The sequence below is a fragment of the Kogia breviceps genome, chromosome 15 (assembly GCF_026419965.1).
Source record: "Kogia breviceps isolate mKogBre1 chromosome 15, mKogBre1 haplotype 1, whole genome shotgun sequence".
In the NCBI taxonomy this organism is placed as follows: Eukaryota; Metazoa; Chordata; class Mammalia; order Artiodactyla; family Physeteridae; genus Kogia; species Kogia breviceps.
Window position 1 is genome coordinate 89,439,950 of NC_081324.1, and position 123,743 is coordinate 89,563,692.

Consider the following 123,743-nt stretch of genomic DNA (forward strand, 5'->3'; position numbering starts at 1 on the left):
GCTTTGCACTGACTTTGAGAGGCTGCTAACGGGACAGTTCTAACAGGGTGGGTGCACATGGCAAAGCCACCTTCCTGGGGGCACCCTGCAGCCACAGCTGGCCGGGCAGGGCTTTGCGCAGGGGGAGGAGGGTGACCTGCAGGGGAGAAATCTCCCTGTTGGTGCGGGTTTCTCTCTATCCCTGGAACGCCGGTATTTTGCCCTGACATTTTAGGTGTGAACCTTTTTTTTTGCGATACGTGGGACTCTCACTGTTGTGGCCTCTCTCGTTGCGGAGCACAGGCTCTGGACGCGCAGGCTCAGCGGCCATGGCTCGCGGGCCCAGCCGCTCCGCGGCATGTGGGATCTTCCCGGACCGGGGCATGAACCCGTGTCCCCTGCATCAGCAGGCGGACTTTCAACCACTGCGCCACCAGGGACGCCCAGGTGTGAACCTTTTTAAAAATCCTCTTGCCTGGGCCCCACCAAGTCCATTTATCACTTCTCCCGTTTCTCTTTTCTTGAACCGTGTGACAGCCTCTCGGAGCGGCTCACACCTCTCCTCCCTCACGACCTTCTGTTTGTGGGGTCAGTGTGCCAGATGTTGAACGCTGCAGTTGTTGGGGTCAGGCTACTAGTGGGCCACACACAGCGACCAGCCCTTGGCCAGTGGAGAGCTCTGTACTGTGTGCTCCTGTAACCCGTGCTGGGCAGACTGGCCAGCTAGTCCCCTTCAAGGCACAGGGAGAAACGCCTCTGCTGACAGCAGCATCCGTGGGCCCAGGAGCAGGGCAACACCCCAGGGAAGGGTCTCTGTTGCCCCCAGGTCGCAGGCAACGAGGGAGCAGGGTTCCATCCCACCATAGCACCCTGGAGGTCCCAGGACTCTGTAGCCCTCACTCCCCACCTTCCCCCCCACCCCAGTGCCTGGCAACCATTAATCTGCTTTCCAGCTCTATGGATTTGCCTGCTCTGCACATTCCATATAAATGGATTCCTACAACAGGTGGTCTCCAGGGACTCACTTCTTTCAATGAGCAAAATGTTTTCAAGCTTCACTCACATTGTAACGTAGAAGGTCCTTCATTTTTTTCATTGCAGAATCATTCTGTTGTATGGCTATACCACATACTATTTATCAGTTGATAGACATTTGGGCTCTTTCCAATTTTAGCCATCATGAATAATGCTGCTGCGAACACTTATGTACAAGTTTCCGTGTGGACACGTTTTCGTGTCCTCTGGGTGTTCCACCTAGAAGTGGATTGTTGGGTCCTGTGATAACTCTAGGTTTAACCTTTTGAGAGACTGCCAGACAGTTTTCCAAAGCGGCTGCACCACTGTTCATTCCCACTGGATATAAAAAGTATCTGATTTTTCCACATCCTCACCAACACTTGTTATTATCTTCTTTTTGATTACAGTCATCCTGGTGGGTGTGAAATGGTCTCTCACTGTGGTTTTGATTTGCATTTCCCTACTAATGGATGCCATTGAGTATAATTTCATATATTATCTGGCCATTTGTGTATCTTCTGTGGAAAATTTCCTATTCAGATCCTTTGCTCCTTTTTCAAATTGGTTATTTATCATTTTATTATTGAGTTGTAAGAGTTTGTGAGGTACAAGTTCCTTATCATATATGTGATTTGCAAGTATTTTCGCCCATTCTATGGGTTGTCTTTTTACTTTCTTGATGGTGTCCTTTGAAGCACAAAATTTTTTAATTTTGGTGAAGTTCAATTTATTTATTTATTTTCTCTATTTGCTTATACTTATGTTATCATTTATAAGAATCCATTGCCAAACCTAAGTCCACAAATATTTACACCTATGTTTTCTTCTAAGAGTGTTATGGTTTTAGCTTTTACATTTAGGCCTTTAATGCATCTTGAGTTAATTTTCGTATATGGCGTGAGGTAGGGGGTCCAAGTTAATTCTTTTGCATATGGATATACAGTTGTCCCAGCACCATTTGTCAGAAGACTACTCTTTCCCCACCCAATGAATTATTTTGGTATCATTGTCAAAATCAATTTATTTTATTCTGTTTTACATATTTATATTTTCTTTCTTTGTTCTCAAGTCAGTTCCATAAATCTACATTTCTATCCTTTATGCCAGTAAGTACAAGTGAATTGTTGGGTCCTATGGTGACTGTTTTGATTACTGTAGCTTTGTAGTAAGGTCTGAATTTGGGAAGTGTGAGTCCTCCAACTTCACTCTGCTTTTTCAAGATTGTTTTGGCTACTCTGGATCCCTTGCATTTTTATATGAATTTTAGGATCAGCTTACTCATTTCTGCAAAGAAGCCATCTGGGATTTTAATAGAGATTGTGCTAAAGTTGTAGATAAATTCAGGAAGAATTGCTATTTTAACATCATTAAGCCTTTCAATCCATGAACATGGACTGTCTTCCAACTTACTTAGATTTTCTTTAATTAAAAAAAAAGTTTTATAGGTTTCAGATAAGGTGGGCACTAGTCCTGTTAAATTTATTCCTAAGTATTTTATTCTTTTGAATACTATTGTAATGGAACTCTTTTCTTTTCTTTTTATTTATTTATTTATTTATTTATTTATTTATTTATTTATTTGTGGCTGTCAGGTCTTAGTTGCAGTGCAGGGGGCTTAGTTGCCCCGAGGCATGTGGGATCTTAGTTCCCTGACCAGGGATCGAACCCACATCCCTTGCATTGGAAGGCAGATTCTTAACCACTGGACCACCAGGGAAGTTCCTGAACTGTTTTCTTCATTTTCAGATTGTTCATTGTAAGTGTTGTAAATATAACTGATTTTTATGTATTTGTTTGTTTGTTTGTTTCTGGCCACACCGTGTGGCTTGCAGGATCTTAGTTCCCCGACCAAGGTTTGAACCCAGCCCCCCTGCAGTAGAAGCGCAGAGTCCTAACCACTGGACCCTCAGGGAATTCCCTATATATTTTTTACTGAACCAAACTTGGGTCTTCTCGCCTGCAAGCAGTAAAGCCAACCCACTTACTCTGGGTTGTGATGAAGGAAAATGCAGCATTTATTGCAGGTACCAAGCAAGGAGTCCAGGGAACTAGTACTTAAAAGACCTGAACTCCCCGAAGTCTTTCAGGGAAAGGTTTTCAAAGACAGCGTGAGGGAGGGAGGTTGTGGGGTGTGTGATCAGCTCGTGGACATTCTTCTGATTGGTTGGTGGTGAGATAATTGGGAGTCAACATCATCAACCTTCAGGTTCCAGCCAGCCTGGGGTCTACATGCTTGTAGGCAGCATACAGTTAACTTCTTCCACCTGGCGGGGGTCTCAGTATCTGCAAAACAGCTCAAGGACACGGCTCAGCATAGTTATCTACAGCCCTTGAGGAAGAACTAAAGGCCCTTGACTTTAATGGCTAAAATATTGTTATTTTGTCTTGTTTGACTGTTTTCTTTTCTTTCTGCATTTTCTCACTTCTCTGATTAAATCTGTTCTTTGGAACTGGGGGAAGGCCTAGGAGGCTAAAGTTTTTCTACAGACAAGAGGCAGGCAGAGGACAGGGGAGGGTCTGTCCCGGGAAGGCCCCACAGGGTCCTGCTCGGTTACATATAGATCTTACATCTTGCAACCTTGCTGAACTTGCTTATTAGTTCTAATAGGTTTTAGTGGATTCCTTAGGATTTTTCTATTTTTATTTTAATTTTGTCCCCATTTTCTTGCTATTTGCCCTGGCTGGAACCTCCAGGACAATGTTGAATAGAGGCAACAAGGGAGGACAACCCCTTCTTATTCCTGATCTTAGGGAGAAGCATTCATTCTTTTCACCATTAAGAATGATATCAGCTGTGGGTGTTTTGTAGATACTTTTTTATCAGGTTGAGAAATTTCCTTTCTAGTCCTAGTTTGTTAAGTGTTGTTATCATGAAGAAATGTTTTGGATTTTGTCAAATGCTTTTTCTGCATCTACTGAGATGATCATGTGGTTTTTGTCCTTTATTTTATTGATATGGTATATGATATAATTAATTTTTGGATATTAAATTAACAGTTGGTTTGCTTTTTTTTTGAGAATTTTTGCATCTATATTTTAAGGAATTAGTCTGTTCTTGTGATGTCTTCCTTCCCCGCCCCCCAACAGAGCAATACTAGCTTCATAGAATAAGTTGAGATGTGTTCCCTCCTTTTCTAAATTTTACAAGTTAACATTTAAGGAAGTTAACATTTAACACCAATCCTGGAAGTTCTAGCCTGAAAAATCAGACAAGAAAAATAAGTAAAAGGCATCCAAATCAGAAAAGAAAGAAAGTCTCTGTTTGCAGATGACAGGATTTTATATACAGAAAATCCCAAAGAATCCACAAGAAAACTACTACAACTAATAAATGAGTTCAGCAAAGTTGCAGGGTGGAAGCTCAACCCACAAAAAATCAGTTGTGCTTCTACATACCATCAATGAACAATCAGAAAATGAAATTCAGATAATAATTCTCTCTACAATAGCATCCAAAACAAACAAACAAAAAAACCATAGGAATAGATTTAACCAAGGAAGTGAAAGAGTTGTATAATAAAAATGACAAAGCATTGTTTAAAGAAATTAAAGAAGATGTAAATAAATGTAATGACACCCCATGTTCATGTATTAGAAGACTTACTATTGCTAAGATGGCTATGCTACCCAATGCAAACTGCAGATTCAATGCAATCCCTATCAAGATTCCAATGGCCTTTTCTGCAGAAATGGTACAGATGCTGCTTAAATCCATATGGAATTGCAAGGGGCACTGAATAACCAAAACAATATTGAAAAAGAACAAAGTTGGAGGACTCATTTTCCAATTTCAAATTTTTCTATAAAGCTATAGTTATCAAAACAGTGTGGTGCTGGCATAAGGATAATACAGATAGGACAATGGAATAGAATAGAAAACCCAGAAATAAACTCTGTGTCTATGGCCAATTGATTTTCAACACAGGTGCCAGACCCTCAGTGGGTAAAGAATAGTTTCTTTAACAAATGGTGCAGGGACAACTGGACATCCACGTGCAAAAGAATGAAGTTGGAGCCCTACCTCACACCATATGCAAAGATTAACTCAAAATGGATCAACAATCTAAATATAACAGCTAAAATCGTAAAACTCTTAGAAGAAAACAGGGGTAAATTTTCATGACCTTGGATTTGGCAATGGATTTTAGAAAGGACACCAGAAGCAGAAACAACAAAAGAAAACAGATAAATTGGACTTCACCAAAATAAAAGACTTTTGTGCATCAAAGGTCATTATCAATAAAGTGAAAAGACAACCTACAATGGGACAAAATGTTTGAAAATCATATATCTGATAAGGGTCTACTATCCAGAATACATAAAGAATTCTTACAACTGAACAACAAAATTTTTTAACCCAATTAAAAAATGGGCAAGGTGGGACTTCCCTGGTGATCCAGGGGTTAAGAATCTGCCTTCCAATGTGGGGGACATGGGTTCAATCCCTGGTCTGGGAACTAAGATCCCACATGCCACAGGGCAACTAAGCCTGCATGCTCTAGGGCCCACATGCCACAACTAGAGAGCCTGTGTGCTGCAACTACTGAGCCTGCGCTTTAACTAGAGAGGAGCCTGCAGGCCACAACTAGAGAGAAGCCCATGTGCTGCAACAAAGGGCCTGGGTGCCGCAACGAAAGATCCTGCAACTAAGGTCCGATGCAGCCAAATAAATAAATATATTTTTTTTAAATTGGCAAGGGACTTGAATAGACATTAATCCAAATAAATTATATAATTTCACCCACTAGGATGGCCATAAGTGAGTGGAAAATTACAAATGTTGAAAAAGATGTATAGAAACTGGAATCCTTGTATATTGCTAACTGGAATGTAAAATGGTTCAGCTGCTTGGGAGACATTTTGATGGTTCTTCAAAAAGTTAAACACAAAATTACCATATGACCCAGAAATTCCACTCCTAGGCATATACACCAAAGAATTGAAAATAGTTGTTCAAATACTTGTACCCGGATGTTCATAGCAGCACTAGTTACAATAGCCAAAATATAAAAGCTCAAATGAAAAAAAAAAAAAAGCTCAAATGTCTATCAGTGGATGAACAGATAAATTGTGGAATATCCATACATGCAATATTGTCCTGCCATACAAGGGAGTGGAATACTGACACATGCTACAACCCAGATGGACCTTGAAAACATTATGCTAAGTGAAAGAAGTCAGACACAAAAAGACAAATATTCTACGATTCCATTATTTGAAATATCCAAAATAAGTAACTCCATAGAGAGAAGGTAGATTGGTGGTTGCCGGTATGTGCAAGGAGCAGGGGACAGGAAGTTCTTGATGGGCATGGGGTTTTATCTGGTGATGATTAGAATGTTTTGGAAGTAGATGATGGTGGTTGCACAATATTGTGAATGTACTAAACTTCAATGAATTGTTCATTAAAATGGCAAATTAAATGCTATGTGAATTTCACCTCAAAAATGTGTAAAACATTTATCACTTTGTGAAATAGTACGATGTCTGGGATTTGGTCCAAAATAATGAGGTGGGGTTAGAGGTACAAAAAGTAAAAACAAAAACATGTTTCCTCCGAGTTGTATAGGAAACAAAACAAAACAGAAACGGAAATGGGTAGAAGCCTAGAGTGCGGAAATCCAGGTGAGAAACGCGGCGGGGCGCTTGGTGGCGAGGTGGGCGGGGGGCGGGGCTAAAACCCAACAGCCCTGACATGTATCTGTAGACAAAAGCCAAGAGGACTGTTAGGGCAAAGAAAGGGATCCAGATTTTTGTCTGAACCTTGGAGGCAGGGGTGCTTTTGCCGAGCTGCGGGGAACCGCGGATTGCGGTTGCAAATCGAGGATTGCTCTTGGGAAATCATATCCTTGTGCACCTTAAACTTACACAACTTCACGCGTCGGTTGCATCCCAACAAAATTGGGTAAATATACATATATATTGGGCTTCCCTGGTGGCGCAGTGGTTGAGTCCGCCTGCCGATGCAGGGGACATGGGTTCGTGCCCCGGTCCGGGAAGATCCCACATGCTGAGGAGCGGTGGGGCCCGTGAGCCATGGCCGCTGAGCCTGTGCGTCCGGAGCCTGTGCTCTGCAACGGGAGAGGCCGCAACAGTGAGAGGCCCGCGTACCGGAAACAAACAAAAAAAACACACAAATATACATATATATGTTTTGAAACGATTGCTTTTCGGGTTTAGTGCGCGCTGCGCATCAGACACCGGCGGAGACGCAGAGGAGGCGGGCGGTGCTCTGCCGCGTCTTCCCCCCGCGTCTTAAGTGTCCTCCCGAGGGACGCGAGGGCCTGCACTGTCTTCACGCCCTCCCTGAGCGGGCTGGGGGCGACGGCTGCCGCGACCCCGACTCTGACCGGTCGGGGCCCCACCTGTCGACACCTGCCAGGTGCGCTGCGTGTCTCCGCCCGGCGCCCCCGGGGCTCGGGGACCGATCTGGGGCGGGGCGGGGCGAGGCGGGACAGGGCGGGCAGCGCGAGGCCACGCCCGGGAGGCGGCCACGCCGGCGCCCCCAAGCCCGCTTCCCAGTCCCAGCAGCTCGGGGCCATGGCGGCCGCCGAGCCCAAGCCCCCCGCGGGGATGGCCGCGGCCCGACGCCTGGCCCGGGGCTGCTGGTCCGCGTTCTGGGACTACGAGACGCCCAAGGTGATCGTGGTGAAGAACCGGCGCCTGGGCGTCGTGTACCGCGCGGTGCAGCTGCTCATTCTGCTGTACTTCGTGTGGTGGGTGCGCACGGGAGACCCGGCAGCAGGGCGTGTCCAGCGGGGTCCGCGGGGGAGGGGAGGGCGCCGCTGGGACGTCCCAGGTTGGAGGGGCCGCTCTGGGCAGGGGGCGAGGAGAACGCCGGCGGCGCCGGGCTGGCCCCTCGGGCGCCGCGGAGCCTACCCGGCCGGCCCCCGAGAGGCGGTGACGCAGCCTCGATCCCGCCGGAGTCGAGCTGACGCGGCAGGCGAGGGGTCCCGGGCCTGCCCCGGGGTCGCCTCCAGAGCCGGCCCTGCCCGTCCGCACAGGTACGTGTTCATCGTGCAGAAGAGCTACCAGGACAGAGAGACGGGCCCCGAGAGCTCCGTCATCACCAAGGTCAAGGGCATCACCTCGTCCGAGCACAAAGTGTGGGACGTGGAGGAGTACGTGAAACCCCCCGAGGTGCGCCACCCGGGCCCCGCCCCGCACCCCGAGCACCCCGAGGGTGGGACCCAGTGGCGGCTGAGCTGCCCGGCGCCGGCCGACCGTCCCTTCTTTCTGAGCCCAGGGGGGCAGCGTGTTCAGCATCATCACCAGGATCGAGGTCACCCCCTTCCAGACCCTCGGAACCTGCGCCGAGGTGAGGCCGGGTAGAGAGCAGAGCCGGGTCGGGAGGGAGGGGCCCTGCCTGGTCCGCTGCGTCTGGGGGTAAAGGGTGTCAGCCCCCTGACCAAGCAGCCTCCTCCCTAGAGTAAGAGGGTCAGAAACGCCACCTGCGACTCGGACGAGGACTGCGTGGCTGGGCACCTGGACATGCTGGGAAACGGTCAGTGTGTGTCAACTGGGGGTGGGGGCGGGCCGCACCCCTGAGCGCGCATCTGCCACCTGAGCGCGCGTCTGCCCACAGGCCTGCGGACCGGGCGCTGCGTGCCTTATTACCACGGGTCCTCCAAGACCTGCGAGGTGTACGGCTGGTGCCCGGTGGAAGACGGGGCCTCAGTCAGGTGTGCACGCCCGCTGTCCCCACCCACCTGGGGCCAAGGTCCCTTCTCCTCACTGACCGAAGTCGGGGTGTGTGGGGGCGGAGAAGGAAGGGATGGACAGCGCAGCGGGGGAGCCTGGGGCACGGGGGGAAGGGGAGACTAAACACACCTAGTCTGTACCTCCTCAGCCAGTTTCTCGGTAAGATGGCCCCGAATTTCACCATCCTCATCAAGAACAGCATCCACTACCCCAAATTCCAGTTCTCCAAGTAAGAGCCATTAGCGTGTGGGCTGGAGTGGGAGTTGCCTCTTGGAATGTGTTGTTTGGGGGTGCATGGCTTTTGCTCCCTCCCCATCTGATGCCACTAGGCCTTGTCTTCAGGGGCAACATCGAGAACCGGAAGGATGGCTACCTGAAACACTGCACATTCCATGAGGTCTCTGACCTCTACTGCCCCATTTTCAAGCTGGGCTACATCGTGGAGCAGGCAGGGGAAAACTTCACGCAGCTGGCACACGCGGTGAGGGCACCAGGGAGAGTGGGTAGGACAGCTGTCCGTCCAGGTGCTGGCTCCCATCTGCACACCAAGGGTCTCATTACAGCCGAATCCGTCTGCAGTCTTGGCCAGCCCTGGCCCTGCTCGGGCAAAGGAAAGAGAAACACGATCGGCTGACCCACCTGGGCGTGCATGGCTCCTGCTAAATTATTGACTCCTGGCATCCCCTCGTGCCTCGGAAGCAGGGCACTCAACTAGCCCCCTTCCCCAGCTCTCTGCCCTGGGTGCCTCATAGTATGCACCCCACACGTAGCCTCAGCAGGACCCTGGGGCTGTTGAAGGTCCTCTCTGTGAGCCCACCCTGACCCCGTGTCTGTGCCCACTTCTCGACAGGGTGGTGTAATTGGGGTCATTATCAACTGGGACTGTGACCTGGACCTGTCGGCATCAAGCTGCAACCCCAAATACTCCTTCCGGAGGCTCGACCCCAAGCATGTCCCAGCCTCATCTGGCTACAACTTCAGGTACCTAGGCCTTGGGACGCTGGGTCCTCGTCTGCCCTAGCCGTGGAGGTCCAAGAGTCAACAGGGCAGGTGCCCAAAGGTTCAAGGGTGCCAGTGGTCGGCGGAGTCTTGGAGCTGTGCCCCATTTGGGCAACAGGTGCACCCACTGTCATGCTCCTCAGGGTCAGGTGGCCAGGGCTCCTGCACCCGGGTCATTCCATCCCAGGTTCTGACGTGCTTCCGGGTCATTCCGCCCTAGGTTCGCCAAGTATTACAGAGTAAACGGTAGCACCACCCGCACGCTCATCAAAGCCTATGGGATCCGAATTGATGTCATCGTGCACGGACAGGTAAACCAGCCCACCTTGCCTACCTGGGATTTGGGCTGGCCCAGCCTCAATCTCTCCTACCACACCCCACCTTCCCTTGAGCCCCACTCTCGACCAGCTCAGGCAGCCTCTTTGCCTCCAGGCAGGGAAGTTCAGCCTGATTCCCACCATCATTAACCTGGCCACAGCGCTGACCTCCATCGGGGTGGTAAGAGATGCACGCTAGGGTCATGGGGAGGGGGCGGGGGGGTACGGGGGATGGGTGCCAGGCTCTTACACGTTGGTCTTGCTGGCCTCAGGGCTCCTTCCTGTGCGACTGGATCTTGCTAACATTCATGAACAAAAACAAGGTCTACAGCCATAAGAAATTTGACAAGGTGTGTACTCCAGGGCCTTCCTCAGGCAGTTGGCCTGTGACCCTGGCCCTTGTTTTGGGCCAGGCCCCTCCCCCACCCTATCCCTGCTCCACAGACCCAGGCCAGGATGGCCAACCGCAGGGTGAGGGGCAGAGCCAGGCCTGGGCTGTCCCACCCCCACGGCCTTGCCCCACCTCTGCCTCGTCTGAGCAGATGGTGGATGCTCCCAAGCGGGGTGCAGGACCAGGGCTTGGCGCCTCTGAGCCTTCCCAACAGGACTGCGCCCTCACAGATGCCCGAGGTTTGGCCCAGCTCTGAGCCCACTCCCACCTCCTGTCGTGCTGCACTAAAGACCTGGGCCGGTTGGGGGCCCCTGAAGTCTGTGGCCCTGGGAGCGCCCCCAGCTCCCCAGGGCAGCATGGCTGGGACCTTGGACCTGGGCCCTGCCCACACACCTCAACACTGCGTCTCAGCAAAACCAGCAGCCAAAGGGCCCCCATGCAACCAGGCAGTGGGATGACATGAAGGGGACGGCACCTGCTCCCGGCCTGCCCATCTTGTCCCCCAACTGCCCAGGAGCCTGTAGGGGGCAGGTCCCCACCTCCACCTTCCCCCTAGCTGTTCTCCTCCCAGGCTCTTTGCTCCTCCCCACCCACCCACCCACCCACCCACCTTTACCCAGACCCTTTGCTCACCTCATAGCCAGGAAATCACACATCCAGAGTCCAATAAACCTGTGACCAGAACCTCCTGGCCTCGTCTTTGGGGAAAAGCACGTTCAGGCTCTTAAGACAAACATGCAATGGCAGGTCTTTGCGCACGGGGTCTCTTTTGGTGTGCCTGGCCCTCCGTATCGCCCCTCTAGCCAGCCTGGGTGCAGAGTGTGTGGACACGTCTGCTGCCCCCACATCCAGCCAGGCTACAATCATGTCTGACCTGGGGGCCAGTGGAGGTGGGGGACACAACAGGCTGAGAGCGCACAAGGACTCCTAGACTCATCCCAGCATGTCTTTCGGGCAGTGCATTTACCAGCTTCCTGCAGGGCTCATCCCGGGCCCCAAACCTCAAAATATAGGAAAAGGCTCATCCCAGACCCCAAACCTCTCAAGGAGGAAGAAAGCCAGGAGGGAGGCAATAAGAGTTATTATACCCAAGGACAACAAAAGCTTAGGCTGACACCAAAATGCCCGCCCAGGCCCTGAGGCTCTATTTCAAATGGGGATTGGGGTGGAGGAAGGAATTCGGTGCTGGGGAACAGGGGTGGACAAGGCAGGACGAGGTTGGAGAAGTGTGGGAAGCCGGCACTAGCTGGATCAGGCCTACGGGTAATCTGGTTACGGCCCTGGATGCTACAGTGGTCATTCCACTTAGCAGCTCTGCCTAGCCAGGCCCTGCTCTGAGGACACCAGGACCTGATTGGACGGCGGTTTCCCCAGCAACGGCTATGATGGTGCACAGACCTGAGGAGGCATAGTCCCTCCCACAGATCCTTTCACCTATGACCCCGTCACTCCCAAAGTCAAAGCTGGCCTCCCCACCTGCCAACGAGGCCAGCACCACTCACTGGAGCCACAAACTCTTGAGAAGCCCCCACCCAGCACCCCTGCAGATTCTCCTATGCTCGTCAGCTCCCTGGGTCACTCAAATGCCTGTGACATCCTGACTGTCTGACTCACAGACATCCAGCTCTAGTTTTAGAGAAACCAGCTTTTCCAGTTGGAGCTGGGCTGCAGCTCAAGAACCAGGGCCAGGGGCTCAGGTTTCCCATCCCCAAGCATGAGAGTGACCCTGGGACCTCCACCGCCCCAGATGCCCCCAGCCCCTAAGCTGGCATCCGCAGGTGCCCCTGGCCCCACTGCAGGGAGCACAGTGGGGGGGGGCGGTGAGGCACGCAGCCCCACCTCCTCGCTCTACGTGCTCCCCTGGGACTTCTCCGGCTCTGCTTCCAGGAAGCACGGTTAGCCCTCCTCCTCCCCAACTCAGCCCTAATTTGATTTGATCTCCATCTGGGGGCTGACGGGCTCCTTCCCCTTCCAAGCTGAGTCAGGTTTCTTGCAGTCACTGGGCCTGGATGCGCCTGGTGGGCAGTACCCAGGGGCCAACAGACCCAGACAGACAGACGTCAGTTACTTAGTCTTCTTTCCTTCCTTCCAGAGACCCAGGCGCAGTGCACAAACATACACAGTGAAAATTGTAGGAAATGTCAAAGTGTAAAATTAAAACGAAAATCCAAAGTGTAAGTTGAGATAATGAGGACAATTTTAAACCAGGCTCCAGAGCCAACAGTGGGGCCCCCACTGCCCACCCATTTGGGGTTTCTGACTTTATGATTCACTTTTAACATGTTTGTGTCCTCGCCAATTTGGCCGGTTTTCTTTTGCTTCCAGTTGCATTTAGTTAGAAATGAGGTGCATGGAGTTGGTCTTATGTTCTGGGGCTGCTGGCAGAACGGAGGGAGAACTCATGCTCAGCAAAGGGATCCCCAGTCTGGCCCATTCTCCTCTTTCAGCCCCACCCGGGAGGAGAAAACAGCACGGCCCACACCTCTGTGCGGCAACAGGGCCCTGAACAAGCTGGTGGTGAGTGTCGCATTTTAAAGGGGGCACAGCCCAAGGACCCTCTCTGCCTTGGGGTCACAAGTCTTGTACTGATCCCTGAGGCTGAGAAGCAAGAACAGAACTGCCTCAATCCCGATAAAATTGCTGTTGCCCTTTTCTCCATCCTCTCCCAACCACTCCTCAGACCTGAAGGAAAGAACCTAGTCTTGCATGTGAAGAAATACTTTTCTAAAATCCAGGTGCTAACATATGATGTCAAAGTCTGCGATAATGGTGCGCCTCCTCCCTCCCCGGGGTCCCCAGGCCTCCTGCTGCAGTGGTCCCCTCACAGCACACGCAGATTCAGAGGCAGAAGGGCCAGGTCCCGCTGCGGCTGAGCCCCAGCCTGAGACCCTCCCCTTCCTTAGCCTTCCCGCCCCCAGCCCAGTCTCGCTGCTGCCGACGAGGTGACTACGCCATGATACAGACAACTCCGGCAAAGCCTGCTCTGACCTGGCATCTCCACAGACAGAGGGGCCCAAGCCCCAGAACTCAGTGTGTGAGAGATGCCCAGGTCACCATGGGTTCAGCCAGGGTCCCCTGGATGCGGCCCACATGCCGCTGGCGTGGACTGTAGGACAGCACCTCTCCCAGAAGCAAGGGACTGGAGAGCTGGGGCTGCAGACTCCCACTCAGGTGTCCCTCACCCTGCGTCTGGCTTCCAGCCACGCTCAGGGGCTCGGCTCAAACAGAAGACCTCCAAGGGCACCTCAGGGCAGCAGAGGAGTAGGCAGGAAGGGCTGGGGCTGAAGGGAGGGCCGTGCAGCAGCAGAGGGGTGTTCATCCAGCAAGAAAGCAGCCCTGGGACCCCTCACTGGAGACGCTTCTTGGGCCTAGAGAGAGCTGCCCTGACCGAGCCTAGGGGCCCCAGAGAACCTGGAGGTGGAGCCACTTCTTGCTCTGGCTGGTTCACGCTTCTTCTGGGCTGCATGACCTGCTCCCTGAAAGCTCCCTGAGGATCGTCGTCCTGGGTGCCCGTCTTGGATGTGGGTAGTCAGAGCAGACAATGGGGATGCTGCCCAGCTTGCTAATGGCCCAGCTGGGGGTTCTGCTGCAGCAGCCACTCCAGGGTCTCCATGAGGTACGACATGCCATAGTGCTGGGCAATATTCCGGAAGATTCTGATCTGCTCCATGAAGACCTACAAGAATGACCAGTCACAGTGAGAACTAGTCCCAGTGGAGGCACAGGGATGCAAGGCCAAGACCCAGAAAGGGCCAAAGGCCGAGGGGCAGCAGAGCTGGCTGTCCACGGGAGGCCCCACCTTGGTGTGGACGGTGAGGGAGAAGGCCCCGGCACAGCTACAGTACATGGCCATGTTGGTCTCCTTCACACCCCGGCACTTCAGGCACATCTGCAATGAGAAGCAGCCCCAGTCAGGAGCCTCCCCGGCCCAGACCAGGGCTGGCCAGTCGCTTGGCACCTGACAGGCTTCCCTCCCCCATGACCTTCACCTCAATTCTGAATAAAATCTGAGACTTGACAATGGGCTTTATCCAAATATCCCAACTGCTTCCCAACACCCTCCCTGTGGACACCCTACCCTTGACTCTGAGTCTGGGGCTCTCCCATCCATCACACCAGGCACCAGCTGTTCCCTGCCTGGACCCCAACACCTTCCTCGGGTCTTTGCTGAGATGTTCCCTCTTGGTGAGACCACTCCTCCATCTAATACTGAAAGCTCCCCTCTTTCGCTCACACACTGCCTGTTGGTTCTCTTTACTCTCACCATCACTTAGTTGTCCTGCTTACTGTCTATCTTCCTCCCACCAGAATAAAAAAGGTCCATGAAGCCAGCACTTGGCCCCTGTAGGTGCCCAACAGATGCTGTAGAAATGAATGAGTCACCTGGGCTCATGGACAAGGCCTGACCCAAGAGGTGGTTACCTTGGAGGACCAGGTAACAACGTTGAGACCTGTGTACACCTCTAGTTTCCCGTGGGTGTGAACTGCTTATCAACAAACCCTCCACCAACTGGAGGGGCAGTCGGGCTGGGTGCAGAAAAGCCCCAGCACCAGGCCCCGCTGCTCACCAGGTCCTGCAGGGTGAAGGCCATCAGTTTCTTCTGCAGGGCTTCCACCAGGGCCATCTCAATGACTGACGAGTCGTAGGCTACCTGACAGTTGGAGCAGAGCCACTGAGGCAGCACAGACCCATCCTAGGCAGAGGAGGAAAGGGACCAGGTCACCTTCCTCAGCCCCAGTATTGAGAAGGGATGGAAAGAGCAGAGCTCGTGGTGAGAACCGTGGCACTGCTCGCTCACAGCTCCAGGGCACACTCACATCACCACTGCCATCACTTACGTAAGTACCAGGACAAGGTTCTGGCACGTGGCAGCTGAGTGGCTTGCAAAAGGGTGTTTGTTTCTAATTCACATCAAAGCTAGCTGGGGGCTCAGTAGGTGTAACCCAGTAAACGTGGAGACTGGGGTCACTTGAGAGGGGGTCCTGCAGGACCCCCTGATGCCTGGATATTATGACGTTACCAGCAAGGGGCCTGACGGAGCTGGCCCACCTGAGAGAAGGAGGGGTCTTTGCACAGGTCCAGGTCCCGGCAGAAGTTACAGCTGCGGCAGATGACCTCAGGGAGCACGTAGGAGCGACAGGGGTCTCGGAACTGGGCCTCCTCCGAGAACTCGCCGACATCTACCAGGCGAAGCAGGTCTCGGTTTAGCTTGTTCACCTGGTTTGTGATGTTCGTGTCCAGAGACAGGACCTGCAGAGAACAGAGCCCACGTCAGGGACAGCTCCTGGGGCCTCCCTGCTGCTGTTTGGACCAGAAAACCCCACAGCCAACTCTCTAAGCTACTGTTTCTCAGCATCATCTCAACTCTTCCAGCCTCCTGTACATCAGTGACCCCCCCAACTCGGGCCATAAGAGTGGAGTGGAGGCCCTGCCCCCAGGCCCTGTGGTCTCTGTCAACTCCGGGGAACTCTGGGACGCACCGAAGCATGCTCTACGTGTTCTCCTTACTGGTTCCCTCTTCCTCAACGACAGGCAGTCCTAAGTCTACCAGAGCTCTACAGTCTCACTGCAAAGGGGTTGACTTCAACCTTCCACAGTGGAGGGGCTCCCAGGCCAGCCGAGAAACGCCTCTGCGGCACACGTGTGTGTCAGTGCCCGCAGTGCTGGCACTGGAAGTCGCTCCTGCAGAGCCACAGGAGACTTGTTCACCCCCCATCTGTAAACAAGAGAAGACAGCACTGGCATGTTTCACTGGCCTCTCCCAGCCCTACAACTCCTGTCCTAGCACAATGCCAAGAGCACAGAACCAAACACCACTTAGAAGACTTCTCTGGGAGGAGCATTTATGGTCGATCTGAAACAAAGTGGGTGGATTTGCAAGCACATTTATAATGAGGACCGACAACCTACTGGGCAGTATTGTTTAAAATATATACATTATACATGTCTTTTACACAGGGAGAACACTGGATGTAATTAAGAGACAGAAAAAAATGAAAGTGAATTTACCAAAACATTAAGGAAGAAGTAATGCTGATTCTACACAGTATCTGCCAGAAAACACAAGAGGTAGAACACTCCTAACTCATCTTGTGAGGCCAGTATCACCCTGATACCAACACCAGACAACAGTACAAGACAACTACAGTAAAAAACTGTCAGGCACACAGACTCAAATATCCTCAACAAAATACTGGCAAATTGAACCCACTGGTATCACGACCAAGTGGGATCTACCCCAGGAATGCAAGGCTGGATCAACATTTGAAAATCAGTGTTAATTCACCATATCAAGACTAATGAATAAAAACCAATACGATCATCTCAACTGACGCAGAAAAAGCCCTTAGCAAAATTCAACATCCATTCATGATTAAACTCTCAGGATGGGACTTCCCTGGTGGTGCAGGGGGCACAGGTTCGATCTCTGGTCAGGGAACTAGATCCCGCATGCCGCAACTAAAGATCCCGCATGCAGCAATGAAGATCCGGCGTGCTGCAACTAAGACCCGGCACAGCCAAATTAAAAAAAAAAAAAAAAATCAGTGCCATTACAATAGCACCCAAACCATAAAAACCTGAGGTGCAAATATATGCACTATTTTTATGCTGAAAGCTCCAAAAACACTGATGAAAGAAGTCAAAGACAACTTAAATAAATGGAAAGATATAGTGGTTCATGGATTGGAAGCCTCAACATTAAGATATCAATTCTCCCTAAATTAATCCATAGACTCCAAACAACTCCAATTAACAATCCAAGAGGATTTTTTTTTGGTAGAAATTGGTATGCTGATTTGAAATTTATAAGGAAAGGCAAAGGAACTAAAATAGTCAAAATAATTTTGAAAAAGAAGAATAAAGTTAAAGCATTCACACTACCTGGTTTCAAGACTTACTGATAAAGTTACAGAATTTAGACAGTGTGATACTGAAGAACAGATAGATATTCAGATTGATGGAGACCCAGAAACAGACCCACATACATATATATGGCCAGTTAAGTTTTGAAAAAAGCACAAACATATTTAAATGGAGAAAGGCTAATTTTTTCAACAAATAATGCTGGAATAACTGGGTATGTTTATGCAAAATATGAACCTCAATTTATAACATACACATTGCACAAAAATTAACTCAAAATGAATCACAGACTAAATATAAAACCTAAAACTATAAAACTTCTAGAAGAAAACATAAGAGAAAAACTTTGTGACCTTGGTTAAAGCAAAGATTTCTCAGATATGACACCAAAAGCTCAACCCTTAAAAAGTGACAAATTAGATAAAAGTTAAGATCCTCTGCTCATTGAAAAATGGAATTTTGAAAAGGCAAGCCAAATTCTGGGAGGAAATATTTGGAAATCACAGATCTGATAAAGGACTTATATATGGAATATATGAAGAACTCTCAAAACTCAACAATAAGAATAACAACCCTGGCTGACTTTGCTGTACACCTGAAACTAACAGCGTTGTAAATCAACTATACTCCAATAAGAATTATTTTTAAAAGAAACAATTTTTAATACTGGGCAAAAGATCTGGACATTTCACCAAAAACACATGGAGAGCAAACAAGCACATGAATAAAATCTCCACATCATTACCATTAGGGAAATGCAAGTTAAAACCCTAATGATACACCACTACACACCAATGTGGACAGATAAAATCTTGAAAACCAACACCACCAAGTTCTAGCGGGTTGTGGAGCAGCTGGACTATAGCTATACACGCCGTTGAGGGTGCAAAATGGGGCCACTTTAGGAACAAGCATGACGTGACCCAGCCAGTCCCCTGCTATGTTTCTACCAAGAGAAATGAAACTTATGTTCACCCAAAACCTTCTCTATGAGAAGGTTTACAGCAGCTTTACTAACAGTCACCAAAAACGTGAAAACAACCTGAATGTCCTTCAACCAGGGAACTGCGGTTCTCTCACACAACAAGGGAGCAAGACTCAGCGATGGAAGGGAACAAAGCTCTGAGACAAGCAATGACATGGAGGAGCCCCAGGTGCATTTTGCTGTCTGAAGGAAGTAAGACCTAAAAGGCTACATAACCAACCATTCCACTCGTGTGACATTCTGGAAGAGGTCACAATGCAGGGACAGAAGACAGATCGGCGGTTCCAGGGTTGCAGGCGAGAGGAGTTGAGCCCAAGGGGAAGCATGGGGGAGCTCTCCGGGGTGGTGACCATTTTGTACCTGGCCGCTGATGGCCAGCCCTATCCATCTGTGAAAACTCGAACGACCGCACTGCACGGAGAGTGACTTTTACTGCATGCAACTTTCAAAAAGTAAATAAACATAGGGACAGACAGATCAGAGCATGCCAGGGGTGGGGGACTCTGGTTCTGTATCCTGAATGCGTGATTGGGTACCTCACAGAATGCACACTAAAATGGTGAATTTTCCTGTATGTAAATTATACTTGTTGTTTTAAATATGTATTTATTTCTTTACTTGGCTGCGCCAGGTCTTATTTACAGCACGCGGGATCTTTGTTGCTGCATGTGGGATCTTTAGTTGTGGCACGTGGGATCTAGTTTCCTGACCAGGTACTGAATCCGGGCCCCCTGCACTGGGAGGGCAGAGTCTTAGCCACTGGACCACCAGGGAAGTCTCTGTAAATTATACTTTAATAAAACTTAAAAATTCTGAAGTCTACCAAGGAATTAAAATGGTACACTAAACCATTTCTTCACCATAATCAGAAGTCATTTGATCACTGTGAAACTGTATTTGCTGGGAGGTAACTTAATGGACAGTAAAATGCTCCGTAAGGGATGACGCTGGCTGGGTCCTCATCTGGTAATATTATGCCATCATTTGATGCAGCCTGCCTTTCCCAGAAAGGCATTTAGCATCCGAGCAAGCTCTCCTCTTAGGTTCCACAGCAGCCCAGACGTTTTGGGAGCCCTGTCCTGTTCCTACTCTGGCCCACCAGCCCCACGTGATCCATGAGCACCTGCTGTTCCACTACTCACCTTTCACCAGCACCACCAGGTCATCCCTCCCCAGGGTCTCTGCATCCCCTCTGCCCACGGCCAGACCCTCTTAGCCCCAGTGGTCTCATTCTCAGCCTCAGGCCCCATCAGAGGGCCTTCCTCACCTGCCCCGCCCCTAAGCCCACCTCTCAGCGCCTGTGCTCTCTGAGCTCACCTGTCCCTCACTGACTTGTGCCCCCTCAGTGGAGTGAGGACAGAGGTCTTTCCCACAGTGGCTGCATGGAGTGGGTGTAGTGGGTGTTTCTGGAAGAAAGGAGTGACCTGCACACATGTCAATGGGAGTGTCCTCACCTTGCACACATATTTGATGAACTCCAGAGCAGGGTTATTGAGAAGCAGGTGAGAACCGGGGAGGACAGGAAACATTTCTGAGAGCTCAGTCGAGTTCCGAGAGCCTGTGACTTTCTTCTGAATCTTCTGTGTGATGGTGAAGAAGTTCTGGGTGAGTTCGTTTGCCACATAATCTTGTGAGAAGGTGATCATTCCTGGGAAGAGAAGCGACACGATGCCTGCTCCCTATTTTGCACAGAGATAGGGACACCGAGGGAAGGACCCCTGAGGAGCACACAGTGGTGGCCTCCCGTGGCAAGGGTGCTCACCGGGAAGGGCTCCGGCCTCGCCCTGGGCCTCCTGGGAGAGCTGGCTGGCCCCCCTCCTCCTCACGGGGGTGCTGCCCGGGGCGCTGCGCCTCAGCTCCTCCTTCATGCTGTGGTACACGGCCACGATGTACGCTGCAGAGAGAGGGCAGGCTCAGGCCACAGGCCCCGGGAGTTGGCACTGCCGCCAACACCCCAGAACCCGGGGGCACCCTGGGGCTAGTCACGCTGCCGGCCAGACTGGCTGAAATGTCATTATTAGTGATGATTCTATTCGCTGCACTAAGATGAGCCAAAGTCAATCAGAGAAATGGGCACAAGCAGGGCACTAGCTGACGCTCAAGCTCAGGCCACACATGTCAACCTTCACACTGGATGGTGAGACAGAGGGCTCGCCTCGACCCCCAGGCACAGCATACTTCTCCAAAGGCTCCACCAGGCCCACACATTCCATAAGAGAACTTAAGAAAGCGAAGGGCTCAAAGACAAGTTGACAAAATATAAATATAAAATAACCACAACTGAACTACCTCTGTCGCTATGTATGTGGGTGCACCTATATCTACGTCTATGCGTCTGCTGACAATTTAATTTATGATTTAATTTATGATGCACTTCATCAACTGTTCTAATGATTAGCTCTGAATTATAACGGGTGTTTAATCTACACACTTCGTTTACACATCAAGCTAAATAACTTGATTTGTAACACTAAACCTTTTTTTTTTAATTTTATTTTTGTTGGAGTATAGTTGATTTAAAATGTTGTGTTACTAACACTAAACCTTTAGACCCAGATGAAATATAGGAGTTTCTTACACCATAAGTTGAACCTCAAGGACCAGCCGGTGGGGCAGTCGATTCAGGAAGTGTCTAAACTTTTCTACTTGGGGTTTACCTTGATCACTACATGTACACGCGCACAAACCTCGGGGGCAGGGCCACGAAGCCTTCGTGACGCCCCAGGGAGGGCAGCCTTCCTCACGGTGAGGTTCTGTGAGGGGCCGAGGGTCTCCTCTCTGCCTCTCACAGTGCTGTGCAGCCAGGGAGCCCCTCAGGGGCCCCCGACTCTGGGCGTGCTCCCACCAGGGCCACGTTACTCCCACTGCGTGGCTCAGATGCTACGGCGCGTGTGGACGACTCACCTGAAACGATCATGAGGAAGTAGCTCTGGCAGGAGGCTGCCTGCGGCAGGAACTGCAGGATGTTCCAGTTGTTTTCCAGCAGGTCCTCGACATCCAGCTCCTGTGCACCTCCCTCCTCAGGCTCCTCCTCAGGCTCCTCCCCCTCTGCTCTGCCCTCTTCGGGGGAGTCTTGCTGGGATACAGAGACAACCCCGGTCACGTCTGCGCACAGCAGCACCGCCCGGTGGGTGCCCTGTTCGCCCCTGGGCCCAGGTGAGATTCCTACAGGATGGCTTTAAGAATAACGTCATTTATGGAACGTGCCTGGTGCACAGAAGCACTCAGTACACGGCTGACTGCTACTCTCGTTTGCTCTTTCAGAGGATTCACTTTAAAATTATTCAACTCCCACCTCCCAGGAAGGGAAGAATGTTCAACATCTGAACTCCAACGGCCACCATCCTTCAAAGCAGCCGCCACCACTGCCTTCCCTTGATTCGTCTACATGGCCTGCACTTCCTTCTCTCGCATTGTGGTCTCAGTGGACCTCCCAACCCCAGCACCAAGGGCGGACTCTGTTTCCTATCTGCTCTCAGCAGCACGGCTCCTTCCTTCTGGGGCCACTCTCCCTTTGATGCCTGAGGCCCCATCCCCCAGTTCCCCTACCCACTGGCAGGTTCCTCCATGGGGACCTGCCCTGGGGGGACTCAGACCTCTCAACTCGCGCTCACCCCCAGGTGTTCTCACCAGCCCCAGCTGCCAGGCTCAGCAGCTGGGATGACCCCAAGTTCCCACCCCCAGCACCTCCCCAGACGCCCCTGCCACCCCCTGACCTCTGCATCTCCACCTTGTGCACGTCAAGCAAACGTCAGGCTCAGCAAACACCACATGCCACAGCCAAGCACAGCTCCCCTCTCCCCACACTCGCTCTCCTGCCCCATCCATCGGGGTTCACACACCCAAGCACAGGCCCACCCAAAATCTACTCGCCCAGACATTGCCCCTGTGCCCCCGGGCATCACCCCATATTCATTCCGCTGGCCCGCTGACTCCACCTGCAATGCCCACCGGAGTCCTTCTCCCTGACTCCACCCTGCCCTGCATCCTCCCCTGGGCTGACACTAACCAGGCTCCACTCAGACTTTGACCTCCTGCGGTGCTGTCCACTCAGGATCCAAGTGGAAGTCAGGCCCTGACTACTCCCCCACTCAGAATCTCCCCATCACTAAAAGCCAAGTGTCCATCGCAGCCCTCAGGCCCAAGTGGCCTGGCCCTGGCCAGCTCTCTGCCCACACCTGTGACCACTATCTCTGCCTGTCCCGTAACTCACGGCAGCCTCACACTGCGGTTCCGTCACCCCCTCAGAGGACTCCTTGACCTCCCCATCCAAATTGGCCCCTCCCCCGTGTCTCACTCTCTATCTCGACCCTGCTTTTTGTTTACTCTGAGCCCTCACCATTGCTGACACTGGCGTCTACATCTACTTGTTTGCTTGTTCGTGATCTTTGCCCTCACAGACTCCGTGAGAGTAAAGGACTACATGACCGGGGCCTAGAACCGTGCCTGGCACTCGGCCTGTGACCCCCAAGTGTGCACTGAAGGGACCAATGTGGACCCCTAAAGTTGCTTCAGATTCCAACCTCTGCTCTCTAAGGCTGGTTACCTCTTACCTGTCCACAGTGAATACTAGATGGAACATTTCCTTTGATTCCACCATAGTTAGAGGGATCCATCCAGAGAAGAAATTCCCAGCATCGAGAGAAAGAAATTGTCAAAGAATGGAAGATCTCTTTAGAATGGATGCTAAAAAAAACAAAACAGAAATTGCTTAAATGAAATCAATAGTTTTCCCCTTTTTCCCCACTTTCCTTATCTGTTTAACCCTCTACTTACTTAAAAATGGATATAAACTAGATTCACATTTTATCATCCCTCAAACTTTCTAGGGAAAATGATAAACATAATACTAAGGAGACGTCTGCATCTAGCCAGGAGGGGAAACAGGGACCAGTGTTGAGGTGATGAGGCGAGAGCGGCACAGAGGGAACCCCGCATTCAGCAGAGCACGGATCATGCGCAAGTGTGAGAAAACCACACCAGGCCTGGAGCGCTTGCTTCCCACCGCTGTCAGAACCTCGTAACTCAGAGGCACGTGCAGCTGCGCTCACAAAGTCTTGCTTCAACAGTGGGAATGATGAGCCCTAGACTAAACACTGCTCTGGCTCTGCCTATACATCTCAAAAAATGCCCCAAAGGATCAAACTGCTTCCAAGTAACATAACATAAAGCTCAAGAATATTTACAGGAATGCAAAAGTACCCAACGGACAAGCCAAGATTCTTAATGTCTGGCATCCCATCCTATATCACCAGGTGTACAAAGCAGCAGAGAAACACAACACATAATAAGGAGATGACTCTATGAACTGAAAACAAATCAGAGCTGACAGAGACGTACTAACGAGCAGAACAGGAATTAAAACTGTTATTAGGGGCTTCCCTGGTGGTGCAGTGGTTAAGAATCCGCCTGCCAATTTAGGGGACAAGGGTTCAAGCCCTGGTCCGGGAAGTTCCCACATGCCGCGCAGCAACGAAGCCTGTGCGCCACAACTACTAAGCCTGCGCTCTAGAACCCGCAAGCCACAACTACTGAGCCCACGTGCCACAACTACTGAAGCCCGCGTGCCTAGAGCCCGTGCTCCACAAGAGAAGCCACCGCAATGAGAAGCCCATGCACCACAATGACAAGCAGCCCCTGCTCGCCGCAACTAGAGAAAGCACGCACACAGCAAGGAAGACCCAACGCAGCCAAAAAAAATAATAAAATAATTAATTAAAACAAAAACGAAACAAAAAACCCTGTTATTAGAACAGTATTGCATGTGTTAAAATAAACCAGAAGGGGCTTCCCTGGTGGGGCAGTGGTTAAGAGTCCGCCTGCCAATGCAGGGGACACAGGATCGTGCCCCGGTCGCCTGGCGCCTGTGCTCCGCAGTAAAAAAAAAAAATAAATAAATAAACCAGAGGGAAGACTGAACACATTAAGTAGACTCTAGAGACGCATAAGACCCAAACCAAGCTTCTAGAGACGAAAACTGTCAGTGTGAAAAATATACTAGATGGGATTAATGGCTGATTAAACACTGCAGAAGATCAGTGAATTTACAGACATAACAACAGAAATTATCCAAAAAGAAACACAAAGAGGAAAAAAAAAGACTTTCAAAAAAGATCCATCTGCAATTCTATGCCCAGCAAAAACATGCTTCAAAAACGAAGGTGAGGGCTTCCCTGGCGGCACAGTGGTTGGAAGTCCGCCTGCCGACGCAGGGGACACGGGTTCGTGCCCCGGTCTGGGAGGATCCCACATGCCGCGGAGCGGCTGGGCCCGTGAGCCATGGCCGCTGAGCCTGCACGTCCGGAGCCTGTGCTCCGCAACAGGAGAGGCCCGCATACCGCAAAAAAAAAAAAAAAAAAAAAAAAAAAAAAAAAAAAAACCCACAAAGGTGAAATAAAGGCTTTTTCAGATACCCAAAGGCAGAAAGCATTCATTACCAACAGAGCCATGCTACGAGACATGTTAAGGCTGCCAGCAGCAGGTGAATGGATCAGATAAGACACAGATGAACGAAGGTACAGGAATGCTGACACCTGTTGGTGATATACTCCACGTAGGCAAGGGCATCTTCCACCCGCCGCTTCTTGGTGCACAGGATGATGCGGTTGAAGTTGGCATAGACGACTGATGACCCCAGGCGCTTGAACTCAGCAATGAGCCTGCAGACCAAGTTCAGAATCAACGGTCAAGACACCAGAGAAGACCAGAAGACACTGTGAGAAAAAAGCTGATCGTCCTGAAGCAGAAAACATACTTTGAACCCAGAAGCAACAAAGAACAAAGAGGTCTGCATTGCAAAACCCTACCGTAAACAGAACCAAAGACAAAGACTGAGGAAAAAGTGTGCAACTCACATCACAAAAAAGTGGCTAATTTTTATCTAAAAAGAACTCATACAAATTAATGAGAGAAAAAAAACCCCAAATCTACAGAAAAATGGGCAAAGGATATGAAAAGGAAGTCCAATTTCATTCATAATAAGGACCGCATATTAAGGGTATACCAAGAGAGCATTTTATCCCATCTGGTTGGCAATAATACCCCCCGTGGCAACGTGGCTTGGAGTGGGGACATACATTCCCAATCGTCGCTAATAGCACAATCAACTGTACGACCTTTACAGGGAGCTCTCTGACAATATTGATCAAATTGGTGTTCACTCATCTAGATTTATCTGATAATATCGATCAGACCTGCAACAGCATTACTTCCTGGAGACTATTCTACAGATATGTTTGCGTGACCTCATCATGTACAAGGCCACTCCATGGCTGGTCACTGTGACAGCAAAAGTTGTGGAAGCAGCCTAAATGTCCATTAGTGTGGTACATCCACACACAGCTCTCTAAGATCTACTGTTACCGAAGGCAAGCGAGGTGCAGAACAGTAAGCACAGTGTACAATGACTCATGAAAAAGCAACAAAGACTATGCATCGCACAGCATGTCTCTGGAAGCTGCAATGGCAGCTAAGCTCTTCCTGGGACCCATCTGATTGCTATGGTTCAAGTGGGCTCTTGATCCCAGAGGTGCTGACCGCCATCTTTCTGGTTTGGGGACTGAGGGATCAGCACAGCCCAGAGAAGGCCACGGGCGGCACTCACTGCAAGAAGAGCTTCTTCATCATGCTGTGCAGCGTGCGGTGCAGGGTGGGGTCGTGAAGCAGCGAGGACGGGGACCGGAGCCAGCGGTAGAAGTGCATCACCTGGTTGTCGGCGTAGATATTGCGGTACTGCGTGATCTCCTTCACCCAGCCCACCACCATGCTCTTCAGGATCCTGCAGGAGGGGTTCAGAGGGCGCCCCCCTGTTGCTGGCACCAGCTCTTCCCTGTTTTGCTGTCATCTTTGCCCCCTCCCTTCTCACTGTTCAGATCCATTCCACGGCCCTCCGTGACTCATCTGCACCCCTCAACACCACCACACTCAACACAACCTTTCAAGTTTTCCCTACAGCCGGGACAGAGCTGAGAAGACGGGGGTGCCCTTCAAGAAGGCACCTCACCTGCTGGGAGAAGCAGGAGCAGACTCACCACAGAGACCTACAGGGCCCTTCCTCCCTTGGGCCAGTCACGGGCCTAATGATCTGCTTCGCCACGACTGCCCTGGCTGTCGCCGCAGGTGGCTGGAAGGCATGCCCTCCCCGTGGCAGCTCTGCTGCCGCCACCTCTCAGGACATAGCTGCCGCTTCTCTGCCCAGCAGCCCTTGGCCCTGGCCACACCACATGCCTTCTGGCCCCCGAGCCTCTCTTCCACCAGCCCCCGGCCTGCAGCCCGCTCCCTCCGGTCTGCCCGCCTTCTGTGAGAAGGCAGCAGGAGTGCCAGCTGGCACTCCTGAGTGCCAAGTTCTTGAGTCCCAAGACTTGCTCCTGAGCACCAACCCTTCCCCTCAACTGCAATACGCCTGCAAGCACAGGGCCTCGGTTTCCTCATCTCTACAGCGGGCCACAGGCATATCACCTGGTGGGCTGTGGAGAGCACATGTGTTCCCTGCCTGTGTCAGCACTGCAATCCGCACCCCCTTCTGTGTGGCTTAACCCACTGTGCATGTCCTGCTGTGCATCCCGCAGCAGATGCTCGAAACACACCCGCACCCCAAGTAAACTGGTGATTTCCGGCAGGCACGCCTCTGGCCACAGGAAGGGGCCAGCACGCAGCACCGGGACCGCCAACCCGTACCTGGAGGGCATCAGAAAGGCCCACGGACAGAGGCAGAGCCTGGCCCTAGGCTGGCTTCTGGCAGGGCGGAGGGAGCCCCAGTGACACTGTCTCAACTCTTAGTTCCGAAACAAGGACAGAAGATAAAAGGATTTCTACTGCTCCGTCTAGAACCCGAACTGTTGTTCAGCCTTCGGAGAGGAGAGGGCACAAGAAGGACAAAAGGTCAGGTGATGCTCTCAGGGTTGCAAGCCTCTGGGTACCTGAAGGTGCTGGAGCACAGGGCCGTCTCATCGTAGCTGGCCAGGGCGCTCGCAGCCTGATTGCCCGTGATCATGTCCTCCAGGGAGGCCTGCTGGATCACATCGAAGCTGATGCCCATGCTGTTGGCCCCCTCCATGTCATTGACGTGGTGAGACTGCAGGATGGTGTTGACAGCCAGGTTCTGAATGTCCAGCTCCACGCACACTGCACACAGACACCACCGCTGGTACACTGACCCCTCCTGGGTGCGGAGCCCAACCCCAGCAAGTACTATCTCAGAAAAATCCCTGCCGCTGCTGTTGGGGGCGGCCAACTGCAGAGCACACACCCGCAGAGTCCTGCAGGCTCGGCTCCCCGGCTCCCGGCCCAACAGGGCTGAGCGTTCCCACCAGCACAGAACGGCAACAAGCGGCAGGGACGGCAGCCCAGGCCCCCGAGTGCCTCACCCACCCACCTGTGGAGTAACAGCCTGAACTGTTGATCTCCACAGGGGCTTGGTCATCGAACTCCATGACGAGGCGGTTGTCATCAGCCTCCTTCCCGCCCAGGTCAGGGCGCGATGTGGAAGACAGCCAGAGCAGGTGGTTGTGGCGCTGGAGATGGCGGGCAAAGAAGAGGTCGGAGCCAAAGGTAGAGATGTCCTCTGGCAGATTCCCAACGGGGATGTGGAAGTACCTGCAGGGGCACGGGGTCAGCCAGGCCCAGGAGGGGACAACGACCGGGCAAGTGGGGAAGGCCGACTTGCCACCAGAGACCCGTGAGGCCAGCGACAACCAAGGTGGCCAGAGACACCCCTCCACTCGGCTCACCTGCTCATCTCGAAGGCCTGCGACAGACAAGTGTCCAGGTTGAGGTAGTGCCGGATCATGCGCCGGGCTCCGTGGCGCTGCCAGTCCAGGACCCCGTAGCTGACCTTATCAGCCACACGGACAGGCACGAGCGGGAATTCCTCCAAGACGGGAACTTCGCCAGCCAGCCTCTTCAGCTCCCAGTTGGACTGAACAGCGACGAGTGTGGGCCCACGGCGCTCCTCCTGGGTGCAGGGAGGGAAACAGCTAGGTGGACCCGGTCTGGGGGAGGGAGGGAGGGAGGGGACTCCCACGGCGTGGGACCCCGATGGCACGCACTTTGTAGGCCAGCAGGAAGCGCTGGATGGCTCTGCAGATGGTCTTCAAGTCTGTTTCAGCCCGAACTTCAAAAGTGTGTTTGCTGGGGGGCAGGAGCTCAGGGCCCACTTTCTCCAGCAGGAGGCTGTGCTCGGCTGAGTACAGGGCACTGAGGCTGGGCATCTGGTTGCTTCGCACCTAGACAAACAAGGGCTGGGTCGGCGCCTCTCCCCACAGGGAAGGAAGTGGGCAGCCCTGAGTGGACATGGGTGGCCGGGCTACCTCTGCCGATCCACTTCTAATTCCTGGGCGAAGGCTTTTGGAAACAAGGCAGCAGTGGGGGCAGGGGTGCGAGACTTTCGTGCCCAGGGATATGCTCCTCCCCCAGCGAGGCTCGCCCACAGGCTGGCCCGGAACTCACGGTATCCAACACAAACACAGACGCCTTGCGCTGTGCGGGCACGAAGACGCCGAAGAGAGCTTTGTGGCCCTGCGCGTGGTGATACAGGTAGATGTGGCGGATGCTCCCTGCAGGAGGACATGCCCTGTCACCCTGAGATGAGCGGGAGGCGGGCCAAGCAAGGGCAGCTGGCACATGCCATACCTGGTTCCAGGTAGCTGAACTGGGCCAGAGAGCGCATCTCCAGGTGCTCAAGAGCAAAGGTTTCTGCTTCCCAGCCTGAGTGATACCTCACCAACTGTTTATTGACCACACACACACAGCCCAGCTGCACCAGGGCCCGAAACAATAACGGAACCTGGAAGGAGGGCAGACAGGGTGGTGTGAGGGCTGATGGGGGAGGGCACAGGCCCCCGGTCATCTTCGGCAGACACACTGCTGAAATTCACTGTGTCCGTGGAGTCCACAGCCGATGCTGCTAGTCTGTCCATGCCTCTGTGGGGTTTGTTTCCCTCTATTCCATCCGGATAGATCCTTGCACAGTTCAGCTGGGAAAACAGGTACCTGAGTCTCGTACACACCCTCGATGTCCGGCGCCGCCAGCTCAGTGTTGATCTCGTTGATGTGCTCTTGGTACATGTCCTCTGGCACCGAGTACTCATAGAGATTGTAGACCACGTTGGAGCGAGGAAGGACCCGATTCACCTGGTGACACAATATGGCGATGACCTCACCACACGACTGAGCTAAGTGGTAATGTGTGCTACAATGCACAGGCAAACACATGTGCACACACTCTTACAGACATGCATCGTTTAAACAGGCCTAGAACCTCTGGTGCCCACAACCATGGAGTAAACCCCTACAGCCCATCTCTCCCAATGAGTAAAATGAAAAGGTCTGGGCATAACTTCAAGAAGCTGCCTGAAGCTTCTAAAAAGCAGATAAGCTCCCAGACTGTGAGGGGCAGGTGTTCCCACTTTATATTCCTCTTTTCTCTCCTGGGTTTAACCTTAAGGGTGCAGGAAGCAAAAACCACGAGAGAAGCCATGTTTTCTTGGACAGAAGACTAGGAAAGGAGTTGCAGCCAGAGAGTGTGGGAATCCTGGCGAGGAGGGAGCAGAAGAGGGGTGCCCAAAGGGAAAAATATCTTACAAGGAAGGATGTTCTCCTACAAACTTACATCGTATCACATCCAAGAAAGCTACAGAATTCCAGATCATCTGTTCTCTGCTGCCCAACACCCCCCCCCATCCTCTTTCTAGATTCATTCTCTGAATCTTCTGGTTGGAATCAAGTTTCACCTTCTCCAGAAGCCTCCTCTGTCTAGCTGCCAGTTACCAATACTCGAATCTCATCTCCTCAACTAGACATCAACCTGTTAATCGGTTCCTAGCACCCAACCAAGAAACGTGCTCATTTGCTCAGTGAATGAGCTCTGGGTGGAGCTAACTGGGAGCTCGGCCTCTGAAGACACCACAGCTGAGAGAAGCACCACCTGCTGTAGGATTCCATGTATGTGAAATGTCCACAAGAGGCTAATCTAGAGGTAGAATGTGGACCAGCGCTTACTGAGGGCTGGGAGAGGGGAGAGACTGCTAAGGGGCCCAGGGTTTCTTTGGGGGTGATGAAAACGTTCTAAGATTGACTGCGGAGATGGTTGCATAACTCTGTGAATACACTAAAAGCCGATGAATCGTACACTTTAGATGAGTGAACTGTATGGCATATGAATTAGACCCCAATAAAGCTGTTAACATCAGAAGAGCCTATGGAGACAGAGCCTACAGCCTCTGACTAATGTCCACCCAGTCCTTTCCCTACGACATGGACGTCAGATGCAAGAGGACGGCACAGCAAGGACAACGACGCCCACAGCTTCCATCACTGAGCATCCACTTGGCGCTTCGCAGCATCATTTCAATTAATTTTTACAGCATCCCAAGAAGGTTCTCAGGAGATGGAGGCTCCAGAACACCTCGCTCAAGGTCACAAAGCTCACTAGGTCTTTACGTGGCCTCCTCCATAGTGGAGACAACCTCAGAGGCTGAGCAGACAGCTGACCTCAGTGACCAGCAACACCAGCTGCCCCCCATACCTTCCGATAGGAAGGGCCCTCCTCCGCTTTGGCCACTCGCTGGTTCACGTAGAATACCCGGGGAATGTTCAGCTTGATGCAGTACAGGTCACTGCTGATGACAGCCCACAGCCTGAACAAGCCAGCCTGGCTGGTCTCGCTGATCTGAAAGGAAACACAGGTGTCTCACCGTGTCACAGAAGGCACTCAATACCTGTGGACGGGCCATCTCCCAGGTGGCCTCCAGCACCAGGCCCCATCACAGAGGCACAAGGTAAAGCCCTGCCCTTCCTGCTCCAGACCAGGTCCCCAGGATCGTGAGCCGTCCAGATACCCCTTCCTTCCCATAAGCCATGCTCATGCCCTCAGGGGTGTCCCGCCCTCCCACTGATAGCTGTCCGCACTTGCACGATCTGCCACGGAAGGTCCAGAATGCTGCGAGCAGTTCTTCGAAAGAAGCCGCCCAGACCTGTGGAGGGCCCCTCTCGGATGGTCCCAGGCCTCGGTGCACCTTCTGACCCCTCCAGACGCCGCCTCTTCTTGTGAGCAAGGCGCTGTCGAGCTTGTAGCTGCCACTTCTTCTTGTGGAACTGGAGCCAGACCAGCCACTCTTCCTGGGATAGGTCAAGAAGAGACGGGAAATACAGCTGAGCACGAGTGAAACAGAAATGCCCTTCCACAGCAACTAACTCTCGCAGCCCCCAAGCGCTCTGTAAGAACTGGGTACATCTTGTCAATTTGCTCAGGGGTCAGGCCCCAGTTCAGGCCCAGACCCTGCAGGGAGACAGCTTGTCACAGGTCAGGCCTGACCAGCATCCCTGCTTCCTCCCCGAGGATTCTTGCCTGGGTGGTTCCAAGCCTGGGAGGCTGCCCCAAGATCTCCTGCCAGGGCACCATCAGCTCCAGGTCCTGAGACTCCTCCTGGCTCTCCCAGCGGCTACGCCTCCTCTTGGTAGCAACGGGCACTGCCGAGCTGAGTGGCTTCACAAGGCCGAAGTCCTCCATGTCGGGGGAGCCAAGGCTCTGGGCACCTTCTGAAGCTTGTGCCACGCCCACCTGCAAAGATCCAAAGGAACCTTAGAACAGCTCTCTCTAGAAATCCACCATAAGTGCACCTCTGAACAAGGTAAAATACTTGTATGCAAACATATTCATTTACAGACTAATCTATTTTTTAACTTTTAAGAGTGAAAAGGTCAGACAGAAAATGTCACTCAGGCACCACCATTATGAACTGAATGTTTACATTTTTCTGTGCTTGCTTCAGAACTCTCTCCTCTTCATAAGAAATAAACTACTGCAAAGAATAGGTAAAGGTCCCCTGTTTCTCCCTCCCAGCCCCAAGCACAGTGCCTACCACTCCCCACACATTTTGAACTTTTACCCCGTACCTATAAACCCATATACCGTTACTTTAAGCTGCAGTTTAATATGAACAGAGACACATGGTACACATTCTACTCCAACTTGTTTTACTCAATAACATATTTTTGAAATTGATCCCTATTGATACATGTAGACATTGTCCATTCATTCTAACTGTAGGATATTCCATTATGCAAATAAACCAGCTTACCTATCCATGACATTCTAAAATGAAGAATGGTTAATTTCTACTCTTTCAGAACTAGAAACTGGGCTCGTCAACAACCGTCCTTCCACATGCTGCCTGAAGACCTTGTATTCACACTCCCACCAGAAATACAGAGAAGCTCCTATCTCCCCACGTGTGCTAATAGTGGGTGTCACCATACTCATTTTTTGGTGTGACGTGGTATCTAAATATTTCATTTTTCATTTACCTGACAGTGCGGTTGACCCTGAGGCAGTCAGTCTTCTAAAATGGCCCTGAGGACCCCACCTCCAGCTGTTCATGCCCCTGTATGACTCCCTCCTGAGTGTGGGCTGGACCCAGTGACCTGCCTCTAATGAACAGATTACAACGAAAGTGACAGGATGTCATTCTGAGATTACATTATAAAATACAGTGACCTCTGAACTGCTGGCACTCTCTCTGGCTCTTATCCATTGCTTGCTCTGAAGTCAGCTGCCAGGCTGTGAGCTGCCCTCTGGAGAGGTCCATGAAGCAAGGAAATGAGGACAGCTCCACTAGTGAATCCTGCCACCAGCTACCAGAGTGAAGCACCTCCTTCCCCAGTAGCTGGGGAAGCCTTCAGATGAGACCACAGTCCCGATGACACCTGACTGCAGTCTGTGGAAGACCCTGAGACAGGGGACCTTGATAAGCTGTCCCCAGATTCCAGAACCACAGGCCACAGAAAGTGCAAAATAACGTACCTGTGGGACTTCCCTGGTGGCGCAGTGGTTAAGAATCCACCTGCAAATGCAGAGGACACAGGTTCGATTCCTGGTCCAGGAAGATCACACATGCTGCAGGGCAACTAAGCCCATGCGCCTCAACTACTGAGCCTGAGTTCTAGAGCCCGCGCGCCGCAGCTACTGAGCCCGCGCGCTGCAACCACTACTAAAACCTACGTACTCTGGGGCCTGCATGCCGCAACAAGAGAAGCCACTGCAATGAGAAGCCTGCACACTGCAATGAAGAGTAGCCCTCGCTTGACGCAACTAGAAAAAGCCCGTACGCAACAACGAAGAACCAGCGCAGCCAAAAAAAATCCCCAGAAACCAAAACACCTGTGTTATTTAAGCTGTTAGCTTCTCGGATTACTTGCTACATAGCAACAGAAAAATATACACATGCTTATGGACCATTACTAACTTTTGTACATTCCGAATATCTTCTTCGAATTATGACTTGTCTCTTTATGGTGACTTCTGTGCTATAAAAGTGTGTTTTTACTTTTTATTATAAAAATTACAAAAGTAATGAATACCCATGCTCTTATAACTCAGATTCAATAAATACCAACGTTCTGCCATTCTTGTTTCAAACAACAGAAAATTTACATTTTAATTAATTGAATTTATCTGTCTTTCCCTTTGTGATGTTTTTTATGCATGCCTTAAGAAGCTCTTTCTACCTCAGCATCATAAAGATAGCCTCCTGTGTTTTTTTCTAAACGTTTTCTTTTTCAATTTAGATCTGTATTTAAAATTTGTTTTCATACTCAGTGTGAGATAGCTACTTACTTCTTGAAATATGAAAGAACATTTCCCTCAGCATCATTTACTGAATAAGCACTCCGTTCTCCTTAATAATGTATAACGCTACCTCTGTGATAGACCAAGGTCCCATACGTATTTGGATCTGTTTCTAGGGTCCCTATTAGTGCTACTGCTGTATGGTCTTGCCTTAATAAGACTTTCTTGTGTGTCCTGTTACATACTAAGACAAGCTTCCTCTTGTTAATCTTCAAAATTGTTTTTGTTTTTCTTATACTTGTTCTTCATATGAATTTTAGGATTAGACTTTCAAGTTACATCAAAAAACTTTTTGCAGGACCTCCCTGGTGGTCCAGTGGTTAAGAATCCGCCTTCCAGGGGCTTCCCTGGTGGCGCAGTGGTTGAGAATCCGCCTGCCGATGCAGGGGACACGGGTTCGTGCCCCGGTCCGGGAAGATCCCACATGCCGCGGAGTGGCTGGGCCCGTGAGCCATGGCCCCTGAGCCTGTGCTCCGCAACGGGAGAAGCCACAACAGTGAGAGGTCCGCGTACCACAAAAACCAAAAAAAAAAAAAGAATCCACCTTCCATTGCAGGGGGCGCAGGTTCAATACCTAGGTGGGGAAATAAGATCCTGCATGCCGGCCTTCCCTGGTGGCGCAGTGGTTAAGGATCCGCCTGCCAATGCAGGGGACATGGGTTTGAGCCCTGGTCTGGGAAGATCCCACATGTCATGGAGCAACTAAGCTCGTGTGCCACAACTACTGAGCCTGCGCTCTAGAGTCTGAGAGCCACAACTACTGAGCCCACACGCCACAACTACTGAGTCCACACGCCACAACTACTGAAGACCGCACGCCTAGAGCCCATGTTCTGCAACAAGAAGCCACTGCAATGAGAAGCCTACACACCACAATGAAGAGTAGCCCCTGCTCGCTGCAACTAAAGAAAGCCTGCGCACAGCAACAAAGACCCAATGCAGCCAAAAATAAACAACAACAACAAAATCCTAATTGTTTCTAGTATAAGATAATGATCTTGCTGAAATGTCTTATTAGTTAAAACAATTCCTGGGTTTCCTTACATTTTCTGTGTTAACATTTATATCACCTGCAAATGATGAGTTTTATGCCTTTCTATCCTTAAAATTTATTAACTTCTTTTCCTTGTTGAATTATGCTGGCCAGGACTTTCCAAACAATTTTGAATAGGAAGTGATGGTAACAGGCGTCCATTTCCTGTTCCTCAACTTTAATGATTCTCATGTGCCATTAAATATGATGTGTGCTATTGAGTTTCGACAGAGACTTTATCAAAGAAACATCTCATCTTTTACGATTTTGCCTGCTTAAAGTTTTATCATGAACAGACATTAAAGTTTACCAAATGTTCTTTCTTGCCTCTATTGGAAATGATCCCGTAAATCTTCTCTTTTGGTGATGATGAACAGATTTTTCCTAAAATTAACTGAATTAGCAGATTTCTAAAGTTAACACCTGCCATTCCTTGCAAAATCCTACTTGTACACAATGTTACTGTTTTTATACAGTGCAAAATTTAGTTTGTTACTATTTTTGTACCTGTTGTTTGTAACTGCCAATGGCCTATAACACTCCTTCCTTTTCCTGGCCTGTCAGTTTGTTACCAAGGTAACAAGTGTTATCAAGATTACCAAATGAGCTAAGGACCCTCTTTTTTTTATTCTCTGGAATACTTTGTTTAAAAAGTTCGGTAAAATCCCTCTGAGAAACCATTTGGGTCCAGTGTTTGTTTCTTTCTAATTATGATTCTTTTTTTTTTTTTCTTGTGGTACGCGGGCTTCTCACCGTTGTGGCCTCTCCCGTTCCAGAGCACAGGCTCGGGACGCGCAGGCTCAGTGGCCATGGCTCACGGGCCCAGCCGCTCCACGGCATGTGGGATCTTCCCAGACCGGGGCACGAACCCGTGTCCCCTGCATCAGCAGGTGGACTCTCAACCACTGCGCCACCAGGAAAGCCCTATGATTCATTTTTTAATGCTTAAAGTTCTATTCAGTTTTTCTATTTTTTTCTTAGGTTAATTTGAATAATTCTTCTAGGATACTATCCATTCCATCTAAGTTTTCCAATTGTTTAGGAAAGGTAACTACTTATTTATTTTCAGGCTTTATTATATTTGCGATGATAATCTGTTTTCATTAAAACAAAACCTGAAATACCTATCTTGACAAAGATTTGTTCCATTTCATAGGTCTTTTCAAAGATCAAGGTTTCGGGGCTTCCCTGGTGGCACAGTGGTTGAAAATCTGCCTGCCGATGCAGGGGACACCGGTTCGTGGCCCGGTCCAGGAGGATCCCACATGCTGTGGAGCGGCTGGGTCTGTGAGCCATGGCCACTGAGCCTGCACGTCCGGAGCCTGTGCTCCGCAGCCGGAGAGGCCACAACAGTGAGAGGCCCGCGTACCGCAAAAAAAAAAAAAAAAAAAAAAAAAAAAAAAGAGAGAGATCAAGGTTTCGGTTTTACTGTTTGTTCATTCATTGCTCCTCTTGCCTTTATAACTTCTTTCTTTCTACTTTCTTGGTTTACTCTACTGTTTTCCAATTTTTCAGCTATAAGCTTACTTAATCTTCTACTTGTTTTTCTTGTCTATTATATGCATTTAAATAGATTATGTGTCGGGGCTTCCCTGGTGGCGCAGTGGTGGAGAGTCCGCCTGCCGATGCAGGAGACACGGGTTCGTGCCCCGGTCCAGAAAGATCCCACATGCCGTGGAGCAACTAAGCCCGTGAGCCATGGCCGCTGGGCCTGCGCGTCCGGAGCCTGTGCTCCGCAACGGGAGAGGCCACAACAGTGAGAGGCCTGCATACCACAAAAAAAAAAAATAAATAAATAGATTATGTGTTATTTTTAGTCCTCTTTAGCTGCATACTACAAATTTTGATAGTATTTTCATTCAGTAAGTATTTCTAATTTCCACTGTGACTTCTTTGATCCATGAGTTACTTATAAATGTATTTCTTTTTTAGTTTCCAAACAATATGGTCTGTATATAAATTATTTGGGATCTGTTTCAATGCACTTTGCAGCATACAGACAGTCTTATTTTAGGTGTTCTTGAAAAGAATGTGTATTCTTTAATTACTGGGTGTAAGGTTCTATTTGTTAACTAAATCTAGTTAGCTTCTAAATCTAGTTAGCAATTGTTTCATTCCAACCGTACACATTATTACTAGTTATTGGTCTGCTCCATCTATCAATTGAGAGAGATGTGTCAAAATCCCAAACTGATTAGATGTCAATTTCTTCTACTTAGGTAACTTCTACATTATTTAATTTGAAACTAAACTATTAGAATTGTTATATATTTCTAGTGAATTGTGACTTTCAGTATTATTTAATACCATCCTTATCCCTACTAATACTTTTTGGCCTAAATATTTTTTTTGTCTGGCATTAATATAGCTACATCAGCTTTGTTTTGGTTACTATCTACCTGATATATATGTTTTTTCATCCTTTTAATCATTTTGAGCCCTTTTAAGTATAGCTCTTATAAATAAGATATAAAGTTAGACTGTAAAAATTCAATCTGAGAATGTGCTTTTTAGCAGGTGAGTTTGTATACTGCTCTGGTTTAAAGCTCACTTTTCATTTTCAGCACCTCAGAATTTTCTTCTTGCTCTTCTGATTTTAGCTATGCTTTTCATTACACTGTCTTCAGTATTTTTTGGAGTTTCTAACAGATTTTTTTTTTTTTACAGTTTAGACAACTGAGGTCTCAAGGTATAGTGATGCATTCCAAGTTACTGAGTCTAATTAGTACACCCTCCATTTTACACATAGTTCTTCACCCTAAGCTGATGATTCACAATGTTTCTTATCGCAAAAGAAGAACATTGGGAGGAATTAAAGGATAAAGTATCAATGTGTACCTTTTTAGAAAGAAAAAAAAAAAAAACTTGTAAATGCTTGAATGGAAGGAAGCATCCAAAATTATGGAGAGCAGTGTGGAGACTTTGGTGCCCTGTGTGCCCATGGGACACTGCCCAGCACCAACTGTCACAGCCTCTGTTGCCCTGGGCCAGGTCCCATTACCTGTCTCTTGCCCTCAAGGACAAAGAGCTCACTGATCTTCTTCTGCTTGTAGACATCATTCTTCTCCAGCAGTTTTTTGTGCAGCCAGTCAGGGTGCTTGACACGTGGTACTGGGTTCTTCACCTACATAAAGGTGATATCGATCATCTGTCTGATGCTGTTAGTCTGGGCCAGGCCCAGGTTTCTGTGGCTTTAGGTCACACTGTGCCCTGTTCCGACCAGTTCTCAACCTCACCTGCTGCAGGGCCGCAGGGATTGTGATGATCTTCTGAATGGCACTCCCCAGTCGCTCGATGTAGTAGTCCCAGTCCAGAATCTGAGCGTGCAGGAAGCCAGCAACAACAACCGGGGTGTGTAAGAGAAAAGCAGCAGCAGCAGCATGCTTCGCGTGTCTTATTTTAACACTCTTAGAAATTCTAAGATTAAAGGTCCCATTTCGCAGAGGAGGAAACTGAAGTGGAGAGTGTAAACGACTCTCCCAGGATCAGAGCTAGTAGGGGGCCGAGCCAGCACTAGAGCCCTGTGCCAGACCCCAAGCCTTAGTCCATCCAAGAGAACAGTTAAAAGGGCCTCCCCAACATTTAGCTTCTCCAGTTTTGCCCTAAAATGTAACTATTTCCTCATTCATTACATAACAGAAAGGAGGAAATCAAGAGTGAACTCTCCAGACAAAAAGGAGACCTGAGTCAGGGATACTCTGCCCTGTCTAATTTTCTTCCTAAACTTCTGAGAGTAGGAAAAAACCAGCACTCACTGTCCGAATATCAAAGTCTTGAAGGGAAGAACTCTTAAGCCATTTCCGGAGAAAGTGCTTCTTCACCGTGGGCTCTGCCTGGAAAATGGCGAGTGGAATGGCCCTGGGCGAGAAGAGACACAAAACTCACCAATGTGAAAATCTCCCTAAACCCAGTCATAGCACTTATCAAGTACACACATATTCTACATGGAAATAAGTTATTATGACCTACTTTGTAACCTATGTTTTTATTTATTGTAGTTATTTGTATACACTATACCTATATCTGATGTTTATCATACTTAATAACTAAACAATACTTCATCATATTAAAATACCATGGTTTAATGTACAATCCCCTACCACTGGCCATCTGGTCTGTGTTTGGCCACTGTTAACAGAGCTATTTACAAATGTCCTTACATAAATTATATATTCATGTGCATGTATGTAATTAAACACTTAAAAAATTGTTATTCATTGGGTAAAATATTAGATAGCCCACCTGCTCACCTGAAAATGAAGCCAGTTTTCACATCATTAGCAAAGCAATAGGGCAACTGTCACTACCCCTCTTTCTTTCATTGGAGGAAGTATTTGTTATTGTGAAATATCATGAAGAAACTTAGAAAGAACACAACAGACACCTGTGCACCCACCACCTAGTCCTATCAAACTGGCCCTGCCATTTTTATTTCATGGATGAAAAAATGAAGATGACGATGAAGTCCCCACTGTAGCTCTCCTGACCCTCCTCATATAGAAGTAAACACAATATTTTTCTCGGTGTTTATCAATCCCATGCATGCTTTATAGAACTATTTTGTGTACCCATAAAAAAATAAGAGTACTTTCTACGTGTGTAAACTTAAACAGGTGGAAGCACACTGTACGTGTCAGCCTGTAGCCTGCTTTTCTGGCTCTATCACTGATGTAACATGTAGCTGTGATTCAATCATCCCAACTCGAAAAGTGCCGCATCAGTCTCCTCGGGGCTGTGAGTGATCTGGAGTTCTGTCCTAAACCTGAAATGGACCTTGTGATGGGGCCCATCGTAGCAGACCCACCAGAACATCCCCACTCCCCTATGCCTGACTGAGAGGGTGCTCTCAGTCTGGTCTCCCAAGAACCTAGATTCTCCGGGCTCCAGGTGGACGGGCTCACCATGCCCTCTCAGGGGTCCCACCAGGGCCCTAGAAAGCCTTCCTGTCATCTGATCTGCAGGGGGTCTGAGGCCCAGTTCCTCCCTCTTCTAAATCCTGACTATCCCTGCACTGTTTTTTGTTTTAAACATTTATTTATTTTTGGCTGCATCAGGCCTTAGTTGTAGCACAGGGGATCTTTTCTTGTGACACGCAGGCTCTATGGCTCACGGGCTCAGTAGCTGTGGCGCATGGGCTTAGTTGCCCCACGGCACGTGGGATTTTAGTTCCTCGACCAGGGATCGAACCCGCGTCCCCTGCACTGGAAGGCAGATTCTTAACCACTGTACTATGAGGGAAATCCCTCCTTGTTTAAGGAAGCTCATCTCTCTATGGAAGGACAGAGGTTCCACAACAGATGCAGGTTTTCAATGTGAGCATATGAGACCCTTAAGGAATTCCTTCCTGAATACTGGAAACCCTTACCTCTCTGTGACCGGAGACCCCTCAGGCTTCCGGGAGATGATGTAGCGGCAGCTCAGCCCTGCATCCCTCACCATCTGGTCTCCCAGGAACTCAGCCAGGCGCTTGGCCGTGCTGATGGACGTAGACTTTTGCTCCCCATAATCTTCCAGCTTCCGAGACATGGAACGGTTCTCAGAGATCAGCTCGAACAGCTCAGAATCAGGCATGTTAGCTGCCTGGAGAAAGAGGCAATGGGCAAAATGTCATGCAGAAGGAAGGGAGCACCACCATAAGGCTACCCGAGACTTTCCTCCAGGTGAAGGTCTGCCTTTCTCTAGCCTGATGAGCTGAAGGCAGCAGTGTAACAGGGCTGTCTCATACCAGCATACAGCAACACTTATACCACACACAAAACCGTACCTTCTATTTTATTAAACTATGCAGAAAAATATCAAGAAACGTTTATTGAGCTATTAGCACAAAGACTGCAGAAAACGAGAAAAGACAGAGAATTGATTTTTCTCCTAAAAGGAAAAGACAGGGAAAGGAGGAACCAGGAGGGAGAAGAGGCACAGGCCAGCTGGACAGCAGCTGCACCAACTGAGGAGCCAGCAGCTTTCTTCAGCGATGAGGAGTCCAAGGGGCCTACCTGAGGACAAACAGCTTACAATTCGTTCATTGGCATGCTATTTGTTTCCTTCACAGAATTCTGTCACTGGATATAGAAGTTAAGGGGGGATTCTGAGAGGCCCTGGAACTCAGGAAGTCGTGGGATTCCATCAGAATTATTAGCCTTGAGTTTACCTGTCACCTTGCTCACCAGGACCCTCTCTGACTGCGGGACCCTCAGAGCCAGGTGAGGAGGGTGGCCTTACCTTGCTGTACAGCACGTCCAGCCAGTAATCAGCCACCTTGGCAACAGAGCCATACACCTCCTCTAGGGTGCTGCCCTTAAGGAAGGCCTCGAATACCGAGGACTGGAAGATTTTAATCAGCTGCAGCTCCCCACGGCGCTTGACCTCGAAGCCCTTGAGCTCAGCCAGGGAACCATCCTCGTTGAATACGGCATACCTAGAAACACAGGCAAGCATAGCAGAGGAGAGGCTGGGATGCTGGCTGCTTCTCCTTGCCCTCTGCCTTCCTCCTTCTCTTTCTTACCCTCCCTTCTAGCATCCATCAAGCAGCAAACATCTCTCCATCCTGAGGTTTATGCTTCTCCAAACTAAAAATGACTTAAGGGCCTGCCATCTGTAGAACCAGAATATAACAGGTGGAGAACAGAGTTGGTAGCATCAGTGGCGATAACAGCTTTCCAAATTGAATCAAAAAGGCCAAAACACCAGAACTGAGGTCTGTTCCCATCCTGGCTCCTGGTCCATTTCCTAGAGGAGTTGTTAAACCTAATCTATCCATTTCCTTTCCTAAGCATAAAGTCTGTGGGATTCCTACCTCTTCTTCAGTTTCTTGCCTTCTTCCTTGGAGGCTGGAAGGATCATGGCAAGGTAGGGTCCGTCAACCTCAAAAAAGATGCTGTTCTCCGAGCGGGCGACATAGGTGAGCGAGGAGGGCTCGGCCAGCTCCTGATACTGGTCATTGGTGAAGCCTTCCTGCAACAGCAAGAGTGAAGAGGGGGTCAGCCTCACTTGTGATCGTCCAAGCCTGGAGACCACCAGCTGCCCTCCAAGGGGTGGACGGATCAGCCAAGCTGGGGCTCTTCCATACAATGGACACCACTTGGCAAGAGAAAGGGATCAAGTTCTGACACACGTCCAACGTGGATAAAATGAAGTGCATCCTGCTTGATCCAGAAAGTTACATGCATGTTTCCATTCATAGGACATGCTGGAAAAGGCAAAACTATCACACAAAGCACATGCTGGGGAGCCAGGTTTGGGTGTAAGGAGAAGGGCTGACAACAAAGGGGCAGCACCTAGGAACCTCTGGGGTAGTGAGCTATTCTGTGTTGCTCGGTGGTGGTGGACACACACCTCTATGTGTGAATCAAAACCCACAGAACCGCACCCTGTAAAAAGTGAATTTTACTGTAAGCGAATTTAAAAACATTCAACCAGGGTCTAGGGTGACCCCAAGAGAGCCTGCAGACTGGGACAAACGAGCTTAACTTCATTATCGCTGCATGACAGAACCCTGCCAGAGGGCTGGCTTAAGAAACTTTGGCAAACCTTGTGTTGCCTGGGTGGTGTAAGACTAAAGACAAAACACTCGACTGCAGCTGGTGAGCTTACTGCTCACAGACACATGGCTCTGAACCTACTTTACACAAATACTAGGGTTGAACAAATAAATACATTAGGAAAACTAGAAACAGGAGAAAGAAGTGACTAATAAGGAAAAGAGAACAGACTGAAGCCGGATGTATCAATAGACTCGTGTTACATAGTTTTAAATATATACGCAGATCGAGAAAGAAAACGTACGCTCACGGGTGCAGGCTTATCGCACACACACATTCCCTAGCCAATCGGCCGAGAGCAGCAGTGACACCGCAGCGCCCATCTTGGTCTCTAACACCACTCTCTCTCTCCAAGAAAAGGAAGCCAGGCTCCTTGGGGAAATGGCTGACTCCAGGGTGGGACAGCGGAAATACAAGATGAGGCTGGAGTGTCTTGTAGTCCCAGAAAGTAAGAAAGTACTCCCCAAACACCCAAACCCAAACCCCAGAACGGGGCACATCTCAAGGACACGGGGGTGAATATGGAGGAGCCCCCAGCGGCCAAAGGGGAACAAGCCGAGTAACAAAACATGCCAGGACAGAACTGGGTTGTGGCCCAACAGAACAAACATGCACAAACCCACAGTGAACTAACAAATGACTCAATAAAGAGACAAGCTAGGGAATAAGTGGGAGAGAAGGGTGACAGCTTTTCCTTAGAGGAGGTTCCGATGAATAATTTTCAAGGACTAAGGGAACTAGAGTCGCCTTGGGCACAGTGATGCCTGCTGTAACGAGACCACCTCCAGCGCTAAAACCAGGGGGAGAAGGTTCCAAGCGAAACGGCACATCTGCAGAATCTCAAAAGTTATCTCCTCCACTGTCTTTACTAATTACAGTGGTGGCTTTGCTATGTGGCCAGACTCTGCCTCTCCTCCTGGAGTGTGGACTCACTGACTCACTCCAATAATGCGACATTGGGAAGGCAGCAGGAGTGCAGGTCCCGACACCATGCCCTGACAGAATGCCAACACGGGGCATGTACCTCTGGGATGTTCCTCCAAAAACCCCAAATAACCTCAGTCTAATAACAAACAACAGACAAATTCAAATTAAGGGTCAGTTAGCAAAGCACCTGACCAGTATCGAAGTGTCCTGGTCATAACAGACCGGAGAGACCAAGAGGTGCCAGGCTGGAGAAGACTAAGGAGACAGGATGCCCAAACGCAGTGCACAGTCCTGCAAAAAGTGGGGAATCCAAATACAGCTGTAGTTGAGTTACGGTGTGGTGCCAAGGTGACTTCTTAATCTGACAATTACACTGTGGTTTATTAAAGGTCTTACTTAACATTAAGGGAAGCAGGCTAATGGATATACAGGAATTCTCTGTTCTATTTTTGCAATTTTTCTGTAAGTCTGGGTATTACGCTGAAGGCGAATGTAGACTCAACTTTTGAGCATAGCATTTTCTGGACAGATGCTCAGGATAGAGAAAAACAATCTGAAGGTTGGAGATGTGGTGGCCTGAAGTCAGGAAGGGGAGCATGTCAGTGTGACAGCCAGCCCAGCCCCCTTTCCCACATCCCCGTCAGAGTGGTGGCATGAGGAAGCCAAGCACAGACGGCAGCCCCTCACTGGAGACGCAGGCTCACCTTGACCATGATGTTTAACATAGCCCCAGGGTAGGAGATGGTCACCTTGGGCTTTTTCACACTGGTCGTCTTGATGACAAAGTTTTCCGGGAAGCTGTTGGGCAGGACACACCATATTCCATCTGTGTCCAGTTCTAAGGGCCTCCTTCAGGGAAACAGAGAAATTAGACCACATGGACGGTGGACATCAATGCCTACAGAGCAACAACCCCATGTCAAGTCCTGACGGTGGACGAGGCTCCTCCTGGTCGTGAACCCACAGAATGAAACACCTGCCCATCTCCAGCTCTATCTTCACCAACTTGTCCCTTCTCTCCCCCAGCCATCCGGCCTCCCCTACCAGGCCATGCCCCACCCAGCCTCAGCAGCTGACCAAGTGCAGCACTCACCCGATCTGCTCAATCAGCTCCCGTGCCTGGGTGATAATGTTGGCCCCCGTGAAGCAGACGATGCCAGCCATCTCCATGGAGTACCAGCGGGCCCTGGGAGGGACAGTCACAGCAGGGGGTGGGTGGGAGAGGCTCCCTCTAGAGGGTCCTTAGAGTTGGGGCTGGGAGGAGGGGACATCTGAAGCAGGGAAGAACTAAGGTGGAATTTAGCTCTGTGCTGAGGACACTCCTCTGTTCCCACTTCAAGGTGCAGGGCTCCGCTCAGGAAAGTTCTGGAAGGATGCAGCATGCTGCCACTGCAACAACTCACAACCTCAGCTCAGCAGGACTCTCAATACCAGCCAGATGGCCGAGTGTCCCCGAGTCCCCTCCCACTCTCCCCAGCACCGTCTCATGCCTTCTCTGTTCTCCCAAAGCCCACTCTCATCCCCTGACTTCTCAGGAAAAACACCAGCCCACCTGGCTCAGTGTTCACACCAGGTCTCAGAGGTGTCAAGCAACCTGAGGCCAGGCCCTCCTGCCCCAGGGAACTCTGCTTCGGTTCTAGCCCTGCTCTCAGCCCCTCCCTCTCTGCCATTAAAAAGCAGCCACAGATAATCAAGGCCTCTCCCCCTCAGACCAGTCCTTGGCGCCATCACCACCTCTCCCCTTCTCCAGGCCTCCATGCCAGCCCTCCCAGTCTCCAACCACAGGGGCTACTAGGCCTCACCTTTGATCACCTGCTCTCCCGAGGCTCCCAACCACCTGGTTATCGGTGCAACGGACACAGGCCCCACCTTGCCTCATCTCCCTTTGGCCCCCGACCCCGGGGCACAGTCTCCATGGGGCTTTAAGACACACGCTCCTGGCTTTCTCGACTTCTCAGAAGGCTTTATTTACACCCCTCACTAGTCGTATGCCGGAAACTACCACACCGCTGTCTGCAGCCCAGGATGCTCAGAAGAACATGTCCAGCAGTACTGACCCCCCTGACGCCCAGGACCCTCTGAGTCAGCGTGACCTCCACCCCTACCCAACCTGCTCTCCCACATTCCTTGAACTGGGGCTCTGCCTCTCCCCTCTCACTCGTGCCCATGGGCCCCACGTATCTCAGCTCCTCCCTTCGTCCACTAGCCCCACCGGCCCCACCAGGCACCCGGGCAGGAGCCTACCCTTTGCGCATGACGTAGCCATAGAAGGAGTTGAGGATGCACTTGTGAGCCAGCTGCAGGGAGTCGTACAGGACCTCCATGTTCCTGCAGCGCTTTGCTTCCGCTGCCTCTCCCACCTCCACCGCCGCAGAGAGCTTCTTTCTCCACACCTGAGACCCGCACAGAGAGCTTCTTTCTCCACACCTGAGACCCGCACAGGCTGATCACCCCCCACTCTTCCAGCTCACATTCTCTATGGCCAGTGGCCCAAGGTTTACTATGTTGCAAATTTCATCTATAGGAAACTTGAAAAAAAGTAGAGTGAATGGGGCTTCCCTGGTGGTGCAGTGGTTGAGAGTCTGCCTGCCGATGCAGGGGACACGGGTTCGTGCCCCAGTCTGGGAAGATCCCACATGTCGCAGAGCAGCTGGGCCCGTGAGCCATGGTCGCTGAGCCTGCGCTCCACAACGGGAGACGCCACAACAGTGAGAGGCCCGCGTACCACAAAGACAAAAAAAAAAAAAAAAAAAAAAGTAGAGTGAAGACCATATGCAAGAGGGGCCACTGTTGATATTTTTTGCCATATTTCCTTTATTTCATTCTCTCTCTCTCAGCACAAACAATGGAAAGATGTAGCTCTCATGACCTGAGCCCCCTAAATACTTAAGCATACAATTTCCAGGAACAAGAACATTCTCCTACGTAACCTCAATGCTATTATTATACCCAAGAAACTTAACACAGAAACAACACCAACTTGTTCCTCAGCGTCGGCACACTTGGTTCTCAGCAATCCGGAATTACCTTCAATCTAGAACTACCCCATGTAAGACAGATATCCTGAAAGGAGTTCTGAACACAAAGGAATATATTGATATTACATTTTTATTTTTTGTGAGACTAAGGACTAGGAGAAAATACTCTATGACAGCAACAACTCACTTGGACACCTCAGACTTGGGGCAACTTCAGCCTCCGGGGACAGAACCCAGAACCTGGCAGCTAACTGGAGAAGGGGATGAAATCCACGTCTGAAGACCAGTGACAGAGGCAGGGGTTTCGCTCCACTAGAGGTCCAGGGGCTCCCAGTCCAAGTCCTGTTATTCCATTTACTCTCTTATTAATAGACTGGACAAGCTAAGTAATAGAGTCTCTCAAACTACATAACTCACAAACCACTGACTGAAAGCAAAGTGCACGTCATTAGAGGCAACATAGAATAACAATTTACCCCTTAGCCAACACTTATGAACAAACAACTGTTTACCAGACACTAGACCAAGCAGTGGAAGATGGACACCGCAATGCTAATCAGGACTGTGTGCTACTGTAATTGGTTGCAGAGGAAATGTTCTTGTCACTGGGGTGGTGGTTACACAGCTGTATGCGTTTGTCAAAATCCATAGAACTGCCCACCTGAAAGGGTCAGATTTATCCCACGTCAATGTTACCTCAATAAAATAGACACAGCCACTAGGGAGGGTGACAGACATGGATGCTCGGGGGCGTATGAACTCACTTCCTGCCTGAGCAGCATTTCTTTCCGTTTGCTAGGCTACATGCTGTCACAGTGGTCAAACACCGGACATTCTCCTTCCACCTCAGAACACTTCACCTTTACTCCCCCAGCTGACACCTTTTCAGTACTTAGAAGAGTGTCGGGCACATAACAGGCACCCGGTCAACGTGCTGAGTGAATGAAAGGCTTTCCAGGATTCGTATCACACGGGAAGCGGCCAGGTTGTTAGTGCTGAGGGGGTGGGGAGGGGGCACGCAGGACCCCAGGAACGCCCGGTGCCAGCCGGGGTCAGGGTGGGAGGCTCAACACGGTGACACCTGGCCCTTGTGTCCACACAGGCTGTACCTCCCGGGATGCTGAGCCTCAAAGAGGCCGACGGACAGCTCAGCTCCCCCAGCTCAGCCCCCAGCAGCTGTGCGGCTGGCGTTTGGCAGCTTAGCTCCCCCGCTCCATCGAAATGAAGTGAGTCTCAGCTAACAGGAACTGTGGGGGGCTGGCGACACCGCACTGCCAGCTTCCGTGATGCAAATGGCCATCTTGAGGCACATCTGTGTCTTATAAACTAGGGAAACAAGAGCTACTCAGGAGGTCCCTAGTAAAAGCACCTGATAAAGAAATGCAAAGAAGACCATAAATATTTCAGCAAATTCCCTGTCCAATGTGAGAAGAAATCTTTTTAAAGGTTTGGTATTTAAAGAACAAAAAAAATTAAGACATTTATTGAGTGCCTACTATGTGCCAGGTAATATGTTAGACTCTAAAGAACAAGACAGACAGTCACTACATTTTCAGCACTCTGATGAGGCAGACAGATGAACAAGTAACTCAATAGTTTAATTAAAATAAAGTGAGAAGGTATGGTGGTTCCTCAAAAGATTAAAAATACAATTACCAGGACTTCCCTGGTGGTCCAGTGGTTAAGACTCCACACTCCCAACGCAGGGGGCCCAGGTTCGATCCCTGGTCAGCTAACTAGATCCCACATGCATGCCGCAACTAAGGAGCCAGCAAGCCTCAACTAAGACCCAGCACAACCAAATAAATTAATTAAAAATTTAAAAGTAGGGCTTCCCTGGTGGCGCAGTGGTTGAGAATCTGCCTGCCAATGCAGGGGACACGGGTTCGAGCCCTGGTCTGGGAAGATCCCACATGCCGCGGAGCAACTGGACAACTACTGAGCCTGTGTGTCTGGAGCCTGTGCTCCCTCCACAACAAGAGAGGCTGTGATAGTGAGAGGCCCGCACACCATGATGAAGAGTGGCCCCCGCTTGCCACAACTAGAGAAACCCTTTGCACAGAAATGAAGACCCAACACAGCAAAAATAATAAATTAATTTTTAAAAAAGAGTTCTGAAACTCTTATTAAATATTTTTTTAAAAATTTTAAAGTAAAATAAAATTTTTCTCCTTTAAGAAAAAAATACAATTACCGTATGATTCAGCAATTCCACTTCCGGGTATATACCCAAAAGAACTGCAAGCAGGATCTCAAAGAGATGTCTGTACACCATGGGTGAATAATTCACAGCAGAAATATTCATAATACCTAAAACATGGAAGCAACCCAACTATCCACCCATGGATGACTGGATAAAGAAAATGTGTTATGTCCATACAATGGAATATTATTCAGCCTTAAAAAGGAAATTCTGACATAAGCTACAACATGAATGAACCTTGACATTAGGCTAAGAGAAATAACCTAGTCACAGAAGGACAAATCCTGTGGGACTCCACTTATATGAGGTCCCTAGAGTGACCAAAGTCCACAGAAAGTACAGAATGGAGGGTTATTGTTAAGGTAGAACAGAGTTTCGTTTCTGCAAGATGAAGAGTTCTGGAGAGGGATGGTGGTGATACCTACACAACAATGTGAATTTGCTTAATGCCGCTAAACTGTACACTTAAAAATGTTAGAGGGCTTCCCTGGTGGTGCAGTGGTTGGGAGTCTGCCTGCTGATGCAGGGGATATGGGTTCGTGCCCCGGTCCGGGAGGATCCCTCGTGCTGCGGAGCGGCTGGGCCCGTGAGCCACGGCCTCTGAGCCTGCACGTCCGGACTCCGCAATGGGAGAGGCCGCAGCAGTGAGAGGCCCGCATACAGCAAAAAAAAAAAAGTTAGATTTCATGTTGTATATGTAAAAAACAAAAAAAGTTAAAAATGATAATAATAAAGCACACTGATGACAGTCTATCAAGGCAGGGTGGGATGTGAAGACTCACTGAGTCTAGCAGTGAAGGAAGGTCTCTCAGAAAAAAATGATTTGCTTAAATAGAACACAATTACTTGTTGCTATTACAACTGAGGTATTGCTATGTATTTCTGTGTAACTCCCTTAATCCTACTGGAGCAAACATGTCAGTAAAAACACCCCCCTCACTCCTCCTGGTCAGAGGTTGGCAAAATAAAGGGCCACATGGTGTGTACTGTACATATGCAGGCCTCAGTTTCTGGGCTCCCTCCCTGCTGCGGGCAAATGCAGCTCAGTTCCAATAAAACTTTATTTATAAAAATGGCTGGCCCAGTCACAGTTTGCTGACCCCCTGCTCTAGATAATTACTTTAAAAGCAATCATTCAGAATAGTTGTGAGGCCCCAGGCCCTTAATTCTTCAAAGTTAAAAACAACTACACATTTATTGTCTGAATGCAGGTACCAGCCCAGAGGTAGGGAGCAATACATCCAGACAGCACCAAGCAAGGATTTTCACCTCAGAAACTAAACTCTGTTCCGACCTCACAAAGGTCAGGCTCACCTTGTGGAGACCTTTGAACTCATAGCGCCTGTCCCGAAAGGCACGCACCGTGTCCACATAGAAGGAGTTCTCCCGCTGGCAGATGGTGGTGAGACGTTCTTCCACCTTGGTGACGTGGATTTTCTTGTATGCCTTCCGGCAGTAATCTGAGGCACAATTCAGAGTGGGGGGCATGTGAGACTCCACACAGCAGACAGGCCTCCTGGACACAGCCAAGAAAGCTAGGCAATGGATGCCAACAAATGTGGCTTTTTAGGCTAATGCAAAGGAGCAGAAAACTCAGAAAGACATGTGCTACTGAAGCATATCAAAGAAACGGCAGCCCCGTATGAACGGACCAAACACATGAAGACCACAGAAAGGAGGGTTTGGTAGCTGAACATGCACTAAAGGATAAATGACAAAAAGAAGCCTATAGGAAGAACTAGTTCACAGTGGTCTCATCTAGTTCAACAACTGGTTCGACTGACCTCAAGGTGTGACACACTAACACAGCCCAATGAAGACTCAAAAGTCAGAGAAAACGCAGTCTGTGGAGATGTGCGCTGTCCCAACTGCTCACCTGCCAGCCTCCGCTTCTCGTATTTAGCCTGCTCCTCGCGGGACAACTCGTGAAAGGCCCGGGCTGGGCCCTCTGGGGTCAAGGGAGGGAACTTCTCTGACTCCAGCTGGTGCTGGATCCGATGATACTCGCTGCGACTGGCTGGCACTAGGAGGGGTGACGGGAAAAGAGTCTGTGATAGAGACCCAGCCACCGCTTCCTGCAGAGCAGCACCACCCAGGGCAGACACTCACTGAACTCGCCCCTCCACTGCCAGGCCATCTTCCTCTGGCAGTTTGCTCCAGGCTTGTTGAAGTCACAGGCAGCACAGGTGGCCTCATCCACCATGGCAGAGGGCTGTGAGGGGATAGGAAGGGAGCAATTAGGGTTTGGGCAAAAGAGCTTGATTCTGATGTGAGAATCTCTCTCACCTGCAGGCGGTTCGTCAAGATGATGTTGGGGTACATGGCCCCCACGTCCAGGTGGTAGATGAGGGGACACTCAATTCGGTTAGGAACATCTTTCAGGGAGGTGAGCTTGGTCCTAATCTGATCACACACCTACAGAGAAAGGGGAAAGAAGTGGAGGCTGGCGACCAAGACGAAAACTGGAGACTGTACAGTGACAGAGAAAGCACCATGGGTTGCAGATGGACGACAGATGACAGGCACCAACACCAAGCCCTGGAGGTGCAGGGGACTTGCAAGAAAAGACAGGACAGCATCACGGGAAGCAGCAGCCTCCACCCCAAAGAGCTTTGTGGGTCGGGAGAAAAGTGCAGAGTCTGTGGCCTCACATGGCACGGCCCGTCTGCTAGCAAGTAGGGGACCCAGCTAGATTATCAAGAGCCACACTTCCTGGGTGCCCCAAGTGCCCCCATGGTGCAGGTGTGTGACACAACATCAACATCCCAGCAATCCCTCATCTGATGGATGAGAAGTTTCAAGAGGTTAGTATGGGCTCAAGAACGGGCCCTCTTAGACCAAGCACCTGCTCTGAACTGTGATGCTAGACTGTTTCCAGCATTACTTTATAAACCAATGAATCAGATTCTGTTTCCAGCCAAGGCTATTAGCTTAAAAACCCTCCTAATGCCAAACACCTAGAAATCCTAAATGAAATGTGAAAACTATCCTTGTAAATGCAGTTCTGAGCTTCTAAGTCATCCCCAGAGAACAAAAGTGATGAGCAGACTCAAAACCAGAGCAGTGAGTTGACTCAATGGGTGCCTGGCAGGGCCGGGCCCTGTGTTGGGGTCCCCAAGACCATCCCCAGGTTTGGTGACTCACAGGGAAAAGACACAGAGCTCAATCAGCAAAGGAAAAAGGCGCTTGGGGAGGAGCCCAGGCTCAAGCTTGGATGAGCTGAATTCTTCCAGCATCAAGCCGTGACAACACATGAGAAGCACTGTCTCCCAGGGAAGCTCGTGGAGACCCAGCGCCCAGGGTTCTTACTGGGGGCCGGTCACGTAGGCAGCTCTGCCTGCATAGACCAAAACCCAGACTCCCAGAAGGAAAGCAGGCGCTCAGCACAGACCACCTTGTTTGCACAAGCAACATGAGCGTCCGTGAGGCCTTCCTATCAGAGGGAGGTGAGAAACCTGCTGGAACCCGAGTTCCCAGACGCCGAGGGCAGCCGTGCAGCAGGCCTTTCTGAGGTCAGCGGCCTCGGGCCTGTGCTGTGAGCTCTTTCCTTCACACTTCTCATGCCTCCTCAGGGAGGGGCAAGCTACACACAACAGGGAGACAAAACACAGAGCCCCAAATAAAGGCAGGACTCTCAAAGGCCACCACCATAAAAGAATAAACTAGAACAAGTATGCTCACCAAAACCATGTGCATTCTGGGATCTGGGCAAAGAAAGCATCTTCCGTGAGCATCTGTCATTACGGGTGCTAAGAGGTCTGTGATTTGCATTAAACTCTCCACTAAGACTCAGACCCTCCAGCCAAGGAACCAGATAAAAGGGACATCAGGCCTGTGTCACTTTTGTGGAACCAGGAAGAAACTGTAAAATTATCTGACAGTCCTCCTACTGAAGAGGAATTCACATTCCAAAACTGCAGAGCATGGGGAAAAAACACCCACCATGACTGAGAGCAGACACAGCGGGAGGAGACCCCTGAGAACATCAGAGAAGTAACCTCCTGGAGTAGACATGCTAAAATGAGGCTAATTAAAGACAATAAAGACCAAAAATCTAAAACACAGGAAGAGAAACAACAAAGACCTACTGTATAGAACAGGAAATTATATTCAATATCCTGTAATAACCTATAATTGAAAAGAATATGAAAAAATATATATATAGGGAATTCCCTGGTGGTCCAGTGGTTAGGACTCTGCACCTCTACTGCAGGGGCAAGGGTTCAATCCCTGGTTGGGGAACTAAGATCCTGCAAGCCACGCGGCACAGGCAAAAAAAAAAAAAAAAAAAAAAGAATATATACATATGCTTGTACATATGTATGCGTGTACATATATATTATAAATCACTATACTTCAATAAAAAATTAAAATTAGAAAATAAATAAAACACAGGAAGAGAAAAAGTCCGCTTTAAAGAAATAAAGCACATTTGAAAAAGAACCAATAGAGCTTCTAGAAATAAAAATACCGTCCTAAAAAACAAAAAGTCACTGAAACTATAAAAGGCTAAACAGGCTTCTGATAGCCATGTATTTTTGTTTCAGTTTTATTTTTATTCACTCCCCAAATGTAACACCTAGTTAAACCAGAACATTAGGTATATACTTATTTGATAAGTTCATTTTATCCAAAATGTATGCAACACTAAAATTTGAGAACTACTGTATTTAGGAGTTACTCTAATATTCATTAGATAATTTAATTTACTACACTGGCATTCTCAGACAAGCTGACTAAAAAAAAAACCTTTAGATCTGGGGTCGGCAAACCTCTGTGAAGGACCAGATAACAAATACTTCAGGTTTTGTGGCCACAGTCTATCACATATTTTTTTTACAACATTTAAAAAATATGAAAACCATTCTTAGCTTGCTGACTGTACAAAAACAGGCCTTATGGGCTACAGCTTGCCAATCTCTAGACATTCAAGTATAAACTGGAAAACATCTAAATTATGTAAAAATTAACCAGAAGAAAAACATCAATCAGAAGGGGAGCCATGTTTTATGAAATACATTAACTTTGGTAAAGTCACATTAGAAAATCACCTGAATGCAAAATTGCCCTTAGTATTAAAAAATTCCTTAAAACCTTCCAAAGGAGTCAAACTCAAACTAGTAAGGAAAAAAATGACTAAAAGGAATATCTATCAAGTAGAACAGGAAATACCAGAAATGTAATACTTGTTTCTAACTGAATCTCAGGCAAATGAGCCATTCGGAGAACAATCCCCCATCCACTGCTGTGCTAAGGCAAGCTCTGAAACGCTGCTCTGGAGGGAAGAGGAGACGACCAAGTAAGGGGCGAAGGCGGGGATGACGGGGTGGCACTGGGCAGGCCAGACGTCGCTGTGAAGAGCCCCCAGCTGACACCTTCCACCAGCTGTCATTGCACCGCTGCCCGGAGGATCACTCAGGAGCAAAAAGGTGAACCTGCTGCCCTTCCCCTGAGGACCCTGGGCCACCCCATAGAGAAGTTTCAGGGACTTTGGAGACAGCTACTAAGATGTACTACCTGTCACCTAGAAAGAGTTCACATCCAGATTCACTAAGGTGTCTGGAGTCCCTCCAGTTAGCATACCTTAAGCCTCACTCCTCACTCATTTCATTGGTTCTTGGACGTGAAAGTATTATCTTTTGGGAACTCCCTGGAGGTCCAGTGGTTAGGACCCAGTGCTCTCACTGCCAGGGGCCTGGGTTTGACCCCTGGTCGTCTACGAACTAAGATCCCACCTGCTGCGCACACCCCCGCAAAAAAGAAAGTAGTGACTTTGTTCCTTTCAAGTGCAGGCCTCTCACTGCTGTGGCCTCTCCCGTTGCGGAGCACAGGCTCCGGACGCGCAGGCTCAGCGGCCATGGCTCAAGGGCCCAGCAGCTCTGCGGCATGTGGGATCCTCCCGGACCGGGACACGAACCCACGTCCCCTGCATCGGCCGGCGGACTCTCAACCACTGCGCCACCAGGGAAGCCCTCAAGTTGTTCTTTAACTCCTATCTGTTATTCAGCCTAGACTCTCTTCTTCTCAACTTGGTTCATGGAGAGTTCCCAAAGTACATGGTAGCTGCAGTTGACAAAAGCGGCACAGTACTTCATAGTTTGCAGAGCATGTGCACACGTTCTTGTTTGAATTTTGCCTGGTGAATCTGTTACAAGGTGTTTCTTGAAATCAATCCTAGAACTGGTAAGAACTGCAGAGTACTAAAGTAGCTGAATATGTTAAAGTGTTGAGCAGGACCTGACAGAGACCCAAGATGTGCCTGCTGCATCCAAAGGAACAGGACAGCAAAGTGGCAGGTGCCTGGGGCCTCCGGTCATGTGACACACTTGGCATATGGCGTTTTCTAACCATTATGTGATGGACTTTACAGTCACTATATTCTGCCCTATAATTTGCAGGAACTCCTACCATCATTTTTTAAAGTCTCTTGACAATAAAAAGTAAAAATCCTCTGATGGCTCCTCATTGCCTATAAAATACAGTTCAGGTGAACTGGCAAGAAACCCTTCACTTGCCTTCCTCTCTCCCATATCACACCACTTTGTCCCGAAAGCCTTCGTTATCTCTGTGAAATTCTCCCACCTCACTAAATTGAGTCACTCACTGCGAGCACCGCGCTCTCCTGTCGTAACTAGACCAGACCAGGCCCCGTGTCCTCTGTCTCGGCACCCAAGCGCCACCACACAATAGGTGCACAATAAACATGCCGATAAAAGAAGCCCATGTGCAAGGCGAGGCGTGTAAGCAGACTGTCCCCCCTCCAGCCCCCCGCGCGTTACCTCTTGGAAGTTGGTGACCTGCTCCATGGGCACCTTCTCCTCTTCCTCGATGGCGTGACGCATGGTCTTCTCCACCCGCTGCAGCAGGAAGTCAAAGGCAGCAGGATTCTAACACAAACATCCAAGAGAGGACATGAGTAAGAGAGGAAAATGCCCTCGCACCATGTTACCTGCCTCAGGTGGGACGCTACAAAGAGAATGCTCCAGAAGGAGCCAAGTGCTCGCCCTACAGCACCCAAAGGGCAGGCCAGACAAAGGATGGCTGGCGAGGGGCCCACGGGATGAGGGCTTTATTTCAGCCCTTGGGGGCTGGGTCCCTCCTGGGTCTGCCCACAGCACTGGTGGGAAGAGGCCCAGTTTCAGGAGCCTCAGGAGGGGCGCACCATCCGGAACCGGCAGGGGATATCGCTGCGGAACACTCCCGACTCCAGGGCTTCCACGTGGCCACCCACGTAGGTCTCGGCGTCCAGCATGTGGCCATCATCTGTCAGCTTGCTGAACTCTGGCTCCTGCTTGTTGGGGAAGATGATGTTGGCGTGGAAGGCCTGTACCATCAGCAAGGCCTCACACAGCGTCCCGGAGCCCTTCCGCAGCACCTACGGGGGAAATGCTACACTTTCAGCAAAACACGGAAATCCAACGGCTGCGTCCGCATCAGCTGCCTGGGACCACCCCTGGCAGGCAGCGGGCCAGGAGAGGCACTGACCTCATCGGGCTCCATGGGGATAATGGTGCACAGGGCGAATATAAAGGGGTGGACGTACTTCATGTACAGGTAGTATGTGGCCACTGCGTCTGACACCGAGTAGGTGGCCAGCGTCTAAGGACAGAATATCAGAGAGTAAGGTCAATGAGGCGCCCAGCAGGCCACCACCCCCAGCCGAAGGGCAACTCAGCGAGGCAGTGCACGTGCCTGGGGCTGCTCAGTGGCCATCCGGCACATGTCCTCGGGGTCCAGTTCCACGGGGTCATAGCCCAGCTTGGCTTTGGCAGCTGCTTTGAGGTTGTGGCTGCCCACAGGAAGGTAACTGTCCCTCTTCACCCACCTGGGAATGAGAAAGAGAGCAAAAGCCAGAGATGATTCTGAAACGAAGCCCAGGAACCTATGAGAGGTTGCAAAGCTGGACACACCACAGGAATATGCAGGGTCCTGATGGGTATCCCAAAGATCTCCAAGGTGTCACGTGGTGCAGGCCTCTTGTGAAAAGCTTCCCCCCAGATCCAGTCAATTTCACAGACAAACCCACAAACAAGGAGATGCCAGAGCCACTCCTTCCAGCCCCACGACCTTCCTCTCAGCCTCACAGAGAAACACAAAGGTGAGCAGGCAGGAACCTGCACCCTCTGGCCTTCTGGATCCCTCCACAGCTCGTCCCCTCTACAGGTCCCCTCCATAGCTTGTCCCCTCTACAGCCAGGCTCTGCCCTGCTCTCCCCGCCCCTCACACCCTGTTGTCAAACTCTCATCTTCTTGCACCATCCCTTTAGCACAGAAACACTCCAGGCCACCTCGTGCCCATCTCCACATCTTCCCCATGACACACACCATTATCTCTCTAGGACCCACATCTTCTTACTGGCAGCATCCAATCTCACCTTCCTTGGCCTCTCTGCCCTGTGGGCCATCCTCTCCCTCAGAACCGCCCCGCTGGGGCCTCCCTCGCACTGCTGCCTCCACTGAGGGTGCCCGCTTCTCTTTGACTTCTCTTCTTGAGCATCTATCAACTACCACTTTTTTTTTTTAACCACATCATGGTGCCCCCCCAGTCTCCAGGCCCTCCATGTGGGTAGGGCTCCCAGGCCTGCTTCTACTCAGAAGCCGAGCTCTGTTCCATTCCCCCATGAGCCCATCCCAAGCCCTGAGAACCACAGTTCCCCATGCCTCCTGCACCTGTCCCCAAATCTATAGATCCCCAAGTCCTCGGCTCTCAAAGATCTCTAGTCCAGCCCTCTTCACTCCTGGGCACGTTATGACCTGGCCTGCCCCCTTCAATCCCCACGCCATAACACCAGGGCTAAAAAGAAAACGCATCAATGGCTCCCCGTGACCACCAAGATAAAACCCCCTCCCCACCAGGCACAGAAAGCCCACGAGACCTCCTTCCACTCCAGCCTTCCCTCTCAGCACTCTGGGCCACCTTGCATACTTGTCTTCAGCCTGGACACCCCAGCCTGCCTGGACACAATGCACGAGCCTGACTACCACATCCCAACCTCGTGTGGGAAGCCAAGGCCCCTCCACGAGCTCCCACAGCACTGGGCCTCACTCTACCAGGTCCTTCTTTCTGGTCTGGTTCCCACACCCTGAGGACCAGTGCTCTGCATGTGTTTGCTGACTGAATGAATGATGAACAAATGATGAAAGACACATCCCGGGACCTGGGCAGAGCTGGCGGCCACTGTTCTCTCAGATGACGGGAGCTACTTCTTGTGGACAGGACCAGTGTGTGCGAGAAGGGAACCTTGGACCTCACTCACAGAAAGCCCTCATGAGACACTGGGACCAGCCGCCAGGTGAGCTGTGGGGCCTACCTGAGACAGTCCATGTGGATGCACTGGGGTGCTTTGTACTCCCCCTGGCTGTCCTTCTGGAACCCAACCTCCTGGTACATGCTCAGGCCATGGACCGCTGCTCTGGCCTCCACAAATGGCCTAATGACGAGAGGATGGACAAGCACATGGGGCAGTGAGTCTCTAATTCCTACAGAGACAGGGAAGACTGCCCCCAGGGGATGCCTCCCACGACCTCCCAAACGGAGTGCCGAGCCCACCCGCGCCACCCAGCGGCGCTCCTCCTCCCCCTCCCTCCCCTGTTCTGACTCACCAGTCAAAAAAGTCCCCATTATAGGTGACCATGATGTTGGGTTTGGTCTCCTGGATGTGTTCAAACCATCTCTGGATGAGATGAACCTGAATCCAACAAATCTTAGCAGTCAGAGGGTTGCCTTTACTCCCCTTCAAGCGATGTCCAGGCAGCTCTCCAAAGGTGAGGGGCAGCAACCTCACATGAGCCCATTATTCCCAACCCAACGGGGCCTCCAGGTGAACGAGGACCTGCCACTGGGGACTGAGTCCAGCTGCTGCTATGATTAAAGGAAGGCCAAGGCCTAAGCGGGTCACCAGGCCCACCTCCCCTTCCCACTCTACCGCAAACATCAGGCCGTTTCCCAAGTGACACCTCTACCTCATCAGGCGCATTGAAGACATAGAAGGGCCCTTCATATTCTGGCTTGGGGGTGAACTCGAAATCTTCTATATCTTCTGAGACGATCTCCCTGTTGGTGATGAGGTAGCCCTGGGAAGTTCATTAGCAGTCAGTACGAGTTAGAGACACAAAGCCAAAGACACACCTCTCACACGCAGCACAGAGACTCTCGCTACAAAATCTCTGCAGCAACTTGAAGCGCCCTGGCTTTCCCAAGAAGAGACACGCTACCTAATCCTCAGATTTGCCTGGAAGGCAGAGTGTGGCTGGAGGTCAGAACAGGTTCTGTGGACTCCACTCACTCATTATTCACAAAAAAAGTACTAACCAAGGGTGGACACTGTTCTGGTCTGGGGACCAGCTATGGTGCTTGTTCACAGAGAGCTTACATTGCAGAAGGCACCACTCACCTGACCATCAATCATATAGGAAATCATCATAATCTGATCAGTCTCAGCATCGGGAAACTTGAGGGGCAGTTTGGTCGTCTCAATGTCAAATGCTAAAACCACAGGGTCCTGAAGGTACAAAATGTAGCATTAAGTCGGCCACAAACCAAGCTGAGCTCTGGAGACCCCGTGGTCCTCGACACCCACCACCTCCACCTCTACTGCCGGTTACTAAAAGCAAGAGTCAAGCTGTCGTGGGGGAGGGTTCAAGAGAAAGTGAGACTGGCATCTTGGGGATGGATGACCTATGTTCCAGAATACCATGATGATACGAAAACTTAAACGTAGGAGAAAATGCTAGAGTAGCTGTTCACAGGAAAAGTCTAGAATTACAGAGCACCTGAGTCTCAAAGCTCTTTAAAATGCATCACTCATTTTGTCCTTTATGACAACCCTGACAGGAGATTATGACACAGAACTGACAACTTCATTTTGGATGTGAGAAAACAGAGTACAGATTTTCCCAAGATCACAAAGCTGTCCCCAAACCAGTTAAGAATCCATTTTTCAACGTATCACTTTACTATTAACCACCCGAAATGGAAGTCAGAGTTTTCCCTCAAATGTTCCGATCCAGCCTAGCTCAAATACTGACGTCACGTGATGATGTATGTATGCAAAGTGAAATTACACTGTCAGGTCAGAAACCGATGAAAAAAACAACTACCCCATAATTCTTTTAAGAAGGTATTTGAGGAAAAAGAAGCTAACAAATCTTTGAATCAAATTCACCTTTCAGCGCAGAATTCACTCTCCAAAAACAACTGGAAAGTTTAGGATGGAAGAAATGCAAGTGGTACTTACGGGTCGTTCAACAAGGTCATCGCGGCGGGCAATTTCCACTGGAAAGGCACTTCCTCGGTACCGGACATTGTACCAGTGAGCCTGCAGGACGTGTGGTGCATTAACTAAAGACTTCTATGTCTGTCCAAGGAAGTCAACTCTATGGATCTATCCTTCAGTATCACCTCCTGGCTATCAGGAACTGCCCATATGCAACAGCCCACTCACCACATGGATCTTCAGGTCAATGGAGAGGCGGATGTGGTAGGGCACATCGTACTCTCGCATGTCCACAATGTTGTCCAACTGGTCAGCAATCTTCTTAGAGGCTTCCTCTTCATCAGTAATCACACTGCCCCCTTGTAGAACACTGCAAAATAAAGACAGCAGCTTTTACAACTATGTTCCGCTAGGGGCTGGAGCGGGGAAGACCAGTGTCCATACACAGAAAACACTAAAGTTTTACAAGGTGGCTGAGATGATCAGGACAGGCCCTTCATAAGGAATGACCCTGGATGATTCCCACCCCACCAAGCAGAAGGCCACAGACACAAGGAAGTTCAGTATACTTAGGACATTCATTTTATAGAATGTAAGTTACACCCCATTTAAAAGAGCAAAGAAAGGAAACTGTTACTTGGGAGGCATGTCTACAGATGTAACCCACCCTCACTGAGCTTATTTCTTCATCAAGAAAACGAGGATGACAATAACAGGCCCACCCTGCAAGAGCGTCATGAGGTACTAGCCACAAAGCTGTCGGCATGGTGAAGTGACAGGTAAACAGTGACTATGTCTGTATCATAATTATTCTTACCATATCCAAGAGGGAATCACTGTCACTAGAATATTCACTCCAGTATTAGCCCACTAAGCTTCCAAATACCGAATGGACTATTAAGGGGGGGAAAGAAAGGCAATGGGTTTCAGAGAAGGCAGGCCTCTGGGGACTCGGTCTCTGGTTACAACTTGCAATATTCTGAAAAGTAATTAATGGGCCACCGTGCGGGGGTAGTGTGCAGAAATGTTCAGGGTCCCAAACTGATCTACTTTTGTCAGAGGATACAATTAGTTCTTCTGAAGTCATCTTAACTTGTTGTGTGCCTTTTTAAAAAATAGAAGTAGAGTTGATTTATAATGTTGTGTTAATTTCTGCTGTACAGCAAAGTGATTCAGTTATACATATATAAACATTCTTTAAAAAATTCTTTTCCAATATTGTTTATCACAGGATATTAAATATAGGTCCCTATGCTATACAGTAGGCCTTATTGTTTATCCGTTCTATATATAATAGTTTGCATTTACTAACCCCAAACTCCCAATCCATCCCTCCCCCCCACCTCCCCCTTGGCAACCACAAGTCTGTTCTGTATGTCCGTGAGTCTGTTTTTGTTTCATAGATAAGTTCATTTGTGCCATATTTTAGATTCCACGTTATAAGTGATATATAGTATTTTTTTTCTCTTTCTGACTTACTTCACTTAGTATGATAATCTAAGCCCATCCAAGCTGCTGCAAATGGCATTATTCTATTCTTTTTTATGGCTGAGTGGTATTCCACTATATATATGTACCACATCTTCTTTATCCATTCATCTGCCAATAAACATTTAGGTTGTTTCCACGTCTTGGCCATTGTGAATAGTGCTGCTATGAACACAGGGGTGCATGTATCTTTTGGAATTATGGTTTTGTCTGGATATATGACCAGGAGTGGGATGGCTGGGTCATATGGCACTCTATTTTTTAGTTTTTTGAGGAACCTCCATACTGTTCTCCATAATGACTGCACCAATTTACATTCCTACCAACAGTGTAGGAGGGTTCCCTTTTCTCCACACTCTCTCCAGCATTTGTTATTTGTAGACTTTTTAATGATGGCCATTCTGACTGGTGTGAGGCGGTACACCTCACTGCAGTTTTTTTGTGTGTTTTTTTTTTTTTTTTGCGGTACACAGGCCTCTCACTACTGTGGCCTCTCCCGTTGCGGAGCACAGGCTCTGGACGCGCAGGCTCAGTGACCACGGCTCACAGGCCTAGCCGCTCCGCGGTATGTGGGATCTCCCTGGACCAGGGCACAAACCCGTGTCCCCTGCATCGGCAGGCAGACTCCACCACTGCGCCACCAGGGAAGCCCCTCACTATAGTTTTGATTTGCATTTCCCTAATAGAGTTGTTGAGCATCTTTTCACGTGCCTGTTGGCCATCTGTATGTGGAAGTCATCATAACTTTTAATTAACCAAGATTTCTTCTTAATCTCTTACCCTATTTCTTATTACTGTTGCTGTCTAAATATTTAATGAACAGTGCTGTTGTCCTATATTTAAATTTCTCTGTATAATACCCAGGGATCTCTGGAGAAGATGCGCTATGTAAATCTAGGTATTTAATAAAATTTGCAGACATCTTAACACTTACTAAAAACCATGAAAACAAACTGTGTTGAGATGGTGGGATGTGAAATCTAAAATGTCTACTGTTACAACAACTCAATTTGGAGCCACAAATCTACCCTCTATGTAAGAAAAGAGGGACAGCTAAAATATAGTGTGGGAATCCACCATTTATTTAACACAAAGGGAATATATAAGAAAGTCTACCTAATTGCTCAAAACTGTTTCCACATTGAATGGAGCCAATCATTAAGGTAATTTTATTGCTGAGTTTTCCCACCTCCTACTCATCTTATAAACTTAGGGAAAATGGGAAACAGTCCTTGTGGACTGACTGGCTGCTCCGCTTATGTGAATGAAGCTTACCTGGTGAGCATAGCCGTATAGGCATCTCTGGTGTGGCCCTGCTCCCGGTTTTTCTTCACAGCTGGGGAGATCTCCTTCCTCACTTTGACAAGGTCCTCCACGGTGTTGAAGGACAGCTTGATGTAATTTCGTTTCAAACCAACCAAGTGATTTGGCTACAGAGTGAAGAGATGGTGCTCATGAGTTCAAAGAGAAAAAAATACTGTATTGGGGAGAGAAAATAAGGCGAGACGATTCAAAGGTAAATAAATGATTTGAAGAGTTGGCAACTCCAAAGCACCTTGTTCAATTCTGCATGTGGCACCAACTATGCCAGTGGAGTTCTCTAAGAGGATACAGGGACAGTCACCAAAGCCCATCATCTATACTGTCCCACAGGTGCTGAACTTGTCCTCTTCCCATCTCACCCCATGGGCAGGGTGGACCCGGCCTCATTTACCCTGAAAGGGCTGGGTGATACTCACCAAGTCCAGATCCTCTTTAGGGACAGTCTCTACTTTAGCAATTTTACCCTGAAATTTCTTAGAGAGAAAAGACGAAACTTCTCGCTCACAACCCTAAATCAGAATCAGAATGAAAGGACTTCCCATTAGTAAAATCTATTTCCTTCCTTGCTTATTTCTCTTGAAGCCTCTTTATTTCCAGTTTTGAATCCCCCCACAAAACGAGGCACTGGTCGTTTGACCTTATGCCATGAACCACAGACTTACCTTTCTGGTTGCAATGTAGAAATATGGCTTATAGGGCAAGGCCACCTGCAAGAGTCACGACACATTCAGGGGTGATAAGAAAGAAAAAAGGAAGAAAAATGAAGACAGGCTGTTTGCTGTTATACTCATAATACAGCCTAACCTAGATCCAATGCATCCTTGATCTTGACATATCTTAAGAGAGACAGTGCAATAGAAAATTAGGACCTGCACATATCACAGGGGCAAGAGTCTAAGTCTAAGAGACATAATGCTGCTCATCTTTCAGTCTTTCTGAGCTAGCTTCTCTTAGGACATCTTAAGTGGTGACTAATGTGGCTCCAAGGGGCCCACGTCCCTAAAGGGCTTCAGGTAGCTGCACACCGCAAGCCTCCCAATCCCTCTCCTCACAGTTGCAGAGCTAAAAGGACACTTGCCATTTTGAGCCCAGCTATGCCTCATTACTGAGTGGTTGTTAGCTTCTTGGATGTCAAGGGCTTACCTTGAATCTGCTCCCATCATCTTGAATAAAGTAGTAATCCACTGCACTAACTAAGCGTTTATCTTCATCTAAAATCTCCGTCTACAAGAGAAGCAGTCAACATGGGCACAATGTTATCCTCTACACAGCACAAGAGCCTTTTCCTCCTTCTCTGGGAAACTGAGCACTTTAAAAACAAAATCTTTCTCTACCCTTGCATAAACACTACTGGCCCCATTCACAAGAACCGCATAACAGCCTCCAAATGGGAATTTCTGTTTCCCCCTCATCTTTGAAAGCTTTACTTATTTATTTATTTTTTGCGGTACGCGGGACTCTCACTGTTTGTGGCCTCTCCCGTTCAGGAGCACAGGCTCCGGACGCGCAGGCTCAGCGGCCATGGCTCACAGGCCCAGCCGCTCCGCGGCAAGTGGGATCTTCCCAGACCGGAGCACGAACCCATGTCTCCTGCATCGGCAGGCGGACTCCCAACCACTGCGCCACCAGGGAAGCCCTGAAAGCTTTATTTTTAGGGGTAACAGGGATGCCCCTTACCTCAGTCTTCCCAGTGGCCTCTTTATAACCCAAAGAAGTTAGAGATGAAAGGAGGAGAGCTACAAACAATCCCATCTCTACCTGTATTGCCCAAACAGGTTCCCGCTAGGTGTCACCTACTCTTCAGACAAGGGCTATGCCACAAGGGGTGCAGCCATCCTCCTGAATGGAAGGAGGAAGATGGAGGAAAAGCACAGGTGCTTACAGGGTGCATGTTGATAAGCCAGCCTGTCTTCTCACCAGGCTCCTTGAGTCTCTCAAAACCAAACCGCAGATCCATCTTATCTGTCCACTGACTGCGCTCCAGGCGCTTGAGTGCGGAGACAGAGGTAGAGGGGCCATCGTCCCTGAGTGAAAGGAGAGAAATTCGGTCTCCGCTGATCATGACTCTATCTACTCCCGCAGCCCTCAGTCTGCCTAGTGTAAGAATTTCATTTGTGACATGGTAGGAGCATCCCTGAAAAACCTCACATTTGGCAAAATAGCTCATTAAGATAACAGGGCTCAGAAAAAAGATGACTGGGGCAGAACCCTCAAAACTTGTTTACCTGTGTAACCAGAACACTAATAAAAACAACAATCTTGGCTGGACACTGCTGCCTCATGGGATATTAAAAATGCACAAAGTCCAGTACTGCAATCCTGAGCATTTATCCCAGAGAAAAGAAAAGTCGTGCTCATACAAAAAACCTGCATGTGAATGTTCACTGCAGCTTTGTTCATTACCGACAAAAAGCCAAAACAACCCAGATATTCTTCAACAGGTGAATAGTTAACCCATGTTATATCCTTCCTATGGAATATAATTCACTGATAACAAACTTATTGATACATGCAATAACCTGGATGGGTCTCAAGGGAATTATGCTGAGTTAAAAAGCCAAGTCCCCCAAATTGCATATTTTATTCCACTTATATAGCATTCTTAAAATAACAGAGATGGCGAACAGATTAGTAGCTGCCATGAATGGGGGAAGGGAGGTGGCTGTGGCTATAAGAAGGTAGCACCAGGGATCCTTGGGACAGAACTCTTCTGCATCTTGATTGTGGTAGTGGTGGTCATGAATACACAAAGTGCACAAAACTAAATACACACACACACAAATGAGTGTACATGCATTGTATCATGTCAATTTCCTGGTTGTGACATTGCACTCTAGTTACATCAGATGTTACCACTGGGGGAAACTGGGTTAAGGGATCTCTGTGTAATTTCTTACAACTGCATAAGAATCTACCACTATCTCAAAATAAAAAGTTGTTTCTTTATTTATTTTTTAAATGTTAGTTCCCAAATTTAATTTGTTTCTTGGAAAATGCAATTAACAGTATCTACCACACAGGATTTTCATGAGCATTAGAGACAATGAATGTAAAAGCACTTTGAAAAATGCCAAGTTGGCAGCACAGTATTATGTATGAAAAAAAGAATGACCAATGGAGTGGAGTCTAGTTCTATCAAAAAAGAGCAGTGAAGATTAAATCACATGATGCATATGATGTGAGGATAGGATTCTATGTAGCGAGTGGGTGCTTGATAAATAGTATGTGTGATATTTACTAAAGATCAATAGAAACAGGGGAATATCCGTTTTTTGTCATCTACAAGGTAAAATTCTGTAATGTCAGAGTTATTTGAAATAACTTGAATGAACTAATTCATCTGTGTTTTCAAGTCATGTAATTTGAGTTGGAAGAATATAGACTGAACACTTTTCAGGTACTACCCCATGCAAGGCACATGTAAATAAAGCACAGTACTCCTACACACAATGAGGTGGCAGCAGCACATCTGGGAAAGCGCATTTCACACTAGCAAAGTGCAACAAGGAGGTCTGCAGTGCCTGAGTGTATAGAGACAGCAGTGACCCAGGCTAGGCCATTTTCTCTTTTACCTGGTTTATAAACATTGAAAGGTAGCTTTAATTTCCATACAGCAAAGTCATTAACCATGTTTTTACAGAGCTATTTGTTTTAAATGCACAACATGAGAGGAGAGGTCCTGGTTTATGACTGCTGAGCACAGAAGAAGTGTAGCCTGCCACCCGAGATGGGAGGGAGGCCCTGGTGCAGGCGCTCAGATGAAATTTTCTTCAAACAGAACCAACAGGCACATGTCTGTGCAACACTCCAGCCAAGAGCTCTTTCCTTCCCTACTGCGGATTCCAACCCCCTTGCCTAGGGAAAATTGCAAATGAACCAATATAATCTCCACATTTACTGATATTGTTTACCAACTACATATGAGCAAACTGGGGTTACAGAAACTCACCTGTTGTGGCAGAATAAACTGTACCTTAAAAACATGATATATCTTCTGGGACGCCTGAGTCTAGACATCAGTAGAACCACATATGGATAAAAGTGGGGATATAATATTGTTCTGTGTGAGAGGAACTATCTCAACTGAGAAGGGAAATCACTTCTCAGCTCAGTACATCTGCTTCAAACTTCCCAAGCCTTTCTCTGGTTAGGATTTTGTAAATAACTCTTCATACAGATCTGATCATAAACCTTAAATTAAGTACTTGATGAAGACTTTCCACCAACAGAACTATCCAAAACTGTTCTGATTCCAGAGGTATAATCCCAAAATGTTCACAATCTTTAACTCCACAGGTGTGATCCCATCTAGATCGACCAGAGTAATTATGGCTTATCTATCTTCAAAACAGAACAATTATTTTATTAGCATTCCAACTTAAAACACAAATGCTAGGGCTTCCCTGGTGGCGCAGTGGTTGAGAGTCCACCTGCCAATGCAGGGGACACGGGTTCGTGCCCCAGTCTGGGAAGATCCCACATGCCGCAGAGTGGCTGGGCCCGTGAGCCATGGCCGCTGAGCCTGCGCGTCCTGAGCCTGTGCTCCGCAACAGGAGAGGCTGGCCTGCATACCACAAAAAAAAAAAAAAAGAATCGTCCTGCGAATGCAGGGGACACCAGTTCGAGCTCTGGTCTAGGAAGATCCCACGTGCCGCGGAGCAACTAAGCCCGTGCACCACAACTACTGAGCCCTTGTGCCCACAACTACTGAAGCCCGCGTGCCTAAAGCCTGTGCTCCGCGACAAGAGAAGCCACTGCAACGAGAAGCCCGCACACTGTGACAAAGAGTAGCCCCCGCTCTCTGCAACTAGAGAAAAGCCCACATGCAGCAACAAAGACCCAACGCAGCCCCCCCCCCAAAAAAAGCTAGTCTCTTCTTTAAACTGCAGTTCTGAGATTCTGGACCCTGTATATTTTTGGTAGAAGGCCTATTTATTAGCTAAGCCAACTATATTCTGCACTCCTCAAAAATGTACAGCTAAGAATTGATATCCCTTGCCTTTTTGTCTTTTTAAAATTTTACTTATTTTTGGTTGCATTGAGTCTTCATTGCTGTGCGCGGGCTTTCTCTAGTTGCGGCAAGCAAGGGCTTCTCACTGTGGTGGCTTCTTGTGTGGAGCACGGGCTCTAGCTGCGCAGGCGTCAGTAATTGTGGCACAAGGGCTCAGTAGTTGTGGCTCATGGGCTCTAGAGCACAGGCTCAGTTGCTCCACGGCATGTGGGATCTTCCCGGACTAGGGCTTGAACCCATGTCCCATGTTGGCAGGTGTACTCTTAACCACTGTGCCACCAGGGAAGTCCTGCCTTTTTGTCTTAATGTAAATAAATGAGGTACTTTTTTTTTTTTTTTTTTTTGGTACCCGGGCCTCTCACTGTTGTGGCCTCTCCCGTTGCGGAGCTCAGGCTCTGGACGCGCAGGCTCAGCGGCCATGGCTCACGAGCCTAGCCGCTCCGCGGCATGTGGGATCTGATCTTCCCGGACCGGGGCACGAACCCGTGTCCCCTGCATCGGCAGACGGACTCTCAACCACTGCACCACCAGGGAAGCCCTAAATGAGCTGCTTTATAAACCAATGAGCAGAGAAAAATATGTATGTGTCTAGAGTGGTGAAGTCTAAGAAAGGAAGCAGCCTAAGAAAGCTAAATATACAAAATAGAGACCAGATTAAAAAAAAAAAGATCTGAACTAAGCCTGTGCAGAATTCATGTCTTTAATTACTGTAACACATTTCACTAGTTATTAACTTATAAACAAAAGTTGTCAGAGTTGCTTAAGAAAAACTCCTTTTCCTGAAGGTAGTCCTTGGGTCTATCAACTCCACTTCAAGAACAGAGTGACCTATTTTAAGATTAGGATCCTTATTTTTCACAAAAGATTACAGCCACCTGTTGTAGGCAGGATAATTGACAAGACCCCCGCCCCGCCCCCAGATGGCTATGTCCTAATGCAAGGAACCTGTGTTATCCTACATGACAAAAGGGAGTCTGCAGGTGTGATTATATTCAGGATTTTGAGATGGGGATTATCTGGGTGGGCTCACAAAGGGTCCTTACGCGAGGGAGCCAGAAATCACAGCGAGAGACTGGAGATCTGACAGTGTTGCTTTTGAAGTTGGAGAAAGCCTCTACGAGCTACAAAGGGCAAGAGAACAGATTCTCCCCTCAAGCCTTCAGAACGAAAGAAGCCCTGCCCCATCTTGAGTTTAGGACTTCTGACCTGAGAATACACTGGTACAGTGTAAGCCACTAAGTGGTCGTCTGTTACAGCAGCAGTGGGAAACCAACACACCACCGCACGGTATGGCTTTAAAATCTCTGGATCCACCTTCAATCAAAACCGCAGAAAAACTGTATTCCAGGCCCTGCTGGAGAACACAGGTAACTTCAGTCTGAGGCCCAGATCTTCACCCAGTCAAGACTGAATGAAGTGCTACAGAGCATTGTTCCCGGGCGTGCGGCGCTCTGTACTAGTAATACGTTCCTCCAAATACCCTGGGTTCTATCTTGGCATCAAGTGTTGGATTAAGTGGACTCGAAAACTGCTCACTTGGACCATACCGCCTCTCAAAACTTTTCTCATGAGCCACATAACTCACTTTTTACCCCGTGATAGTACAAAACCCGAACGACGGAGGCAACCGTAACAAAGACAACCACCGTTACTGACCGCTTACGACAGGACCGACACTGTCCGAGCGCTGCGCCCAAAGTCCAAAGCGGCTCTTCCTACTTTGCAGCGGCGCCACACCGCGCTCAGGGCCGCCGGGGCCGCGCCACGCAGCGGGCGGGAGCGGGAGGCCGACGCTGCGCGCCTCCACCGCCGCGACTCGACCACACAACGCGCCGACCGCAAGCGCGCGCCCAGGGCTTGGGCGCCGACCCGAGGTTAGGCTACACCGCCTCGGCGCGCTCCTGACGTGGCCCTGGGCTTCTCCCCCGAAGAGAACGCGCCCGCAGCGCAGCACCGCACGAGCCCAGCTCCGGCGTGTCCCGCCCCAGAGACGCCCAGTCCCCGCTGAGCCGCCGCCGGGCCGCTCGCTGAGGGTCCCGGACACGGCGCCGACAAGGCGGCACCACCGGGACGAGGGGCGGCGGCGGAGAGACGCCCGACTCTCAACTGGGAGCCCACGTCGGGCGGCCGTGGGGAGCGCCCCAGGCGCTCTCGCCGCTACTCACGGAAGCCCCGCGCGCTGAGAAGGGGGCTCTCCTGCGCCGCCCGCGCCCCCCTGCCCGGGAGGCCGGGCCACCCCTCACCGGCTGGCCTCGCCGTCCGAGCCCGGCTCCGCGCGCCGCCGCCCGCTGTTCCTCAGAACCATAGCTCCGCGCTGGCGCCAACTCCTTCTTCGCAGCTTCCCTGTAAAAATTTGGCGCGCTCCCACCAACTATCGCGAGAGACCGGAAGCGCCCCGCCGCCCAATCAGAAGGCTCGATTCGCCCCGCCCCGCCGAGCTCCAATCGCCGCTGGTGCCCGACGGTGAGGTGGCCCGTTAGGGACTCCCGAAAAAGTACGCGGAGGCTCACGCTGCGCACCGAGGGGTGTGTCCAGGGAGGCACTGCGGCTCGCCGCGGGGCGGGAAATGTCCGGCCGTCCCCGCCCCTTGCGCCGCACCCGGAGCCCAGTGGGGTCGGTGTCCCCGGCCGGCGCTGCGCGGGGAAGCCGATGGCGCCGGGGGCGTCGAAGCTGAGGGTCGAGGCCGACCTCGGGGCATTCCCGCGGCGGGCGCTTGCCCAGTACCTGCGCCTCCTGCGGCTCTACCCGGTGCTCACCAAGGCGGCCACCAGGTCGGCGCGGAGCGGCGGCGGAGGGGACGGGCCCGGGCGGGGGGCGGCCCGGAGTCGGACGGCCCGGTGACGCAGCCCCATAGGTGCATCCAACGTGGGGGTTTGAGCGTGAAAGGCAAAATCCCGGTGCGTCAAAATGACCCTCCAGAGGCCTTAAATTAACCAGAAAGCTCAGCACGTGCCGTTCTGTATATTCGGTTCCGAACCGTAACTCTTAGACACCCTAAAATGTGGACCCAGGGACCAGACTAAAGGAGTGTACGAGCCGAAGGACGCTGCAGACCTCGGGGCCTCCAGCCCCTCTGCCCCGGCGGTGACGGCCGTTCGGGGTGAATGGGGCCCGGGGGAGAAGTCTGTCACCCGCCGGCCTGCGCGGCGTCCGCTGCTACCTTTCGGCTTTTAGTAGCTGCTCTTGTTTCGATGACTAGAATGGACTAGAATGGGTTGAGGTGAACGCCTTTAGGAAGTGCGCGGGAGCCTGGACGGGGTGGGAGGTGTTAGGGCTTGTTTTCTTTGGCAGCTTTGCGTGTGGGAGAAAGCTGACACAGCGCCCTCGGGGCTCGGGTTAGGTCGGCCCTTTGATTTGGAGTACTGAGCTTTTTGTGAGACATCCCCCCTTCATTACTTTCAATTAGTCGACTCTATAAGTTTGTCCCCTTTTATTAATTTAGCCTTTCATACATGTGCACAGCTGCTTCCTGTGTGGGGAGCATTAGCAGTGATTAAGATAAGTAAGTTTCTACCCTGATGGAGCTTGTATCCTAGTAAAGAACTAGACAAAAAGTAGATACATGTATAACAGATAAAGTGGTCAGGGCAGTTTTTATCTGAGGAGGTGACATTTAAATAGAGGCCTGAGGAAGGAGGGAGCAAAAAAGGGGGGCAGAGGGCACAGCTGGTGCAAAGGTCCTGAGGGAGGAGCTAGCTAATAAAGGTGGAGTGGAAGGTGGGTCTGTCCCTGGAGAACATAAACAGTGAGCAAGGGGGAGGATGAGAAAGAAGTAGCCAAGGATCAGATCAAGAGGTTCCTTACTGTCCCTTCTAAGAATTTTGGATTTTATAGCTTAGAGAGCTTCTCAGAATGCAGCTATAGACCAAGCCTTTGAACAACTGGGCCTGTCTCCACCTTTTTATTTGAAAACTTTATTGTGATAATTGTAGATTCATATGTAGTTGTAAGAAATAATACAGGAAGATCCCTTGTATACTTTTCCCAGTTTTCCTCATTGGCAACATTCTGTAAAACTGTAGTACAGTATCACAGCAAGGACACTGGCATGGATACAGCCCATAGGTCATATTCAGATTCCCCCAGCTTTTCTTTTTTTTTTTTTTTTTTTTTTTTGCCGCTCCGGGGCATGTGGGATCTTCCCGGACCGGGGCGCGAACCCGCGTCCCCTGCATCAGCAGGCAGGCTGTCAACCACTGCGCCGCCAGGGAAGCCCCCCAGCTCTTCTTGTACTCGTCCATGAGTGAGTGTGTGTTTAATTCCATGCAGTTTTATCACATGTATAGGTTTGTGTATCCACCACCATAGTCAAAATATAGAAAAGTTTCATCATAAGGATCCCTCCTGTTGCCCTTTTATAACCACACATGGTAACCTTTTGCAAAATTATAGGATAATATCACAATCAGGATATGACACTGATACCACCCACCAGTTTCGAAATGCTCCTGTGTGTGTATATTAAATTCTGCTGTCTCCACCTTTTCATGTAGGGACCTCACATTTCAGCTGCTCTGATAAGGGCTCATCTCTACCCATGCCTAGCATGTTCTTAGAACCGCCATGCTAATTCCGTGCAAGAACAGATGCCGTCCTGCACGTTTTCTGAATACCTCTCTGTCCACAGTGGCATTTTGTCAGCACTCGGGAACTTCCTGGCCCAGTTGATTGAGAAGAAGCAGGAAAAAGAAAACTGCTCTCAAAAGCTAGATGTCAGAGGGCCTCTCAGATATGCCATTTACGGGTGAGTTCCATAAAGGGGCTGGTTTAGCCAGTAGCAGGCTAAGTATGACAAAGCTAGGATATCAAGACCTGGAATTATCTACCTCAGAAAAACAATTTTTTAAAAAGCCTCGAAGGCATCATGGGAGAAAGTCAGAATGGTGGATAACATTAGCTTCACTTATTTTATAGTTTCATTTGGTTTTTGTTTTGAATTGCATGGGTGAGGGTGGCCATCGTAATTGGGCTGAGAAACCGGAGAGCAGATAGCTCACCTGAGCCTAAAATCGGACTTGAAGACCCAAAGACCCTGAAAGAGGAAATCAGACTCAAATATGGCCAGTTAGTTTCTGGTGTTATTTTCATAGCATAAACATCCAGAAAACAAATACGTATCCTGAAAATTGTCATTTCTGAACCACTTTTTGAATTGCAAAAGCACAGAGATTCAGGAGTTTTACCTATTAAATCCACCCTGAGTTCTCTGGCCAACAACAGTGTTTGTATAGATGGATTATTTTGAAGTCTTTTGCAACAAGAGTGATTTTTTTTCAGTTCAAAATCCACAAATAATATTTTTGTATTTGTAAGCATGCTAACTTGAGTTATCTCAGCTTTTTCCATAACGTATTTAAAGTCCTAATCCCCCCAGAGAGGGGGAGTGTATCAGAATCACCTGGGAGGTCATCCAATCACTAATTTTCCATCCTCAAGACTTCCGTTCTCTTCTGAGAAGCCCTGCCCTGGGTCACTTAACATTCTATGAAAGGGTAGGGAAAGACAGGGGAGAACTGCTTGTTTAAAGACTTTTCACTGTCGAGCTGGAAGGCCCCGGGCCCTTGCCCATCTTTTGATTCTGGATTTTACGGAGCCTCAGGTCTGTTGTCGCTGTAGACATGGTGGCTGGGTTCAGTTCTCTCCTGAGTACTCTGTGCTCTTTGCAATGAATAATCCTAATACAGACAAGCCAGTGTACAGCACCAGGTTTCAGCCCTGATAATGATCCAAGAGAGACTGATGACAAGCTCTGACACCAGGGATGCTTCCATTATTTACCGAGCATCTTCTCTGAGCCCGGCCCTGTTCTAGGCGCTGCAGACACAGCAGTGGACAGACAGACACGATCCTGCCTTGTGGCGTTTACCTTCTAGGGGTAAAGAGAGGGCACTATATAACTAAGCAAATGAGACCGTAACAGTCAGTGATCAGTGCTCTGAAGAAAACGGAACAGGGCCTGGAGTAGAGAGCGGCTAGGATGGTAGTGGGCTCATTGTTCAGGACGGTAGGAAGGAGCTCTCCAAGCCAATGTGCAGGGAAGGAGCCAGCCACATGACCCCTGGGCTCAGGAACGAACCTGGGCTGTCAGAGGCAAAAAGAATGCTTGAGAGGATTCATAGAAAGCGTATTTTCTAGAAGGGCCACACAGACCTGTGTGGTCAGTGCTGAGGGACTCAGGGTTTAGGGTCTGGGGTTTGGGGGTGAAGCTGGCCCCAAGATGGGCGTGTCCACCTCAGCTCCACCACGGGCCTCAGGTTCTTTTTCACAGGGCCGCTGGGTCACTTCTTCTACCTCTTCATGGAGCACTGGATCCCTCCCGAGGCCCCCTTGGCAGGCGTCACAAGGCTACTTCTGGACCGCCTCCTCTTCGCACCCGCCTTCCTGGCATTGTTCTTCCTCATCATGAACTTCCTGGAGGTTGGTCTCTGCCATAGCACTCATGCAGGCCGACTCTTCTTTAGCACAGGGATGCTGTGGTTGGAATTCAGAGGGTCTGTGAACTTTACACTCAAACTGAAGTTTCACATTGTCCTCTGTGAACGTCAGAAGCAGAGCACAGTCCTATTAGCAGCACCTGTTGGCCTGCAGTGGCCATCCCAGATAGTGGGCTGTCACACGTGCATTGTCCCAGTTATAGCCTAGAGTATCAGTGATGCTTATCACTCCCTACACCTGCTGGCAAGTCTCAGCACTGAATGTGTTAGTAAAGAAGCATATATACTGGTCTGTCATAAAGTTTTTTCTGAATAGTTTGATAGCTGTACTTCAGTATAATTGGTTTCTTTGTAGTCCACATATTTTATTTTATACATTACAAAACATGATTCTGAGAACTGGGTCCATGGGCTTCACCAGAGTGCCAGAGAGATCCATGGCACAGAAGTTCCAGCCCCCTAGTGGCCTTACAGAAGCCCTTGCTCACTCAGGGTCTGGACATCACAAGTGCTCTGAAGAGGCTACTTACCAGCGTAGACTTAACATCACAACGGAAGACTTGGGAGGTGTGTTTGCCCAGCCTCACTCCACTAACTGGCTCCCTCACCATCCCCTCTCCACGTCCGTGCCGAGACGTGTCATGTTCTGCCCTGAAAGTAATTTGTTCAACCAATCACAGCAGGTGAACGCTTCTCACTTGGGTTTTATTTTGAAACCTCACCTCAAGTTCTTATTAGTAAGGAGAACACCCATGCTGTCTAAAGTGATCCTGGTGGGTGGTAGAAAAGATGTTTAAACTTCACTGTGATTGCTAATAAGTCCCTGATAGTAAAAAGAAATATTTGGGAAGTCCTTAGGAAATCAAAGGTAGGAGAAAGTAGAGGGTGCCCATATTAGGAATGAGGGCACCACAGCAGTTTCTCCCTTTTTTTCTTCCCAAATAGGAAGGGAGTATATGTCCATTAAAAAAACAAAAACATTTGCCTCTACGTATATGGCAAATGTTACCAAAGCGCATAAAGTACCCACCGCATCATAAGACGTGGGGCCACGCTGTCCATATGGCACACACGCTACAGGTGCCTCTGCATCCAGCGTTCTGTGATCCAGACACTGTGCTACAGACTGCAGACCCTTCCCCCACCGTATGCCTGTCCCTTTTGTGTAAGGGCTCCTGCTTGGTTAATTCCTAGAATTGTTGTCCAAAAAAGGCTGTTGTTTTCTGTCCTCCCTACAGTGGTGCAGAATGATAGCATCAGCAGACATTTATTGAGCACTTGCCTTGTTCCAAGCTCTGCATCCAGTGCTTCAGGTCTTTGAGCCTCACATCAACCCCACCTGACAGTTGAGGAAGCTGAGGCCTGCAGTTATTTGCAGGGTAAACACGGGCCTGAGGTTGTGTAACGAGTCCGTGAGTCAGGATTCAGACACAGGTTTTGTGACTCTTGAGAGGTCCCAACCCTTGTGGCTTTTCCCTCTGTGTGAAGTTTGTTTCCCTACACTTTTTAAAAAATTAATTAATTTATTTATTTTTGGCTGTGTTGGGTCTTCGTAGCTGCACGCGGGCTTTCTCTAGTTGCGGCGAGCGGGGCTACTCTTCATTGCAGTGCGCGGGCTTCTCATTGTGTTCGCGTCTCTTGTGGAGCATGGGCTCTAGGCATGCGGGCTTCAGTAGTTGTGGCTTGTGTGCTCTAGAGCACAGGCTCAGTAGTTGTGGCACACGGGCTTAGTTGCTCCACGGCATGTGGGACCTTCCCGGACCAGGGCTCGAATCCGTGTCCCCTGCATTGGCAGGTGGATTCTTAACCGCTGCGCCACCAGGGAAGTCCCAGATGTTTGTCTTTTAACTTCATATAAAGTTAAATTGTTTGTATAAGTTATATAAATAAAGGGTGTTATGGTGGCTTTCTCCATACAGGAGTTTAAAAAATTCATGCATTCAGATCTCTCATTCTTTTCCTTTGTAGGCTTCTTTAGAGGAAGATAATGGAAATATTCTCCTATATTTTCTTCTTCTACTCTTGTGATTTTATTTTGTACATTTTGATAGGCCCAAAGATAATAGAAATATTCTCCTATACTTTCCTCTAGTATTATGTGTTTGTTTTTAATATAGTGGGAGATATACTTCAGTCTTAGTTTTTTCCACTTAGATAGCAAACTGTCTCATTACCATTTATTGAACAGTCCCCAGTATAGTAAAATGTTAACTTTATCATATTCTCATTCCCATGTGTACAGGCCATTATCTGGACTCTTTGTTCTTTTGCTGGATTCTGTTCATTTCCACATTTGCATGTTTTGGTTTGGTTTTGGCTGTTGCTACTAGACTTTTTAATTGCCATAATTTTACAGCATTTTAAAAATTTTCTAGTAAGGTAAGCCTTCCTTTCTTATTCTTTCTTTTTCAAGAAGGCTATTCTTATGCATTTATCCTTCCAGATGACATTTAGAATCAATTTATTGGGGTCCATTTTTTAAAAGCTCCTGACAACTTTTGATTGGAAATGCATCAGCTTTGGAGATTATTTTGGAAAGAATTGACAGCTGGCCATCAGCAGAGCCGTTCTGGTGCCCAGACCAGCAGCGTGAATCACACCATCAGCTCAGCTCTCAGGGGTCGTGGGCAAAGGTCACGCACAGTGTGAGCGCTGTTCCGACGATTTTCCTACTGGATTGTTAGCTCCTTGCTGCACCGCTGATCAAGCACACACGTGTGCTGTGTCCATATAAATGGAAGAAACTGCAGTTTTAAAGAAATCACTGTGTCAGGCTTTGGGGACCCGGTATTGCTCACAGTCTGCGTTTCTCCCTGCATCCCCCCTTTCCAGGGGAAGGACACGGCTGCCTTTGCTGCCAAGATGAAGAGAGGATTCTGGCCGGCGCTGCAGATGAACTGGCAAGTCTGGACTCCAGTGCAGTTTATTAATGTCAACTACGTCCCTTTGCAGGTAAGGCCAGCCTGGCACCGCGGGGCTAGAGAGGGGCTTCAAGCTCCCCCAAAGCCCACCCCCGCCAGCCTTCTTTTTCTCGAGCCTCAGGGTCACCCCAAGTTCTGGATTCCTTCTGGGGCTTTCCTCTTCGCCCGGAATCATTACCGTTCTGGATTCTGGCAGGCAAAGCAACATAGAAGGAGGGGCCTCCCAAGCGGGGTCCACGCTGCGCCCTTTCGTCCCAGGCAGCGCTCGGCTTTCTAGGGCTGGATTGCAGCCTGTGCCCACACAGCTGCGGGAGCGCAGCCTCACCTGCGGGGACGTCAGGGCCACACCGGGGCAGGGTGGGGGGGCTCTGAGCCGAGGGTCGGAGCGTCTGAGCGGGAACCTCTGTGAGTGGGACCACGGGCCGCAGGCGGGCTGCGGTGAGGTCGCCCTCCGGTTTGCTGGAAGCCCCTCCAGTGTCCACTGCCTCCACACCAAGTATAGCCCATCTGTGTCCGGGTCCCAAGACCACTGCCGGGTGGACGGGCTCACGGCCTAGGTTTATGAGGGCCACGCAGCCAGGATGTACAACTGGATCCCGCGAATCCATTGCTGGCGCTCTGTGCTCCCTCCCTCCCTCCCCTGAGGGCCACACAGAGCAAGCCCTCACGCATCTGCAAAAAAAATTCAGGCACTCGGTGTTTCTGCCCAGGGTTTTACTGGGGGCTGGGCACATGGGCACCGCCCCCTGCACCAGAGTTCCCTACACCCCGGGAGGAAAGGCGGGAACCCGCATGAGATCCAAATTCCCAGACACCAGCCAAGCCTCTCAAACAGGCCTTTCCCGGGATTCCCAGGCCTCAGGCCTGCTGTGTTAACCCTTTTCTGCACACCATTTAAGTAACCTACCTGAAACTAGCTCATACAGGCTGATTTCCATCCTGCTTTAGGGAGAGGAGAGAAAGAGACCTGGGGCAAGAGCCCCCTTGGGAAAGAGGTACCTTGCAAGGGTGCGAAGAAGGAGGGGATGGGCTTGGTAACCAGACACACACACACACTCACACGTGCACGCGCACACACACACACACACACACACACACACACACACACACCCCAAGGGGTAGCAGAAAACCAGAGGCAGTGATGGACAGCAATAGCTGATGCTACAGGAAGTTAAAGCAAAATAAAAATCGGTCCGTTTCCATTGGCTTTACAGAGGGCCTTCCCAAGAGCAACTTCAGTGGCTCGATGGGGCTGAAGCCAGATGGCTGAGAACTGATGAGTGGGTGGGGCGGTAGAAGATAAACTACAAGTCTAAAAAAGTCTCTCGGACGTTTGGGAAGCGAAGGGGAAAATGGCAGTTAGCAGTGGGCCAGGGGAGGAGAAGGCTTTGCAGCTAGGAGAAGAGTGGCCACGCTGCATGCAGGTGGCACCCTGGGCTGCCCCAGTGCCGGGGGGGGTGGGGGTGGGGCTGCAGCGTAAGCAGAGAGGCACTTCAGGTGGAAGGCTCGCCTCCCCTGTGAGCACAGCAGAGAGAGGAGGTCACTGTTCACTGGGGACCCGGGCCACACTTTGTCTTCCCTCTGGGAGGGGGAGGAGTGGGGCAGGCTTCGGGGGATGGGTGTTTTGAGGGGAGTAAAGAAGTGGTCACCTTGGTGCTGCGGAGGATAGGAGAGGAAGCTGATTGGAGACGGGGGAGCCAGGAGAGGCTGAAGACTTTTATGTGCAGGGCATGGGGCCTGAGGCAGGTGAGAAGGCGGGAGGATCTAGGTTTTTCCAGGGAGTGCAACTTGAGGAACAAGAAGGGAAGGAAACCAGGGCTATGCGCTATGGATTCTAAGGCATATAGAAGATGAAATAAAGACATAAGAAGACAGAACGGCTGAGGACGTGGAAGGGTCTATGGAAGGGAAAGTAGAGAGGCTGAAAAATGGAGTCCTTCTGACTAGCTTAGGGACAGTGCTGCAACCTTGGGGTCAGAGGCCTTCCTAAAAGGTGGTTGCAGGCGAGTGCTTAAGGGGCAGGGAGTTTATTCAACAAATATGTATTGAGCACCTGCTGTATGCCCCGCTGCTCTAGACTCTGGGGCTACAGTGACTAAGGAGATAGACCAGACTGCTACTTTCATGGAGCTTATGTGCCTGGGAGACTCAGTAATTGACTAAAGGTGATTTCAGGGGGGAGTATGCCTGTCCGACCATAGAAGCAGGGTAATGGCATAGGATGGGTTAGAGTGAAGAGCAGGTCGTGGAGCTGTCAGGGAGGGGCCAGGTGAAGCCACCTGCATGATGACTGGCCCTGGGGGGAGAGGCTGAGCCAGGAGCTGAAGTGCTCGGTGAGGGAGTATTTTCCCTGCTGTCCCGTAAACATCATCAGGCAGGGACTGTCCTCCTCATCCCTCTCTGCCGGGCCCCTAGCACAGGGCCTTGTGTGCAGTAAAGCCTCAGCAAATACGGCCCCGGGTGCACGGACTGACCCGCGACTGAGCTCTGTCCTGGGGGCTGGGGGCCTGATAAGTGCGCCCAGGGCCCTGCTCTCGCTGCGGCCGGTGTTCCCTCTGGCAGTGCCGGGCGCTCTTTGCCAACTTGGCGGCTCTGTTCTGCTACACCTGCCTGGCCTCTCTGGGGAAGTGAAGATGACCGGGAGAGGTCCTCAGACACACTGACGACGTGGGGGGAGGGGGGAGGGCGGGGCGGGGCGAGAGAACAGGAACAGCCCAGCCTGCCTCTAGATCACGTGACTCAAGATGACCCTAAAATGATGGATGGAGAAACAGAAATCTCGGAATGTCAGAATCCGTTTTTAGAAAGGTAGTCACTGTCTTCAGGTGGTGCTCCCCTGAGAAACTTAAAATACAGTAGAGATGATTTCACCTCTCACCTTGGATTGAATTAGGATCACAATAAACTATAACGTAGCTTTTTCAGTGGTGATTTTAATTTCTCAGAATAATCGCTGTTGCTTTGAAAGAAATGGGTGATCAGAGGGCTGCCCTCAGATTTTTTAAAACGTTTAAAAAATTGTGGTAAAATATATCACAATACTACCGCTTAGCTACCTGGCCCCATAGGACAAGGGCCCCTCTAGACCAGGACTTGCCCTGACCTTCTGAGAGGCCCTGTACGCCACCCTTTCAGCTGTGTCCGCTCTCCTGTTGTTCATTTACCTTAGCCCTCCCTTCCCGCTTTTTCATTCTTAGAACATTCCTTCCTGATTGTCTCCCATCCTTATTTCATGGATACAATATCCCTTGGGATCTTAATTATATATTTTTTGAATTTTTTTCTGTTTCGTGTACTGTTTCTATTTTCTCAGGGTTTTTTGTTTTTTGTTTCTTCCCTGTCTGATCTTTGTGTTACCCTATCAGGATTTCCTGAAATGGCTATTGATCCTTTTCTTTCTCTTTTTTTTAAAGATTTTTTTTTGAAGTGGAGCATTTTTTACATCTTTATTGAATATGTTACAATATTGCTTCTGTTTTATGTTTTGTTCTTTTGGCTGAGAGGCATAGCTCCCTGACCAGGGATCAAACCCACCCCCCCTGTGTTGGAAGACGAAGTTTGTTCTGTTGTTGTCATTGTTGTGCCAGGCCTTAGTTGCAGCTTGCCAGCTCTTTAGTTGTGGCCTGGGGGTTCTAGTTCCCTGACCAGGGATCAAACCTGGGTCCCCTGCATTGGGAGTGTGGAGTCTTAACCACTGTGCCACCAGGGAAGTCCCTGAAAGTCTTAACCACTGGACCGCCAGGGAAGTCCATGTTGATCTTTTTTTTCTTTTTTTAAAATTTATTTATTTATTTATTTATTTATTTTTGGCTGCATTGGGTCTTCATTGTGGTGCGTGGGCTTCTCATTGCAGTGGCTTCTCTTGTTGCGGAGCACGGGCTCTAGGCACGCAGGCTTCAGTAGTTGTGGCTCGTGGGCTCTAGAGCACAGGCTCGGTAGTTGTGGCACACGGGCTTAGTTGCTCCGCGGCATGTGGGATCTTCCCGGACCAGGGCTTGAACCCATGTCCCCTGCATTGGCAGGTGGATTCTTAACCACTGCGCCACCAGGGAAGCCCCTGTGCATCATTGTTAAAGAGTCAAAGCCACTCAGATATTCTTTGGAAGATTCGTGTGCATGGGTTGCACTTGTGAAACCATACCCTCACTGTGGGCTGACCAAGCAGGGATGCTTTTTTTAAAAAATTTTATTCATTTTTGGTTGTGTTGGATCTTCGTTGCTGCGCACAGACTTTCTCTAGCTGTGGCGAACAGGGGCTACTCTTTGTTGCGGTGCATGGGCTTCTCATTGCGGTGGCTTCTCTTGTTGTGGAGCATGGGCTCTAGGCGCGTGGGCTTCAGTAGTTGTAGCACACGGGCTCAGTAGTTGTGGCTCGTGGGCTCTAGAGCATAGGCTCAGTACTTGTGGCACACGGGCTTAGCTGCCCTGCGGCATGTGGGATCTTTCTGGACCAGGGCTCGAACCCGTGTCCCCTGCATTGGCAGGCGGATTCTTAACCACTGCATCACCAGGGAAGTCTGGGACCCAGTGTTGTTGAGGATCACCCATTTTCAATAACAGGTATTTTCTCCTGGGCTGGTCAGTTTATCCAGAGAGAGGAATCTTTTCATTTCTTGCCCAGGGTGGGGGGGTGGGGCAGGGAGAGTGGCGGCTGTAGGGGAGCATGGTATAAGCACAGAGGCCAACATTCTTGTGGCTAACTGGAGAAAAGGGGTTAGAGTCCTACTATTAGTATGTGAACTTCACATAATTTCATCTTTATTACTGCAGCCAGTCTCAGCTGTCAGGTGTTCTCAAATCCAGAGGCCTTCTGGTTCAGATCCTCTGTAATGAACGTTCTCTAGTCTTCTGCCATGTTGGAGGTCAGGTAGTCACCTGAATACACTGGCGATGGAGGAGATGAAGAGTGCAACCTCTCAGGTTTTCAGTCAGTCCTGCTGTGTCCTCAGAGCTCAGAGGTGGGGCTAGTAACTGTAACTGGCCAGGCTCTGCCAGACTCACCAGAATAGATGAACTTGCTTCTTGGCTTCCCTCAGTGCAGGCAACAGATATTCCATCTCCTCAGATCAATAACAATCTGATTTCCAGCTTCCAAAATTTTGTCAGCTGATCTCTTGGCTTTGTTTCTTCTGTGGACTCAAGTATGTCCTTGTGGATGTGTCTTTTAAAAATTTTTTGCTATCATTTTAATAAGCGACCTTCTGGAAGAAGGAGACATAAATATATGGGTTCAAGACACCATGCTTAAGCAGAGGTGTGGGTATTTCTGTGGAATACATTCATTCTTCAAAATCCAGAGTGACTTTAAAAATGTAAATCAGATCGTATCACTTTCCCATTTAAAAGCCTGCCAAGGGCTCCCCTGGTGGCGCAGCGGTTGAGAATCCGCCTGCCGATGCAGGGGACACGGGTTCGTGCCCCGGTCCGGGAAGATCCCACGTGCCGCGGAGCGGCTGGGCCCGTGAGCCATGGCCTCTGAGCCTGTGCGTCTGGAGCCTGTGCTCCGAAACGGGAGGGGCCACAACAGTGAGAGGCCCGCATACCACACACATACACACAAAAAAGTCTGCCAAGATGATCCAGCAATTCCACTTCTGTGTATACACCCAAGAGAACAGTAAGCAGGGACTTGGAGAGATATTTGCACACCCATGTTCACAGCAGCGTTATTCACAATAGCTAAAACTGGGAAACCCAAATGGCCATTGATGGATGAATGGATAAACAAAATGTCCATCCATACAATGGAATATTATTCATCCTTAAAAAGGAAGGACATTCTGACACATGGTACGACTCAGATGAACCTTGAGGACATTAAGTGACATTATCCAGTCCGCAAAGGACAATACTGTCTGACTCTACTTCTTTGGGGTCCCTGGAGCAAATTCATAGAGACAGGAAGTAGGATGGTGGGTGCCAGGGGCTGCGGGAAGGGGATGGGGAGTTAAGTGTTTAACGGGGACAGAATTTTAGTTTGGGAAGATGAGAAAGCCCTGGAGAGGGATGGTGGTGATACTTGCACAACAAAGAGAATGTGCTTAATGCCCCTGAGCTGTACACCTAAAAGACGGTTACGATGGTAAATTTTGCGTTATGTGTATTTTGCCACAGTAAAAACAAGGCAACCAGCAAACCCTGCGGGAGTTTCCCAGTTCACTAAAACCAGAACCCCAAGTCATCTGCGGGGCACGGGTTCCCCCTGGGCTCTTCCCGCAGATGACCCGGCCCAGCCGCCCGGCGCCAGCTTCGGTGCTCCCGTTGCGCCTCCGCCCAAGCGGCTGCCCAGGGGCGCCGCGTGATCACTAGCTGCTCGAAGGCATGAACGACTCCCGCCCCAGGCCCCCCGCAGCGGGTCGAGGGAAGGGTCTCAGAACCACCGCCCACCACCGGGCTCCGCCTTCGTTCCCGGAAGTCGCCCGCGGCGGGCAGGGCCATCTCGGCGACTCCCACATATCCCGCGCAGGCCGGCGGCCGGAAACTCACGCCCGCCGAAGCCTGTCCCTTGCGGCGCGCCGTCCGCGCCCGAAAGCGGCTGCGCGGAGTCGACGCGGCCCCGCGTGGGACGGGCCGGCATGGCGTTCCGGCAGGCGCTGCAGCTGGCGGCCTGCGGCCTGGCCGGGGGCTCGGCCGCGGTGTTCTTCTCGGCGGTGGCAGTGGGGAAGCCCCGCGGGGGCGGGGACGCGGAGCCGCGCGTGGTCGAGCCGCCAGCGTGGGCGGGGGCCGCGCGCCCCGGGCCCGGCGTCTGGGATCCCAACTGGGACAGGTGCGGGGCCGCCGCCGGCGGGAGCCTTCCCGGGCCTTGGCCGTCCCGACCGGTCGGTGTGGTTGGTTCCGCGGAGGGGCGGACGGGGCAGGCTTGCGTGCGGGTTTCTCTTTCTGTTCTGGCCGCAAGGGTGGCTGTGGACGTGGGGCGTCCTTCGACCCCTCTTCTGAGCGCCAGTTTCCTCGTCTGCCCAGGGGGTCGTTTTGAGGAAGGAGCACCGTGAAGCCAGGGACAGTGCCTGGCGCACAGCGAAGCCTGAAGTGGTCGTTTTCGGTCCTAGACGGAGGGCTTGGACCTTTGTAGGGCTCTTGTCCTTGTTTCCGTTTCCCAACTTATGAATCCTCAGATTGGGTGACGGCACGTTGGTCCCATATTTGCGATACAGCTGAGACGGCGAGGTGGAGACGGGCCCTGGAAGGGGCCTCCGCGGGGCGGTCTCGCGGGGACAGGACCAGCAGCCATCTTGAGTAAGAACGTGAGGTCCAGGGGTCCCGGTCCCACCTGGCCGCGCGCAGTGTTCTTATTGAGCCCTTGCAGTGTGGGTCCTGTGATCAGGAAGCAATTCTTAGTCTTACTTAACGTTAATTAATTTAAATTTAAAAGCCAGAGCAGTGCAGATCTTAAAATACTGTATTGAAACGATAGTATTTTGGTATGCTGGAGTAAATAAAGTGAGTTACTGAAATTTCACCTGTTTTCTTTCTGCTTTGTAAATGTGGCCACTTGGAAATTTTAAATCACGTATGTTGCCTGTGTTCTGTTTCTATTGGACGGCCCTGCTCTGGGTTGTGGGATGGTTTACCCAGTCCCAGCTCTTTACTCCTTGACACTCTTGAGTGTGGGGCACAGATCCAATATTTATTGTTGGCCTAGTTGTATCAGGAACTTCATAGGTATTCTTTTTAACCTTTAGTTTTTTAAAGGTAAACTTATCTTAGAATCGTCTTGTATTTACATAAAAATTGCAAAAGATGATAGAGTTCCTGTATACTCCACACCTAATTCTCTGTGTTGTTAACACCGCACATTAATATGGGACACTTGTCACAATCAGTGAACCAGTATAGATATGATATTATTAACTGACGTCCGTACTGTATTGAGATTTCCTCAGTTTTTACATGTCCGTTTTGTCTTCCCGGATCCCACAGGACAGTCAGGCTTTGACAGTTTCTCAGACTTGACTTGTTTTGAGGACCTTGACAGTTCTGAGGAGGGCTGATCAGGGATTTTGTAGAATGTTCCTCAATTGGGATTTGTCTGTTTTTCTCACGATTAGACTGGGGCCATATTCTCTTTTTCAAACATCAGTACAATCTTGTGAATTTCTTGGGCCTTTTTAAGGAAACAGTCACTCTGAGGTTAAAGGACTGACTTGAGGTAGAGCCGGACTCCAGCCTTGTTTGAGGCCAACATGCTGTATTTATTGGGGGGGGTGGGGGGGGGTGTCCATGCTAGAAAGTTCCTGGGCCTCATCCAGTGAAATCTCCAGCCTCTTTCTGAGGAGCCAGGCTTCCTGCATCTGTGCCTGTAGGTTCCAGTTGTCTTCTCTGGCTCAGCCCCAGCTCCCATGTGACTGCCAGTGTGGCGTCTCGGCCTGGCCATGTTACAGGCACCCCAGGTTCGCACGGCCCAAGCAGAACCCGTGAATTCACCATTATTGCCCTCAAAACGTATTCTTCCCGCACTGCCTCAGCTGAGTGCCTCCTTTTCTCGGCTCTGCCGGCCTCACAGGCATTTAATTTCTCTTAACTTCAGGTCCGTGAGCCACCAGAGTGCCTGTCTTCACCAGGCTGGGCTGTTGCTCAGCATCTTTGCTGCTGCTGCTTCCTCCCAGCCCCCATTAGCTCCTTCCCAGCATTCCAGCAGGGCCAGCCAGGGGGTTTCCGTGGTAACGGGAACATTTTCCTCACTGTCCGATGTGATGCCCACTACCCCCCGTGCTACTAAGCATTGAAAATGTGCTGAGTGTGATGGGGGAGATGGAGTTTTAATTGTATTTAATTTCCATGATTTTGAATTTAAGTAGCCACGTGGTCAGCGGCTACTGTTGGGCAGCACAGCGTCCCTGTCAGCGAGGCCACCCTATGGGCATTTCCCACCTGCCCTTCCAGACACTCCTTCCTCTTCTCTGTGTCCCTTGTCTCCCTGCACTGACTGTCAGTCTCCTCACAAGGACGTGGGCAGCACAGTAGCTTTGCTTATCTGTCCTGTTCACATTCAGCTGCCCAGGGCGGGCCTGGCACCAAGAGAAGGGGGGGGCGCTGGCTCCTCCCCTGCGCCTCCCCAACCCAGGAAGCCCCTCTGTCAGAAAGACTGGGGGTGACTTGTGAGCAGGGGCACAGGACACACCGTCTTGTATTTCTGCGTCAGGAGAGAACCGCTGTCCCTGGTCAACCTGCGGAAGAGGAGCCTGGAGCCCGGAGAAGAAGAGCTGGCGTCCAGGCTGGACCACTACAAGGCCAAGGCCACACGGCACATCTTCCTCATCAGGCATTCCCAGTACCACGTGGACGCCTCCCTGGAGAAGGACCGCACGCTGACGCCCCTGGGTATGTGGCTGGGCCCGCCCGCAGAGGCCAGCCTCCTTGAAGGTGCCCTTGGGGCGCTGGGCCTTTTTGGACCTGTGTCAGGTGTTCTCCTCCCAGATGCGAGCCTTGTCATTATTAGTAGTAATCAGCCAAATCTGACACAGGCTTTGAAAACGTCCTGGTTAAGGTGGATCCTGCCTGCAGGCACGAGGCTCTCTGAGGCGGCTCCGCCCGGCGCCCCATCTGGCTTGACCTAGTTGCTGGAGAGCCTTCCTCATAAACGGTGGCGGGTGTCGGCGGCCCCGCGCCGAGTGCGCCTGTGGCAGTTTCTTGCTGCTGTGAGTGGTGCTGCCGGGCAGTCGTCCGCCTCTGTCTTTGTGCTCATGTGTCTGCAGGAGGAATTCCTAGCAAGGAAGCGCAGGGATGTTGGAGATAGAGTTTACATTTTTAACAATCTGTTGAATGAGATGGCACCCATTGGTGTGAAGGGGCTTGCCGGCCTGTCCTCGGGCACGGGTGGAGGTAAAGCTGCCCCTGTGGTATCGTGCATCCCGCTGGAACTGACTTTCCAAGGGTGTTTCGACTGGATTCTAAGATACATTTGAGGAAAAGCATTTGTATTTGCACCCAGGCTGCAGCAGTGCTGAGGCTGTCCGTCCTCACGTGTTAACGCCTGGTGGTGGTAATTGAGCGGCAGGTGGTCACTGGCGCACTGACACCCAACCTTTGGACAAAGTTGAGTAGGAATGGTGTGAGGGACCCAGAAATAGTAAACAGGACCCCACCCGAACTTCAGCCAGCCTCGACTATGGCCGTTGTCTTCAGTGTTTCTTCTGTATGGGGCTGAAGGTGGCTGGTTTGTCTCATTGATTTTACCTGTTGAAAGCCTGGCCCCTTCCTTAGGCCTGAGCCCCGGGAGGGGCTGCCCGTCTTGTCCCCCAAACCTAACGGTGCTTGGTAAGGACTGAAGCATTTGTGAAGTAAACAAACGGACTCCAGCGACGTGTAATTCTCCAGTGTATTCCACCTTCAAGGTCGTGAGCAGGCTGAACTAACCGGTCTCCGACTTGCAAGCTTGGGGTTGAAGTTTAATAAAATCGTCCATTCCTCCATGACCCGTGCAATAGAAACCACTGACATCATCAGCAAACACCTGCCAGGTGAGTGCCAGGTTGCCCCCGGGGCGGCTGCTCCTGAAGGGGCGCTGAGTCCTGTGTTTCTGTGCAGGCGTCTGCAAGGTCAGCACAGACCTGCTGAGGGAAGGCGCCCCCATCGAGCCTGATCCGCCCGTGTCTCACTGGAAGCCGGAGGCTGTGGTAAAAACTCCCCCCGGGTGGCCTCCCCCGGGAGCGGTGGCCTGCGCGCTGCCTCCATACGGACGGTCCCTCCCTCTGCCCCCAGCAGTATTACGAGGACGGGGCGCGGATCGAGGCCGCCTTCCGGAACTACATCCACCGGGCGGACGCCAAGCAGCAGGAGGACAGCTACGAGATCTTCATCTGCCACGCCAACGTCATCCGCTATATTGTGTGCAGGTAAGCCCCGCCCCCAGCCCCGCCCATGGCGCCCGCGGCCCCGCCTCCCGCCCTGCCTGTGCCCCACCCCAGCGCGGCCCCGCCTCCCCTCCCCCGCACCCCCGCGGGCCTGTGCCCCCAGCGCGGCGCCCCCCACCTTGTGCCAGGCCCAGCCGGTGGTCTGGTAGAACGGCTTTCTCACGACTCCATGTTTTTGGTGGGAACAGACCAGACTGAGGTGCCCCCCGTGGGTGGCCTTTCGTGGGCGATGCTGACGTGGTCACTTGGTTCAGGCGCCGTGCGCGGCCGTTCCCGCTGCAAAGTCACACTTTGTAGGAGACAACGCGAACGCCCATTTCCCTGACGTCCCCCGACTGGTTTCGGCACCTGTCGATGGTTCCTGCCCCCGTGGTTGCTCGGTGGTGTTTGCTTAATGGCTTCGTATGTCCCTTTGTTTGTTAATTGGAATTTTTGTGACGATGGGCTTACGGACCTGTTTCGTGCGGGGCGATAACCCGTGAGCACGTCTGCTCCTGCAGGGTCTCCCGTGTCTGGGAAGCAACCACGTCCCTTCGTCCTGGCACCAGCGGTCCAGGGCCCTCGCGGTGATGTCTGTGCTGAGCCGCAGGCAGAGTCACGGAGGGCCCTGGACCTGGGAAGGCCGGCTGGGCGCTCGTGGGTTTGAGCACGTCCCACTTAGCGCAAGTGAGAACCCAGCCTCCCCCGGGCCCGCTGAAGGTGCTCAGCAGGTGTTTCAAGAGCCGAGGGGTCCCCCTTCTCACCAGGGCCCGTCGTTTGCCCTCAGACGTTGCCCGCGTGGCCCGGGGCAGCCCGAGCCCGTGTGCCGCTCAGGGCGACTTCGGGGCTGCGTGGACGCACGTCCTGCCGTATCCCGGGACAGCACTGACCCCGTGTTTCCGGGAGCGACCCCGGCGCCGAGGGCCGGCTGGAGACGTCGGGCCGGGAGCGGCCTGTGCCCCCGGGACACGTGAGGGCGCTCTGCTCCCTAACTTAGGGCAGTTTTGAGAGCGGTGAGGATGACACCGAGCCTTGTCAAAGCAGCACGCGGTAGTTAATCCTTCGAGTCGGCACAGCGCTCCACAGGGGGAGCGCCAGTGGACGGCGAGCCGCAGGGGTGCCGCTCGCCCGCCCCAGTGTCCTGGGGCGTAAAGGGGTCCAGTGGCTCGGAGGGAGGCCGTAGTCCTCCTGCGCTTCAGCAAATACTAACTGTGCCTAAGAAGCGTTAAGAGCGTGGAAATGCTCCAGGGTTGTGGGTTGCCCCTGCTGCACCGTCCGGCTGCCCCCCGTCCCCTTTCGGTGACACTGGAAGAACAAATTCGGTTGCAGGCATTCGTTAACTAGTGTGTTTGGGACCCACGTGCAAGCCTTGAGTTGGCTTGATCCCCCGTCCCAGAGGGCCTGGGCTGTCACCCCCCCCCCTTGTTTGATTGATGGGTTGGCATCCGCCCGACAGCTCCTTGCTCTGAGAAAGCCCTGCTTGAAAATGGGAGGGACTTGCAGGTGTCGGCCCCAGCCCCAGGGAAGTCTCCTGAGGCCTCGTCATCGCCCCTTCCTAGCCCGTGCTCTCTTCTCCAGGGCGCTGCAGTTCCCTCCAGAAGGCTGGCTCCGCCTTTCCCTCAACAACGGCAGCATCACCCACCTGGTAGTCCGGCCAGATGGCCGAGTGGCTCTCAGGACCCTCGGGGACACGGGGTTCATGCCTCCTGACAAGATCTCCCGCTCCTGAGGGCCGCCTCAAGGCCCCGCTCTCCTCCTCAGCCCCCTGCCGGCCTGGTGTGGGTGCCACCGAGACCGCGGGCTCCTCCCCTGCTCCCCCAGCGGCCGCCGCGGGGCCAGCCCCTCAGGGCTCCGGGGCTCCGGGGCTCCAGGGCACGGCAGCCAGAGAGAAGGATGCGCGCTGCGGCGCTGAGCTGCTGGCCCAGGATGGAGAAGGGAAGCACTCAGGTCAGATCAGCTTCGTCCCTCGCAGTGTCTCTGCCTCACTCTCGTCCACCAGGATGAGCCTGTGGGGTCTAAGCAGGCCTGTTTCAGGGACTGGACGAGGCCCCCAGATGCCGCCCCCGCGGGGACCGCGGCAGACACCGCAGCGAGCCGTCCGTCAGCAGAGCCCGTCAGGCGGGAGGCCGAGGGCGCCAGTGCTTCTTCCGTTCGGAACTCACTTTGCTGCTCACGCTCTTTTCATTTCCTAGGACTCTTTGTCACTTAAGTTTTTATCGATTGAAGATTTTCCTCATCTGGTTCTTGCTTTGAAAACCCATTTGTCACTCCCGAGTCACACAGCCCTGACGCTGTTGGACCTGAACTCACGTGTGTTGCTAGGCCTTTCTGGACACAGAGGAGGGGCACCTTGGCAGGTGAGGGAAGTGACTTCGACCTGCTGGTCTCGTGGGAGGGGCCGGGCAGTGACGGGCCAGGAGGGGCCCTGTTTCAATAAAGTGTCTGGCTGACAGTTCAGTCCTTGTTTGCCTGTGGCTGTTAACCTTTTATGCTTGTGGATTAAAATATTTAGATACAGTGCGTCCATCCCAAATCTCCATTTATTTAGGAGAAAGTACAATTTCTATGAAGTGGTTATGAACATTTTTTGCAGTCAGTGCAACTAATTGGGATGTTCGATCCATTTCTGTCCGTTGTGGAAATAACTACAAAATGAAATTGTTTTACTGGTTTCTCAAAGTACTAATTGTGAATGTTTTAAAGGAAACAGGAAGCCTGTGCAGCACGACAGACAGCAGCCCCAAACTTGCTGAGATAGTTTCAGCAGAAAGCTCTTTTTTCCCTAGTATTTTGTGCACCCTGGGCTGACAGTTTTGCAGGGTGTCTGCCCACCAGGGGCCTCAGTGAGAGGCCCTGACCCAGGACAGTGAGCTTGGTAAGTAAAAGCAGCAAAAAGCACACACCATTATGTCAAAGTAGTTCAGACAAGTTATCCAGGGGCTGTGCTAACGTCTGGGACCAGAAAAGCCAGAGGCGGCACCAGGTGTCTGGCCTTGGGCACCGTGAGGCCCCGCAGCTGAGCCCTGGGCCCCTGGACCCTCGGGCTTGCGCGGCCACCCTGCTGTCCTGTCTGCAGACCTGGCTTTTCCGTGGCGTGTCCACCCTTTACACTTGACCTTTGAGAAGCAGGGCATTTTAGAAACAGGAAAGGAGCCCAGGAGCAGGACAGTGGTGTTCAGACGGGGTCAGTTAGTTACAGGGGCCCAGGGAGGTCGCACTGGAGACCGCCCCAAGGTAGGACAGATGACCGAGAACTTCTGAAACATCGGGAACGTCATCCTAAGTTTGACCAAGATGGAAAACCACCTCAAGAGCCCGTGTAACAGGAGGGATCCTGAACTGACAGCAGTGGGAACAGTAGTGGTTCCTGCTGACTGTGTTGCTGTTTGTTCCACAACAGTTTCTTTTGAGATGATGGTTGAGGAAGGAGCCCGAGGGCACGTATAAGCAGAGACCCCTCCCTGCCGGCCTCGCGCACGCGTGCACAGACCTGCGCGGTTCCAGCAGCCTGGGGGGCAAACCCGGCTGAGGACACCTGACGAGGCACTCACCCCACAGCTGTGCCCTCTGAGCTGCGAAGGCCTCTGGAAACATCCAAAAACTATCCCAGAGGGTCCATCTGGATCCAGGAGCGGGGAACCTTCCGGAGCCACCTGCACTGCAGCCCGTGGCACCTTAGCCGCCGCCCCCTGCATCACAGGGTTCCTGTCACCTCTTCCCAGCTGAAGAAACTGCACACTGTCAACGTCACAGAAAAAGGCTCCCCGTTTCCCAGGGCAGTTATAAAATATCCAGTAGTTAACTGATGCCAAGGTGTTTCACAACGGTGTTAGGAAGGAAAGGGCCCCAAACAGCAAATAAACCACTCTCAGATTAATGTTCTGTTTAACCAAAACACCGCTTAAACTTTTGCTAAAAAGGACACTTTGCCTGGGCACAGGTGAGAGAGGTCTTCAGAATGATTACCACGTGGTTTTAAAAATAATTTATTTCATTAAGTAGTTTTAAAAAGACAATCACCACAGGACACGTGACGATGCATTCAGTGGAACCAGGGCCAACTTATACAAACAAATGGAGAAATCGTCAAAGACCTAGACTTCAGAAAACAGGAGCAGCAGTCTGCAAAAGGGCAAATCACTTTAACTTCCGTCTGAATATTTACAAAACTATATAGGACGGCACGGTCAAACTTTATAGAGAAAACAGGTCATCACTGTGACTACATCTGTGTTCTGATTTCTTTGAGAATAGAGATGTCTTTTTAAAATGCCATTTGGGGCCTCCCTGGTGGTGCAGCGGTTGAGAGTCCGCCTGCCGATGCAGGGCACGCGGGTTCGTGCCCCGGTCCGGGAGGATCCCACGTGCCGCGGAGCGGCTGGGCCCGTGAGCCGTGGCCGCTGCGCCTGCGCGTCCGGAGCCCGTGCTCCGCAATGGGAGAGGCCACAACAGTGAGAGGCCCGCGTACCGCAAAAAAAAAAAAGCGCCATTTGGTTTTTAGAACAGAATGTATTTTTCTGTCTTATACTTAAGTTGACTACTACACAAGTGAAAACACCCTGCCTTTTGAATTTTAAAATCCAAATCTTGGTTCCAGTATTCCTGACCTGTCTCTCGTTATCGTGTGAAAGAAATGTTTTTGGTTTTGTTTTTTTTTACATAAATTTAAATTCAGAATATTTACAAATAAAAAAATCTCACATCTACTTCCTATCACTGTATATTCTCAAAAAGTAAGTTCAGGAAAACCAAAAGTGATTTACAAAAGGCACTGAACTCCGCAGAATCGTTGTAAGTTTTCATCTTGGATCAAACACTGGCAGTGTCCCCAGAACACCGCTGTGAGCACTCGGTGGTGACACCCAGAGACACAGCCCTCAGCTCGGCTGCAGCGTCGGGGCACAGAAAGCTCTGTGCGCACAGACCCTACAGCAGGTCCGGCCGAGGGGGAGGGACGACAGACTGCTCTAAAGGAGCTGGGATCAGATACGTCCTCCAAAGTAAAGCTTGCTTTTCTGTACCAACACGCAGTGCTCTTTCAAAACGCAAATCCAACTGAAATGCGTTCTAAAAAATGGGGTACATTTCGAAACTAGGCAGTGACTTTCAGATTAGTTTATTACCACTGCACTGACAGCTAAATAAGGTGCACTGTGAAAGGTCAAGTGCTGGTGAAAAAGAAAACACCTTCCAGTGACTGCTGGTGAGGGAGCTGTGTGTGACTTATTTGCATGACTCCCAACGGCTTGATTTTTTTCCAAGAGAAAAGCTAGTTTCATCCTCTGGTCACTCATTTAAATGACTCAACTTGTAAGTGTCGCTGCAAGTCTCCAGCACGTTGAAGGCTCATTCACTCCTGGATGTCCACCTCGCCACTGCCTAACCAGCGGGGCTGACCAGCAAAGCAGAGAGGCTTTTCTGTCACGAACCAGGAAGTCAAAGACCCTCCCCAGCAAAGGAAGAGGCACAGAAGTCGCCTGTGTTTTAGGAACAGAGCTGAAGTGAGCCCAGCTACAGTCGGGGGACGGGGGCCCACGGGGCACCCCAGCCTCTCTGGCGCCCTCCTGTGCACCTGGGGCAGCTAACGAGCCTGTTGCCACCACATTGACGGTTTCCAGAGAATCTGCGTCTTGAGTTTGCTTTCACCCACTTCTCTCCAAATATCAGAAAGCTACATTTTATACAGGACATCTGCATTTTCTAAAATTCTTTTACCCTCGAAATGAGGATTGATAGATCGATCAGAATATATTCTTTCTTTGGGTGAAACTTTAGCAATAAACACGTTACCTTTCTTTTTTCCTTTTTTTAAAAAACCCCCAAAGAACAAGCTGACAGCCCCAGCAGCACGCACGGGCCCTACAAGGCGGCGAGCTGGGCCAGGCGCGCCGTCCGGTGGAGGTGGCCCCTGCGAGCGGGGCTGTAGCGCCCGGGGCTGCCGCCGCTAGGAGGGCCACTGACGTCCAGCAGCTGAGACTTCACCTTCCCTTTCAGCGAGGGGCTGGGCCAGCTGAGGAAACCGAGAACGGGCGGTCAGCAGGGACGACGGGACGGGGTGGGGAGAGCGGAGGCCACAGACCGGAGCTGGGTCCCCGACCCGGGGACCACTGGGGCTCCGGGAAGAGGTGCCTCCCACGTGACCGCAAGCTCACCCTACTGCGTCCCGCCCGAGGGGCGTGGGACCGGAGCAGAACCCTGGCCGCCCCGCCCCGCCCCCCTCAGCTCTCAGCAGCACCCCTTCTGCTCTGCCACCCCCGGCCACGGGGCGGGGGGGCTCCCCGTCAGCTCGGCGAGCGGGTCTGGCCCTGCTCTCGGTGAGCTCCCCCATGAACCTGGTGACCCCGTCCGCCGGGCCGCGGGTACCTCTGTCTGTCCGCGGGCGGGTAGCGCAGCACGGCACTCCTCCACCTGTGCAGGGCCGGGTACTGGTGAGGGTCCACGTCCGCACAGTCCAGGGCCGCCAGAACATCGCGATCCAGTTTTGACGGCTCTTCCCTAGAAGGCGCGAGAGAAGGAGAACAGCCGTGACCACACACGCATCCGGCACCACCGCCCCCTTCCGAACCAGCAGGGCAACAGAGGCGTGTGAGGGCCCAGCGCCGCCACCGCAGGCTCCGGCGGTCGGGCCGAGATCCAGGCAGCGGGGGGACGCACTGCCTGCTGGGAGGAGACCCCGGCCCCGGCCCTGCTGGGAAGATGCACTCTGCGTACCCCCTCCCGGATGATGGAGCGGGTGGGACAGGCCATCAGCCGGGCAACCCCAGGATGACCTTTCTTCCTAAAACAAACTAAACCCACAGGGCAGCTCAGTGATTGTGGGAGGCACACAGGCGGCAAGGACACGTGAGCGAGGAGGCCGCCGCCTCCCACCGGCCTGGAGGCCACCCGAGGAGCCGCAGACCCTCAAGGGAGACGAAACCACAAGTGCCCACCAGGCAGGCCAGGGTAGGGGGGACTGTCCGCGAATCACGCGGTGGCACCCGTGCCCACCGCCCCTCGACGTGTGTGTGTGCTTCCCGACTCATACCCAACAAGGAAGAGGCTCTGGACGGGCTCCTTCGAGGCAGGGACCCCTGAGGGCTCAGAACTGCCACCGTGACGGGCCTCTTGCGTGGGACTGTCGGGGTCCAGGCACGTGTCAGCCATTGCAGCTGACATTCCGTGCTCTGTCCTTCCTTGGTCATTCCCGAGTGCGTCAGCAGCAAGAGGTCCTAACATGTCACTTTCTGCTGTGTTCACTCTTGATGTCAGGATTCTCTTATCTCTAGTTTTCACAGTTGGACTGGGTGTCTTAGAAAAGCTACTTTCTAGATTCTGCAAGTTCAGTTGATCAAACTTCGCAGTCAGGCCGGAGACAGGCGACAGGAAGGCCTCCTCCCCACTCAGGGCCCTCGGCCTCCTCCCACCCAGGGCCTTGCCGTCACTCGGGGGGCTGCAAAACCCGTTTCTGCTTCTGCGGGGACTGGTCGGGGCTGAGGCTTCTGTGAGGTCTGTCTTCCGCTCCAAGGGGAGGATGTCACACCCCGAGTCTCCAAAAGCAGCCACCGTGGGCTGGGTGTTGTTTCGAGCTGTGTTTTGCCGGTTTTTGATCTCTTCCAAGCTCATGTCATCATCTTCATCTAGAAACGCCCTCACGGAGATGGAACTGCTGCACTTCCTGTGGCGGCCTGTGAGGGAGACGGTACGGACGGGGGCTGTGGGGTGTCACCCCGCACGGCGCAAACCCTGGGGCGAGTCACTCCCGCCTTCCAAGCCCCCTCCCTCCTCAGATTCCATGGCACAAAACCACTTGCAACATGCCTTGCGAAAGGCAAGCGGGAGCCCGCAGACAGAATTCCAGGCTCCAGGCCCAGCTGTTCCGCTTCACAGGCAGGAAAAGGAGAAGGAAGCCGGCCAGTTGCCACGGATGTGGCCACAGGAGCTACCAGTCCCGCCCGCCACAGACGCACTGCATGTTCTTACCGAGGGCTGAGGCATCCTCCTGCAGACAGGCTGCATTTTCTCCCGTGTCTTGTTGGGGCTTTTTGCCCACTTCCTGCTGGGTGAGATATTCTTCTAGTTTTTGCAGGCCCTCCTGGGAAGACAGATCAACAAAACAGCCCAGAAAGTCCCAGTATTCGACCCAGGGATACCCCAGCTCATGAGCCAGCTGCCTGTAAGAATAAAGCAAATTAACCAATTGTGAGACCAGAAGAAAAACTCACAGAACTGACTAAACAGAAAAGGGCCATCTGACACTGGAAGTGCCCAAACGGCACCTGCAACCTTGGCTACAATTGCGTTTTATCCCAAATTTGGGGCTGAATTAGTGCACTCCACTCCCGGAAGCAGCGCCCCCTCATGGGGCGAGACCACGTTATCGAGCAAGCCAAGGTCACGGGGAGAAAGGAGACCCCAGCCAAAGTGCACCGCTCACACCGACACTCACGAGACATCAAAAAAAGGGCAAACGGTAAAACTCCACTAACAGAGGACATTTCGGTTCTCATAAAACTGTACAAAGTCAGAGGTGATTCTGGTTTGGGCCAGACGTGAACATTTAGAGGTCCTTTTTCACTTTCAAGTCATAAACCTAAAGCTGGGCACATATTTTGAGAAAAAGTTCTAAAATGATTCAATTAAGCTTTATTTGCTCACACTGTAAATTAGCTTCTTAAGTGTGGAAAACACACTTTTCAGGGGCTTCTTCCACGAGGGGCTTCTGGCCACGCCCCACCTTGTGTTTGACGTCTCCTTGGCCGTGCGGCACCTTCTCCCACACACTGGCATGGCCCCTCGCCCACCCCACCCCCGGGAGGGATTGTTTTAACGGAGACTTTTGCTGCACTAGCTGCAGGGGGCACGTTCGCAAGGAATTAGACCCTAAGTGCAAAGGCCTTAAAAGTCTCCAGTCAACGCTTTCTGGGGACTACTGTTTTGCAAGCCCCAGGCAGCACACGAGGGCACAGCGCACGAGGCGACACCAGCACTCGGCCCTCTGTCACCTCGTGCCCTTTAAGTACCTTCCCACTCTCTCGATGCCTCTCTCCGGATCAGACTTCCTGACGCTGTGGAAGAAGCCCGCTTTCTCTCGAGGAGGGGTTTTCCAAAGTCGGCGAAAGTCTTCCGCCTAGGACAGAAGTGTGTTTGAGCTGCGCTAGGCACCCGCGTCACCAGGCAGCCCTCCCCCACCAACCCAGCGTGGGCAACATGCCCATATACCCTGGAGCTAAGGGGCCGTGGCTGCGTCCCGGTGAGGCCAGGAGGGACCCTGGCAAGGCCTGGGCTGGGCTGAGGGTCAGAGCTGCCCCAGGAGGCCCCGAGGGAGACACTGCAGCGCTGTCACCCCGAGGGCCTTGCGTCACCTTCCCATCACACGACAGGAAAATAAATATTTGTGCTTTTGGTATTTCATGCAGCTGAATCTAATCCTAACATTTTTATAGTTTCAGTGAACTAACTATCAATAGTTACAACTTTCTTTTAAGAGGAAAGATTATATACAGGTCAGTGTATTAAGTACCTCAGTCTGGAAGGTGAACACCCAAGTTTGCAAATGGAAGTTTCCTAGTGACAGTACAAATCCAAGGACCCTGGAATGGACAGCCTAGCCACCTGGGCAATACGGTGTGCAAAGGGCCATGGACACTTGGGGGAGGGGAGTCAGGTGACGCTGGTGTGAGGAGCGTTAGCCCAGGTAAACCTCGCTTCTCGGAAGGACGGCTCATCACATACCCGCCCTGGCTAATAAAAACACGGTCAGGCTTCCCTGGTGGCACAGTGGTTAGGAATCCGCCTGCCAAGGCAGGGGACACGGGTTCGAGCCCTGGTGCGGGAAGACCCCACGTGCCGCGGAGCAACCAGGCCCGTGCGCCACAACTACTGAGCCTGCACTCTAGAGCCCGTGCTCCACAGCAAGAGAACCCACCGCAACCCACAACTAGAGAAAGCCCACGTGCAGCAACGACAATCCAACACAGCCAAAAATAAAATAAAAATAATAAATTTTAAAATAAATAAATGAATGTTAAAAAAGAAAGAAAGAAAGAACCGGGTCAAGACACTTGTTTCTCCAGGGAAGTTCTGAAGCCTCACTGACAACTCCCTGGGGTCCTGGTCCCCAGGACCGAGCACAAAGCAAAGGGCTGGAATGAGCAGCATTGTGGTGGGATGGCCGGGAGCTGTTCCAGAAGCTTTGTACACAGACGCTCACCTTGGACGGACTCAGGGGCCCGGCAAAGGCTCGCAGGGTCAGAATGGGGTCTCTGGGGCCACCTCCACTGTGGCCGATGTGAGAGACCTCGCCCATGTGGTCTGAAGACCACAGCTCCCCGATCACGGGAGAAGACGTGTCCTCTGCCCTCAGGAGGGGCACGTAGTAGTGACCTGGGAGAGGAAACACAGCAGGGCTGGACCATTTGCGGGGACAGCCCCGCAGCCAGGGGACGTCAGGCACCTGGGAACCAGCCTGAGAAACAGCGCAGCTGTTACCCCACGGGCTCTGCACGCGAGTCAGCGATGCTAGCAGCAAATAAAAAGGCCGCCACAGCTCCGGAGCCAAAGGACCCGGGCAAGAGGCCAGTCCACGCCGGACTCCTGCACATAAGGAGCCCCGCGCTCTTCCTCTGTGGGAAGTAAAAGGAAGGAGGTGGGGGCGGGGCGGCAAACACCTGCTCACCCCCAGGCTCTTCCGAGGCCGGCCCTGTGCAGCAGAGCAGCGGAGGCCGGAAGCCGAGCTGGAGGAGCATCACAAGGAAACACGTTTTGCCCCGCCCCCCAAGCTCGCTCTTCTGTTTCGTACGTTACAGTTTTGTACCATGAACACCCGTCTCCAAACAGACCTAGAAACACAACCTGGAAAGAAGAGAGGGAGCGAGGCCACAGGGACGTGGCGGCAGGAGAGGCCCTGAGACACCGGGCGAGCGACAGTGGAGGCCGCCGGGCGCCGCCGCAGGCCTGGCCGACCCCCGCACTAAACGGAGACCGGGGCTGTCGGGTAGGAATGGCAGCCGAGAGAGAAGTAAGGACGGGCAAACGGGAGGCCAAAGAGCCTCGAGCATCCGTGGCGAGGCCATCCAGCGAGCGAGACCGACTCCTCCAAGTGCCCGGAAACAAGGCAGAAGAAGAGCTGGGAAAGGCCTCCCGCCCCTGGCTGCCTTCGCGCCCCTGCGGCCGGCGAGCCGGAGCTCGGGTCCAGAGGCGCGAGGCCCCGAAAGCCGAGTGGGAAGCGCTGCCCCACAGGCCACGGTGTGAAAGGCCCTTGGCCTGGAGCGCGGCGACCCGGGGCGGCGAGGCCGCAGGGGCGGGGGCCCGGCTAGCCGAGGGGCTCCAGGCAGGCCGCTCCCACCTCCCCGCCGCCCCGCAGGCTGTGCCCGAGGAAGAGGGCCGCGGAGGTCGAGGGGCAAGGCCATGAGCAACAGCCAAATGACAGACAACTCGGTCGCCCAGCAACGGGAGGTGCAACACAGGGTAACTCGGAGGGTCCCAGCAGCCCCCCGCTTCACTCCTGCACGCAAGGCCCGGCCTAGACGCCGCCCAGGACTTCCCCACTGTGGGCCGCACCTCGGGCGCCCGCCCCCCACTTACCCTTTAAATAGTCTCTAATCCGCTCCTTCAGTTCCACAGATTTATTTTTGCTTCTTTCACAAATAACCTATTTTAAAAAACCAGAGTACATGAACACTCTAAATCTGATTTATCACATCTTCTTATCATTAAAATGATTTCATAAAGGCAAGTTTTAAAGTCAAAGAAACAAGGACAGTATCCTAATGCTGAGTATTTATAAAGCCCACGATAAAAAATATGTGTTGAAGAGTGTAACCCTCTTCCTCGTCTTGTAAAGGCTCTGAGCGGCCAGGACAAAGAAGAACAAACTCTGAGATTACAGGTGAATTTTATCTTCTTTCTTCATGCCGCTCTACATTTCCTAATTTTCTGCAAGGAAAGGAAATCTTAAGGTGCACCATCAAGTCAGAGCAGAGATGCAGACACGCCTGCACCTCCGGTCTGGGCACCTCACTAGCTAGGAGCCTGTCTGCTATGGTTTGGCTGGGTTGACATACAACTCCCATCTAACACGAACACAAGTTTTATTCTTGCGACTACAGGAATCCATGTTCTCAGCCATTAGAGAACTGTGAACATTTTAGCTACAAACAATTAAAAAAACACAAAAGAACCAATAACCTTAAAATAAGAAGGAAGGAACCACAAAATTACCACCTCCTGCCAGCCTGTGACAGAAACAAACTACAACCGTACAGTGGACCCTTCAAGTAGTGCAAGTATTTTCTTTTACATTCTGTAACTGATTGTGAGAGACGTCCAACGCTTTAAAAACGTGTTACCAAATAGCACTTTATATTGAGAAAATATACATACACATGCACACAAAAAGTTGAGTCAGATTTATGCACAATAACGGTAATTTCTGAGTTGCGGAATTGTCCGGTAAATTTTATCCTTTTTATGTGTATTCTAAACTTTCTGCAGCAGTGGGCACGACTTACATAATCCTAGCAAGTACAGAGAAAGTGTCACTGCCAGAACAGGACCTTACAGATTCTACTTCCAAAGGGCTGGCAGGTCCAGGCCAGCTCACAACTCCAGTGCCTGGTACAAATTAACCATCTTCCAGGTCTTTTCAGGCCCGCTCTCCTCTCCACCTCACTGCACAGAGGCACCTCTGCTCTCTAGGGCACATGTGCTCAACTGCTGACAGATCACGACAAGGCTTGTTTGCTAAGGCTTGTATGGGCCAGGTGAGAATACCGGGGAGGCGCTCAGGACAGCGCCTGGGGCACACTGAGCTCAACACACGTGGGCTACTTTCAGCAGCAGCGTCCTCAGCACCTCCACCATGCGTCCACCAGTCACCAGCAGCCTCACCAGCACCATCAGCAGCATGACCACCGCGTCCTCTGTGCTCTCTGACCCTGGTCAGCTCAAGTACTCACAGAGGGAACTTGACAAAAGACAGTGAGCTGTTGAGAACGTGACCCCCAGTTTCACAAAAATAAAATCAGCAAACTGAGGCAGTTCACTCCCTCCTGGCTTTACAGAGGCATCTGTACAAGCAAGAGTACACCTTGCTCAACAATTAGGGTTCTAAGATGTGCCACAAGGCAAACGCAGTCACACAGTTACCTGAGTCGTCACAATGGCTGTGATCGCAGACTGTAATTGTATGTATTTTCATTTCTAACACTATGTAGTAATAGCATTTTAATAGGTACTTACATCTTCAGGTGTTTTATCATATTTATTTCTCAGGTTTTTTACAATCAGAGGGTGTGAAGAGAGCACATTGACCACATCCGCGTTTCCAAACTTACAAGCAAAATGCAACGGTGTGTCGTAGCCCTGAGAGAGGTGAAAAGGAAGAACGCTTACTTCTTATACACACTTTTTTGTTTCATAAGGTTGCCTTAAGGTAAAAATAGGTATTTAGTAAAACAAACAAAAAACGCTCAAAACTAAAAGACTATGAAAAGACGGTGCTTTTATAACTGAAAAGCAGCTGGCATGCTAGCACGCCCCCACTTTACGCCCGGGCGTGAGCCCAGCACAGCATCCCAGTGCCTGCGCGTCCAGTGCCTGTGGGGAGCTTACAACAGAGCCGGGCTGCAACCCCTGCTCAGCAAACGGCAGCTTTCACAACTCAGGGCCCTGTACAATGTCTTAAAATCAATGTTCAAAAAGCAAAGTGAACAGATGAAGACAACACCCAGATGAAGCAAAGACCACGATCTGGTCTCTGCGCTCAGAACTTTCTCTAGTCGCTAATACTGCAGCAGACGAAACTGTCCCCTCCGGACTTCACGAGGTTTTTCAGTGCAGACCAGCAGGCCCCCTGAGCGGTGGAGCCACCACCTCTGGCACCTGGACAGCCTCAGGCTCAGAGGCAGCACATCCCAAACAGAACCCACTCAGGTCCACCTGCGGCCACCGCACGTTCCAGCCCTCAGGCCCCTCCCTCCGGACGCCACGCTGTATCCCCAGAGCTTCTCCCCCAGCTCCCTGGGATCCCAGGGGCCCTGCTGCCGGTGCCCACACTCCCAGCTCCAGCCCCCGCCCCCCACTAGGTGACCCCGGGCCTTGTGCAAGCGAACGCCCTCAGGCCGGCTCCGGCCCCCGCTCCGCGCCTTCTAGGGGCCTCTCGCCACCTCAACACACGGCCGCCACCACCACTCCCTCTCCCCCACACAGTCAGCTGCTGGGGCTCCGCAGGCCACCCGGGCCCTGCCAGCACCCCCAGCCGGCCTTCCACAGCTGCAGATGGCACGGAAGAACAAGCAGAGCTTTGCTCCAGTCGGGCGCTTCCTGGTCCACGGGCTACCTGGGTCGCCTCCAGCCCTGCAGCCCAGGCTCCGGCATCAGCGCAGCTCCCGGGCAGCCCCACGGGGCCAGGGCCACTGCGTATCGGGTCGGCCGCGTCCACTCGGTGTTCAGGACATCAGGCCGCAACGTGCCCCCCGCACCCCTGCTTTCCTTCTGGCCACCCCTCCCTCACGCACACAACGTCCTTCTCTAACCTGCTCCAAGCCCCGCCAACGTGACCCCAGCCTCTGCCCCGTTCCCGTGTAGCCGCCAGCGGCCGCCTGTGGGCCCTCCCGCCACGCCCGGCGACTCGGCTTTTCCGCACACCACACCCTCTGGGGAGCCCCCAGCCTTGCTACACAGTCCAGGCGCTTGAAGCGATTCCTACTCTTAGCGCCTCATGGGCAGGGGATGTGACCTGTAACATCTAGTTGCAAGAATTTATTCAGCGGTCTCTGTGGATCCACAGATGCGTGTTGTCAGCGAGCGCTGCACAGGCACGAAGAGAAGACAGTACTTCCCACGGGGCACACGTTCCGCACCACGTGCGGGAGCTACGCTTCCCGACTAAGCTGCCACGCCGCCTTATTTTGTCCACGTTTTTTAGTCTCACCCACTGTGATTTTGTTCCTCTGCCCTACTTCGCACTTACTATTGCTTTCATGTAACCACCGTCTTCTCTTTCATGCCCTTCTTTAATTTTGCTAGCATGGCCAAATTTATCTCCATTCCCCCTTTCCTTGCGTGTTAATTGAGAAGTTATTCTTACTTGCAGTTCGGGGCTCAATGTATCACACTCAGTATGCTACGAAGTAACCCAGCAGCCTTTTCTATTCCCTCTCCTGCCTGCCACGACTTCTCAAAGCCCTAGGTTTCTCTCAGAAACAATCCTTGGTTCTCAGCCATCCCTGGGTTTTCCCTCATATAAATATGTAAAAACTCTTCCGCGTCAAGAATCCTCACTTAAGCCTTGTGCACCACCTCCCCACTGGGACTTCCCTGGTTGTCCAGGGGTAAAGAATTCGCCTTGCAATGCAGGGCACGTGGGTTCGATCCCTGGTCAGGGAGCTAAGATCCCACGTGCCGCGGGGCAACTAATCCCGAGTGCCGCAGCTACTGAGCCCACACGTCTTAACTAGAGAGAGAAAAACCCAACGCCACAACTAGAGAGAAGCTCGGGTGCCACAACGAAAGATCCCACATGCCACAACTAAGACCTGACACGGCCAAAACAAATTAATAAATAAATGAAATAAAAATTTAAAGAAAGACATATCTAGGACACTAGACTACAAGGCACCAAAACCTTTCTACGTTCTTCTCCCTTTAGCTTTGTGGCACACGGCCACCCTCCTATCAGCTCGGGACTCTCTGAACAAAGGCCAGGAGGGACGTGTCCTGGGGACGGCTCCACCCCAGCTGGGACCCCGGCGCGCCAGCCAGCGGGCTGCACTTCTCACGTGAGCGGGTCTGGGTCCAACCGTATCTTTCTGAGCTCTCTGACCTCAACAACCGCCCATCTCCTCTGAGCTGACGCGGTGCAGGGACGCGGTAAACAAACACCCAAACACTGTTTCCGCCCTGAGCCCGGCTACGAGGCGCACCGCTCTGTCAGGGGTGTTGAGGTACAGGTCCACCACGTAGCAGATGCGTTTCTCCAGCATATGCGGCTCGTCGTCCGGGTACATGAGCCGCATAAACTCGGGGTTCTCCAGCGTCTCCAGGGTCAGCTGGCACAGGGCAGCCTGGTTCTCTTTGGCAGCAACATGCATGACATTGTACCGACATCCTTCCTGGAACAAAACCACAGATTTGGGGCTTCACTGGCATCACCACAGTCTTCATGCTGATGATGCTGGAAGCAGGCTTACCTGTACGATGGTCGGGTTGTCCCCCGAACCAATCAGGTACCGGGGATTACTCCAGATGAGGTCGGAAAAGGTGTCTTCCTCTCCCTTCTCCACGGCTTTCCGAAGTTTGGCAGTGAGATCTTGCGTACGGGGACTTTTATAACTGTTTGCTCGCTCTTTGCTTGCTGTTTCTGAATCAGACAAGTACAACCCGTCTGTTAAGAGACAGAATTTAAGAACATTTAAGTTCACATTTTCTCATCATCCACTATGCGCTTCACTGAGGGCAAGAAAAATCTTTCCCACAGAGGCTGACAATCTCCTTGTAGTGAAAAGTAAGAAACAAGATGATCCACGGCAGGCGGACGTGTGTCCCAGCCCACAGCAGGGAGGGAAATGCTCTGTGGAGAAGGCGAGGGAGGAGTGGGAGGGCACGTGGCCAAGATACCACCCACGCTCGCAAGGGACCTTCCAAGAGCCAGGAGCATCCCCAGAAAGGCAGGGAGCCAAGAGGGATTTTGCTGGCTGAATCACGACACCTGCGGAGGTAGGAAGGCTATCTTGAGGAACCCTCACCAAGTGTGAGGGGCCTCTAAGCGCCCCAAATCACTCTGGCCTCCGTAAGGCGGCACACAGACTCTCGATCCAAGGCCAACTATCTGCAAGGAGAGGCGCATCCTCGGGAAGCCTGGCCAGCCTGGGGAGCAGAGCAGTCGTGAGCCCACAGAGCACAGGGGACCAGACGAGGCTGGGATGCCGGGGTTTTGTACGATGCTGACAGCAAAGGCCCCTCACAAGACCCTGGACCTGAGCTGGGAGTGGCGCTGGCCAGCTTTCTGGCTGGACAGTTCAGCTACCGCAGAACCGTCTGCAGCCAAGCAGGTGCCACAGCCCTAGAAGGAGGTGTAGCTTCAGCGGAGGAAGAAGAAAGGTCTCAGCACCTAAAAAGGCCCTGAACCCAACAGGCCGCAGGGAGCAAGAGTGTGACAAAGGGGACAGAACAGAAGGCGACGGAGGCCCTTTTGCGGCTTCTCCCACGGTCCCCTCAGCAGCTGCCTGACCCACTTGGCCCCTGTCACCTCCATCCAGACCAGCCTACTGACCCACCCTCCTCCAGTCGCTCCATGGCCTGGGCCTCAGCTCTCTGTTCCCAGCAAACCGGTCTGCTCTCAAAGGTGGAGAGAAAGAGGGAACAAAATACCCAGGAGTAAATCTGACAGTAATGCCAGATGCGAACTGCTAGATAATTCACCTTTTAACCCACCACTGCTAAAGAGCGGCACCGTTTTCACAGGAGAAAGTGGTGAAGAGGTTTTGCTTGGAGAAGGGAAATAGTCACAAGTTCCTCTAGCAAATTTCTCTGCATCTTCTCTGCTTGTAAAAGCCTTAAATCGGGAGCCTTTGATCATTTTGACAGCTTGCAAGGCTTCCTTCTTGTCTTCATAAACATGAATCCTTTCTGTGCGGGAAAAGCAGAGATGAGTCACTGCAGCCACCGTCACTTAATTCACACTTGAAGCCCTGGGTTTGGTAACTAACGACTGTTAGCCAGTGGTCTGATTTTTCTCTTATTAATATTTCAGATTTTTAACCTTCAAGAAAAAAGGCTTTAGTGAAAAGAACACAATAAGTTTGATCATATGTATGTACATGGATATAAATGATACATATTTTGTACCTATATATGTAGTTCTTATATCCAAGGATACTATTCCATACTAAAAAATAAAATTTATGGACCAACGATCTAAATAAAAATAATTTTTAAAAGTAAGTAAAAAACTATGACTAGGGGCTTCCTTGGGGGTCCAGTGGTTAAGAATCAGCCTTCCAATGCAGGGGATGTGGGTTTGCTCCCTGGTCTGGGAACTAAGATCCCACAGGCCGTGGGGCAACTAAGCCCGTGCGCCACCACTACTGAGCCTGGGCTCTAGAGCCCGCGAGCCGCAACTACTGAGCCCACGTGCCTAGAGCCCGTGCTTCACAACAAGAGAAGCCACCGCAATGAGAAGCCCGCGCACCGCAACGAAGAGTAGCCCCCTGCTCGCCCCAACTAGAGAAAGCCCGCGTGCAGCAACGAAGACCGAATGCAGCCAAAAATAAATAAGTAAATAAATAAATTTATTTACTTATTTAAAAAAAAAGTCAATAGACATGACCAAGCAAAGCATCAAATAAATACAAATAGACGACACCCATGTAAATAAAGTAACTGACAACAAACAGCAAGTGTTGACGAGGGTGCGGAGAAAAGCAAACCCTCCTAAACTGTTGCTGGGAATGTAAACTGGTGCAGCCGCTGTGGAGAACAGTACGGAGGGTCCTCAAAAAGCTAAAATAGAACCGCCATGTAATCCAGCAATTCCGCTTCTGGGTATTTATCTGAAGAAAACAAAAATGCTTATTCAAAAAGATACATGCACCCCAATGTTCACAGCAGCATTATCTACAACACAATAGCCAAGATTTGGAAGCAACCTAAGTGTCCATCGATGGATAAATGGATAAAGAAAATGTGGTATGTATATATATGTGTGTACACACACAGACTCAGACACACACACACACACACACACACACACACACAAGAATACTACTCAGCCTTAAAAAAAAATGAAATCTTGCCATTTGCAGCAATATGGATGGACAAGGAGGGTATTATGCTAAGTGAAATAAGTTAAGACAGAGAAAGATAAATACCATATGATTTCACTTATGTGGAATCTAAAAAACAAAACAAAGGAACAAACAAAACAGAAACTGAGTAACAGATACACAAAACAAACAAATGGTTGCCAGAGGTGGGTGGGTGGATTAATGGAAAAGTTGAGGGAAATTAAGAGGCACAAACTTCCAGTTACAAAATAAATGAGTCACAGGAATGAAACACACAAGGAAAAAAAAAAAAAAGGTAACAGACCTAAAACAAGATAGAAATTTCCCTTATTTGAAAGACAAAAAGGAAGTTTAATAACATGCAGTATGGCTGATGGAACAGAAACAAGATGCCCGTTTTCTGTTTTTAGATAGATAAAAATGTACATTCCATATTGCACAGTAGAGAGACTGGAAAAGTTACTCTCTCATCCACAGCGAATGGTAACACCTTTTGGAGGGCAGTAGCCCTCAAAGTTTTAAAAATGCATATACCTTTTGACCAGACACTTATACTTACCCATTTTATAAAAATAAAAACAATTTACATACATACAGATATATTTTTTCTCAAATTTAAATTAAAATATATTAAAAATAAAAATAATGTAAATTTATATATACGAATAAAACATAGTAAGTAGGGTCAGGAATGATACACAAAAGTACTTATTAAGTGGTTACTTCTACAGAGTAAGATTCGGTGGGGAGGAAGAAATTTCACTTTTACTTTATAGACTGTACATAAAATGTATACATTATAGGGCTTCCCTGGTGGCGCAGTGGTGGAGAGTCCGCCTGCCGATGCAGGGGACGCGGGTTCGAGCCCCGGTCCGGGAGGATCCCACGTGCCACGGAGCGGCTGGGCCCGTGAGCCGTGGCCGCTGAGCCTGCGCGTCCGGAGCCTGTGCTCCGCAACGGGAGAGGCCACGGCAGTGAGAGGGCCGCGTACCGCAAAAAAAAAAAAAAAGCTAACAATGGTTAATTTGGAGTGATGAGATTATGGTGATTAAAGTCTTCTTTCTTCTCCTCTGTAGTCTGTGATTTTCAAAACCCCTCTCCCCCTGCTGTCCACGCACCACCTGTCTAAGAACCACGGCGCTGGTCACATTACCATTTCTCGCCGGGGCATCCTCGTACGCTGGGCACACCCCATAGTACAGAGGCGGCTCTGCAGAGGCTCGCAGCATGGCTTTGTGGCTGTCGACCCCGGCCAAGGCACTGAAAGGCACTGAGCAGGTCTCAGACGTCACGGCATCTTCCTCCGGAGGATTCAAGCCCACACTATAACCAAAATCTCTGTCTTCAGAAAAGCTGACCCGCTCAGCCGGGCTCCCTACCGCAGACTTCACAACCCTTTGCGTGTCCTGGCCCAGGGCTGGGGCACTTGCAGCGGCGTGGTCGGGAGGGTGGGAAGGCAGCGTACTGTGCGCTAATAAAGCCTGAGCCAACTTCTTCTCAAAAATAAACCTTGTGGTTGATGTAATGGGTCCACATTTCAATCCAGCTTTGATAATTTCTTCTCTAAGGTCATCTGGATTCAGGAGTTTCAATCGAGCCAAGATGGTATCCATTGTCATTTCACCTAGGCCCAAGACAACAAAAATCAATCTGATGGCTGTAAAGTACATCTTCTCTTAAACAAATTCAGCAAAGTTGCAGGATGCAAGATTAATGCACAGAAATCTGTTACTTTTTTATACACTAATTATGAACTACCAGAAAGAGAAAGTAAAAAATAAATCCCATTTAAAATCACATCAAAAAAAAATAAAATGCCTAGGAATAAAATTAACCAAGGAAGTGAAGACCTGAATAGACATTTCTCCAAAGAAGACATACAGATGGCCAACAGGCACATGTAAAGGTGCTCAACAACACTAATTATTAGAGAAATTCAAGTCAAAACCACAATGAGATATCACCTCACACTGGTCAGAATGGCCATCATCAAAAAGCCTACAAATAATAAATGCTGGAGAGGGTGTGGAGAAAAGGGAACCCTCTTGCACTGTTGGTGGGAATGTAAATTGGTGCAGCCACTATGGAGGACACTATGGAGGTCCCTCAAAAAACTAAAAATAGGGACTTCCCTGGTGGTCCAGTGGTTAAGAAGCTGCCTTCCAATGCAGGGAATGTGGGTTCAATCCCTGGTCAGCGAACTAAGATCCCACATGCCACCAGGCAACTAAGCCCATGCACTCTAGAGCCCTCGAGCCACAACTAGAGAGAAGCCTATGCACCGCAACGAACGATCCCGCATGCTGCAACAAAGATCCCAAGTGCTGCAACTAAGACCGACGCAGCCAAATTAAATAAATAGATAGATAGATAGATAGAACTACCATATGATCCAGCAATTCCACTCTTGGAAAGAAAACAAAAACATTAATTTGAAAAAATACGTGCACCCCAATGTTCATAGCAGCATTATTTACAATAGCCAAGATACGGAAGCAACCTAAGTGTCCATCAACAGATCAATGGATAAAGATGTGGTATGTATACACAATGGAATATTACTAAGCTATAAAAAAGAATGAAATCTTGCCATTTGCAGCAATATGGATGGACAAGGAGGATATTATGCTAAGTGAAATAAGTCAGACAGAGAAAGACAAATACTGTGTGTAATCATGTATGTGTGGAATCTAAAAAATAAAACACACTAGTGAATACAACAAAAAAGAAACAGACTCACAGATTTAGGGACCTAGTGGTTACCAGTGGGGAGAGAAGAGAGGGGAGGGGCAAGATCGGGGTATGGGATTAAGAGATGTCTGTGGGGCTTCCCTGGTGGGGCAGTGGTTGACAGTCCACCTGCCGATGCAGGGGACACGGGTTCGTGCCCCAGGCCAGGAAGATCCCGCATGCCGCAGAGCTGCTGGGCCCGTGAGCCATGGCCGCTGAGCCTGCGCGTCCGGAGCCTGTGCTCCGCAACGGGAGAGGCCACAACAGTGAGAGGCCCACGTACCACAAAAAAAAAAAAGAGATGTCTATGTATAAACTAGACAAAGAACAAGGATATATTGTACAGCACAGGAAATTATAGCCATTATCTTGTAATAACTTTAACTTTTAATGGAGTACAATCTAAAAATACTGAATCACTATGCTGTAACCTGAACCTAATATGATATTGTAAATCAACAATACTTCAATTTTTTTTAAGTGGCAAAAACGCTGGCTACAGGTAATTCCCTGGCGGTACAGTGGTTAGGACTCTGTGCTTCCATTGCAGGGGGTTCAATCCCTAGTCGTGGAACTAAGATCCTGCAAGCCTCGTGGCACGGCCAAAAAAAAGCTGGTTTCAAAGTTTCATTTCAATCCACTATTTCCCCATATTCTTTGTGGAGTCTACGAACTTCCTATGAGAATTTTCATTAGGTTTTTGTTTCCGAATTTATAACAATCTAAACAAGATTAAGAATAGGCAGTGTCTGGTTCATCTGGATAAGAATCTTACAGCCCAGCGCTATGACACGGTCTGATGGCACCGACATGCTAGGAAGGTCAGCTTGCTGGGCAAACAGGCACACCCATTAGTTGTCACTTGCAGTGTGATTAGGAACAAATCCCCAGGAAAGCACCTGGATAATATGCATCAAAACTCCAACTGGGGCTTCCCTGGTGGCGCAGTGGTTGAGAATCTGCCTGCTAATGCAGGGAACACGGGTTCGAGTTCTGGTCTGGGAAGATCCCACACGCCGCGGAGCAACTAGACCCGTGCACCACAACTACTGAGCCTGCGCGTCTGGAGCCCGTGCTCTGCAACAAGAGAGGTTGCCATAGTGAAGAGGCCCGCGCACTGCAATGAAGAGTGGCCCCCGCTCGTCGCAACTAGAGAAAGCCCTCGCACAGAAACGAAGACCCAACACAGCCGGGCTTCCCTGGTGGCGCACTGGTTGAGAGTCCGCCTGCCGATGCAGGGGACGCAGGTTCGTGCCCCAGTCTGGGAAGATCCCACATGCCGCGGAGCGGCTGGGCCCGTGAGCCACAACTACTGAGCCTGCGCGTCCGGAGCCTGTGCTCCGCAACGGGAGAGGCCACAACAGTGAGAGGCCCGCGTACGGCAAAAATAAATAAATTAATAATAATAATAATAATAAAAAAGACCCAACACAGCCGAAAATAAATATAAAAATAAATGAATAAATAAAAGGTTACTATTAAAAAAAAACCTCCAACTGCAGAAAGTTATCCTACAGATACACTTGCACTTTATTTCATAAGTGATGAGAAATTATGCAAAGATTTAAACAGAAGAGCATACAGAGAGCTCCATAGTCATTTTGCTAATACTGAAAACAAACAGCTAATGTTTAACGTTTGGCAGGGTTTCCCACATGCCTGGTTCTGTCCTAAGCACCCTGCCTGCACTAAATTATTTAAAATTCACAATAACGCCACATGGAGGTTTTCCACCATTGCTCACCCCTGCTTTAGATAGAGATCCTAAATCAGAGAAGCTAAGTAACTAAGTAACTTGTTCAAGTTATTCAGCCACCAAGCAAGTGGATGTGAGCTGCAGCTGGACCTTTAATCAATGAATTCACAGAAAGAGCAGTTAAATCTATGGGGTGCGGGTTGAAGCATGGTCAGCCAGAACTGGGGAGAAGGTAAGAAATGACAGGGTACAGGCCACTGCTGCAGTTAATGGGGCTGGAGATGAGTGCTCAGACTAGAGAAAAAGGATGTCTTGACCACAGATTAAATGCTGGGGTCGGCGGTGTGTGTGGGGGTGTCTGAGGGATTGCAGTCAGCCTATGATAATACCTAGATTTCCAGCCCAGATGCTTAGAAAGAGATTCTAGCCAAGGCAGAGAATATGAAAGAACAAATGGGGATTTAGGCGCTGAGCATTAGAAACACCCACTGCACATCAAGTGGGCATTTTGATTTTCAAGTCTGAGATTCAGAAGATAAGAAGCTCAGAGTGAGAAAAACAGCTCTGGGAGTCATGAGCCCATAGGCGGTGGTTATAACCCAGGGAGAACAAGGAACACACAAAAGGCCAGTAAGCCGAGAATGGGATCTGAGTAACAACAAAGATTGAAAGACAGGTGAGAAACTCGAAGAGGCGATCAAGAAAGAATTGGACATGTTAATACTGTGTATCAGTGAAGCTAGAGTAGAGGGTTTTAGGAGGTGTTTACAGATGAAATGATGGGATATCCCAGGATTGGCTTTAAATTACTCCAGAAGAGCAAAACAGAGGGGGCAGTGACAGATAAAACGACTCACAAAATACTAATACCTAATACTTGCAGCTGGATGATGGAAATTTCTGCATATTCCTTTTTTAATAACTTTTTACGATACCACCCTCCCCCGCTCCAAGATTTCAAAAATGGCTATTACTTATTTTAAACAGTGAATGTATTGCACAGACCCCTCTAGAGCTGCCAAAGAACATGAAGGGGGAGGCCAACTGACCACAGGATTCCACTCAGGGAGCACCCCTAAGGGTAGTCTCTGAATATTGGGTATAAGGGCAACAGAAGTGATAAAGAACTGATCTGAAAGGTGCAGGACAGGCTGAAGCCACATGCAAGGCAAAGTCTGAGGGGTAGGGGCGACTGGGGCAGATGCTAGGAATTAACAGAGAGGAATCCACCCGATCCTGATAATATTCTCTTCTGCATACCATCCCTCTGTGTTTACTCAAAAGCTACCCTTTTTTCCTATTTATTCATTCATTCATTCATTTATGGCTGCGCTGGGTCTTTGTTGCTGCGCATGGGCTTTTCTCTAGTTGAGGCGAGCGGGGGCTACTCTTCGTTTCGGTGAGCGGGCTTCTCATTGCGGTGGCTTCTCTTGTTACGGAGCACGGGCTCTAGGCATGCGGGCTTCAGTAGTTGTGGCGCACGGGCTTAGCTGCTCTGCGGCACCTGGGATCCTCCCAAACCAGGCCTCGAACCCGTGTCCCCTACATTGGCAGGCGGATTCTTAACCACTGCACCACCAGGGAAGTCCCCAAAGCTACCTTTTTAAGATAGGCTAGTCTGAGGGTGTTCTGTCCTTCTAACCAAGCAAGCCCTAAATGGAACAATTATACTACATTATCACTAACTGGGTGAGCTTGGGCAAGTTACGTAACCCTAAGCCACAGTTTCCTCATCTATAAAATGGACATAACAACAGCTCTACTTCTTAGCTTGTAATGAGAATTAGATAAAATAGTGGATGTGTTTGACACTGACAAATTATCCATTAATGTCAGTTAGGGCTATGAAGTTATCAAGTAATACAGGCTTATCAGCCTTGGAGAATACATAGCATGCTAGAAAGTCAACTTGAAAAAAGACAAACATGTACGTACACTCTATTTCTAATATATATATATATATTTTTTTAAATTTTTGGCTGCATTGGGTCTTCGTTGCTGTGCGCGGGCTTTCTCTAATTGCAGCGAGCCGGAGCTGCTCTTCCTTGCGGTGCGTGGACTCTAGGCACGTGAACTTCAGTAATTGTGGCACGTGGGCTTCGTAGTTGTGGCTTGCGGGCTCTAGAGCGCAGGCTCAGTAGCTGTGGAGCACGGGCTTAGTTGCTCTGCGGCATGTGGGATCTTCCCAGACCAGGGATCGAACCCACGTCCCCGGCACTGGCAGGCGGATTCTTAACCGTTGTGCCACCAGGGAAGCCCTGTTACTAATATTCTTAATACAATATACAAGTATCTGCTCATGTGTGGAAAAGAAACAAAGGATAAAGCAGAGAATAATGAGACTGCTTAGCTTCAGGGGAGGCTGTGAACCAGACAGTAAGGACAGAGGGCAGGGGAGAGCAGCACTTCTGAATACACCTTTACATGTTCTTTTAGACGCATGTTTGATTCACATACACAAAAAATACGTAGATAAACAGATAGGGGGAGACCCCCAAGTGGAATACAAACCAAAACAAAGTCGCTCAAGGGTATTATTACAAGTTAGTATCATAATGAGTGGGGGAGAAGGAATGTACTAATAAAGATAACACGTGACCACGTCCTCTAAGGGTAAAGACAGAGGAAGGACAGACAAACACCATACTCTAGCTGGCAGGTGGGTTTTCACAGTGGTACAGGCGAGCAATTCTGAAGCTATCTTATGTGTGCTCTAGGAACCAGCAAATAATTGTATATACTGTGGCTAATAAGAGTCAGGCTCCTCACTGAGAAGGGAGAAGCCCTCAGCAAACTTCTGTAAAGGGCTGGGGAGTAAATTTTGAGTCTTTGTGAGCCAAAGTCCCCCCAAACACTCAAGAAGAGCCACAGAAGGAAGAATATGGCTGTGTTCCAAAAACAGGTGCGGGCAGGATCTGGCCTGTGGGCCACAGTTTGCTGACCCTGGGCTGGAATTAGAAGTGTCTGCCAGACCTCCATCCATTGACTGATAGATAGACAGAGATGTAAAGGTACAGGTATAGGAAACTGAGGTAGGTCTGCAGACTGGATAATACTTCCTGGCTTTCCTACTTGTAGTGATTATGTAAGATACTAGCGCTGGGGAACCTAAGTGGATGTATACAGGATTTCTTTAGCTCTTTATTTTGTAATAATAATAAACACAAGAAGTTGAAAAACAGTACAGAGAGGTCCTGTGGACCCGTCATGTGGCTCCCCTCAGTGGCACACCGTAAACACTGCAGTGCGTCATCAACGCCAGGCAGCTAACCCTGGCGCAGCATAGCGAACTACACAGTGGCCTCACCAGGTTCTGCAGTCACTCTCCTCTTGTGGGTCTTTGTATGTAATTCCATGATCGTTTATCACACGTATAGCTTCACACAGACATGATTAGTTCCTAAACTATTCCATCACCACAAATATCTCCCTCCTGCTGACCCTTCACTGTCATATCCAACCTCCGCCACTGTCCCCTACCCTCGGCAACCGCTGAACGTTACATAAATGGAATTGTATACTACAGACCTTCTGAGACCGGCTTTTTTTCACTCAGTGTAATGCCCTTGAGCTCCACCCAAGTTGCTGATGGATCAATAGTTCTTCCTCACTGCTGAGCAGCATTCCACAGCTCAACGGGGCCAGTTTTACCATTCACCCCTCGAGACACATCTGGGCTGTTCCCAGTTTTGGGCAATTACAAATAAAGCTATAAACAATCGCATATGGGTTTCTGTGTGAAAATAAGTTTTCGTCCTTCTAGGATAATGCCCAGGAGTGCGGTACAGGTTCAACTATTTGAGAAACCGGCAGTCTGACCTCAGAATGGCTGCACCTTTAAAATTTCTACCAGCAGGAAATGAGACCCAGTTTCTCAGCATTTCCACCAGCATTACCAAATGTCGTCGGTATTTTTTATCTTAGCCATTCTCATAGGTGGGTGGTGATATCTCATTGGAAGTTCGATTTGTATTTCACTACTGGCTGGTGATGTCGAACATCTTTTGACATGTGTTTATTTGCTCTGTACTAATGACTTAGAAATGAAAGCTAAAAATTAAAAAAGAATTTAATGAATAAGACACTCGAAACTCTAATCTCTTAGCCCCAGACCCCACTGGCCTCACACGTCCTTTAGCTTGAGGGTCTGCAAGCCTTTCGACTCGGGCGTCCTGCGCTGGGTTCTCTAGCACGGTGTCGACAGCGTAACTGGACAACTGAGCATGCTGTTTCCTAAAAGTACCACCCGAAACTTTCTTAAGGGGACGAGAGAAGGTAGGACGATCAGCATCTCAACGGGTTGGAAGGCAAGCTGGACCTCGTGTCAACAGGCCTACGTCCCCACCTGGCTTCTGCCTCGGACCTGTGTCATCTCTGCCGAGCAGGACCTTCCTGGAGCCTGTTTCCTCAGCTGTAAAAACTAAGTCACCCATGAGGACGGCTTTAGCCCTGAGAGCTCGAGGTGGGGCCATCAACTATGCTTCCTGCTAAGAGAATTTCATCTTCTTATCAGGGCGCTTGGGAGCTCTTGCTTACCCTCCAGGAAGAAACCAGACTTGCGGGTAAGAGGGTGAATGAAACCTGAACGAAGGCGCGTTCCAGATGCGCGCAGGGCGCACACGGTCTTCTCAGTCAAATCAGGGGGTCAAACCAGCAAAACGGCGCACAGACGCGGCACCCAGGCTCCCACCCTCACCGCTCTCTCACCTTCTGTGCGCGGAGGACTCGTGACTTTTACTCCAGGTCTTTTCTCAGAACCCCCGACTCAGGCCGGGGAGGGGAGCCCCGGGAAGCGGGAGGGGAGGGGCGCGGAAGCCCGGGGGGCCCGGGCTGGGGAAGAGGGGGCGGAGGATCCGGGCCGGGGAGGGGCGCGGGCCCACCGGCGGACCGGCCTTACCTGGATCAGGGACTGGGCCCGCGGCCGCGCAGGGCGGCGGGTCGGGGGACCCGCTCCGGCCCAGGGCCCGCGGCCGCCTGTCCAGCCGCCGCACCAGCCAGCGCACCGCGATCAGCAGCACCGAGGCGCCCAGCAGCTCCCAGGCCAGCGCCGCCCACTCGGCCGCCGCCAGCCGCGGCCACAACATCGCCGCCGTTCGCCCTGTCTCCGTTGCCGTCGCCGCAGCCGCCGCCGCCGCCCACGTCCGCCCGCCCGAGGACCCCGCGTGCCGGGCTGCCCGCGCCACTGCCTGACGGCGCCGCGCCCGGGGACGGGTCTGCACGCGCGAGACAGGGCGCTCGCCTCAGCGCCCGGCGGCCCGACGGAGGAGCGGGGCCGGTGAGGACGCTGTCAGGCAGTGGCGCGGGCAGCCGGCACGCGGGGTCCTCGGGCGGGCGGACGGCCCCTCCAGGGCGGGTCCAGCGGTCCCTCAGGCCCGGGGCGGGGTGCCAGGGGGAGGGGTCGTCCTGGGCTGGCCTCGGGGCGCGGCCGTGCGGTCCGCGAGGATGGCGAGCTGGGGCTTCAGTCCGCAGGCTGGCCGGGCCCAGGTTCCGGTCGCGGCGGGACCACAAATGAACCGCTCCGGTTTCCCTGGAAACGACCAGCTTTGTGTTGCGCTGGGTGGAAACTTGGCTGCTTCGGCAGGTCAAAGCGACCAAGATCCTACAGGCGAACGTCGGGTATGTTACTCTCACGGACACACTTTCAAACCGCAGAGGTTCTGACAGCTTGGGATTCTAGAGAACGAGACTCGTCTCTGCGTCTGGCTTATCGGGCTCGGGTTACTCTCTTAGCCGGAGTAGGTTACTTTCTCACCACCCTAGCCCTGGGGGGACCCACGGCTTCCCAGAAACGGGTGCACAGCTGTACCTAAGGTGTCGGGCCCCTCGCTGTGTTACCCCATTCACTGGTCGTTCACGCAAAGGGACAGGCAGCGGAGTGGTCGCCGCGGACGGGGGAGGGGCTGACTTTAAGGGGCTTAGGGAATTTTAAAGACTGCTGGAAGCTTTTGTCTTAATTGTGGTGTCACACAACTACATATGCTTGTCAAAACGCTCAGGCATGTACAATAAAAAGGGTTAATTTTACTGTGTAATTTATACATTACCTTTTTAAATAGAAAAGAAACCTAAAGAAATAAAACTGACATCCTTGGTCAAAAAAAATTGGATCGTACTAACAGTCAGTTGAGGACAACAGAAGAATCAGTGAATTTGAGGACGGGTGAAATGCAAATTAAACCCACAACGATACTACTTTACACCCACCAGAATGGTTAAAATTAGAAGACTATCAGATTTTGGTGAGACCGTGGGGCAGTTTTATAATTCTCATACACTGCTGGTAGGAGTGTATAATGAGCCAACCACTTTGAAAACTATGAGGCAGTTTCTTGTAAAGTTAAAAATAGGCCTCCTTATGGTTCCGCAGTGCAGCCCTAGGTGTGAAAAAGAAAGTTCACAGAATGTTCATAGCACCTTTATTCATAATAGCCAAATGAGAAACACCCAGGTGTTTGGATAAACCCAAGAATGGATAAACAAATTTGGAATCGTCATATGATAATCCTGTGGAGGTTTATTATTAGCAACAAGGTGGCTGAATCTGAAAACCATGCTAAGCAAAAGAACCCCACACAAAAGTAGTAAGGCGGAGCTTATGGTGATAGAAATCAGAAGAACAGGGGTTGCCCGTGAGTGGCTGGTGAGCTGGGAGGGACATGAGGGGACTTTCACTGTGAAAGAGACGCTCTTCATCTTTTTGTGTTGATAGTAATACAGGTACACATTGCTTGACATTTGTCAAAACTCACCAAAATATACACTTAAAATCGGTGCCTATTTTAGTGTAAATTTTGTCTACATTTAAAAAGGAAGAGGGGCTTCCCTGGTGGTCCAGTGGGTGGGACTCTGCGCTCCCAGTGCAGGGGGCCCGGGTTCGATCCCTGGCCAGGGAACTAGATCCCACATGCGTGCCGCAACTAAGAGCCTGCATGCGGCAACTAAAAAAAGATCCTGTGCGCCGCAAGTAAGATCCAGCACAACCTAAATAACTAAAAGGAAGAGCAAGTACCATGTTAGAATGAAATCTTACCATTTGTTGTTTTTAATTTCTAAGTACCTGAGAACAGACCTCAGTCCCCGGCTGCTCCCCAGTCTTGACCTTTCTATGAACCTGTGCCCCTGTGCAGTGATGAGCGCCAGGCCCTGGGCAGACCGCCGCTGCCTGCTGGGTAACTGTAGGTGGATTCTTTCACCTCCCTGTGCGTCAGTTTTCTCCCGGGTAACATGGGATGATAACTGCCCCTGTCTCAGAGATGAGGATTAATATTTGCCAGGCTCTTGCTACCGAACAAGGTGAGGACTTCATAAATGTTAGCTGTTATTACCACTTCTTTTATACTTCAAAAAACATAAAAATTATATATATATATATATATATATACACACATGCCTTTCAAGGGTAGCGGGATTAGCCACCATCATGAGGGATTTTGTTATAGTAATCATAAATCCCAGGAATTCAGAGCACAGGGGACTGATTTGAGAGATTGTGTATTGTGACAGAGGCTGTTGCCAGTAGCATCCATCCTCTTGATAACAGAAACTCCCAGCTGGAGCTGGGCACACTGCTACACACACACATCCTGTGGCCTGGCGACTTAGTGGAGGCAACAGACGGTGTGCACAGCTAGTGAGTGACACCCTTGAACGAGGGTATGCAATGTGCCTTCCACCTGGGAAAATGCAGACAGTAATAAGTGGGACCTGGAGCAGCTGTCCTAGGCCACAGATGGGACTGGAGGTTAGAAGGCACTTGTGTCCTCGGCACCAGAAGCTGCCCTCATCAGTCCTGTTTTTCTGCTTGGGCTGTTACATGAAAGAGAAACTTCTCTCATTTAAGCCATTGAATTTCAGAGTCTCATAGCAGCTTTACCAGCCTAACCAGTATCTTAATACCACGATTTTCTGTGGAATCCAGCTAACAATAGGTATCCTATTATGGCTGGATTCTCCTCACCACCATCTAATGCAGTCTACACTCCATTAAACAAGACTGGGATAAAGGCAGGGGTGGGGGGAAGCACAACTCCACTATTAAGAAGCCAACCCTACAGATGGCCAACAAACACATGAAAAGCTGCTCAACATCACTAATCATTAGAGAAATGCAATTCAAAACTACAGTGAGGTGCCACCTCACACTGGTCAGAATGGTCATCATAAAAAAAATCTACAAACAACAAATGCTGGAGAGGGTATGGAGAAAAGGGAACCCTCTTGCACTGCTGGTGGGAATGTAAATTGATACAGCCACTATGGAAAACAGTATGGAGGTTCCTTAAAAAAGTAAAAACAGAACTATCATATGACCCAGCAACCCCACTACTGGGCATATACCCAGAGAAAACCACAATTCAAAAAGACACATGCATCCCAATGTTCACTGCAGCACTAGTTACAATAGCCAGGTCACAGAAGCAACCTAAATGTCCATCAACAGAGAAATGCATAAAGAAGATTTGGTACATATATGCATGGAGTATTACTCAGCCATAAAAAAGAACGAAATTGAGTCATTTGCAGAGACGTGGATGGACCTAGAGACTGTCATACAGAGCGAAGTAAGTCAGAAAGAGAAAAATATTGTATATTAAAGTATATATATGTGGAATCTAGAAAAATGGTATAGATGTATTTGCAAAGCAGAAATAGAGACTCAGACATAGAGAATAAGGGGAAAGGAGGGTTATGTGATGAATTGGGAGATTGGGGTTGACATATACACTATGGATACTATGTATAAAATAGGTAACTAATGAGAACCTACTGTATAGCATAGGGTATGCTACTCAGTGCTCTGTGGTGACTAAATGGGAAGGAAATCCAAAGAGGAGATATATGTGTACATATAGCTGATTCACTCTGCTGTACAGCAGAAACTAACACAACATTGTAAAGCAATTCTACTCCAATAAAAATTAATTTAAAAAAAAAAAAGCAGGGCTTCCCTGGTGGCGCAGTGGTTGAGAATCCGCCTGCCGATGCAGGGGACGCGGGTTCGTGCCCCGGTCTGGGAAGATCCCACATACCATGGAGCGGCTGGGCCCGTGAGCCATGGCCGCTGAGCCTGTGCATCCGGAGCCTGCGCTCCGCAAAGGGAGAGGCCACAACAGTGAGAGGCCCGCGTACCGAAAAAAAACAGCCAACCCTATACTGGCCACTATTCACTTGTGAGGTAGAAATGAGAGAATTTGAGATGTAAAGCCCTGCAGGTAGAAGTGGATTTCCACGGGTGAAGAGGAATTAAGTTTAGGAGAACTGATGGTCTTTGGGGAAGGAGCAGGTTTAATCTAATTCCTGACTGCAGTTTGTCTCCTAACTCCACCTCTGATCCCAGATCACGAGAGGGCCAGGGTCTGAGTCAGCCCCGGAGATTGAGTGGGGAGGTCTAGTTTCACATGTATTGTGAATAGCCTTCAATGAGAGGAGGAAAAATGTGTATGCTGTTACACATGGGGGGGGTCTGGTCAGGAAAGCAGCCCGTCCCAGGTGATTCAAGAGAAGAAGTGCAGCCCTGCGAGTGACAAGGGACGGCCACAGCAGGAAGCCACCGAGATCCTCAGCAGAAGGCAGGACGGAGCCCAGAGATGGCAAAGATGCAGCGACTGAGGAAGCTGCACTGGCACGGGAGCCCGGACATTTCATTTGCAGATTAGCAAAGGGGTTATTTTACACAAAGCTGTCAGGATCTTGTAGAATTTTAAGAGATCTTGAAGGGCATTTACTCCTAATTCCAGAAAGTGCTCTGTGAGCAGTGTTTTGTTGTGGTTGACTATACGTAGCCACCATTTCTACACCAAATTAGCACGGAAGGAAACCCAGTTGGTGTTTGTTTACATGTCTTTCCGTTACTGCACTAAGCTAACTGAGGCTCATTTGTCAATGAAATCCACCTGCTGAGTGTTCCCATGCCCTTGATGCCCCGTAATCTAGTAGGAGAAACAGGGACTCTCCAGAAATAACATCGCCGAAAAGAAACATGATGTAAAATGGTATGAACTTAGTTCCGTATCTGTAAGTGCACACAGGCTCAAGGGTCATTTGGGGTTGGGATCAGGGAAGGTTCTACGAAGTGACCCGGGTGTGTGTCGCATCCCTAGGGGACAGTCTGCCGGGCCAGGGTCCCCTGCCTGCGACAGCCCACACCCCTCCCCAGCTGCAGTGACGGCACAGGAGGAGCGTCCCTTACGCCCCAGTCGGGTATTTACACCCAGGAATCAGCAAACGCTGCGCATCAGCCTTCTTCCTCCTGCGGAGCCGCTCTTCGCTCTTCCACGGCTCCGGGAACAGTGCGCGCCAGCGCCGGCCTCAGACACGCGCTCAGTGAGCAGAGACAAGGCGGGGGCGGCTCAGGGCAAGCGAAGCAGGCAAGACGTCCGCGCAAGGCCAGGGCACTCCCGGCCTGTTGTGGGCACTCGGACTGGCCAGGAGAGGCCGAGTCACATCGCAGGAACAGGTCGCCCCAGTCTCCGGAGGCTTGAGCGCACAGCTTCATCGCTTGCTCCCATCTGCCAGCCGTTGTGGGTCAGCTGCCGGCACTGTCCCTCAGGTAGGTGCTCACGCTGACCAGAGCGCCGGCCGAGGACAAGGCTGTCGCCGTGCGGGGGGGCTTCGCAGCAGCCGGTCGATGCCGTGCACCGTCTCGCCGGCTCGAGAAGCTGTGCCTGCTGCCCCGCAGCGCGCGTCTGCACCCCGGGCGAGTGCTGGCGGGGCCTGCAGAGCCCACCCAGTGCACGCGGACCGGCTAAGAAGGGAAGCCAGAGAGGCTGCTCCTGGCCAGATGGTAGCGGGCTGGGAGGCTGAGCCACGTGCACGGCACTCAGGCCACTGGGAAGGCCTGGGCGGCAGTGGGAGGACGACGACCCTGAGGTCTGGACAGCGTGAAGGGGCTGCCTCCACAGCTGAGCCAGGCTCCGGCTGATGCGGAGAAAGGCGGGGCACGGACCAGAGACAGGGAAGGAGCCGTGGGCCAGGCTGTGCCAGCGAGAATGGTGCCGAGGGTGGGAAACCCTGAGGGTTAGAGACCCGAGGACTGTATCGTGATCAGAGTCGGTCAAAAGAAGGGACTCTTTTCTGGATGGAAATGAGGCATTCAGCTTTCAACACACCCAGGCTTAAGCACCGGGAAAATCACTCTGAAATGTCCATCAGGTCTTTAGAACTGCACACGGAAAGCTCACAGACGAAACAAAGGCCCTGAGACCCCAGGAGCCGAGAATTACCCCCGAGTGGAGCGTCCACCAGCAAGTGCCAGACCAGGCGGAGGAGGGCCGAGCCTGCAAACCTCGAGGTGCTTCCAGCCCGAGCCAGAAGCACGCTGTTCGGGAGGGGTGCCCACTCCACCTGGTGACGGGCTGAGACGTGAGAGGGGGCCTGGCGCAGGAGCGCTGCCCTCTGCACCCCACCAAACAGGCAGACAAAGGGGTCAGCAGCCCAGTGTCACATCTCCTGTGTTTCTAGGAAAAAGTCATTGCCAAAGAATGCTTCTTACGACAACCTGAAACACTCTTCATGACGTGAAAGCTGGCATTGAAGGCAAGCAGAAGAATTCCAATAAATGCTGCTTCTGGTTCGGGCAGCTACTGATTGCTAAGAATTCCTCCTCATTTAGGAAAAGGCTCGGAGACTCTCCCAACAGCTATCACGCTTGTCTACCACCCAGGACGTCGGTGGCATAAAGAACCCTACTCCTGTCCCCACCTAGTCAGCTGCAGGATGGATGAGACCGCGTGACCGGGAGGGCTGAGGCCAAGTCCTCAGACCCGCGCTCAGTGCGCACCGCTGCCCGTACTAGCAGCCCCTCTGAGCCGGGAAGCAGCTGCCCACGAGCCCGCACCTGGACCACTCCGGTAGCACCCACTGCATGACCGTTAAGAGGGTGCAGCACAGAACATCTATCCCAGAAAGGAGACACAACTTAAAAATAAACCCAGGGCTTCCCTGGTGGCGCAGTGGTTGAGAGTCCGCCTGCCGATGCAGGGGACACGGGTTCACGCCCCGGTCCGGGAGGATCCCACGTGCCGCGGAGCAGCTGGGCCCGTGAGCCGTGGCCGCTGAGCCTGCGCGTCCGGAGCCTGTGCTCCGCAACGGGAGAGGCCACGGCAGTGAGAGGCCCGCGTACCGCAAAAAAAATAATAATTAATAAATAAAAATAAAAAAATAAACCCATCAACTCGTTAGTTTAGCGCCTGCGAATGTTTAGCTGCTTTACAGGAAAAGGAAAAAGTTCCGATACACATAATCACCCTCTTCATGATTATTGTAGGAAAGAAACTTTGCATCCTCAGTACTTCAGGAAGTTAAGGCCACAAAAGGAGGCGGTCAGAGCATCTTCATTTAGGTCTGGGTGGCCCACGTAATACCTGACCCCTGGTTACAGAAGCTCACAAGGTGGAGACACAAGAAAACATGTGTCCAACCCACCACAAAATCGAATTCTGTGACCACTGGTTTACTGCTCCTTTTCTGTACGTTTTTTACCGTGCTAGCTAAATGATAACATTTAACTGAAGAACCTACATCCAGCCTGCCCTCGCTGATCAAAAATGAAGTATGGATGAAGAAGGCGGGTGAGACTGAGGAGCCACAAGGTTGCGACTCGGAGTCGCGGCCCCACTGCTGCAGGCGAGGGACAGTCAGCGGAGGCCGGGGGCTGGACGACACTGGAAGCACGCGTGCGGCGTGTCCGCAGCCTCAGGAGCGGGTTCCCCGTGAAGGAGCGTCACTCCTGCGAACGCTTCCCACCTCCGCACTTACTGGCGTGTGGTGACA

The 123,743-nt window shown here is 50.7% G+C and overlaps 5 protein-coding genes across 14 annotated transcripts; 3 read left to right on the forward strand and 2 right to left on the reverse strand.

Moving 5' to 3' along the window:
• Positions 1–7,484: 7,484 nt before the first annotated feature.
• P2RX2 (purinergic receptor P2X 2) lies at positions 7,485–11,086 on the forward strand. Of its 3 annotated transcripts, none has more exons than XM_067016076.1 (12): positions 7,485–7,712; positions 8,001–8,136; positions 8,243–8,314; positions 8,425–8,500; positions 8,582–8,678; positions 8,846–8,926; positions 9,040–9,178; positions 9,548–9,678; positions 9,917–10,007; positions 10,129–10,194; positions 10,286–10,363; positions 10,635–11,086. In XM_067016076.1, the coding sequence occupies exons 1-12, from the start codon at positions 7,537–7,539 to the stop codon at positions 10,860–10,862; spliced, it is 1,371 nt and encodes a 456-aa protein (XP_066872177.1). In that variant the 5' UTR covers positions 7,485–7,536; the 3' UTR covers positions 10,863–11,086. The 3 variants fall into 3 exon arrangements, with proteins under 3 accessions (XP_066872177.1, XP_058895617.1, XP_058895618.1); XM_059039635.2 differs by having other exon boundaries at positions 7,523–7,712; positions 10,556–11,086; XM_059039634.2 differs by having other exon boundaries at positions 7,505–7,712; positions 10,286–11,086.
• Positions 11,087–12,533: 1,447 nt separating this feature from the next.
• Positions 12,534–69,921, reverse strand: POLE (DNA polymerase epsilon, catalytic subunit). 3 transcript variants are annotated; one of them, XM_067014867.1, is made up of 49 exons: positions 69,839–69,921; positions 64,467–64,608; positions 63,728–63,808; positions 63,247–63,291; positions 63,001–63,093; positions 62,537–62,691; positions 60,002–60,143; positions 59,795–59,875; positions 58,952–59,059; positions 58,521–58,631; positions 58,161–58,246; positions 57,869–57,988; positions 56,251–56,383; positions 56,044–56,157; positions 55,721–55,933; positions 55,338–55,445; positions 50,845–50,973; positions 50,668–50,770; positions 50,435–50,581; positions 49,873–50,018; positions 45,622–45,770; positions 44,471–44,563; positions 44,082–44,223; positions 41,706–41,863; positions 41,132–41,327; positions 40,278–40,492; positions 38,668–38,770; positions 38,149–38,229; positions 37,914–38,036; positions 31,600–31,812; positions 31,161–31,370; positions 30,778–30,921; positions 29,244–29,384; positions 28,884–29,037; positions 28,701–28,807; positions 28,301–28,477; positions 27,983–28,206; positions 27,628–27,848; positions 27,173–27,377; positions 25,858–26,031; positions 24,788–24,913; positions 22,808–22,940; positions 21,159–21,330; positions 20,017–20,148; positions 19,709–19,902; positions 15,455–15,655; positions 14,973–15,098; positions 14,204–14,293; positions 12,534–14,080 (listed from the first exon to the last, which is right to left on the reverse strand). In XM_067014867.1, exons 1-49 carry the CDS (start codon positions 69,898–69,900, stop codon positions 13,967–13,969), a joined length of 6,837 nt encoding a protein of 2,278 aa, XP_066870968.1. In that variant the 5' UTR covers positions 69,901–69,921; the 3' UTR covers positions 12,534–13,966. The 3 variants fall into 3 exon arrangements, with proteins under 3 accessions (XP_066870968.1, XP_058896723.1, XP_066870969.1); XM_059040740.2 differs by having other exon boundaries at positions 44,082–44,226; XM_067014868.1 differs by lacking the exon at positions 59,795–59,875 and having other exon boundaries at positions 44,082–44,226.
• Positions 69,922–70,186: 265 nt separating this feature from the next.
• On the forward strand, positions 70,187–79,874 carry PXMP2 (peroxisomal membrane protein 2). The gene is made up of 5 exons (XM_059040780.2): positions 70,187–70,366; positions 72,223–72,339; positions 73,850–74,012; positions 76,862–76,981; positions 79,513–79,874. The coding sequence occupies exons 1-5, from the start codon at positions 70,245–70,247 to the stop codon at positions 79,579–79,581; spliced, it is 591 nt and encodes a 196-aa protein (XP_058896763.1). The 5' UTR covers positions 70,187–70,244; the 3' UTR covers positions 79,582–79,874.
• Positions 79,875–83,487: 3,613 nt separating this feature from the next.
• On the forward strand, positions 83,488–90,236 carry PGAM5 (PGAM family member 5, mitochondrial serine/threonine protein phosphatase). Of its 3 annotated transcripts, none has more exons than XM_059040778.2 (6): positions 83,490–83,716; positions 86,090–86,268; positions 87,282–87,407; positions 87,475–87,563; positions 87,649–87,782; positions 89,358–90,236. In XM_059040778.2, the coding sequence occupies exons 1-6, from the start codon at positions 83,526–83,528 to the stop codon at positions 89,506–89,508; spliced, it is 870 nt and encodes a 289-aa protein (XP_058896761.1). In that variant the 5' UTR covers positions 83,490–83,525; the 3' UTR covers positions 89,509–90,236. The 3 variants fall into 3 exon arrangements, with proteins under 3 accessions (XP_066870903.1, XP_058896761.1, XP_058896762.1); XM_059040779.2 differs by having other exon boundaries at positions 87,652–87,782; XM_067014802.1 differs by lacking the exon at positions 87,282–87,407 and having other exon boundaries at positions 83,488–83,716.
• A 1,513-nt stretch (positions 90,237–91,749) lies between these two features.
• Positions 91,750–116,104, reverse strand: ANKLE2 (ankyrin repeat and LEM domain containing 2). 4 transcript variants are annotated; one of them, XM_059040752.2, is made up of 13 exons: positions 115,870–116,104; positions 107,700–108,170; positions 105,183–105,389; positions 103,952–104,145; positions 103,685–103,873; positions 101,001–101,123; positions 99,345–99,411; positions 97,972–98,144; positions 96,782–96,888; positions 95,742–95,932; positions 94,807–95,446; positions 94,143–94,274; positions 91,750–93,789 (listed from the first exon to the last, which is right to left on the reverse strand). In XM_059040752.2, exons 1-13 carry the CDS (start codon positions 116,054–116,056, stop codon positions 93,639–93,641), a joined length of 2,832 nt encoding a protein of 943 aa, XP_058896735.1. In that variant the 5' UTR covers positions 116,057–116,104; the 3' UTR covers positions 91,750–93,638. The 4 variants fall into 4 exon arrangements, with proteins under 4 accessions (XP_058896735.1, XP_058896736.1, XP_066870742.1 ...); XM_059040753.2 differs by having other exon boundaries at positions 103,952–104,121; positions 115,870–116,093; XM_067014641.1 differs by having other exon boundaries at positions 103,952–104,121; positions 105,195–105,389; positions 115,870–116,089.
• Between the last annotated feature and the right edge of the window lie 7,639 nt (positions 116,105–123,743).

Bases quoted from the DNA above. Each gene is read 5' to 3' on its own strand.
- P2RX2 (XM_059039634.2), top strand. From the start codon at position 7,537: ATGGCGGCCGCCGAGCCCAAGCCCCCCGCGGGGATGGCCGCGGCCCGA. The intron at 7,713-8,000 runs GTGGGTGCGCAC...CCGTCCGCACAG, and splicing joins ATTCTGCTGTACTTCGTGTG to GTACGTGTTCATCGTGCAGA. The intron at 9,179-9,547 runs GTGAGGGCACCA...ACTTCTCGACAG, and splicing joins TCACGCAGCTGGCACACGCG to GGTGGTGTAATTGGGGTCAT.
- POLE (XM_059040740.2), bottom strand. From the start codon at position 69,900: ATGGTTCTGAGGAACAGCGGGCGGCGGCGCGCGGAGCCGGGCTCGGAC. The intron at 31,813-37,913 runs GTAATGGGACCT...GGATCTTTGCAG, and splicing joins TCCTTGAGGGCAAGAGACAG to GTGGGCGTGGCACAAGCTTC. The intron at 22,941-24,787 runs GTGTCAGCATTC...TGTTTTTTTTAG, and splicing joins GTGGAGTATATCACCAACAG to CATCCATTCTAAAGAGATCT.
- PXMP2 (XM_059040780.2), top strand. From the start codon at position 70,245: ATGGCGCCGGGGGCGTCGAAGCTGAGGGTCGAGGCCGACCTCGGGGCA. The intron at 74,013-76,861 runs GTTGGTCTCTGC...CCCCCTTTCCAG, and splicing joins TCATCATGAACTTCCTGGAG to GGGAAGGACACGGCTGCCTT. The intron at 76,982-79,512 runs GTAAGGCCAGCC...TCCCTCTGGCAG, and splicing joins TCAACTACGTCCCTTTGCAG to TGCCGGGCGCTCTTTGCCAA.
- PGAM5 (XM_059040778.2), top strand. From the start codon at position 83,526: ATGGCGTTCCGGCAGGCGCTGCAGCTGGCGGCCTGCGGCCTGGCCGGG. The intron at 87,408-87,474 runs GTGAGTGCCAGG...GTTTCTGTGCAG, and splicing joins CATCAGCAAACACCTGCCAG to GCGTCTGCAAGGTCAGCACA. The intron at 87,783-89,357 runs GTAAGCCCCGCC...TCTCTTCTCCAG, and splicing joins ATCCGCTATATTGTGTGCAG to GGCGCTGCAGTTCCCTCCAG.
- ANKLE2 (XM_059040752.2), bottom strand. From the start codon at position 116,056: ATGTTGTGGCCGCGGCTGGCGGCGGCCGAGTGGGCGGCGCTGGCCTGG. The intron at 103,874-103,951 runs GTAAGCCTGCTT...GTTTTGTTCCAG, and splicing joins ACAACCCGACCATCGTACAG to GAAGGATGTCGGTACAATGT. The intron at 96,889-97,971 runs GTGAGCGTCTGT...CTTCTGTCCTAG, and splicing joins GGCCCCTGAGTCCGTCCAAG to GCGGAAGACTTTCGCCGACT.